The 144,179-nt window shown below is 38.6% G+C and overlaps 1 protein-coding gene, 1 long non-coding RNA gene and 1 pseudogene across 3 annotated transcripts; 2 read left to right on the top strand and 1 right to left on the bottom strand.

Annotated features, from left to right (window-relative positions):
- Nucleotides 1–39,194: 39,194 nt before the first annotated feature.
- On the top strand, nt 39,195–40,468 carry LOC308343317 (dual specificity protein phosphatase 5-like; annotated as a pseudogene). The gene is made up of 2 exons: nt 39,195–39,275; nt 39,535–40,468. The product of its transcript is annotated as a dual specificity protein phosphatase 5-like (transcript).
- A 6,425-nt stretch (nt 40,469–46,893) lies between these two features.
- On the bottom strand, nt 46,894–62,883 carry LOC308343045. The gene is made up of 6 exons (XR_013966842.1): nt 62,545–62,883; nt 56,939–57,007; nt 52,745–52,863; nt 51,536–51,733; nt 50,096–50,288; nt 46,894–47,370 (listed from the first exon to the last, which is right to left on the bottom strand). It is a non-coding gene; the product is annotated as an uncharacterized lncRNA (long non-coding RNA).
- Nucleotides 62,884–62,991: 108 nt separating this feature from the next.
- MAP3K1 (mitogen-activated protein kinase kinase kinase 1) lies at nt 62,992–141,911 on the top strand. The gene is made up of 20 exons (XM_080803886.1): nt 62,992–63,488; nt 107,243–107,393; nt 110,966–111,166; nt 114,618–114,818; nt 115,225–115,341; nt 115,706–115,854; nt 121,556–121,677; nt 122,288–122,369; nt 122,474–122,657; nt 124,661–124,936; nt 128,535–128,656; nt 130,224–130,315; nt 130,783–130,972; nt 131,278–132,556; nt 132,916–133,068; nt 134,454–134,616; nt 135,856–135,987; nt 136,880–137,022; nt 137,764–137,895; nt 139,257–141,911. Exons 1-20 carry the CDS (start codon nt 63,007–63,009, stop codon nt 139,404–139,406), a joined length of 4,521 nt encoding a protein of 1,506 aa, XP_080660012.1. The 5' UTR covers nt 62,992–63,006; the 3' UTR covers nt 139,407–141,911.
- The last annotated feature ends 2,268 nt before the right edge of the window (nt 141,912–144,179 follow it).

Raw genomic sequence — 144,179 nt, 5'->3', positions numbered from 1 at the left:
GTCCAAGATTCCATCAAAAGCATGTATCATCATGCAAGTCAGACTACTCATCACAAGAGTGTTACTGCTACCAAGGTCCTTACAGTTCTACCTAATTTTTCCATTTGACACAGAAGGAAGGAAATTATAACTTCAGCTATCATCAGAGGGGCATTTTGCTTTAATGCATTGGCTGACTGAATTCTCAGTGCTACAATCTGAGAATCAGATACTATCATTATCTCATTTAGAGACAAGAAAACTGTGGCTGGGAAGACCAAGGACTTCCTTTGGCTATCCACTCAGACGTCATCTTATCTGTGAGGTGTTCCCCTTGTAAGATAACTATCTCTCTGACACTCCTTCTCCCTCTTATTCTGCTTTATTTTTCTCCCTGTCACTTATTTCTATCTGACACATTTATATTTTCACTATGTTCCCTTCTAGCAATATGAGCTTCATGGAAAATAGGCTTTGCTTTGTTCACAGCTATAGCCCCAGCACAGAGAGTACCTGGCACATAGTTGGTACTCAATAAATATGTGGTGAGTAAAAAGTTATTAAAGAAACGTGCCCCAGGCCACAGAGCTAGTAACTAGTAGACCCAGAATTTGGACCTAGACCTATAACTCTCAAGCACACACTGTGAACCATTTTGCTGTTACTTGAGGTTACTTCATTTTCTCTAAGGAATCAGCTTACTTCACTAAGATACTTTGCAAGAATTCCAGGCTGTCTTTAATCTTCTCTGGTTGCCTCCTCTCCCCTTGTGGTAGTTACGCTCTAAGGACATTTATTTGAACAAAAGAGGACATGTGGGCTGGAGATCCTAGAGGAGGCTCTATGGCTAGCTAACTGGTTACTGAACTTTTCTACATCTTGCTTCATCAACAATAAGTATTCTCTCTGCTTAAGCTCTAACTCTATTATTCTAAATTCTTAGGACAAATATTTACAATGTGCTAAAGAATCCCCAGTAATTCCAAATGATGGCAGAAGCCTCCTAATCAAAATTAATTTTAATTGAATTATAATTTTAAAATAACTGTGTATGTTATATCCACATTCTGCATGCCCAAGCCCCTCTGTGCCAAAAAAATAATGTTTTTTAAATTCTTGATAGAAAAGTCTACAAGAAAATACAAAAAATATTAACAGAGTGGGTATTTGAGACCAGTAATGACTTTTTTTCTTCTCATGTTTCTATATTTACCAAATTACCTTTGGAACAGAAAAATATAGCTTATCTTAAAAAGAAATCTAAAGGGGCACCTGGGTGGCTCAGTGAATTAAGCTTCTGCCTTCTGCTCAGGTCATGATCCCAGGATCCCGGGATCAAGCCCCACATAGGGCTCTCTGCTCAGCAGGGAGCCTGCTTCCCCTCCCTCCGCCTGCCTCTCTGCCTACTTATGATCTGTCAAATAAATAAATAAAATCTTAAAATCATAATAATAATAATAAATAAATCTAAAAATAAAATAAAGGTATATCTGACATAATTTTTAAGACAAATGGAGTTTTATCAAGAATGCAACAATTCATTCATTCTATATAATTTATTAAGTATCATTATGTGATAGGCACTGTAGTATTCCTCAAAAAAAAAAAAAAAAGAATATCAGTCTTTAATTTATAAAGTGTAGTAACACCAAGAGTCCAGGTTAAAAGATTTTGCTAGATTTGTTTCCATTTTATGAATGGGTAAATTTAATGATAAGATAGGGAAAAAAGGGACTTGGCTTCTTACTCTGACCCTTTAACATTTACCTTTTCCATAAACACCTTAGAACTGCCTAGGGATTCATTGTAATTCACGTGATCAATGGATTCTAATTCACCTGAAGAGTCTACTTAATATTGATTCAACTCTAGAGTAAGCCATGGATCTTAATCAGAAGCTGGACATTTTACCCAATAAATTGAGTAAAATTTTCAGTTTGGAATTCTTCCCCCTTCTTTTTTCCCATTCTGGTGGTCCCTCTGACCCTCTCATTCCCCTGGTCCCTGGAGACTCTGTTCATGCAGATTTTTTTTTTTTAATCAACCAGTGCTTTCAGCCCTATCAAGAGCCAGCTTCACAGTGCCTATCCTCTCAGATTTGGCCGAAGCAGAACAACGTGACTAACAAGAGAAGAACAAGAAGAAAGCAGTCAGGCTTTTCTGTAGCCCCAATTTATTGAGTCATTAATGGCCCTGGTGTCACCTAGTCTTCCAAAAACAACAGGGCAGTAATTAGCTTGGCTTGGCCAGTTAGCAGCCCTCAATAAAAAGCAATAAAATGGAAAGACAAAAAATAAAATAGGTTTACAAGAAACATACCTTTAAACATTTTATTATCATTTAAAATGAAAAGGTTTAGACTTTTAATTACATAATTAATAGCCCAAAAAGCTACTTGTCTGGACAGAAGGCATACCAACTTCAAGCACCAGAGCAAGGGTGCCTAGGAGCAACTTGGGCACAGGAAGGTACAAATTATAAATTTGTTTATGGACAGCAACAATGTCTAAAAGCCTCTGATCTCCCTCCTGAATTTTCTTCTAGAGAGGAGTAAGTATTCTGCTGTCCCCAAAGGAGCCGCGAGGACTGGCAGCCTAGGAACCTCACAAGGTAATTAGCAAATTATCTCTTACCTTCAGTAAAACAACACTTAAATTTTGGACTTGGTGCCCACTTCACAAACACCCTTGTTATGTTTTCAGTAAATAAATATAATTTCAGTACGTGTGTATTTATGTGTGTATATATATACACATATGTATATTTTATTTATATTTATATATATAATACACATACAAATCCATGAACCAACCACAAAGCCAAACATAAATATCACTTCAGGTTAGCATCAATGTTAATATCAGTTTAATTATTCAGATTTTTTTCCAAGGTCATCTTGACTTGCAATGTTACAATGTAGAACTGAATAAGTCTTAGATGTTTGAAGCTAGGAGTGAGACAGTTGGGTCTTCTCAAAACCACTGTCTAGTTCATCTCCAAATCCATATTCTCATGAGCAAAAAATAATGTTACCATTGTTACTGAGAATGGTCATGGTCCTGGGGACATTATCCCTCCCCATGGTCACATTTGAATAGGTACTGCTACTATAGTATCTTGAGTGAGGGTAGGAACAGTGAGCTGTGATGAGACCCTAATTCCAAGCTAAAGGTAAAAGAGAGAAAACCAAGAAATGAGGGAGCCAACGCTAAGAGAACAAGACCACGTAAGATGTGAGCCCTTAAGGAGAGTGGCCAACAGTTCAAACCACAATGTGCAAAGGAGCAAGGTAATCTAAGCTCAGTGCAGAGCAGCATGAAAGGTGCTCTGAGATGCTGAATGGATGCAACACTTGGAGACCCCAGACAGACAAGTATCAACACAGGATTCTAGAATATCTTAGCTCAGAGCAGGACCTCGCCCAAGAAAAAAATCTCTATAAAGAGTTGAGGATGTGTAGACTGCAGCTAAGTAAGCAGGCTACACTTCAACCCTAGTTCTAAAAAGACAAAAAGTAAGGAATGAGAAGGCCAAAGCTCATATAACAATGCCTATGCTCATGGCCATAGTGAGGGCAGGGAAAGTCAGAGGTAAAGCAACAAGAACCACAGCGGCTAATACCTTCAAAGCCTTGACCAAGATTGGCTCAGAACTGGAATCTGTTGGTAGAAGTTTCCTGATATTGTAACAGAGCTGAGGGGAACTGAGGGAAATCTGTAACTGAAAGGCCCTAATGGGAAAAAATGTGTTGAAATAACTATAATATAGTTCTTAAAATCTGACATCTACCCTAGCCTGAGGATAGGTGGATAACTGCTTTTAAACCTTTCGTGTTTCCTAAAAGTGAGCATTTGTGTGAAAATCAATACTCTGAATTCCCCAGTACATTTCTGCTACAATAGAAAAGGAACATGACTCCTCAGAGCACAGGCCTGGGTACATCTCCTTAGATATCAAGATGATTAGAGGCAAGGGCAACTGACTTCCAGGTTCTACGTGGAGCCACCCTCCAAAGCCAGAAGAGAATAATTAAGATTAGGAATCTTAATAAGCTATCATCTTGACACTATAAGTGAATCCAGTGGTTGCATCTGCTCCTGGCCAGGAGTTTCCTAACCAGCTCCTGGATAAATGCTTAATTAACATTATTTTTACTCTGTCTAGATCTGTGGTTAAAAGGTTAGTTCTGTTTTACAACATGAGGGGAATTTGGTCCCTTGGAAACAGAGTGGCTAACACAGACCATAGGCCAGTGGTTTTCAACTCAGGCAGCACATAGAATCATCTGGAAACGTTTTTTTTTTTAAAAAAAACAGCAGTGTCAGGGCTCCACCCCTAGAGATTCTGACTTAATTTATCTGGGATAGACAATATGCCACAGAATGTTCTGAAAACTCACAGGTGATCCTTCTGAATAGCTAGGTTAAAAGCAGCTCTTCTCAAACTCTAATGGGCATATGAATCCCACAGGAGCTTATAAAATAAGCAGATCTTGATCCTGTAGGTCTGAGGTGGTGCTTCCTAGGTGATGCCCAAGCTGTCTGCAGGCCACACAATGCAACGTTAAAAAATGGGGGAGAAAGTGTCAGGAAAGAGGGTCCACAATCATGTTCTCCCAAGAGTGTTGGTAGGTGAGCCCTCCCTGACCAAGGCAGAACACAATCCCACTCCCAGGCCTGTTGTTCTGCCCTAATTATGAAGTTGAGCAGATGTTCCCAGAACTCAGAGATGACCTTCTGAGTTATGAAAATAAGGAATTGTCCAAATATCTAGTAAGGCCTCAAATTAATCTGGAAAACACTAATGGGAATCCCAGAGTGAGCAACTAAGAGTCAAAACAGTGAACTTTAAAAAAAAAAAGAATCTGCCTTTGTTTCACTTTGGCTCTGTGTTTGTGGGGGAACTCCATAAGCAGAAGCTTGTGTGGCCCTAGTTTAGTCAGATGGTGAGCAGGGACTATAAGGGAAGAGGAAAGACACCAAAGAAGGAGGGCTCTGTTTACATAGAGTGGCTTACTAGAACCCACTACAGAGTTCACTAAATTCCACAGACCTAAAACTTGGTCAATGGGAGATTGGACCCTGTGAGGTCCTCCTGCACTGACTGCCACTCTCCTCTTCTGTCTTCACTTTCCTGACATCCTGCTTTTCTCATCTCCCTTTCCTGATCAGAAAAGTCTACCAGGATGAACTCCAAACTCTGTGTGGCCTCTAGATCTGTATAACTCCTCAGCCTTATCTGCCAGGACATTTTCTTATCTGTCCTCCCAAACTCAGGGGTCACCTCTTCATCAGGTCTATCAGCATGACATTTCCCCACCTGGAACAGTCTCCCTTGCACATTTCTATTACTGAATTTCTCCCACTCTTCTCCAGGCCCAGCTGCAGCCCAATCTTCCTCATCAATGACTCCCTCATCCTCCAGCCACCACACCTTCCTGGGCACTTCTAGAGCTTTCCCTTTCCCCAAATTTTACTTGTTCTGCTGCTCCTCCCTTGTCATCTTTTCATAAGAATATAGTATATCTTTCTAACTACATCATAAACTCCTGGCTGTCAGTACTGTACCTATATTTTCTTGTACCTCCTATACTAAATACGGTTCTATGTAAATGAAAGATGCTGCAATAAGATTTGTGACACGTTTACCAGAAAACTCACTCAGCTGAAACAGAGATTCCCACGGGCAAGATTTTCAGGAGCTTCCACTCACAGACAAGACTTCCCACAACTAACAAAAGTGTCAGTTGCCTCAGTGCCTCAGATCCCTTTCTACTCTTGTTATGTTAGCCATTATGTGGCAACAAACCGTCCCTGTTCTGGATTCACTCAAAGCCCTATGCTTTATAGTCTAAGAGTCCTCATGCCCAGCCAACCCTTGTGCTAGGGTGTGCATCCACTTCCATACCCTAATCTTCAGGTCTGCCCAATTTTCAGTCCTTGTAAGGAAGTCAAAATTCCTTTCAGGATCAGGCCCTCAGTCTGTTCCTCTGGAGAGAAAAACAATAGGGTGTGGTCAGGAGAAAAGCGGAGACACAGCCAAACAAATGTCTCCTGGAAAAACTATTCATATAGCTAGAACAAACAGGTATGGCCATTCCACTAGCTCTAAACAGAACTGTGCCAATGCAAGGCTGCAGACAAATATGGAGGAATGCTATCCAATACCATCCATACTGGAACCACTAAACTTTCTATGCGGGGAAAAGACTATCTAAAAAAATAAATAGGGGCGCCTGGGTGGCTCAGTGTGCTAAGCCTCTGCCTTCAGCTCAGGTCATGATCTCAGGGTCCCAGGATCAAGGCCCACATCGGGCTCCCTGTTCGGCAGGGAGCCTGCTTCCCCGCCCACCCCTGCCTTCCTCTCTACCTACTTGTGATCTCTCTCTCTCTCTCTGTCAAATAAATAAATAAATAAAATCTTTAAAAAATAATAATAATAAAAATAAATAAATAAATAAAAATAATGGAAATTGTAGATTTGATCATTAGAATGCTCCAGGAGAATACTCTGAAAGTAGACCTCACCTAGGGGTCTTAGGAATATTCCAGTGTACTGGCAGCCCTTGACAAAAAAAAGCAAAAGAAAAATGAGATTCATTTGCTGCACATTTTGGATTCTTCCCCAGGGCTTAGCGCACAGAAGTCCTGCTCCTTTCTCCCCCAGGATACATAGCCAAAAATGCTAGTCTCAGTTGCACACAGGCTTGGTTTAGCTAGGTTCTGTGTTGGCCTTGGGCACTACAGGCTGCTCTGAATCCTCCCCCACTGCCCTCAGGCTCCCCTTTTGTTTTGGTTATACTTCTCTCATGTCTCTGTCCTCCGCATTTCAGACAAGTAAGAGAGTTGGGTTCAATCAAGGTTGAGAAGAAGACTTTGCAATTAAACTGCTAATTAAGGAAGTACCAACCTGAAGAAGCTAATTTGCACTGATCTGTTTAAAATATCTAGCAGCAGATCAGGCATGAATTGAGGTACAGCTCTTTTATGTGGCAGCCAACTGGCCTTCTTTCAGAGCAGCAGCTATCAATAATTCCATGCTGAGGACCATCTGATAGGAAATCAACCACAGGCCCCTGGAATGCCAGCATTCCCCACTGCTCTGTTTTCCCAGTTGTCAGATCTGTTTATAAATTGTCCATTTATAGCAAATCCAGCACCTGCTATGAACACCTCATCCTGCCAAGTGTTGGACTGCATCTCAGAAAGAGCCACTATAGATTTTTTCAGTTCCTTTTAACCTTTCCCAACCCAGGAGTTTGAATATTTGCCTAGGAATTCTGAGGGGGAATATATTCTATATGGAAAAATCTAGTCTATTAAAAGTTAGCATTTTGCTCCATTAAAAAAAAAAAAGGGAACTCATCATTCTCTTGGGAAATATAATACTCTCTTTCTGAACAAGTCTGACATTGGGACACATTTAAAATAACCCCTAAAATATTCAGCAGGGTAAAAATGCTCTGGGGAAAAGTTAAGGGAGGCTTTCTTTTTAACTCTATTATATAGCTTTTTAGCTCATTGTCAATACCTCCACTTACCAGACAATGCTGTCTGCTGTTCAAAACCATTATGTAAAATATATTTAAAGACACCATCCCATTGCTGAAAACCCAATATATATGGCCTAGATTTGGGCTTTTTCTTGCCAATTATCCATCTGCAAAGTGCCTAGAATTAATTCTCAAAGTTCCATTCCTCCCCCAATCCCAAGATGCTTCTGTTCGTTTTGGTCTTCACAAAAAAATAGAAAATGGTATACATATAATATTTGTAGTGTGGATTCATGGTTTCTAGAGGGTTATGAAGTTCAAACCAGATGCCATGGTGGACAGAATTGTGTGTATAACCCTCAGAAATGTGGGGTGACCCCTTGATCCTTCAGTTTATACCTTCCCTCAAAAATCCTTCTCAAGTATAAGACTGTTATTTTTTTTAAGCCACGAAGGGAGACCCTAATTAAGAGCACGTGGCAGAGGCAGCTGGTCTGATGGGGTGGCACTTCTGTTCCCCAGTTCTGCATTCAGCAAAGGGGATAGCCCCATATTTTCATGGGAGGACTTGAGCATTTAATATTTCTTTTTTTAAAATGTTGAGGTATCTGGATACAGAAGATAACTTTTGCAAGGTAATTATTATTAGTAGGCCAACAAAGTTAGGCAGTCAGGAGATCAGGCAAAACAAGAAAAAACTCAAGAGAAAGAATTAGAGGGAATGAAATTAAACACCTGTAAAATTAAAAATGCTTGCTCTAGGTAATGGTTTTCCTTTACAGAGGCCAAGGTCTTCAGCATTCTAGTCTGGGATAGCTTGTATCTTTTTGTTGCAGTTTATATACATTAAGCTAATCTTAGATTACATATGCATAAATTCTTTCTTTCCAAAATGGAATTGTGCTTAATCTGTTACATGTTACTCCAATGCAAATCATCTTTGCTTACTTTTTGGTCTTTTGATGACCATCTGTTTTACCAACCTGGATTCTTTCACTCATCACAGAAGTCAGGCCCCATTACTTGAGATGATCTCTGAGATGCCCCTGCTGGAGAAAGGAATGTGCAAATTAGAAGACTACAAATCAGTCTGAAAACTCAATGACTCCTTCCCATAAATCTGTGTCCTTAATATTAAAAATCATTTGGAGGTGCTGAAAAGAGAACTGATAGCTAACAGAACACAGCAGTCCTACTCTCTTCTGGGCATGGATTAGCAGTTGAGAGGGACTATGCAGATCTAAATCCATATTCTGCTACCAAAAATAGAAAAGAGGAAACCTTTGAAGCCAAAGAAGGCCTAAGAATAACTGTCAGTAAAGAGCTAGAGCTCCATGGGCAGGAAGCAATGCTCAAGTGGCTGTTTTGTGCTGCTTTTTTCCCCCCCTCCCCGGTAGCTTTCACATTTATCCTGTTAGAAAGATAGCTTTCAAAGACTTCCCTTTAACACAGACACACAGGCCTTCACAACCCGCCTTTCTACAGCAGCTCAGGGATCTGGCGCTACACATCACTTCCACACAGCCCTTGGGTTTGGTGCGATTTCCCCCCACGGATCATTTCAATCTGTTTAAGGCTGAACAGTGAACTCTTCATAGACCACATTACACAGAGAGCCTCAGTAGGAAATGGTTGGCCAAGCAAACATTTGTTTCCTGTTTTGCTTTTTATAATTTTACATTCCAACTCAACCTAGCTTTCATCCTTTTTATTCTTTTTTTTTTTTAATTTTTTTTTATTTATTCATTTGACAGAGAGAGATCACAGTAGACAGAGAGGCAGGCAGAGAGAGAGAGAGAGGGAAGTAGGCTCCCCGCTGAGCAGAGAGCCCAACGCGGGACTCGATCCCAGGACCCTGAGATCATGACCTGAGCCAAAGGCAGCGGCTTAACCCACTGAGCCACCCAGGCGCCCCCCTTTTTATTCTTTTTATAGTCACAAAAATCAATGCACCAAACCAGTGAAGTTTGTTTGATCTCATGTGCTTCGAATGACACTATAAAACTATACACTTGAATCTATCTTATAAAACATATTTGAGTTAGAAGAGGTTTTTGGGAACAAGACAGTGAGGGCACTATAAATTGGCCTGTGGGACAGCTGGAGAGGCACAGAGGCTGAGAAGGTTACTAGAAGGAGATCTGGCCAATACACGATGATAGGCAGTTTAAAAGCCAAGGAATGGAAAATAGGGTAGGAAGGAGAACAGAGAGAAGTAAGACATTGAGAAAGATGACAGAGCCTCCTCTAGCCCTGTGGTATCTTATGCAGATTAGGAAAAGCAACCCTTTTGAGCACACATAAACTGATGTGAAGGTGCATGGCTGGATTTCAGCCCTCACTCTTCCTTCCCTTTGGACAGGTGCCTTTCTGCAAGGCACAGACTACACCATACCACATCTGGGGGAAAATGTGGGCAGGAGACTGAAAGACACAAATGGGGAACTTTAGACAAACTGACCCCCTCCCCCCAAAAAAAGGCACGGATGCTTCTAGTAGCATACAGGAAATCCTGTTTTGAATCAAACAATTTTGCTGGTGAGTATGGGTGGGGGAGGATGGTTGGCAAAATTGACTTCTGCAAACTAACTGTATCAAAACATTCCAGTAGAATGTTTTATCTTTTGTTATGTTTCATACAATGCATGTATTGTTCATTTTAAGAGAGGTTTGCATTCATCACATCTAATGAATATCTTCCATGATTAATACAATTCATATTTATTTGTCAGGATCTAGGCAAATAGAAAAATTCTAGCACAAATTGCTGGAACTTGTTAAAGATGAGCACAGTTCATAGGTTGAAAGTTGGGGATGCTTAACTGACTTTATCTCATAGTTCTTGAATGTCTTATTGAAACAACTGGTTAGACTTCCGCCAAAATAAAAACATAATAACCCCCACCACTCAGACAGACTGCTTTTTCAAGGTCCTGGCCTCAATCTGTACTATATAATCCTTTATTAATCTGCTTCAGTTAGGTCCATGAGTTGCATCATAGAAAAACTGAAATGGGCAAAAATCATATCTCACAGAAAACAGAGAACCAAAGAAGGAACAGTAAATATGACATTACATATCTATTATTAAAACACAATCAGTATATACCAAATGTGCCACTCTTGCTCTTGCTCAGGACCTGGGCATTCAATGACTATAAGAGGAGCCATTAATATTTATAACAATTTACAGGTTTTATAGTTCCTCAACAACAATAACATGCACCATCTCACTGAATCCTCAAAAAAGTCCTTAAAAGTGGTGCACCTGGATGTCCCAGGTGGTTAAGCAAGGAGTCTACTTGTCCCTCTCCCTCTGCTCTCACTTTCCCCCCTACCCCTTGCACTCTCCCATGCTCACTCTCAATCTCTAAAATGACTAAATAAAATCTTAAAAAAAAAAAAAAGTCCATAGAAGTAAGTATGGTTTCATCAACAACTTTTGTAGATGAGAAAATTGGGAATTCAGACAAGCTGAGACCAACTCAATAGTAAGTGACAGAACCAAGACTCAATCCCAGGCCTTCTGGCTCAAAGCAATGATCCCACCAGTATACCGGTTCTTTGGTTCAAACGGAAACATCTCCTGATAGCTTGTTGCACCACGGACAAGTCTACCTATTTCTAGGATGACATTAGTTAGCCTGAGTGGTGATGGGATCAGCAGTGATTTATTCTAATAATCTCAATGACTTACTTTTAAATATCTATTTTACTTGCTAAAGATTTCTTCTTCATGCACTCCCTCTGCCAAATGCATTTTTGGAGAAGTCAGAATGTTAACTGATTTCAGTTAATAACAGCCTCCGAGTTATCTACTTCTTTAACACCCTATCTCTCTCAGTTCTAACGCAGATTCCTGATTAAAAATGCAAAACTATTTTTTTTAAATAAAAAACTACATTTAAAAATTAAGGATACATTTGTACTTACAATTGCATGTGTCTTGAAACCAATGTGATTAGCTTCTGAGTATCAGAGTCTCAAGCTGTCTAAGAAGTGACAAAATAATTTGGGAGGTTTTAAGGTCAAGGCTGGCAGTGATCTGTTAGAAGAATTGCTTCCGAAAAGATTCAATCACGTGACCAAGTGATGACACCAGATGGTCAAACTCATCCATCCTCACGCTTTTACAATAAATACAGCATCCCTTAGAATAAATCTATTGGAAATGACATATATAATCTAACCAATTAACTAGTAATAGTTCAAAAAAAATAGTCCCTTACAACTTATATCCACTTTAGTCCTAGAAGTTTAGGTTACATTATTAAAAGTTATCATTTCCCAACCTACTCTCTAACAACAGAAATTCTACTTCTAGTTTTCTACTATAAAAAATTCTTGCACATGGGAGATGTACAAAAATGTTTGTGGCAATGCTGTTTGACATTTTTCAAAAGGTAAGAAACAACTTAACCACGCCTTATTGGAGAAATGATTTAGATATTTATAGTTAATGTAAACAAAGCAGAATTATATACAACAAATAAAAGGAATGAATTGTATGTACACATCATACATGTATGTACATGTATTTACATACATCATACATACATTTATCCATCTGGATAAATCTCAAAATATATTGTTGAAGTTGAAAAGCAAACTAGAAAAGTTTATCTTTAGTATACTAGTTGTCTAAGTCCATTTGGACTTCTATGACAGACTGCGTAACTTATAAACAACAGAAATTTCTCACAGTTATGAAAGCTGGAAAATCCAACATCATGGTGTCAGCATGATCAGGTTCTGATAAAGGAACTCTTTCTGGTACAGACTGCGAATTTCTTGCTGTGTTCTCACAGGTAGAAGGGACAAGAGTCTCTGGAATCTCTTTTAATCTCATTCACGAGAGCCCTCATGACCTAACTACCCCCTAAAAACCCCACTTCCTAATACTGTCAATATGGGGTTAGAATTTCAACATATGAATGGGGGAAGGGACACATATATTCTAACCATGGCACCAGTATTTAAGCAAAAACTTAACATACAAAAGAAGCTATAAATGGGTACATGCAGATATAATAAATGTATGAAAACATTCATGGAGGGCGCCTAGGTGGCTAAGTGGGTTAAGCCTCTGCCTTCGGCTCAGGTCATGATCTCAGGGTCCTGGGATCGAGGCCCACATCCGGCTCTCTGCTCTGCAGGGAGCCTGCTTCCTCCTCTCTCTCTCTCTCTCTGCCTGCCTCTCTGCCTACTTGTGATCTCTCTCTCTGTGTCAAATAAATAAATAAAAATCTTTAAAAAAAAAACCATTCATGGAAATTACACATATCGACTTCACAAATGGTTATCTCTACAGATGGAAAGAGAAGAGATGGAGAAGAGAGCTTTGCTCTACCTGTAATTCTTTTAAACCTTTAGATAGATTTACATTTTTTTTTTACAGTAATCAAAATGGCATGGTACTCGCATAACAACAAGCATATAGACTAGTAGAGGTGTACAGGGAGCCCAGAAACAAACCTTTGCAAATATGGTCAAATGATTTTTGACAAGAGTGTCAGCACCATTCAAAGGGGGAAAAGACAGTCTTCAGAAAATGCTGTGGGGAAAACTGGACATTCACAGGCAAAAGAATGATATTGGACTCATACCTTATACCATATATTAAAATTAGCTCAAAATGGATCAAAGACATAAACATAAAAACTAAAACCATGGGGCGCCTGGGTGGCTCAGTGGGTTAAAGCCTCTGCATTCGGCTCGGGTCATGATCCCGGGGTCCTGGGATGGAGCCCCACATCGGGCTCTCTGCTCAGCAGGAAGCCTGTTTCCTCCTCTCTCTTTGCCTGCCTCTCTGCCTACTTGTGATTTCTCTGTCTGTCAAATAAATAAATAGAAAAATAAAAAAAAAAACTAAAACCACAAAACTCTCAGAAGAAAATAGAAGGAAAAGCTTTATAGCATTGGATTTGGTAATGATTTCTTGAATATGACTCCAATCACAGAGGCAACAGAATAAAAAATAAATTAGACTTTAAAATTTAAAAATTTATGTATCAAACAACACTGCTGACAGAATGAAAAGGAAACCCACAGAATGGGAAAAAATATTTATAAATCATATATCTGATAAGGGATCAATATCCAAAATATATAAAGAATTCCTACAACTTAACAAAAAACCAACCCAACTTAAAAATGGGCAAAGGACTTGAACACAATAATTTTCCAAAGAAGATATACAAATGGGCAACAATCACATGAAAAAATGTTTAACATCACTAATCATTAAAGAAATGGAAATCAAAATGACAATAAGATAACACTCACATCCACTGGGATGATTATTATATAAAACAAACAAACAAAAATATGTGTTGGTAAGTATGTGGAGAAACTGGAACCCCTGGGCAATGCTGTTGGGAATATTAAATGGTACAGGCACTGTAGAAGACAATATGGTGGTTCCCGAAAAAATTCATGAAAAAATTCATCAAAAAAAATTCTGATCCAGCAATTCCACTTCTATGCATATACTCAAAAAAAGTCAAAGGAGGGATTAAACAGATATTTGTAGACCAACATGCACAGCATTATTCACAATTTCAAAAGACCAAAACAACCCAATGTCTGTTGACAAATGAATGGATAAATAAAATGTAAGGCAATGGAATATATTCAGTCTCAAAAAGGAATGAAATTGATGCATGTTACAATATGGATGACTCTTGAAAACATTATGCTAAATGAAATAAGCCAGACACAAAACAATAAATATTGTATTATTCCACTTATATAAACTACCTAGAAGAGCCAAATCATAAAGAGAGTAGAATAGTGGTAAACAAGGCCCGGGGGAAGGGGGAGTTAGGAGTTATTATTTAATGGATAGACAATCTCATTTTGGAATGATGAAAAAGTTCTGGAGATGAATAGTGGTGATGGTGTACAATAATGTGAAGGTACTTAATGTCGCTGAACTGTACACTCAAAAAAAGGTTAAAATGCTAATTTTTATGTTATATATCTTTCATCTTAATAAAAATTTTCCAGGGGCCTGGGTGGCTCAGTGGGTTAGGCTGCTGCCTTCGGCTCGGGTCGTGGTCTCAGGGTCCTGGGATCGAGTCTCACATCGGGCTCTCTGCTTGGCGGGGAGACTGCTTCCCTCTCTCCCTCTCTCTCTGCCTGCCTCTCTGTCTACTGTGATCTCTCTCTGTTGAATAAATAAATAAAATCTAAAAAAAAAAATTTTCCTTCAGGAGGGAGAAAGAGGTGAATCAAATATGGCAAAATGCCAAATTTACTATTTCTTTAAACCCAGTGGTAGGTTTACAAATAGTCTATTAGTTTCTGTACTTTATGTGTACCCAAATTTTCTCAGCTTAATTTTTGTTAATTTATTGTAGGTTTTGAAAAGAAGTTTTAATAAAATTATTCTGACCCTCACTGTAAAGTAGAACGATGAGACTCTGGGACAGGGTACTGAAGGCTGAAGACCACCCCTCAAATTATTTGATTAGTTTCTGGGCTACAGAACAGCATTTCTCAAATATAAAGTGCATACAAATTATGTAGAGATTTTATCAAAATGCAGATTCTGATTCAGCTGGTCTAGAGAGGCCTGAGAGTTTCCCTTGCTTACTGGTTCCCAGGTGATGCCCAGGCTGCCGGGCCATAGACACACTTTGAATGACAAGGATCTAATGAATGATAGTACTTGTCACATATTATCTTTCATCTGAAATTTTCTTAATTATGTACTTCTTGATGATAAAGGGCTAAAGCCAGTCTTGAGTACATTTAAATGTAAAATTCATCATCTTATAATTTGTTTGATAAAGACTACCACAAAGAAAAATAACAATTAAAACCTAAACATCATTGAAAATATTTCAGAAAGACTCTACCTCCAAAAATCCTAAATTAGAAACTTTGACTCAGCTATCAAAATATATAATAAATTCATAGTTTAGGACATATTAATCTCTCTTCCCCAAACAACTTGTGAAAAAGGAATTTCTACAGCACAAATTTCCACTGATGGCAAGTTACTTCACTTAATTATACATCCTTAAATAGTCTCTTTTTACTTTGTAAATTCCAGTATAATTCTAGGTTGGGAGCTAATAATTTCACCTACCATAAAATGACTGATTAATTGCCTAAAATTTAAAAAACCTCTAGGACAAAATTTCTTGCCAGAATGGTTTAGAATCTGGTCGTCCGGTGGACCCCAAGGTGCCAATCTAGTTAAATGAATTAAAGCTTCAGGAGATATAGTGTTCCCAGAATCGCCACAAATGTGATCCACCCCAGTGCCAAAAACAAAGAAAGCCTCTATATTCCCCAGTTAACCAACAGACGACCAAGTTCCTCCTTAAAATCAAATAGTATGGTTCTCTAAATAAGTATAGTTGATTAAGAATAAGCAGACTTCAGGCCTAATGAGCCCAGCTACTGAGTTTACTTTTAATGCAAGGCTATAGTATTTGCAGCATTCACTATCTTTCATCAGCCTATCATTTCAGAGGCATGAATTGTCTTTAGTCCAAACTGAAAATTTTGACACATTTACTAGGATCCCACTCACTTTTCAGTGCCCTAACTTTGTGCCAAGGCCTATTCTACTTGATTTATTTACATGGATTATCTACTTGAATCATTTTAACAACCCTGTAAAACACATATTATAATCTCTAACTCACAGTTAAGAAAACAGACTCAGAAAATTAAGTAACAGGTCCAAAGTCACAAAGTAAGTGGCACTTTCTGACTCAGGAATACTATTCCTAACCATGAAGCTCACTTGTAAACTTTAATTTTTGGCGTTACTCCCCATAATGAATGGTGTCAGATAAGTCCGCTCCAAACCGCTTGATAGAACGACAGTAAAAATTGGAAGGAACTCCCTTTCTTGATATCAAGTATCCTCCTCTAAGTCTTTATTCAATATCATTTGGAGTAATCAATAGAAGCCTATGGGCCTATGGCTAATACTGCCAAGAAAAAAAAAATCATTATATTTGGCAGAAAGGCTGCAATATCTAAGTGGAAGATCACTAATGCCTCTATTGAATCACTCAGTTCAGTTAGCCCACTTAAGTGTAGTGAGCAACAGAAGTAAAATCTAGGGATCTGCTGAGGTTTCTTTTTGAAGGATGGCTAGTCGTAATGCAAGCCCGAAAATAAAAAGCTCGGTTTGGGAAAATATCAGCACATTTTCATTTCCAAAGTAATTTGAATTTCTTCCCAAATGACTTATTTCCCTCCACAAAACTAGGCTCTTAGGTTCTGGGCTTGATATTTCATCAGCAAGTTGAGAATAGCTCTGTATACATACAAAATATTAATAGCCCCAAAGGAGGTCACATAGATTCAAGAATCATCTATTTACTGTGCCTGTGTCAGAGAGCTAACACTCTAGGTGAGTCAGAGGAAGAAAGGGCTGAAGGATATTGACACTATCAAGTCTGAAAACAGAAAGCCCAATCTATTTCAATCTCATTTGTAGACTTAAATCACAACTTTTACTGACAATTCACTATTTCAAAAAGACATTTCTCAATAAAATGTAATTCAAGGGCAATTTGCTTCCTAGAGGCCAAATGGCCATCTTATCCTTACAGACGAGCATAGCACATTTTCCTCAGAACCTGAAGGCAATAAAGATATATTTAATTGAGAGAGGAAACCAAAAGACCACAAGGCTTCCTCAAGATACAGAACGAGTGATGGTTCTTTTAAAATTAGCAATTGCAAATTAAACACTAGCAAAGAATCAAAAAGAAAAGCACTTAAGTCATTAATCAAAGTGATTAATTATAAAGGACATTTCTCTTAACTCTTCTTTCACCTCACAAACATAGGGAGAAAATGGCAAAGCTAAAGATTGCATCATGAGTGGGGTCAGAACTACAGGATGGTCAGTAAGTATGAAACATACTTTATGCATACACAAACACGCACACACACACACACACACACACACAGATTAAATTCCCTTGATTACTTCTTTCCCATTATGCTAAAGGCATAGGTTTACTTAGTTAAAAGCAGAGTCACAAATCACTTGAGGCCACTCATCTGAGATGTATGTGCAGAGATTTACCTAAATACCATGTTCCTTGCGGTTTTGGCCAGAGCACTGGACTATGTGCTGCTGAAGAGAAACAACACAAAGAGAGAAATAACATCATATATCATAATACAAAAATTATCTATTACAGATACTTGCCATATTTCCAAACTTAAGGACTGTCCTGTAGAGTTCAACCAATTATTCTAACAGACCAGTGCTTGTGAAATATTTCAGGCTTGGGAATTTTTCACACTGCTAAAAAACTAATGAGGTCCTCAAATAACTTGTTTTTATATAGGTTATATAGACCAATATTTACTGTATTGGAAACTAAAAAAAAATTTTTTTAAATATTTATTCATTTAAAAAACCCATTATAAGTTAATATATTTTAACTAACAGGAAATTTTTCAAAACAAACAAAAATTAGTGAGAAGAGTGGCAATGTTTAAATGTTTGTCAATCTTTTTAATGTCTGGCTTAAACCAGACATTAAACAACTGAGTTCTTTTATATGCAATCTGTTCTGATACATTGTTTTGTTAAAATATATGAAAAAGATACACACTCTGGGGCACCAGGATGGCTCAGTCGTTAAGCATTTGCCTTCAGCTCAGGTCATGATCCCAGGGTCCTGGGATTGAGTCCCACATTGGGCTTCTTGCTCAGAGGGGAGCCTGCTTTCCCTCTGCTTGCCTCTCCTCCATCTTGTGTGTGTGTGTGCGTGCACAGGCTCTCTCGCTCTTTCTCTCCTCTCTCTCTGAGAAATGAAGAAATAAAATCTTTCTTAAAAAAATAAATAAATAATTTTTTAAAATTAGTTGCAATGTAGAATCTAAAACAAAACCCCATCAACAAATGTTTCATGCTGTTGGGGTGTCTGGATAGTATTAACTAATTAAGTATTAACCAACTAAGTATCTTACTCTTGGTTTTGGCTCAGATTGTGATCTCTGGGTCATGAAATCAAGCCCTGCAATGGGCTCCATGGTCAGTGCAGAGTCTGCTTGGGATTCTTTCTCCCTTTCCCCCATCCTTTCCCCCAACAAGAACACACTCTTTCCCTCTCTCTCTCTCTCTCAAATAAATAAATCTTAAAATTTTTTTTCATACAGTTATACTAAAATCCATTAGTCTTATGCATTTTAATGGGTCTTTTACCCATGTTATAATGTAAAACTATGCATTGTCATTTGGAAAGTGTTAGTTCACTGGAGTTACAAAAATCTTCCAAATGTTGCCACAATTCTTCGCACAATAGCAGATGTTGACATTTGTTGATTATAATCACATTACCATATAATATTCATTAATGTAACACTGATCTCATTAAAAAAATCTTTAAACATTGGGCAGCTTTCAAGATCACAGTGATAGACACAAGTTTCCAGGATTTCTTTTTTGTTGGAAATCTCAGGTTTTAACACTGGCAAAAATACTGCCAGTTGTTCTTCTGAAAGTGGCAGTCTACCTTTGTTCATTTTAAAGAAAATGTGTGCCAAATACCCAAATTTAAATATCCATGGTTTGCCATTCCTTCAAGTAAAGATGGTGTTCCAAATTCAAAAAATTGTATAATTTCCTTTTTTCAATATGACATACTTCAATTTACAACAGAAGTACTTCATGAAGCAGACTTCCATTTCATCATAAAAAATATTTTAAAAATTGTGTCAACAGCGTGGTGATGAAAAATAAATATAATTACAACTAGTCCAATTTGGTGCTGCTGCCTTTATTTCTGTTGAGTGACTAGCAGCTTTACCAACTATTGTTTTTGTGCTATCTGCGCAATCGTCAACTCAGATAAAAAGTAAGCTCTTAAACTGTTATAAACATTGTTTTGAACTTGCTGATCCCCTGAAGAAGTCTCAGAGACCCCAATAGTCTGTGGGTTACACTTTGAAAACCAGTGGAGTACACTATAGCTCACATAAAAACTCATCATGTGTGAACTGTGTTCTTTAGAAGACAATACCTATACAATTCTGGAGTGTGGTTGCTGAGCAGAAGGCCTACCAGAATGGAGACTCTTGACCGAGGCACTGTAACAAAGTTTCTCCACATACCCTACTGATCTATCTATCAGCAATTCCTGTGGTATTAGTAATATCTGCAAGTAATTACACTTTACAGATGGAAAAATGAGGCACCCAAGGTTTAGCTAACTTAGTTAAATCAGTGGACAAATACGAGATTTGAATACCCTCAACCTGATGTGTTTTCTTCTAGGCCAGTGGTTCAGGGGGATTTCAGCATTCAGGTTCATATCCCACCTCTCTATCCTCCACCAACCTTGAACCATACCTCCCCCCCCCCAAAAAAAAAAAAAAAAAACAGGCCATTTTTTATCCATATTGTTGTTAATATTGGGAAGTTAGTGAGAAGAGTGATAATGACAATGAATTCTGAGTAAATACCAGCAACAAGAAAGAAAGAAAATAAGTTACTATAAATGCTTTTCCATGGTGGTTTTTAGTTATAAAAATATATTTTAAACATGTACTTGGTCATTTTTTTAAAATTTTAAACATGTACTTGGTCATTTTTTAAAAATAAATTTTGGATACTGATTCACTTGCCCATTTTACCCTACCCAGCAATATGCTGATATCACCTATAATTAATGACTGGAAGCAGAACTCTTATCTTCTTTCAATTTGATTGTTGGGTCTATATTTGTATTATAGAAAGTGCTCATAATTTAATAGTATTTTTTTAAATGTGCTACTTTGAATTGATCTGTGACCCCAGTTGCCTTGTTTTCCTTGTGTTTGTTCTATAAGAAGAGCTTCTGTTGGATCCTGATTTATAGAACTAAATATACTCTGACAGAAGCATAGCCCAAACCCCAATGCTATTAAGGCTTCATTCAATTATAGGTAGAAATGAAATTAAGAAGCTTCCTGCAGTGCAGAGAGCATTCATATTAGGTGAACCATTTTATTAGAACGGTGGCAGTTTCTACTATTGCTTATTTCTACCTTTGCCAATGGACCCTCCATCTCTTGCTCAGGCGATCAGCTCACTATGGATACTTGAATTATTGATAATAACTACTTGGCACTTAATTAGGGCACTGTGCTAATGAGGCCAAATTGCAGCTGTGTGTCTGTGGCTGCAATTGGTTTCACTCCATTTGTCCCAACCTCAGCTCACTATCTTGCATCATGCTTTCCACCAAGTTCACAAAGGGGACTCAGCAAGCAAATGAAGAGCTGACTCAATAAAAAAACCAACAATGCTGTCAAATAACTTCCAAAATGTTTATTCTATTATAGGGAATCAAAAGCATGATCTAAAATTAGTATGTAATTCTTATTATGTCTTGAATTTGTACAAGGGATTTCAACTAATGGAAACTAAAGTACTACTGAAGTTACTTCAAATTATCTTAAATACTCAGTGTCTATAAGGTTCATAACCTTATGCTAGCCACGGTAAGTGACATAAAAAAATGAATAAGGCCTGGTCCATACTTTATTATACCCTAAAAGAGAGGTGGGAAGATAATTATAACGTGTATGTCATTATTAAACTGTATGTTGAAGATAATGTTCTAAGAACTGTACATTACCTTATTTTCTCCCCAATCTCCCCAATCACTGAGGTAGATATTAGTATCCCTATATTACTAACAAAGAAACTGAGGCTCAGAAATGGGAGTTACCAAAAGATATTAAGTGCCTGAGGTATAATTAACTCATGCCTCTTTGATATCAAAACCTTAACACGTAACTACAATGCTAAAAAGTACAAAGACTCAAAACGGGAAAACAAGACACTGAAAAAAATCAATTTAATATAGTTGAAATGTTCCCACACTTTATCAGACCATTGATACCAAGAAAGAAAGAAAGATCAATAATGCACAAATCCTGTTTTTGCTCCACCTGCACCCATGGATTATTTGGCTGACTCTCTGAAATGTACATTCTTCCCCAGTTATTTTTGGGAAACCACAAAGGAGCTGCAGTCTTTTTTTTTTAAATTAATTTCTTTTTGGCGTAACAGAATTCATTGTTTATGCACCACACCCAGTGCTCCATGCCATATGTGCCCTCCATAGTACCCACCAGTTAGAATGGCCAAAATTAGCAAGACAGGAAACAACGTGTGTTGGAGAGGATGTGGAGAAAGGGAAACCCTCTTACACTGTTGGTGGGAATGCAAGTTGGTGCAGCCACTTTGGAGAACAGTGTGGAGATTCCTCAAGAAATTAAAAATAGAGCTTCCCTATGACCCTGCAATTGCACTACTGGGTATTTACCCCAAAGATACAGATGTAGTGAAAAGAAGGGCCATCTGTACCCCAATGTTTATAGCAGCAATGGCCACGGTCGCCAAACTGTGGAAAGAACCAAGATGCCCTTCAACAGATGAATGGATAAGGAAGATGTGGTCCATATACACTTTGGAGTATTATGCCTCCATCAGAAAGGATGAATACCCAACTTTTGTAGCAACATGGACGGGACTGGAAGAGATTATGCTGAGTGAAATAAGTCAAGCAGAGAGAGTCAAGTATCATATGGTTTCACTTATTTGTGGAGCATAACGAATAACATGGAGGACATAGGGAGATGGAGAGGAGAAGGGAGTTGAGGGAAATTGGAAGGGGAGATGAACCATGAGAGACTATAGACTCTGAGCCAGGTGGTGAGCTGCAGTCTTATATATGTTCACAAACCACTCATTCAGCTAACATCTTCAGGAGGCACCTACCTGAGGCTTTACAGAACATGAAGAGTTAGTACTAGACCTTCTAGAACCAGAATCTTACCCCAGATAGAATTAAAGAAATAGAGTCTCAACTGGCTATTACAATGATGTTTAAAGGACTCACAAATAATTCCACTACTCTATACTTAGTTTTGGGATTCCCTCAGATGTGATCCTGCACATACACACTCACAGATTGAACCTGGTCCCCTAAATCTCTCAGTCATTACTAAGGGCATTCAAAGGGTCATGTCTGGAGCTTGAATCAAAAACAAGCATATGCAAATGTGCAATTGAAGAAGTTGTGCTTTTTTTGTAACAGAGAACTGGGTGTTTGACTTCTGTTACAAAGACAATACTACATGCTCACTACACCATTTTTTGTGAGCACACAGAATGGATTTCCCAGCTTTCTCTGAAGATAGGCTGGGAACTGGTGAAAAAGAGATGAAAGTACTGAAGCCACTTGTTACACTGGTCATCAAAAACATCTCCCTTGATAATCCCGCATTCTCTTTCCACTTCATGGTTACCTGGGAAACCATGTGTCTAGATAACATGGTCAAATGAAGAAAGTTCTATAAGATCCTTGAGTTATAGCCCCAATGCAAGCTGCTAAGAAAAACTACCTGACCTGAATTAGACTCATGGGAGCAAGAAATAAATCTGTATTCCATTAAGCCAATGAGATTTGGTGGGTTATATTACCAAAACATTGCTTAATCTATCCTAACTGATATGGCCCCTTAGTGAAAGTTCCAGGACTCTAAGTATATATCAAGAGCTTTTTTCCCCCCAGGAATATCACTGTGTTTGATATTTAGGATAACAAACAACGGATTAGGGACTATGGGAGACAAGGAGTTGTGTCACCCAAATATTCCTTGGTGCCAAACTGAAAAGGAATGAAAGGGACTATACCACAAAGGACTGCCAAGAACTACCTGTGTGTGTTGGGCAGGTCCAGGAGAGGACATGTAGGACCGGATTCTGAGCTATTACATAAAATTAGGTAGTGAAGAGTATGTGGTCTTGGGATTCTTCTTCTGAGATATAGGATTTCACACCTTGGAGAAGACCTTAGGAAATGGTAAAGTCACTACTATGATAGCGCCCAGAAGTATGGAAAAAGGATGGACATGCCAAATAAAGCTGAAATGCCAGAATTACCATGACAGATGGTGGACAAAGGGATTAAAAGGCTCAGGAAGGTGACCATACTGGAATGGATATACTGTTTATGGCCAGAAGACCCATCAGAATATTATGTTCCACAGAAAAGCCCAAAAGACACACCATTTGTAAAGCCATAAGGTATACACCAGGGAGAAGGGCAAAAATAAAAAAACGAAAAAACAGCGTTGGCTCCTCTTCATAGGTCAGGGCTGACCAGGGTAGGAGATACCATTACAGAAATGGGCTGACTGACAGCAAAGAAAATAATAGGCCTCCAGAACATACAGTCCCGAACTACCAGAACCCAGCAGTTTACAGTCATTGCAGGAATCAGCAAAACTGAGATGGCAGTCTAGGGTGCCTAACTCAGAGCACAGTATCCAAAGGAGCAAAATAATAAATGGCAGACAAAAATACTATTCTACTTGTATGAGCAGAAAATTAAGGACAGATAACTGGGAGCTGGAGGGCACTCATCCCAATAAAATGTCACACTTCTTGCCCAGTTTCTGGACCTGAGCCAGTTTTCAGATCTAAACCCAAAGACTGAAGATGTGGACAAGTTCATAGGAGAAAGGACCATGCTACACCATCAGCAAGAAGCACAAACCTGGTAAACCTCTTGAGGTTCTGGAGACAACATACCCACATGCAAGGATACTTTTCCATCCCACATACTGATAAAAAAGGCTGCCAGATTTCTGGGTGGCCTAAATGGTAAAGGGATCTATAGCAGATTCAGGCTGTGGTAAAGGTAGCCCTGCCACTAAGGCCATATTGTGTGTAGACACTGTGGTGTTGGAATTATCAGTAATAGGAGAAGATGTCATCTGAATTGATGGAAAGTCTCAGTGGAAGAATTCTACTACAGAGAACTACAGGTTTTAGTCCTTGTCTCAGGGTCTGTTTCCAGAGAACCCCATCCTATGATCAGGGTAAATGGAATGCTTACAACCTTGCCATGCAGTGAGGATGCATTACAGAAAGAAATATGAAGAAAAAAAAAACTTCATGATAAGCATACATTGAGTGTATCTCTGTTTCTGTATTTTAAAAAGGAAGTTACACCCCAAACAAGCAACTCATTATTTCCTCCATGAAAAACTTTTTGAAGAGTATTGCCAAGATTCACTCCATGTACCTTTCAAAGGAGAAGGCCACTGTTCTTCCAAAGTCACAAAAGACCCAACACTCAAGTAGCAGGGCCAAAGCCTGATCCTGGTATTCACTGAAGAAGAACATCAAAGAATGTTGGAAACGGAAAGGATTTTGTGGTCTTTATTCTCATTGGTAAACCCTGACATCATACTATGGAGCCTCCAAATGTCTAATAGTCATTTTCCTACCTTCCTTTGTGACTACAGCAAGGAACCTAAGAAGTCGGCTGAGGTCTTCTATGAAAGGTTTCCTCCCTGATTTAAAAACGACAACACGCGCGTGCGCGCGCGCACACACACACACACACACACACACACACAAACCTTACAAGGAAATACACTCTTGATGCCTAAAACCATGGCAGCCATCTGCAACCATCAGGAGAGACATTAAACTAAAGATGACAGCATGATAAGACAAAAGAGTCTATGTCCTTAGTTATAACACTGAGCTGCTGAACCAATCCATGAAATAATCTTAAATCCAGAATTTTGATTTTGACATTATACGTCCCTTATCTTTAAACCTTGTGATTTTTAAACCTTATGATTTTCGGACAAAAGTCCTCTGTTTAGGCATCATTTCATCCAGTAACTTTGTTTCACAGATAAACTGAGATTCCAAATGAGTAAGTAACTTGCTCAACACTAGCAGTGATTAAGTGAAAGAGCAACAGCTCAAATGTTGCTGTCCTGATTCTTGGACTAGAGCTCTCTCTCCCAACCCTTGGAGAACATTCTAGCTGGAATCAAAAGGAAATAGGAAGACCAAAGAAAGAGGCCTGGTAGGCTCTGAAGGGAACAATCTCAGGTACTCAGGGAGAAAAGGGTTTGGGATAGAAAGTACAGACCGAAGGGACAGGATTCCAGTCAATTTTGAGTGATTTCCATCTTGTTCCTGACCTCACAGCCCACCCTTGTGTCCCCAGAAAGCCAATTAAAAATAAGCACTGACCATGTCACTGTCCTAGATACATAAAAATAACATTACTGTACATGACCAAAAGTGAACCAGATTCTCTGAATTTTTTTCCAACTTCCAAAAATAGTTAGGACTTTCTGCCAAAGAGAGTGGGGCTTGAATTCCCATGAAAAAAAAAAAAAAATCAATCCATGGCATTTGCTCCAGTGTAGAAAGAATTAAGTACACACTCAAGAATGGAATTCTCCATGCTCTCTCACCCCACAAGCCTGTTTTCTGAAAATAAAGGGGAAAAAAGCAACAACCAAGACATAGTTTAAAAAAAAAAAAAAAAAAGCATGAGACTTGGAATCAAGAAAGCTAGATTCTAAACTTCAGTAAACATTTGCCATTCTTTTTAGTGACCTTCCTTTACGGGTTTAAGGGCTCTCTTGTCTTAAGACACAGAACCTATCTCACATTATATAAGCTTCAAAGACCAGATAGTCATTATCCCAGCCTCCCTTGCAGCTAGAATTTGGGTACATGATGGCTCCACTGTGATGACTTATTTGATGTGTCAACTTTCTGGGCCACAGCCTGCCAGATATTTGGTTAAATAATATTCTGGGATGCGATACCTGGGTGCCTCAGTTGGTTAAGCGGCTGCCTTCGGCTCAGGTCATGATTCCAGGGTCCTGGGATCGAGCCCCACATCAGGCTCCCTGCTCAGCAGAGAGTCTGCTTCTCTCTCTCTCTTCTTCTGCCTGCCGCTCTGCTTACTTGTGCTCTCTATCTCTCTGTCAAATAAATAAAATCTTTAAAAAAAAATAATATTCTGGGTATGTAGTGTGCCTGTGAGGGTGCTTCTGCATGAGATTAGCATTTCAATCCATTAACTAAATAAAGCAGATTGCCCTCTCCAGTATGGGTGGGTCTCATCCAATCCACAGAAGGCTTGAATAAAACAAAAAGGCAGAGGAGAAAAAATTTGTTCTTTCTCCCTGACCTTCCTCAAGCTGAGACATCTGTCTTCTCCCAGAAGCTGAGACATCTGTCTTCTCTCTACCTTCAGGCTCAGAGTAGAACTCATACTATTGACTTTCCTGGTTCTTAGGACTCTGAGTTGGAATGAGACTATACCACCAGCATTCTTGGGTCTCTAGACTTGCCAACAGCAGATCTTTTCTTTTTTTTTTTTAAGATTTTTTTATTCATTTATTTGACAAAGAGAGACCACAAGTAGGCATAGAGACAGGCAGACAGAGAGGGGGGAAGCAGGCTCCCTGCCAAGCAGAGAGCCCAATGCAGGCCTGGATCCCAGGACCCTGAGATCATGACCTGAGCCAAAGGCAGAGGCTTAACCCACTGAGCCACCTAGGTGCCCCCAACAGCAGATCTCGAGACTCCTCAGCCTCTATAATTATATGAAACATTCCTTATAATAAACCTCATTCCTTATAATCTAATTCCCTCCAATAAATCATATATATCCTACCGGTTCTGTTTCTCTGAAAAATCCAGACTAATACATCACCAATCAAAAGCGCCATCCCTAGACTTTGAACAAGAAGTCAGTATGGCAAAGAAGGATCCAGAAAGAGGGGTTGGTGAAGAGAAAGGGAGGGAAAAGAGAGAGTTGATTAGACCCTCCTATTTGAGATCTGATCAGGAATCACAGGAAACAATCCTGAGGCTTTAACAAAAAACCTGTACAATGTGGAGCTTTTATTTTATCTCTGCGTTGAGGCACTGAATATCATTGATTCACAAGTCAATCTTTGGCTCTTGTCCAGATTGCAAGCTCCATGAAAAAAGAAATCTTCACTGGTCTACTCATCACTGTACCCTTGCACCCACCTCAGTACCTGGAACCACTAGCTACTTAAAACTATTTGTTGAATGAGGTCATTTTTGTAAAGGAACATATCAGCCATTACTTGCAAATAGGACCATTTTATTTGCAGATTTTTTTTATACTGAGCAAATCACTCACTGTAGGAACTTTGGGGAAACCCCAGGCTAACAGAAGCATAATAATGACCAAAAAGGTCTGGATTTGGACTTAACTTCAGGTTTGACTACAGTTGGCAGAAGCCACAACACTGAACATTTCTCTAACAATGAAGGATCTAGCAATTGGCACTTTGGCTGGGATGGTGATAACCTCCAACCATACAAATTCTCATACCCCACGCCAAGATGAGCTAGATACAGAGTAATAAGACCTGCCTGGACCATCTCCGACTAGACAATTTCAACAGTGGCTCAACTCACATTGTGGTCTTGTTACACCTTGCTGTTGCTATTAAAGGGTGAAAGGGAGATCAAAGGAGCAAGCAGATTCCTCCTTTATAATCTGCCTTGCAATCTAATCTCTAGGTCTAATGATTTTCTTGATGTGTTTTTTTTAATTTATTTATTTGAGAGAGAGAGAGAGATCACAAGAAGGCAGAGAGGCAGAGAGAGAGAGGGAAGCAGGCTCCCCGCTGAGCATAGAGCCCAATGCTGGGCTTGATCCCAGGACCCCGGGATCATGACCTGAGCTGAAGGCAGAGGCTTAACCCACTGAGCCACCCAGGCACTCCTTGATGTGTTTATTGTATTACAAAACACTTTTAGTTCAAAATGTAACAGAAGCTTACAGTTAAATGTATATAAAAAATGGAAAATGCAGTTTCTTTCGTCAGAATCTTATTTCTTCAGGCCATTGTCTGGGTGTGGCAGTGCATAAGGCGGGGCACAGAAACTCACACTCACTTAACTGGAACAGAAATTTCTCTGGGTTGGGGCGCCTGGGTGGCTCAGTGGGTTAAAGCCTCTGCTTTCGGCTCAGGTCATGATCCCAGGGTCCTGGGATCGAGCCCCACATCGGGTTCTCTGCTTGGCAGATAGCCTGCTTCCCTCTCTCTCTCTGCCTGCCTCTCTGCCTACTTGTGATCTCTGTCTGTCAAATAAATAAATAAAATCTAAAAAAAAAAAAGAAATTTCTCTGGGCTGATCCTGGATACCCTAACAAGCTGCAGAGGTACCACTTATAAGCAGGTATTAGGTGCTGGTCACTAAATTCTTTACATGCACTAGCTCAGGTGATCTTCACAAATCCCAGTAAGTATGTTACCATCATTTTACCCATTTTACAGATGAGACAAAGCAGGCACAGAGAAATAAGTTATTTACATAAGTTCACACAGCTAGGATAGGAAGAAAGCATCTGGCTCTGGTCTACGCCCTTAACTACTATATAAGTGAACATTAATGGAAAAACCCAGTAACTCCTGCCACAGACAACATGATGCTCACTGCCACAAGACGAGCCAGGGCTAAGAATTAGTGAGTGAGGAACAGGCTGAGGAGCAAAGAACAAGTTTAAGGCCTTTTTAAAAAAAACCACAAAAATCACCTTCAGTGCTGTTCATTTACTGATTATAAAAAGGATATGTTCATAGGAGAAAAATGTGGAAAATATCAAGTATAAAAAAATGAAAATGTCATGTCAGTTTGAGTCTTTTATATCCATCCACAGCTCTTGCTCATTCATCTGCGCATGTGGCCTACCAATTATTCAGTATACTTTTTGCATTGTGCTGTGTCTGGCTCTGTGGAGCAATTAACTGTGCAAGTCACATAAACTAACTCAGCTCTGGTTTAGAAGAGTAATTAAAGCACACCTAAGAAATATCCATTATCTACAATTTTAGGCAAGCTGTTATTAAAAGTGATACAAATGGAGTACAAAGGGTTTTAAGGCAGCAAAACTAGGCTGCGTGATTCTATAATAGACATTTGTGAAAACTCTGAGAATGTGCAATACCAAGGATGAACCCTAATGTAAACTATGAATTCTGGATGATAAAGATGTGTCAATTGTAGATTCAACGATTGTAACAAATGTGCTACTCTGTTGAGGGATGTTGATAGTGAGGGAAACCATGCCTATTTGAGGGGTGGGGGATAATGTGGAAATCTGTGTACCTTCTGGTCAACTGGAAACCTAAAACTGCTCTAAAACAACAAAATCTATTTAAAACTCAAAAAATTTTAAGTTTAAAAAATTGATACAAAATTAAAATAACTAATGAATTGTGTTTATGGTGTGCTACATATAGTTCCAAGAAGCTATACAAATTCACTCATTCAATCCTCAGTACAACCAAATAGATAAGACTATCCTTTAAATCCCCTTTTTATAGATGAGAGCGCCAAGACACAGAAAAACTATGTAAGTTACCAAAACTCACAGCTATTAAATGGTAGAGGCAGACTTTGAATCTGAGCAGTGAGCTCCAGAAGGTCCTAATCACTATTGTCCCCTGATTTCATGAAGACTTGAAATAGCTAAGGATGGTGGGATTGCTTCAGTGGAGGGTGGGGTGAATGGAAGAGGGGAGCTCTAGAGTGGTATAAGCAGGACAGAGGAACATTTGAAGCAGATGGAGGAGTCCTCAAGTTTCTTGTTCCTCAAGTATTTCAGAGCCTCCCAATACCTTGTGGGTGCATTTCTACCAGGGCAGAAAGCTAGATTTCTGATCCTTGGGTGGAGAGTTCACACCAAGGAAAATGACAACCATTTCCAGAAAGAGTTATAGTGGACTTATGACCACTATAAGATAAGCACTATAGATATACCATATATTTAGGCTAGAGTTGAGTAGCTCTGTCTCAGTCAACTTGTCCTGTGCCTCTGTCTTTCTTCCCCTCATAGCCCTATCTCAAATCTCTCCCCAGTGACAGCTTGTCCTTGTCCCTCCAGGGCTGCCCCAGGACAATACTCTGCCAGCATCCCCGACCCTCTTTCTTGGCACCTCTGCTCAGGTTGTAGCTTGGCCCTGGAGGTCTACACTGCCCAGGGACAGCCCGAGATGAACTACAGATAATGAGAAAGTTCCGTGTTTGCCTGAGGCATGACAAGTCATTCAAGAGAACCTCATACTAGTTAGTACTCCATCCCAGCTGTGCCCTCACTGGATATTTAGGGCTGCTAAGGAGATCCAGTCTTGATAGGCCTGCTTCTCTCCCTCATCCTCTTTTAGGGGCATTACTAAGACTTCTTTATGACATAAATTTCTTTTTCTGTGTAATTCTGTAAGTATTCAAGCACTTCACAAGTTTGCCTTAAACTGTACCAAACTATATTTGAATACATTTTCAAAAGTCGTCTGTGGTAGCTTAACTCCAAAGTGACTGGCATCAATTCCTACCCTCCCTCCAGGTACCTGCCACTCTTATTCCATCAGGAGGTGTACTCTAGACTAGCTGTTACTGCTTTCAAAAACAGAATATGGTAGAAGTGACATTGTACCAGCTCTGGGTCCTGTCTTTGAAGGGACTGATAGCTTTCCTTCCTATTCATGGAGCCCTGAGTGCCATGGAAGAAACCTAAGCCACTTCACTGGGGAGAGGCCATGTGGAAGAGCATAGAAATACCAGACATGTATGAAGAAGCCCTGTTAAATGTCCAGCCCACTAAAGCCTTCAGATAACTCTAGCCCCTGCCTCCACCTGACTGCATGAGATCAGAAACTAGAACTGCCAAGTTCAGCTCATTCAACCCACGGAATCATGAATGTCAATAAATTGTTTTAAGTCTCTCAGTTTTGGATCAGTCTGTTCCATAGCAACAGATAACTAAATTATGATCATTCAATTTTATCCAGTAATTCTGAGAATACAGAAAAAATTCTGAAATATCGACCAAGATTCATGAACAAAGATGTTTAGTATATCATTGATGCTCACTATAAAAAAAGAAGAAAATAAAATACAATAGACAAGTAAACTGTATATATAACTTATTATGTAGCCATCTAATGCCTAAGAAGTTTTTCATATCATAAAATGCTTAAAACATATGTATCCAAAAAAAATTAAAGAAAGAAAAGAAACTGAGTTCCCCAAACTATACATACTCTATGATCACATAATAGACATATAGAGAAGGATGACTGAAAGTAAACTGGCCAAAACATTAGCATTTTTAACTGAGTGGTGGATATGGGATAATTGTTATTTTCTTCCTGATACTTCTCTGGATTTTCCAAATTTTCTAGAATGGAAATGTTTTTTTATTTTTCTGATCACAAAAGTACCATATCCCTATTTTAAGGAAAAAAATTCAGAAGTTCATAAAAATAAAGCGGTATCAACCTAAGCCCACCTTGTAGAAGATAGCCACTGTAAACATTTTGGCATTAACATTTAGGATTTACTTTCCCCTGTACATTTCCATGTGTAAATGCATTTTAAAATAGTCAACAATACTGTACATGCTGCCTTATATTCTGATTTTTGTACCTGTTTTATACAAGAAAATAAATCTTAAAACATAAGACCAGTATTATTTTTCTCAGGACTTCTCATGCCTTTTTAATCACTTTTCTTACATATAGGTTTTCAGATATGTGCAGATATACATAAATAATGTAACTACAGGAACATAACACACCATGCCCAAAAATAGCAGTGTAAAAAGTATGCCATTAAGTAGTAATTTATATATGAGGAAAACCGATATTTAGCAGCCCAGAGAAAAAAGCTTCTTGGTTCTCCCTTTTCCCTTAGAGTTGCCTTGGAAGACCTTGAAACTAACACTGACCCATGGCAAGTAAGGCCTATTTAGCAAAGAGGTTACAAGCAGAGCTATGCTCAGCCAGCCTGCCCAAGTTAGAATTCTTCCTCCTCCACCTCAGGCTGGCTCTCGGACCTTGGGCAAATGATTTGACTTTGGCAAACCTTCATTTCCCTATCGAAAAACACAGGCAATTCTATTAATGACCTCAAAGGGTTCCTGTAAAGATTGAATTGAGCAGTCCATGTGAGGTGCTCAGCATAGTCAGTTATTATCTAGGTGGTGGTGATATACGTTTGATCTGGCTTAAACCCCACCAAGGCAAACAGCATTTAGTCCTTCCACTATTTCACCAACATTAAGAAAAGGAAAAAAAAAAATCAAAAGGCAGAAGACATCACACATTATAAAGTATACATACAATAAAATAATGTGCCACAGGGCTGCCTGGGTGGCTCAGTCGGTTAAGCATCCAACTCTTTTTTTTTTTTTTAAAGATTTTATTTATTTATTTGACAGAGATCACAAGTAGGCAGAGAGGCAGGCAGAGAGGGAGAGAGGAGGAAGCAGGCTCCCCACCAAGCAGGGAGCCCGATGCGGGGCTCGATCCCAGGACCCTGAGATCATGACCTGAGCCGAAGGCAGAGGCTTTAAACCACTGAGCCACCCAGGCGCCCCGCATCCAACTCTTGATTTTGGCTCAGGTCATGATCTCAGGGTTGTGAGATCAAGCCCCATGTCAGCCTCCTAGCTCAGCATGGAGTTTGCTTGAGAGTCTTTCTCTCCTTCTCCTTCTGCCCCTCGCCCCCCAACCGTGTGCAACACATGGGCACACAGAGGTGCATGTGTGCTCTCTCTCTAAAATAAGTAGATATGTTCTTTAAAAATAAATGGAAAGAAAGGTTATCATTTAGGTTTTTATACATTTTGTTAGGCATTAGATATCATAATAGTAACAAGAGGAAAAGGGAAGGAAGAGAGCAGCTACAATTTTTGCATGCTTCCCATATGTCAAGTAGCATACTCTGGGCAGGTAAAGAACTAAATGCTCCTTACAAGTATTTTTGCCCCCATTTTACAAATGGGGAAACTGAGTCTTAAAGAAATTAAACAACCTGCCTAAGAACACACACCTGAACCCAGAGTATTTGATTCCAAACCTCTGAGCTCAACTGCAAGGATACTCTTCCCAACAACTCCACGAAGTAGGCATTAGTTGGAGTGTTACCCAAGGTTAACACCTAAAAATCATTCCATGCTGGAATTTATAAGATCTTTTCTGGAATAGAAAAACCTGGAATAAAAAAACCCTCAAAACTAGATGTTAGTTCCCTGATCAGAAGCTGATTTCATGGCTGCACATTAAAATTACATAGACAGGGTTTTGTTTTTTTGTTTTTGTTTTTGAGAGAAAGAGAGCAGGGAGGAGGGGCACGGGGAGAAGGAGAGAGAGAATCCTGAGCAGGTTCCACACTCAGCCCAGAGCCCAATAGGGGGCTTGATCTCAAGACCCTGCAATCATAACCTGAGCTGAAATCAAGAGTCAAACGTTTACACAACTGAGCCACCCAGGCACCCCTAGACAGGATTTTAAATACAGCAAACACCCCTACAGAGACTCTAATGTACTAATGTGTCTGGGTGGCCCCAAGTCCACCTCAACCCAACTAAGCCAGCATGGAGAAGAACTGCCCTAAATAAATGGCACCAAGAACACCCAGGGCTCCTGAACGGATTCTCAAGTGGTTTCCCCATCCCCTCAGCATCCCAGGATTCTTACTCCATCCAGAAGCACCTACAGCTCTTGCCCTAGGTTTGTTCTTCTGTCTCTTTCAGTCATTCTCTGCTCTGTCACCTTAAGTCACTTCCCTGAATGTTCCACCTCCCCCTTTGCCCTTCCATAGTTTCCTAGAAAGCTTTGGTGAAAACATGTGCTATTCTTTTGTTCCAGTGAGTTTGAGCAAAAAGGAGGAGGAGGCGGAGGCGGAGGCGGAGGAGGAGGAGGAGGAGGAGGAGGAGGGAAAGAAAGAAAAGAAAAGAAAAGGAAGACAAGATAAGAGAAAATGATGGCCTTGTCTGAACAACCTGAAACTGATTCCAACCTCTACAGAAAGCTTTTGCAGTTTTGCATCCCAGAAGAATCTTGAGATGTTAAGAAGAATGTAGGAACAGAAACCATGATATTGCTGTACAGTCTCCTCTTGAAAGGACTCTGGCTGATTCATGTGTACCTCATTATTAATTTACCTTTTGCTGCAGAGAGAAAATGCACAAGGATCAAATTTCCAAGAGGCAATATTGGGGGAAAAAAGGGGGGGGGGTTATCACGGTGATTCTGGAAAGGAGTTCCAAAAGATACAGAATTAAGAACAAATTGTTTCAGCAACACAAGGTTGCTTCTTGTTGAAACTGGTCTTCAAACACACACACACACACACACACACACACACACACACACACACACAGGAAAACAAGGGTTTAACGGTCATTCAAAAAGTTACTAAATTGAGCACCTGGGTGACTCAGTCTGTTAAGCATATGACTTCACTCAGGTCATGATCCCAGGATCCTGGGATCAAGTTCTGCATCAGGCTCCTTGCTCAGCAGGGAGCCTGCTTCTCCCTCTGCCTGTCCCCCTACTTGTGGTCTCTCTCTCTGACAAATAAATAAAATCCTTAAAAAAGTTATTAAATTAAACAAAACCATCTAAACTGGGATAAGTAGTTACTTAAGGATAACTTACTGCCTTGAAAAACAAAGTGACTCTAAGAATTCTGTAAACCCAATTTATAAATTATATGACTTATTAACTACAAAGTCACTCAAAATCATGTTCATTGCAATTATTACCATCTTTTAGAAAAGACAATAAAATGAATACAATATACTCAGTATTATAATGATGTAAAATAAATTGAAATCAGAATTAGTTAACAAGGAGGTGGACAAGGTCCATTTTGGCATTTAAATATACTTGTTTAAAACTTCTCCATGGAGGGGCTCTTGTGTGGCTCAGTCAGTTAAGCATCTGCCTTCATCTAAGGTCATGATCTTGGGGTCCTGTAACGGAGGGCTCTCTGCTCAGGGGGAGTCTGTTTCTTCTTCTCCTTCTGCCCCTCTTCCTCCCCTGCCCCTCACCTGTTCCCCCACACACACACTCTTTCTCTCCCACAGAATTAAAATCATAAAACAAACAAACAAACAAAAAACTTCTCCATGGATACAGATATATCTATATGTATGGAAGGTACACATACACAATTTTTTTCTGGTGATAATGATGAACATTTATGTTTAGTTTTCATCTCAAGTTTAGTTTAAAGCTGTCCAGCTGAGTTTTCTAACTATATACTACTGACAGTTTCTTTTTAATAAAACAAGGGTTACCTGGATAATGAGGATATAGCTTACTTTAATGTTTTTCTGTTTTCTTATGTTAAAAACTGAATATATGCTATTTTAAAATTAAATACCATTACCCATTCTGTTATCAAAAAAATTGGGGAAGAGAGCAAAGTCATCACATTAAAGTTAGAGCTGGTTTAAAAAAACATGATTTAAGACATCCTCTAGGAATCAAGATTTTTTTTCCATTCATATATTTATTTCACTGTCCATTCACGTCCAGATTTTAGTTTTGTATTATATTCTAGTAAAAAAAAAAAGTTCTGGGGAAAAAAAACTCAAGACATACCAGAATAGGCAGTTTTTATTTCATTTTGTTTTGTTTCCAATGCTAACAACTTATTACATGGTCTTATTTTAAGTAGCGCCATGGGAATGGGGGGGAGTATGGGTTGGGGAAGGATGTACATTTTCATTAACTGTACTCAGATTTTGAGTATAGTATGTTGTTCTTCACAACTATGGGTACTTTTATACTTCTTTGCTCCTCACAAAGTATAATTGTTTCATGTTTTCTATTGTCCAGCCCCCAAAAACCTTGACTGAAGAACCAGCAGTCTGTGCCGGGTTTGAATTCATCATTAGCACCAAGGGTAACCTCAGTCCACAGAATGTAAGAAGACAAGTGAGGCAATGTTTGCGGACTCCAGCGGCTGAACCCGCTCCACAACAGAAGAAATGCCCCAATTGTCCTTCCTAAGCAAAAATTGCCATGATTCCCCATAAACAAGCAGTTGTCCGTTGACTGTTATAAATAGACTTTAATATACAACCAGCTGTCTGAGAAAGAGTTTATAACTGTTGACCAAAGATACAGTGGGGAAGAGAAATGGGAGGTTTCCACATAGCAGGAGAATGGCTTGTATGCAGTGAGTGAGGGTGAACACAGATCCCCCATTTAAAATATGTTAGCATGCCTGAATTCAAGCTAAAATTAGGGAATAGCACAATGGGCTTCATGTGGGAGTCTTTTCAATAGAGACTGTATTCTTCTCTGATGGGCACCCTTGAATTCGGGATTGTGAAATAAGTAGGAGTTACCAGCAGACATCTTATAAAGTGCTGGTCAAAGGAAATATTTCGGAAGATATATAGCAAGATGCACCAGTTTGGCTGTGATAAGAACTAACTTCTACCCCTATCTCGTCCCCATTTCCTGTCCTGCTTTTCTTTATCTTTTCCAAAATGACTGTCCTTCTCTGACTTCTTTCCAATCTCTCCAGATAACAACTGTGAAAGTGTTCTGAACAGTTTATTTTAACCAGATCCAATCCCTGGGGCAAGATGCAGTCTCAAAAATCTGATGGGCTATGAAAGAGAAAAAGGCCCAGAGCAGCCAACCAGGGCACATGCCTCTGTACTGCAGCAGGATCCCACCCACGGCTGCTGTGAGTTCTGATCAGCCAGCCGGAGATAAATAGATGTGGCTGAGGCTGAAGGTAGCTGTGGTACTGTTGCAAAGCTCAGTAAAACAAAACAGGGAAGGACAAACATGCCTTAGACAAATATGGAAACAGAAGGGTGGGGATAGCAGACAGACACAGGAAAGTAGAATCTAGAGGGGAAGACATGTCAGAATGTTTCTCCCTCCTGTAAAATAAGTAGGGATGAAGAAAGAAAAGGATATTTTAAGACAAAATAGTACACTTTGTACATTTTTAAATGTACACTTTTCCAAATGAATTCCTAATTTGGTCCCCATCCTCTAACAAATTTTAGAGGCATCATAAATTTTTAAAAATCACTTAGATTAAAAAAATAGGGCTATCATGATTGCTTTTGAATTATCCAGAGATAGCACCCATCCTATGATCCCTGCTTATCCTGCAATTGACATGGGTGAGAAAGTTTATGCTTAGTTTAAACTGGATATTTTTTTTTCCTTCTGGTTGAGACACATGTAATTTAACACCAGGTCTTATTTAAGAATTACAAGTTCTATTTTTGAAGATTTAAACTGAGTAGACAAGAGAATACACCCATAAAGATGTATACCCAGAAATTTTGAAATAGCTGATATCTCATACTACAAACTTGTAAATGATTACTCTTTCCTTGGGAATTGCCATTCCTCAATTTCCTTTCATAAAGCAGCACCTCCCTCAGAGTGTAGTAATAGTGCTAAGTGAGTGGGAGAGTGCCTTGCACATGGCACTCAGTAGTGTAATATAGCACAAACTAATGTGCTTTAAAACTTGACACTGCTTTCTTTTTCATCCACAGTGACTTTGCACTTTAGTGTTCAGACACAAGTGCACGTCAGTTAACAGCTTGATGAATTTTCATGAACTGAGCATACCCATGGGACCACCACCCAGATTTAGAACATTCCCCATCTTAGTGACCTCCTTCATACTCCCCTATTGCCCCACCTGTCAGCTAACAGTAACCATTATCCTAACAGTATCAGTTTTGCTTTTTTTAAGATAAATATTTTTAATTGTGGTAAATAGACAAAATAAAATTTACCATCTTAACTATTTTTAAGTGTACAGCTCCGTGGCATTAAGTATGTTCACATTGTTGTGTACCATTATCAGCTTCCACCTGCAGAACTCTTCTTCATCCTAAGCTGAAACTCTATACCAATTAAACAGTCTCTCCCCACTCTGCCCAGGCTTTGTCAACCACTATTATATTTTCTGTCTATGAATTTGACTATTCTAGGTATCTCGTATAAGTGGAATAATATATTATTTATGTTAGTGTTGCCTAAGAGATACATATCCAACATAAGAGAACACAACTCTGGTACCATGGTTAAAGAGTGTTATTAATGATAATTAAAAACCCACTATAATTAAGTTAAGCAGTCATTAGTCAGAAAGCTTCTTAAATGACAAGAAGAAACTTAACCTTTCTATGAGACCAAAGGCCCAACACTCAACCAAGGGTCAGCATCCAGCAACATCCTCCATACCCAGAGTCCCAGGTTCTCAATTGATACAGACCAGTAACTAACGCCTTAGTGTCCTGGATCCAAGCCAGCCCATGACAGAGTACTCCAAAGAGGAATGCCAGATGGTGAGGAACTGACATGGTAAGGTGCAGGTCAGCTTTCGGCCAGCCCTAGGCCTATGACACAAAGAAGGACAGGAAAAAGGGAATAGGGTGTATCCCAATAATATGTTTTACCCTCACCTCAAGAGCAAAAAAACCACTCATCCCAGCTCCTCGTTTCCCACCTAAGTGACTTGAAGGTGGCGGTGAGCCTGGCCAACACACAATCTAGAGCAGAGCAATATTCAGACATTCCGACAGAACAGGCCCAGCTCCCCCCAGTGAGGGGGATGATGGGATCAGAGCTAGAGGGGCCTCCACCGTATCAAAGACAAGTGTCCACGGAAGCACTACTCCCATAAATCCATCCATTTTAGAGAAACGGAAACCAGATTTCACCTTCCCTCCCAAGAGCTCTCACCACTACGAGGACTAATCCCAGTCTCCAGCTGGAGTCCTGAGACTTGCGCGGTTACGGAGCCAGTGGAAGCCTCCCCAGTATCTCCAAAGCAGGCACACTTTCCTGTCAGGTATGTGTTCAGGTGGTACACACACATCTTGTGTTTGCCATCCTAGACCATCAAGGAGAAAAGTATGACTTCAGAGACAATGGACCTACCTGGAGGAGCCAGGAGCAGGCAGGAGCGGCCCTTGTAGGAACAAAGGACAGGAGGGTGGACATCGTCATAGCCACAGCCCATACTTAGGGGCATCAGGGTAGACGAGGTGGTCATTTACATTCCACAACCGCCGCCAGCTCCATGAATGCTACCCAAAAGCATCTGGAACATTCCTTGCCTGACAGGGACCGAAGCAGCAGCTATTTACTAGTGGACCTGAGGGTAAAGCCACGTCATCTGGCAGAAAAGATCTCATTCAGAGGGGAAGGCGGGATCCAGCTGAAATAATCGAAGGCCTCTACCCAGCAAAAACGCAGGACCAAAAACCCAGAGGCCATCGCTCCACACCAGCCCCAGTTGGGTGGTGCTGCGTCAGAGACAGCAGCACGGTGGCGACGCTGCGTGCGGCCGAGAGACTGCGTGCGCACGCGCAGCTGCTGCGGTCGAAAGCCGTGCGTGGGACCCGGGGTTTTGGGAATAGAGCGACGTGGGCGTCCCGCGCTCTTCTTTCCTCTCCTACCTTCCAGCGGGCCGTGGATCTCCTTTCTCAAAGGGAGGTAAGAGGCTTTCTATTCAGAATATCCTGAGTGTTGCATGGGTAGAAAAACCCATTTCACAAGAGAATGTTGAAACCAAGAAAGCCCAGTGTGGGAAACCAATGCGCAACATCAACTACAGGCCAGCTTATGACCCGGCCAGCCCAGTGCCCGGGTCTTCCACCTTGGAAGAGCCTATCATGCATCCAAGTGCGAGTTCTTGGCCAACCGCCCCGTCACAGACCTGCTGAATGCCTCACAGCAGACCTTGGAATCCTGCGTGACCCACGGGTAGTACAGATGGAACCCGTGTAAAACAGTCACATGACTGACATTAGCTCCCACTTTAAAGAAGCATAAGCTTCACGATATCAGGGAAAGGGAAAGCAAGGTTTTGGTTCACTGTGAGGCTGGGCTCTCCCATTCATACACCATCTGCATGGCCTGCCTTATGAAGACCAAGCAGTTCTGCCTGAAGGATAACTTCGATTACATCAAGCAGAGGAGGAGCATGGTCTTGTCCAACTTTGGCTTCATGGGCCAGCAGCTCTTGCGGTATGAGTCTAAGATCCTGCCTTCCACACCCACTTCCCGGCTCCCTCCTGCCAAGGAGAGGCAGCCAGCTCTTCATTCATGGCCCATTTGCAAACATTGAGCCCTAATATGCAGGGTTCCTACTGCACATTCCCTACCTCAGTGCTGGTTCCAGTGCCTACACATTCAGCAGTCTCAGAGCTCAGCAGGAACCCCAGAGCCACAGCCACATCCTGCAAAAACTGGGCTAGGGGAATTAGCTCAACCCCAACAACTGTGATTTTATTTTTAAACTCAGACATTTCATATAATATTGAAACCCTCACTGTCTCCCACTATGAGTGATAGTGAGTAGTCACCAGACCTGCAAACGAACTTCAGACTAACCTTAGGGATGGGTTTTTGGGACTAAAGGAAGGTCAAGCTATTATGAAAGCACAGCATGTGTTGACTACTGTACTTCCAGACCCAGTGCCTTCTCAAGACTGCACTTCTCTGTACGCTGACTAGTTCACCTTTTCATTTCAAGCTTAAGGCAATAGATAACCTGTAGAAAAATGGAAAAAGCAGGTGCCTGGGTGGCTCAGTTGGTTAAAGCCTCTGACTTCAGCTCAGGTCATGACCCCAGGGTCCTGGGATCGAGCCCCACATTGGGCTCTCTGCTCAGCAGGGAGCCTGGTTTCCTTCCTCTCTCTCTGCCTGCCTCTCTGCCTACTTGTGATCTCTGTCTGTCAAATAAATAAAATCTTGAAAAAAAAAAAGAAAAATGGAAAAGGCAATTATGAAGTCAATTCATTTTAAAGGAAACACAATTTCCACCTTATTTTAACTTTGGCCATCTCAGACTCTGTCTCCATTGCTTCAGGGCATAAGCTTATCACCATCTAGTCAGGAAAATAACCCAACAGGGTTTGTAGGACACAGTCTGTGTGCTGATTTCTAACCTCAGATGTTTTTGAGACTCCTTGAGCCCAGTGGAGGCAATTGCTTGAAGTAGTGAGATGTTGATCTTTCTGGGTATCCTGTCTCCTATGTTCTTCCCTGACTTTGGACTTTGCACAATTCTTATTCATACTCTTTCTTATCATACCTCTCCTCAAACCATCTTTTCTGTCATTTGAAAAAAGTTCTTCAGATCTTATACCTAATCAGGCCTTTGAGGTGGTAGCTCCGGGGTGGGGGGGTGGGAGAACAAAAGTACCTACTGTCTAAGTCAAGTGGCACTGAAACAGTCATCTCCCCCGGTTAGTTGTCCTTGTATGTGCTTGTCTCATCTCTTAGAACAAGTGTTTTCTTCCCTGACCATAGGGGTTGTCTTCAAGCTGTTTGTTGACTTCTGGAATTTATAGGTATTACTTTTTTGTCTGCAAGTTATTTCTTCAATAGAAGAAATTCCCTAAAAATTCCCTAAAAAGCAGTAATTCCCTAAAATCCATATGAATATGAAGAAAAGCAGTATGTAACTGGTTGTTGTTGTTTGTAGTACAAAATAAAAATAGTAAAAAGAAAAAAAACAGAGCCAGAAGCACAAAAACAAACCAAGGGCTACACCCTCCTATTGCCACCACTCCAATTAGTCTTACTTTCCAACACTGAGCTGCCTTTATCACAGCCGTAAACTATCCTTCTGCAAGGATGTGGGCCCTTGTCTAAACCCTACAATGTAGGACTGATCATCAGTCCTAGAAAAATTGAATTTGGGTAAAAGAATCTTATATTCCCAGGGCAACATCAATACCTACTCCTGCTTATAGAGAGTAGAGGTACAAGAAGTAATAATACAGAGTGTTTCTTAAACTAAACCCCAAAATGCAAGTATATAATAGTAAACAGATGCACTTATTTGGAAGGTGTGCACTGACAGACTGTATCAGTCCAAATGCTGGCAGCAAACACAGATGGGGACAGTTTATAAATTACAAACAATCTAACCAACTTTATATCCTCCAGAGCAGTATGCTTCCTGGACTTAAGCAAACACCAAGAGGATTTGTTGAAACACAGATTGCTGGGATGCCTGGGTGGCTCAGTTGGTTAAATGTCTGCCTTTGGTTCAGGTCATAATCCCCAGGTCCTGGGTTCAAGCCCCACACTGGGCTCCTTCCTCAGCAGAAACCTGCTTCTCTTTCTGCCTGCCACTTTCCCTGCTTGTGCGCTCTCTTCTCTCTGACAAATAAAAATCTTAAAAAAAGAAAAAAAAAATTCTTAAAAAACACAGATTGCTAAACTCCCTCCCCAGAGTTTCTGATTCAGAGGTCTTTGGTGAGGTCTTCCATGAGATCCAAAATTTACCTATCTAACATGTTCCCAGGTGATTTTGGTCCTGAGACTACCCTTTGAGATCAGCTAGCCCACATTACTTATACCAGGACTAGTAGAAAGAAGATATTCATTAAGTTTGTATTGATTCATTGATAATAGACTATGCCTTGTGTGTTTTGTAGCTCTCAAATCCTTAAAAAAAGAAGCTCATCAGGTAAAAAGGGTGAAATTTACTAAATCTGGAAATTATCAAAGGAAGTACCCACGTAAAGAAAATAGCATTTGAAATTCATACTCCCAACATTCTTTATTTTATTCAAGAAGAGGAGACATTTGGACCTTCAAAAATTAAGAAACAGTCCTCTTTGTGTTTCCCAACACTTACAGATTGTTATGAATATCATAGGAGCAGTCTGTCAATTAAACATTCAAGTCATACTTCATTAACAAATTAACCAGAAGTTCATAATATTTTTTTAAAGAGTTTATTTATTTATTTGACAGAGAGAGATCACAAGTAGGCAGAGAGGCAGGCAGAGAGGGGGGCGGGAAGCAGGCTCCCCGCTGAGCAGAGATCCTGATGCGGGGCTTGATCCCAGGATCCTGGGATCATGACCTGAGCCGAAGGCAGAGGCTTTAACCACTGAGCCACCCAGGTGCCCCAATATTTGTTTTTCTTAAGAGACCAAATCACTTTGACACACATACACAATCAAAAGAAGAGAAACTCGAGAGTCATTTACTCTCATTAAAAAATTCAGAGTGCATATCCTAAATTATCTAAGTAAGTATATGAAAAGTAACAATAATCAGTACATTCCATCTTTAGAAATGCTTCATCAACATTATTAGCTAATAAACTCACACAGCAAGTTTGTGAGGTAGTCATTATTATCCTTGTTTTGCAGATGGAGAAACTGAGGAAGGAGGAGGTAATGACTTGTCCAAGGCATGAGTCAGCATGAGTCAGCTTCAAATGCAGAGTAGACTCTAGGTTAAGACAAATGCTTTGGATTTTTGTCTCTTAAAAATCAAGAAATACAAAACAAAACCAAAGGAGAAAATAACTCAATTTAGGAAAATGAGCCTTGGTAAAGGGAATAGTTGTGTGTGTGTGTGTGTGTGTGTGTGTGTGTGTGTTTTCAACTGAGAACAGAATTTCCAAAGCTAGTAATTTGTATGTGCCAAAGTTTCCCACTAATTATCACCATCTCCTCTGTGTTATCTTTCTAGTAAGTGAGAAGTTGATGATAACTCTCTTTTGACTCAAGAAGCTTTCCTTTTTAATGAACAGGGTCTTATGGAACCCCAATTAAATAAGTAGTGAGCTTATGGAATTTCTAACAAATATGGCTTTCCTTTTGGTGTACATAAATTCTTCTTCAAATTATCAGTGAAGGAAAAAGGGATTGCTCCTGTGTAATTCCCAGACCTTCCCTAAATGCCTTCAAAAGCCGTATCAAGTGTGAATGTATTAAACGAAATCCTTCATGAATTTGTAAATTACTTTAAATAAAACCCTTCAAAAATAATTTTGCAAGAGAGGCTTGTTTTTATAATTTATAGCTAAGCAGCTGTTGTTTTGGTGGTGTCTTCAGTCTCTTTTACACAAAAAAATTCTGAAAATGAGTCTTGTAGACAAGAAGACCAGATTGCTTTACATAGTAAATGTTTTTGTATGCTTGCCTCATAGAACTTCTAAAATCTCAAGAAAGTGAACACCAAAAAAAGATCATTCATTAACCCTCACACTGGAAAAAATGTTAACCAATGATATGTGCAACTTATACTCCAATGGATTTTTGTATTTCTCATGTATTTCCACGCAATAGCTGAGTGTGTGTGATGAGCACATAGGCTAGCAAAATACGAGACAACTTCTCTGAGCCCCTGCAAAGCCTAGCAGATGCCTCCTCAAGGGTGTAAGAACTGACCTGAAATCATTTACTCTGGTATGCCTGTATCTGCATCATTCACTTCCATCCACTTGGATGTAGCAAGAATCAGAACGTGATGAAAAGCATATAGTTACTAATATGCTCAGTATATTCTTGGCACTTGAGGTGATGTATGTAAAGGTGCTTGGTAAATTATAAATTCCAAGTCCCTTCTGTTGACAGAAGTGTCATATAGTTCAGTAATGTGATCATCTCTAAGCTTCTGAATGAGTACCAGTTAAAAGAAATTAACATTTACCATAAAATCTATATACGTGCTTTTTCACTGATTAAAAAACTATATATGTATACTTCTCTACTAATATATTATACATATTCTAAGACACACAAAATAGAATTGGAAAGGGACAATAAAAATAAATAAGAAAGATGGGCCACCTGGGTGGCTCAGTTGGTTAAGTGTCTGCCTTTGCCTCAGGTCATGATCCCCGGGTCCTGGGATGGAGCCCTGCATCTGGCTCCCTGCTCTGTGGGGAGTCTGCTTTCCCACTCCCTCTGCCATTCACTCCACTTGTGCTCTCTGGCTCTCTCTCTCTGATAAATAAATAAATACATAATCTAAAAATAAATAAATAGGAAAGAATTTATAGTATTTTCTTCCTGCTCTCAATGGATTATCTTTGGAAACTACTGCTCTAATGGAATGTCAGGTCTATTTTGAAAATAAGGGGTGATAATTATAATTAACATATAGTATATGTAAATATTGCTAAATATTACTAATTCTAGTGTTTTACATATAGTAAGTTGTTTTATCTTGGTATCACCCTAATGCAAGAAGTGTAATTATTATCTCCACTTCAAAATGATGAAATCATGGCACACACTAGTCACCTAACTTGTCTGTGGCCACACAATTCAAAGGAGAAGGGATGGGATTTAAATCTAGGCAATCTAGAGCTAGACTTTAGCTAATCTGAAATTCTGAATGCCTGGCACATTACTATCATACTAACCTCTAAGTAAAGGACCCCAATTCATTAGTTTCCATAATACCTTCATAATGGCATGTATCTTACCATATTATAACTATTGCTTTGAGTGTTTGTCTCTCCCACTAGAATGAAAACTCCTTGAGCTCAAGGACTAAAGTACTTTTATATTTGAATCGCAGCTTTGATCACAGTGCCTGGTATCTGGAAAGCATCTGTTGAATAAATGGCTAGATGAAAGAAAAAATCTTATCAGGGTTGTCCCTTCAATTTTTTTATAGTATCCTTTGAAACTAAAAAGTTACTCATTTTGATGAAGTCTAATATCTTCTTTTGCTGCTTGTGCTTTGTGTCATATTTAAGAAAATGATTATGAAATACAAGGTCACAAAGATTTTCTCCTATCTTCCAAGAGTTTTATAATTCTACCCCTTACACTTGGCCTTTGATCCATTTTGAGTAAATTTTTATATATGCTGTGAGGTATGGATCCAACTTCATTCTTTTTCATGTGGCTATCTGGTTGTCCCAGAACCATTTGTCAAAAACACTATTCTTTCTCCCATCTAATTGTCTTAATATTTGTGTCAAAAATCAATTTACCATAAATACGAGGCATTATTTCTGGACTGTCAGTTCATTCCACTGACCTGTATGTCTGCTCCATATGCCAGTACCATAATATCTTGATTCTTGTTATTTTATAGTAAATTTTGAAATCAGGAAGTATGAATATTTCAATTTTATCCTTTTTCAAGATTGTTTTGATGCATATATTTTTAAATTTACTTTTTTAGCCACATATCATTTTTATAATCAATTTTGAAACAAAGACCTAGTGATAATTCCATGTAAAACTGCCTGTTCCTCTTTGTGGAGATGTTCTCCCCATCTCTTCTCTGGGTTGTTTAAACAACAAGGCTCCTCTTGCTGAAACTGACTAAGGCAATGTTTCCAAACAAAGCCCATATGTGAGGTTGGCCATTCTTCCTTCTCCCTCAAAGTTTCTCAGACCAGGTCTCATCTCTTTGCATTGTTTTTTTAAAAACTCTCAAGATTTTTTGAACAAGTACTCTATCTCTGACAATTCCAGTTGAACCACTCAAATTGAAACTGAGCAAATGTCTTAATAATAGGCTTTTGGGGGTATATTTTTTTAAAGCATGTGTATACAAAACATGCACACAGAGACAAGCATGAGTCATAATGGTACAGGTGTACATTTATTTTTAACTTATGCAAATGATATTGTGATAAATGTACATAGAGAGAGATATTTATCTTACTTTTTTTCACATAAGTTTCCACACACAACTTTCGTAATGACCAAATACAAACTTGGTTTCACTCCCTTGCTAGAGTAGAGTATAAATTTCAATTTAAAAACAAACAGACCTTCCCTCACCAGGCATTAGGCTACCTCTGTTGACTATTGTTGTCTTGAGGAGTATCGGTCCACTGGTGCCACCACACTGGCTATGCCACCAACCCTGAGATCAGGACCAGCCACTGCCAGACACCATCAATGCAGGTGCCTCTGAAGAGGGTCTCATGACCTGAGAGGTGGAAATGGAGCCAAAGAACCACTGCTTTTATAACAAAACTGGTGGAACTATTTGAGTCTCTTAATAATTTTTATTGATAAAATTTTTTTTTAAAAGAGGAGGAAGAGGGAAGGAGAGCTTGGAAAATAAATCAGTAAATCACTACAATAATCCAGGAAAAACTGAACTCTGAGACAAAGGATGGAAATGGGGGGAAAGTGGGAGAGAACTGAAAGAAGTATCTTAGGAAAATTCTTTTTTTTTTTTTTAAGATTTTATTTATTTGTTTAGAGTGCACAAGCAGGGGATGAGCAGAGGAAGAGGAGAGAGAGAATCTCAAGCAGACTTTGCACTGAGTGTAGAGCCCGACCTGGGGCATCGATCTCACAGCCCTGAGATCATGACCTGAGCTGAAATCAAGAGTCGGACACTCCACCAACTGTGCCACCAAGGTGCCCCTTCTTCAGAAAATTCTTAGGAATTAGTGCTTCCATGTGAGGAGAGACACTGAGATGGCTGAAATCTCAGTTTATTGGGAGAACAGTGTGTACCTAGAGGAAAATAAACTATATTATTTGGCACATATTGTCCAACTCTTAGGATCAGTGCATCATTCTACACTATGATGTTTTCTAATTACATAATTGTAGAATCTGGTGCCTGTTTGTACAGGACTGTCATCCTCATGAACAGTTTCATGTTCATATCATTTTTTAACAACACTATAAACTTCTTTGCTTTTTATCACTTTCAAATGCCTTCTTGGTTCCACACAGCTAAGGATATTATAGATTCTCTGGGAACAATCCATGGTTAATTGATGATGTAAGGTAGAAAAGACAGGTTTTTAAATGTTGGAAGCTGGTAAGTAAAAAGAAACCCAAATTTATGATTCTAAAGTTACTTTATTTATAAGTACTTTATATGTTATTTTATATAGAAGTAGAACAACTAACACTTATGTCGTACTTTCTGTGGTCCAGACACTATTTTAAGTGCTTCATATGTTTTAACTCATTCATCCTCTCCCAGACCCCATAAGATAGGTACCACTGTTATGCCCATTTTCTAGATGAGGGAACCAGTGCACATGGAGATTAAGTAATTTATTCAGTTACACAGCTACTAAGTTGCAGAATCAGGTTCAAACCCAGGTGGTCTTGCTCCAAGTTTACATTCAAATATATATGTCAATATGGTATGACACTGTGATGTAGTATAACTAGAGAATAGCACAACATATCATAATACACAGTATGATTCAGAGAGAGACTGTTCGAGCAACCAGAGAACAGAGAGGTCCTGGTGAATGGAAATGAGTGGGAAAAAATTTCCCAAGGAGAAACAATATGAGTGAATCATAGGTCAGTTTGCTATAAGTCAATATACCAAATGATTAATTTGCCAAATGACAAATTTGCGGAAATTTGTCAGAAAATTCATCACAGCTATGTTACCATACAAGACATCCACGTGGCCAGGGGCCAAAAGGGATAGAGGTATCTAAATTGTGAGAATGGTAACCAAAACTGATAATTTGATGAGTCTTACAAATCTCTAGCTACAGGACTATAGCAAAGCTTTAAGGAAACTAGAATATAGGAAAAGTCCCCAGTAAGGCAATGAAGTATGAGTTTGTGATTAAATCATTCATGGAATGGATTTTCAATGAACTGGCTTGAGGCAAATTCACTTATTGTCATCGAACTGACTTTTGCTACATGGGACTGATTCAACAGGTAGAAGTGAAATGTATAAATGTAGGTTAGGTCCTACTTTGAATGATCTTGAATCCTACTGTACTGTAACACATGATAAGGAATATGTTTTACAGTGTAACTACATGAATATGCATACACACACACACACACACACAGAAGATCCATGTTGCACTTCAGACAATGCACTCTTATATTTTCTATCCTATTTGATTTTTTTTATAATGGTTACAAACCAGTAACATGATTTCCTAATAATTTCATTGGTTTTGACCTGCAGTTTATAAAATCTTGGAACAGAAAATCTGTTGTAACTTCCAATATATAGTATAAGATTAGTAGTCCTATAGCACCAAACTAACATGTCTAATACTGTTTCAGAGAAATAATGGATATAATTCCAGCTCAGCTCCTGGAGAAGCTGGCAGAAGCCCCAGGGATAGTTCTCTCTTCTTTGTGAAAGGCAGGGCTCCCTGGAATGGATTCGCCCTCCAGAGAGGGGCCAGTGCCTTGGAAAGCATCCCAGATCCAACTCAGTGTTCCAGGATATAATTCCCCACTGCAAGGGAATGTTCTATCTACTGTAAACCCTGTTGTGGGACTGTAGGGAGATATTGCAGCTTCAACCCAAACCCTGTTGTGGACTGTAGGGAGGAGATGTTGCAGAAGGTATGGCGACCCTGGGCTCATGGGTCACAGAGGAGCTAGTTAAAAGGGAGGAGGGAGATGCCTTGGTCACAGATGCCTCACTAATGGAGTCCTTTCTTCTCCTCTACCAAAACTACTGGTTTAACCTTCTGCTACTCATAGGAATTGCTCTCTCCCTTTTCCTACTAGTAAACCAAACACCATCTTAAGCCATTCACTTCCTCTTCTGGCCTGTCAGCAGCCCTAGAGATTTCCTAAAGGGTATCATGCTGGCCATAAGAAATGTACAGATGGGTTAGAAAACACGCCTTTTCTTTTTCACTTGTGCTGGGAAGGAAAAGACAGGATTGCACCTAAGATACTTCTGAGATTTTCAAGTGCAGCAGCATTAATTTATCACCATTTTAAGAAAAACCAGACTTGGGTGGTTTTGACTGGGCTTTTAGGTCATCTGCCTACAACGACTATTTTATGATACTGTTTCTAATTCAGTGACATAGAAATATTAGAGGGGAAAACGATAAAAACATACGCCATATGCTATTGTATAATGTCTCATCATTTGACCATGCATTTAAACAAATTAGATGCTGATTATACTTCAAGTGTAAAACGCTGAAGGCCTCTTCTGCCCTTTTGAGTTCAATTAAATTTTTAATTACTTGGTAAAGGGAGGCACTTCGGAAAATAGAGGTAACATTTCACCCAAAGGCTTTTGTAAAATTAAGAGTCGAAGAACAATGATATTTTTATCTGCTATTGTTCACTGATGGCCAGCTAATTATTTTTGCTTGTTTGTTTTTGTTTTTAACCATCTCTGTGTATCCATCCCCATTGGACTTTGTGTTAGCCCTACTGAATGCTAATAGAAAAGATTAGAATCAAAGATGAAGAATAAATAAAATCCTACCTGTTTTCAAGTATTTGCAAATTTCTGGGACTCATCCTTTCTCACTGGAGCTTTCCATATTGAAATCAGCCCAAAACTCAATTTAGGAAGAATATGTGATTAGCATTCCTTCAGTTATGAGGCCTTTATTAAAGTAGAAGTGTTTTCTTGTCATCTTTGGTTGATATTTTTTCTTCCTCATCCATGTGAGCATCTTTAGAAAAAGATGAAAGAGCTGAACTTTGAAATAGACTTACTAAGAGGGTAAATGTGACGTACTCAATTTGCAAAACTGAAAAAATACAAAACTGAGAGTGTTATATCAGTATTTGCATATCCTGAACAGCTAGTGTTGGATCATTCTACTGAAATACCTAAGAATCTGTTATGGAATTCCAGGCCCACTTTGGAGAGCCGATAACTCAGTGAGTTAGAACATAATGCTAATTAGCCGAAATGACAGTCATGGTCCTTGTTTGAGTTACTCAGCGTCATTAAAAGAAATTTTGTTACTTTTACCACCCACTAAACTTTTAGCCCCAGTGACCTGCTTTTGTGCTACTGCTCAAAATAGGACTGGTTGAGGACCTTGATTGATTTCACTATCGTTATACAGAAAACCTTCAAGTGCCTGGTGCCTGATAGGCACTTGATAAACATTTGTTGACTGATTAGAGATGCCTGATTGTTACACAAAGAGTACATTTATTCTTCCTGGAAGCAGTGATGTATTATGGTTAGAAGACCAAATTTAGAGTTAGCATCCTATCGTGCCAATTTTCCAGCTAAGTGTTTGCAGCAGGATAAAAAAGAAATCTCCCTATGATTCCATTTCCCAGTCTGTAAAACAGGGGGAACTAGGTCTGTCTCCAAAAACACCTGTGGAAGAATTAAGTGGGCGACAGTATGCAAAAACACCTGACAGACAGGGGCCCTGAGCAAATGTTGGTTGAATTGAATCCTACATTTTTCATTGTCATGAATGAGTTTGTCCTTAATGTTAGGCTTTCCACCAATAATTTTAATCTATTTATTTTGTTCTCTGGGTTATATAGTATTCCTCTTCTCTTAAAAATAACCAACTCATTTTGGGCAAAGTACAGAGATGCAAGCAAAAATAATAGGAATATTCAATATTACAATGCCAATATAAAGGATTAAGACTGACTTTTAGGTATTAGCAAGCTCACAGTGTGTCCGTTGGTAAAGGAGGCAGTGAATCCAATAGTAACTTCCCTAGTTAAGGACAGCTGCAGCATTTCACAGAGAACTGAGCTGATGGTGATTTTATACCATCCTCTCCTCAGTTACGGCCTCTTGGCAGTTACCTAAGCTGACATTATTGTTGATTAGATTAATATGAAAAGTTATGATGGATGCTGGGATATTTCCCTTCAAATAAAATGAAAATAGAATCCAAGGAAAAGTGAAGAGATAACAAGTGAAGAAGCTAAAAATCACCTGAGTTAGAAAGGGCCACTCTGAACATGTGCTCTGCTTCTGAGGAGGCTGACAGCTCCAGTATGAGACAGGCCAGACTGTTTGGGAGCTCTCCTTTCTCTTCTGCCAGACCCGATGATCAGTAACTGTCACATGAATAGGCAGAGCTGGGGCTGGCCCTGAAAGTGCAGTGAGGAACACTGGTCCCAGCCAACAAGCCTGCAAAGCAGTTGGAGAATAAAAAAATGCAAATGTCCTGGGTTTCCTCAACCCTCAGTACACAATCTAAGTTCCAACATAGGGTCAACTGTTTCAGGAAGACAAAGAATTGCTTTTAGGAAAATCTGGCAATTTAAAAATCAGCTTAGAAATGTTCTTATATCTCAGAAGCTTTTGATCTCTACTGATACTTCTATTTCATTTCCATCCCTGATCATTTTAATATTTGAAAAATTTTAAAGACTTAACTCTTCAAATTAGTGCACTTCATTTTACCAATACCTTATTTCTAAAGAAGGAGATAAATCTTTCAAACATAACTTTGAGACCCTCTGCAATATGAAAAGTGATTTAAAATAAGACAAAAAGTTTGTTTCCACGGTCTTACTCTGCCTAGTCCAGTGTTTTCTCATCTTAAAATAAGTTGGCATTCCAAAGTTTTCATTTATATACTAATAAGCTAGAACAGTTATGGCCTCCCACCTTACAATGATCTCTTCAGCAATAAAGAAATAGTTCTGTGATTTTTGCCACCATTTGGAGTGCTTCTCAAAGAAAACGCATTTTAGTTTATCTTTGCCTCTCTCTTAGATGGGCATATGACCCAATTTGCTTTGTGGTCTATAAACTGAGGAGAGTAAAAGCTTCTGCTTAGCTTCTTCATCTTGCCATGTTCTCCTGCAGCTTGGCCCAGCAGATTCTCTGCCAAGAATCGTCTGAGACAACGGATGTATCCTGGAATTGTCAATAAAATGTGTGAAGGGGGGGTTCTCCGGAAAGACAGCCTGTGTCTTAGAGCTGTTGATTCAATGACATTTTCATTTCAGAAATTATTTTTCTTTGTAATTTAATTAGAGATGGAAGTCAGTAATAGGTGTCCTCTAAGGAAATGCAGAGAGGCACTAAACTAAATCCAAAAATGAAGATTATTTCCCCCATCTCATGAATTATATTTCTTTTTTAGTTTTTTTTTTAAGTTAACCAAAAATACTTTTTTTTTAAGTTACTTACTGTGCTGAAAAATAGGCTGTGTCCACAGCATACACTGAATATATTGCAAGGATTGGCCTTCAGGGTAATAATTTCAGACTGAAGAGCAAAGGCTTCACAACCAACGCAAAGTTTCACCACTAGAGTTTGGGGAAAATAAGTCAGTAAAGTTTTATGTTCCCCGAAGGGAACCTGGCATTCTAGCATTTAACGTCACCCTGACTATTCCTCTACCCAAAATGTAAACTTCATAATGTACGTAAATTAAAGCCTTGTTATAGAAACACTCTGATTTTCAAAAAGTTAGGCAAGTTATAGGACTCTAACTAAAACTTAGCCAAAATAAAATCACTGATAATAAGGCAAACTTTTTTGAAAGATTTATTATTTCATATTTGTATGTATTATTTAAATTTATTATTGAGAAAAGATCCATGTCTGTTTTAAGATGGACAAACAACATAGAAGTAAAAAGTGAAATTTCCTTCATCCAACTCCCAAGAGTTGCTATTAACTATCTTATATGTATTTGAAATATATAAAAATTTGTCATATTACATTAACATTATATATAGTATATATAATTATAGGCTTTACAAAAATGGAATTTTATTCTATTCTGGTACTTGCTTTTGCACTTCAGTACATTTTAGACATCTTTGTCAATACAATAAATAGGTACAACAAGTTACTTCACTCTTCTCCATGAGTGAATATTCACTTAGGTAGCATAATTTTTGAAAATCTAACCACTACTAATTAGCATCTGGTGCACTGTCTGTCACTCTGTCATGAATGTAAACACCGCTTTAAAGGACATTCTCAGTTTTCCATAAAATAGAAATGGTTCTCTGCAGTGTAGAAAACCATGCTGCTTCAAAACACAGTTTTATTTAAAAATTTGAAAGCTATTTCACATTGTCCTCTATGGTTCTATACTGGATCCCTCCTGTGCCCACCTCTCATTTCAACCACCTTTTATTTCCATCATTGCTACAGCTATGTGCAGCTCTCTGTAGTGGCACAGCACCTCATTCCAGCCTGACCTCATTATCTCTCATTTCTCCCCAGGGTCTCTCAAGGCCTGGGGACACTGACCAGCTTTTGCACATGTGCACACTTTGAAAAGTGACAGGCTAACATAACAATCATTGGTGCAACTCTTACCCAATGAGAACAGGAGCTGGTGGATAAATGTTCCCCTCCTCCTCCCCATGTGCAATTGTGAGGCACAATCCACATAGTTCCTCAGAAGATCCCTGAAGGATCTAGTCCAGACTGCCTACAAGGGTGGTAACCAGGTAGAAAAGGCTCCCCTGGACTGTCTTTAGCCCTCCCTTTTCACTCCCCCACTCCTGTTCCCCTGTCTCAGGATCTGCTTTTGGGGGGACCTCAGTTAACATAGATACAGATTAAATCCTACCAATGGTGACTGTTTCTTCTCATCCGCAGTCACATCAGGCATTGTCCACCCTTTTAAATCTTGTCAATGTTATAGGGGAAAAAAATAGATCTCACTGCTTTAATTTGCAAGTCTGAATAATAGTAAGTTACATATAAAAAACACTTTAAAACATCAGTAAGTAAACCATAATCAAGAATCTGCCATTTCTTCTAACAGTAAAACCCTAAGGAAAAACACTTCGTTGCCCCTTTTTTCCCCAGATGAAGGCAGTACTTTCTGATTTTCACATAGTAATTGACACAACAAAGACAATACCAAGTATATAACATGCACATAAGTCTTTTCATACTGTCTTATAGCCCTTGACATATTAAGACAGAACTAGCAAATGATGGGTACATATTGGGGCCTTTTTTAAAAAATATTTTATTTATTTATTTATTTGAGAGAGAGAGAGAGATCGCAAGTAGGCAGAGAGGCAGGCAGAGAGAGAGAGGGGGGAGCAGGCTCCCTGCTGAGCAGAGAGCCTGATGCGGGACTCAATCCCAGGACCCTGAGACCATGATCTGACATGAAGGCAGAGGCTTAACCCACTGAGCCACCCAGGTACCCCATATTGGGGCCTTTGTCCATATTTCAGTCTCTGATAAAATGTTAGATTTTCACAAAATAGTAGAGCTGAAATAGATGTTACATATCATCTTGTTCAGGATCCTTACTTTGAAAATGCAGACACTAAAATCCAGGGAAGGGAAATGAGTGAATGACTCACCCAATATGACACAGACAGAGGGAGTGATAATCTGGAACCCCTGACTCTGGGTTTGGTGTTTTTCTTACTAAATTATGCTTTCTTTTCTCCAGAAACTGATCATTTGGCTTTTCCAAAACATCCTCAGTCCTTGTGTCTGAAAAGACCCATTTATTATTGAAATATAATAAGATAAGAAATGTTATTCATAATATCACCATAGAGCATCACAAAGGCCTATAGGTTTCCCCTGCTATACAAAAGTAGAGCTCTCCTGTGAAACCCGTTATAAGCCCAAATGGCATAAAACAAAGAAGTAACAACTATTAATTTATATGGAAAAGTTTTTGAGCATTCCCAGATGCAATAATAATAATAATAATAATGTCTCAGGCTTTTCTGATACCTTATGACATATCTTGCTAACAGATGCCAAAACAAATCAAGATAAGGCACAGATGCTCACAGACACAGTTCCAAGCTATGGCGGCTTGGTGCTGAGATGCTGAGTGTGGTGTGTGAGTTCATATTTCTTCTGGTTAGTGAAAACAGGTACTAATGTAGGTCCTTTGCAGAAGCAAAGAGTTGTAAGGAGAACTTATAAAAAACGGCGGATAGCTGTATTCTTAGAGTGTTTATAGCTTTGTAATGGTGACCTCTTGAAAGAGCTTTCTAATGGCTCCAAAATTACAATTATAAATACTAGAATACTGGGATCCTGGCACACATCACTGTTAAAAGGTCACATAAAATATGAGGTCAAGATTGGAATCTAAAATAAAAAACAAAATAAGACAAAACAGACAGTTGTTAGTGAAAAATCAAAGTCAATGAATAAAGGGATCAGAGACTTTAAATTTATTAGAAGCCTATAGATACCAGCATGTAAAGGGAGCCTAAAGATGACATTCCTGAATTATCTTTGTCTCTTTGGATATGTTAGACATTTACCTTAAGTTTTCACATGTATAGTTTCTTTATGTATGATAAAACCATTTAAAATAATGAAAGCTTTAAAAAAGTTATTGGAGGGCAACCCCTTTGCGTCCCCTCCCTCGTTGGGAGCTATTTACTATCACTTTGCTATTGCTTAATAAACTTGCTTTGCTGACCACCAAAAAATTAATTAATTAACTAATTTTAAAAAGTCACTGGATGTGATTTATATATTTAGGCCAACTGAGTTTTAAATGCATACTTCCAATTCCTATTATGGTTAATCAACAGGTAAGAATTCTGCTCAGTAGGTTTTAGCCATATATTATTTCAGTAAAGGGAATTGCTAATATTTGTGGAGCACCTGTTAAGCACTATTCACTTTACACAATTTCAACTTTATTTATTGCTAGCTCCTTTCCTGATTTGAGTTCCCCTAAAACCAGACCTTGAGACAGGATTTTAATGCTAACAGTTGTTCGAGAGGGGAGCGCAGGGGAGTGGAGAACTGAGACAGGAAAGACAGCTAATAAAGGTTATATTTCCAAGCTGGCAATCACTATAGGTAACTGGAGATCAGTCCTGCTGGGGGAAAAAAAATCTAGAAATCATTGTGGAGCACACTCCTGAATTATCCCACCCCAAGGGTAAGAAATTCTGGCATGTTGGTCAGTCTTTAACCAACAGCTCTGGTAGAAAATGGCAGAGTTCTAACTTGTAGCATTTGCTAATAATTCCCATGGTGTAAATACACTCAGCGTGGCCAATTTTAAGCTTACCAAAGTGAAGTTGGGAAGACACATGCACTCTAGGTTCTTATAAATTGGTGCAGAACCATCTGCAGTACATCACTGCAATCCTCATCATTGGTTAAGGAATGCTCATGTTAGGGGTATGGGGTCCCCTTCCAGCAGCCTATATAGTCAGCAAAGTGACCTCAGAGGCCAGAGAGATGTAGTTGCTGGCATAGAAATCTGGATGGTATAGACCAAAATAATGATAACAGTGAGAGGAAAAGGGGAGGCTTCAACAGAAAATCCCCATGTTTCTGACGACTGAAGTGTGTGCAACTTGCCAAAGGTCATGTAGCTAATAATGGAAGAACTGAGATTCAAACACCCACCTGGCTGATACTGAAGTCTTCTTGTGTCTGTGTATTGGTGCTTCTCCTATCAAAAGCAGTATCACAATGCTTTAGTGAACAAAGAAAATTATATTGTGTTATTTATGGTAGATTAAATTGTTATAATACATGAGTCTAAATAAGTGATGGCACAAGACAATAGCATTTTATTCCAGGGAATGAATTCAGGTTATCTAGAGGAGCTGTTCTCTACCTCGTCCTTTAGGAACCCTTTCATTCTGTGACTCTGCTATCCCATGGGGCATTGTAGTCATCTGTATCCAGCCAGTACCATTTCTTTAAAGCCATGGTTCACATTCTATTGGTGAGAACCAGTCACATGGCCATATCTAACTGCAGGGATGGCTAGGAAACAGTCCCTGGCTGGTCAGCTGTTTCCAGCTACAACTGTATGGGGTGACCTAAGGAATAGATAGATACTTATAACTGGAGCCCGGGCCTCAGGACAAGGTGAATGGTAGAGCAGAACAGTTAATGGTGGAAACTAGAAGGAGGAGATTGATTGAGAGGTTCAGGAGGGTAGAAAGCATGTCTGCTACTTCAATCCTAGGAGATTCTTGGGCCTCGCATGGTGACTAGCACGTAGGAGTTAATGCACTTAATATCTGTTGAATGAATGAAAGAAAGAATTTAGATTCTATTCTCTATGTAATGTGGAACCATTAAAAAGTTTGAGAAGAAGAGACAGAATCAGAATTGCAATTTAGAAAAATAACTGATAATAGTGCCTAAAATTTATTTGTAAAGTTAAACTCTGGACTACCTCCACCGGAGGTAGAAAGTAATTGACTTATTATATGTTACCAATTTCTATCTGTTGTGATTTTTTATTTCCTGAACACATAAAGGTAGATATTTTTAATTATACCCCAATCTGGCCTAACCAGGCAGTTAAGAGTACATCAAACTCCTAAGTGTTAGGTTCAATGGCTCTAGGACTGGGCTGCCTGAATCATAGTTACTAGCTACATATGTCTTTTGAGCATCTGAAATATGGCGAGTCTAAAATGATGTTCAAGATGTTCTGAAGTATAAAATACATACCAGGGGCACCTGGGTGGCCAAGTGGGTTAAAGCCTCTGCTTTCGGCTCAGGTCATGATCTCAGGGTCCTGGGATCGAGCCCCACATCGGGCTCTCTGCTCAGCGGGAAGCCTGCTTCTCCCTCCCTCTCTCTCTGCCTACTTGTGATCTCTGTTAAATAAATAAAAATCTTTAAAAAAAAATACACACCAGATTTCAAAGATATGGCACAAAACAAATGGTAAAAGTTATCATGAATAATATTTTATATATTGATTACATATTGAAATAGTAATATTTTGGATGTACTATATAAAAATAACACAATATAGTAATTAATGTCACTTTTTATTTTTTTAATGCAGACTAAAAATTTTAAATTACGTATGTGACTTGCCTTTGTGGCCTGCATTATATTTTATTAGCACTGCTCTAGCAGACGCCAATTTTGTATACCTATTTAGCAGTTTTCACCCCAAAACAATGCAAATCAATTGCAAGTAAAGGTGCAAATGTTGCAAAAGATGCAGAAGGTAATTAAGCCACCGGAAGTGGTACTTAACTCACATGTAAAGCCTGTTCAGTGTAAGATTCAACAGAGTTGAACCAGCAGACCACAAAGAGAAAACCAAAAGGGACATCAATTCAAAGAAAGTAACTGAATATTACAGAAGGACCTTAGGGTAATGTATGAAGTCTTCAAATACTTTTTGCAAAAATAATAGTCACAAATAAACCACAAAAGTCAAATGGAGAAAGAACACCTCACCATACTTCGAAAATGTTAATCAACATGACTCAAAGAATTCAAAGAATCAGTGCAGTTGTAAAGGTAGCAGAATTTTGCTAACTGTGAGAGAGATCAATTTCATAAGCTGTAGTTTTATTTTGAAGTAGAAAAGCCCAATTCACCTGTTTTTTTATTTACTACAAAATTTAGTTTCTGATTTTAAGTACATGCAAATATATCCAAATATTTAGATGGCTGGTTAATAAAAAGGAATCATAAATATGTGTATGTTTACATATCTTTATAAGATACACATATCTTAAATATCTTATTTTAGCCTAAAACATAAATAAAAGGGTTTTGTTTTGTATGGTTTGGGTTTTTTTAACCAGTATTTGGCTGTAGGATCTTGGTTTGTTGAGTAATGCGTTTGCTTTTTAGAGTTTCAAGTATCATTGTCACATATCTCACTGTCTACATTTTTTTTTTTTTAGTTTTTTAAAGCAAAGTGGGAACTGATAGATACTTGCTTTCCCAATCTTTTACAGTTATCCCATCCACAACTAATTTGACAGAGATTTGTTTAAGGATTTATTTATCTGTTATTTGAGAAGGGCAAGGAAGAGGGTGAGGGAAAGAGAGAATCTCAAGCTGACATCCTGCTGCGTATGGATCCTGACCCCTGAGGGGCTTGATTTCATGACCCTGAGATCATGACCTGAGCCAAAATCAAGAGTTGGACACTTAACCAACTGAGCCACCCAGGTGCCCAATAGAGACTTTTTTCAGTGTCTCACATTCTTTCATTTTCCAAACTGAAACTTAAGTTTTCTTTGGAACAACATTCTTTTTGCAATCACATACCTTGTTTTATTAATTTAATAGTGTTTAATTAAATTTTGTAAGGACAGTTATAATAAGTATAATCAGGTTTGGGAACAAGTAGGACAGATTTTCTTGGGGCCCACAGTTCACCTGGAGGGAGACGTTAACGGGCACCATGAGCATTCATTGTCCTCTGGCATCCCTCTGCATGTTGTACACCACACTGGGAATGTTGTTGGATGAGTCAGCTAAGTGAAGCCTGCTTAAGAAACTTTCTACTATAATGTCACCTACAGTGCCCTTGTAGGGGGGGTCAATTACCCCACAAATGACAAGATTTCCTGACCTAGAACATGTAGAAGCACCTGGAAATATGGTGTCTGGAAAGTATGGAAAAAACAAATTATAGCCCAACTCTCCTGCAAGTAATATATATATACATATATATACATATGTGTGTGTGTGTGTGTGTGTGTGTGTATACAAACATAAATGCCTAATAGAACACAAGCATTTGCTCCATTCTCCAGGTTACATTCCTACTCTTTGTCAACCTAAGACATAAAAATCTTACAGACAAGCATGAAACACACACACACACACACACACACACACACACACACACGAATCTGAAATCTTCAAAGAGTCAGCCTGATAAATACCTAATAAAAATACTTGCAGATAAGAATGTTTCATTTAATTTTATAAATATTAAAAACAACAAACAATATCCCAGAGAAGAGGAAAAATCCTTGCATGAGCATAGTAGGTGCTAGGTGCTTAATAAATACATGATGAATGATGGACAGTCTGAAATATTTCTGGCAGTGCATACTGAATCTGTTCATTTTAAGGTCAGCAATATTTATGCACAACCAAGAAATGCATCAGTATTAAACTAGATCTTCCAAATGAATGTGTGTAGGAATTGAAATGTGACAATTCCCAGAAGCACTGTGTAGAAGCAGTGATCTGGAAAGCATTAGCATAAAGGTTAGTAAAGTTGTCACAGCATAAATGTAATCATTGCAATGCTTGTATCTAAGAAAGGATAGAACTAAAGAGCTTGGGAATAGTAACTGGAATTTTCAGTGTACAAGCAATCTTTGAAAAGACACAAGTCTACTTTATGCCATTAAAGAAATCAAAGTAAGGCACTTCAAGATATGCATTTGAGCAGTAACATAAAGCAGAATCCAATAGCACCAACACCAGAGCTTGAGTCCTAACCATGCTTAAGATGGAGAAACTACAGTCACAATCCCACCAGTTAACTTCTCTTCAAAGGAGACTTTGTATAACATATGGCAGAGGAAGAACATCCTTTGCAGTCAAGCATGTCCTTTGATTATTTCTCTCTCTCTCAAAAAAAATTCAATTTGTAGTGTACAGATGCATAATGACAGCTGAATATTTACATAAAAGATCAAGGGCAAAATGACTTAAAGCATCAAAACTAAGCAAAAGACCAGTACTGGGGTTTCTCCATGGTGGTGTGGAGAACTGGGGCTAGTTAACAGTGTTGTATTTGGTACAAATAAGGAGTTTTGCTGGAATCCTGTTCTACTTTGCTATTATGGCCAAACTTCAAAACTGGAACAATCTTGAAAGGCTGAGGGCATCCACTTGCTTTTCTCCTTTACAGGTACCTGAGTATGTGTTTCGATCTAAATGGGAAAGAGGAAAGTTGACCCTTTTTAATTTAGGATTTGGTGGGTGTGGCAACCTGGAAGACCCGGGAGATAACTAGTGTTTAGTTTAGATGATATACTTGGCAACCATTAAAATACTGTATAATTATAGCCTAAATGTAGACTTTAAATTTTAACAGATTTATCTAAACTTCAAAATTTGTACCGTTGAATATAACTATCTTATGGCAGATGCAGCAGTATTCAAAACATTGAGCTAATATAAAATCAGTAACATTTTAAAAATCCCTCGAATATCACCACCTTTTTCGGTTAACACTTAATAGTCGGGAAGATTTTCCATTTTATCTAGTTCCAAGAAGTCAAATGAATTATTTTGTAGACAGTACTGACTTAACGTGTAATTCTAAGAACACTGACAAGATCGCGCTCTTTCTGTTCCTGAAGAACCCTCCCCCTCCCATCCACCCCCTTGTCTTAATTAACGTTTCACAAAATAAATCTAGGGATACATGTCCCCGGTTGTGGGAGGTTTCCCCTCACGGACAAATCAGCTCGAGGAAAAGGGAGGGGAGAAATAAACGCCACGCAGAAGCTCTACGTGTCAGAAGAAAGGTCGAAAATCATTAACATGTAAATAGTGCTCTTTCACTTCCAAGGCTCCTTATCTCCGAGACCGCCCCAAAGACTAGAACGGTTCCGAACGCCAGGTTAGGCAACTCGGGGACTGCGGAGGAGGGCGGGGGGGTGGGGGGCCGGAGGGAACCCAGACCGTGGCCCGACCCTGCCAGGAAGAGGGACGTGCCGCCAGAGGCATCGGATTCGGGGAGGGCCAAAACCTGGCGGAGAATGACAGTATCGACGACTTTCCGGCAGAGCCTAGGTTCCTCCCCCTAACAAGCTCTTTGTGGTCCTGTATACTGCTGCCTTTCCCAAAAACAGCGGAGTCAAAAATAAAGATGTACAAGGACTTCCGCCCCTCCAAGTCTCTATCTAGCGGGGGCGGAGAAGGAGGAGAGAGGGATATCCCAAATCGGTGACTTCAGGTTGTGAACAAGATATCCCAGGAAACTTTGAGGTTGTTTTTGTAGCTTGCGTTGGGGGAGGAGGACAAGAGGAGAAAAGGTTTTTAAAAAAACTTTTGGGGGGGGGTGCTCCGCGGCTACACGTGTGCTAAACATTGGGTTTCTTTCGCTTTGCATCAGGCGACAACCCTGGGCGCCACCTGCGCCTCCCGCGCGGAGTGGGGGAGGAGGGTTAGCCCTTGCGCGGATTCCCCGACGCCCACTGCTAAGGGCAGTGAGAATGACAGACCGCAAACCCTCTCGCTTGCATCCCCTTCAACGCACTACACACCTAAATTCGAAATGCAACTCTCGTTAGGCGACCTCCCGACGAGCCGGGCCGAGACTGCGGCGCAGAGGAAGCCGCACGCTGTTGTCGCTGAGACTCCTCCTCTCGCCGGTGCAACCCGGGACTACCTGGAGCCCAGCAAGTGCAGCACGCAAAGCCCAGGGCGCCTTTGCCGCGGTTACGTCCTAACCCATTTCGACTGCCCGTGCGCGACGCGGGGCGCACAGCCTACTCCTTCCACCTGCTCCCCACCCTGCCCCACCATCCCCCCACCAACCCGGCCCAGCGGAACCCGGTGCGCCTGCCCGACGGTCCAGGCCAAGCCTCCCGCGGGCCTTGCTCACGCAGTTGGCGCAGGCGGCCCTACGCTAGCGGCGCGGCGCCCGCCGGTCCGCCCTCCCCCTGCACTCTCCCCGCCCCTTCCCTCCCTCGCAGGGGCCGAGCGAATGTAGCCCGCGAGAGAAAATGGCGGCGGCGGCGGGGAATCGCGCCTCGTCGTCGGGATTCCCGGGCGCCGGGGCGGCGAGCCCCGAGGCGGGCGGCGGCGGAGGGGCTCTCAAGGCGAGCAGCGCGCCCGCGGCAGCCGCGGGACTGCTGCGGGAGGCGGGCAACGGGGGCCGCGAGCGGGCTGACTGGCGGCGGCGGCAGCTGCGCAAAGTGCGGAGTGTGGAGCTGGACCAGCTACCGGAGCCGCCGCTCTTCCTCGCCGCCTCGCCGTCGTCCTCTTCCACTTCCCCGTCGCCGGAGCCCTCGGACCCGGCGGCGGGTGGGAGCGGTTTCCAGCCTGTGGCGGTGCCGCAGCCTCACGGAGTCGCGAACCGTGGCGGCGCCCACCCTCTGGAGCCCGCGGCCGCCCAGGACAGCGGCGCCCCGAGCCCCTCGGGGGCCGAGCCCGGGGAGAAGCGGACGCCCGCCGCCGAGCCGCCTCCTGCAGCGGCCCCCGCCGGGTGAGTAGCGCGGCCGGGAACGCGGCGAGGACTTGGGGGGCGGGCGGGCGGGCGAGGGCAATGAATGAACCCCGGGCACCGCGCACTGCGTCCCGGGGCTCCGCGCAGCGAGGCTGCGCGCCGCTCGCTGGGATTCGAGCCCTCGGGCACCCCCTTTGACCCCTCCGGCGTCGGGCGGCGGCCCGGACCTGGCTTGGGGGACGGAACGGGGACCCGGGGCGGGGACGTGCCGGAGAGTTTGTTATTGTTTGCAGACATGTGACAGGCGTGCGAGCCGCGCTGCAGGGACCCGTGGAGATAAGGTGTGGGGCCCCGGGCTGGCTTTGTGGGGCTCCCGGAATCGGGACTCTCCGAGGTGACCCGGCTCGGGACCCTGGCGCTGCCCTCGGGACTGTGCTGGGGGGCGGGCAAGAGCCCAGCGGCGGCGCCCCCAGAAGAGAGCCCCGGGATCGCTGGGGGTGAGGCCCGAGCCTGCAGGCAGGCGGTGGTCAAAAAGGGGGCGGAGTGGGTGCGGAGCCCAGCCCTAGGCCGGGTAGGGGTGCTGGGCGCGGAGAACGCCGCGAGGTACACCGGACCTTGACAGGCAGAGCCCCTTGTCAGGTACTCCGGCCGGGAATCGGCCGAAGGCAGCACGACCGCAGGGCGCTCGGGGTGGAAGGCTCCGTAACGCCTGTCAAAGCGGTGTGGGCGGGCGGGCTGCAAACTCGGGGATTTGGAATATTTTAGGACTTTGGTTCTCTCACTGCGTCCCTCAAGGGGCTCCACATGTTCTTGGGAATGCGCACAGCGCCACTAAGACTTGAGTGACTTCTGTTTGGAGTTTGAATTTGGCCTTTGAAGTTTGCATTTGGCGGAGTGGTGTAAGAGCCAGGACCGGATGTGTCAGCCATTCAGTTTCAAAGCAGTGGTGACTGCTCCCCGCAGCCTCTCCGGCGTGGCTGGGGACGGTGGCTGGGGTGCGGTGCTTCCTGCTCGGTGCAGCTAGCTGCGCGGGCTACCCGCCAGCTGCGGGATTCCAGGGACCACAGTGCATTGGGCTTCGGCTCAGAGAGCCCTACGTGCCTATGCATTACGGTACGTGTAAGGTAACAGACCAGCCTTTCTTGGCCTGACCCTTTTTTGGCAACTGGAAATCTTTATGTTTAAAGGAAGTTCTTTTAAGTGTGACAGTCGTAATCCTTCTTTTTAGGAAATCTGACTAGTGTTTGCACAGCATAGTCTTGATGAGTATTTTGAGTTGCTGGAAATGTTTTTCTGATAGTTAACCGTTGCCCTGTAGAGTTTCCTGACCTTTATTCTGGGTATTTTAAAGACTGTGTCTTATATTTGTTCCCCTTTTGAGACGACTTTGACAGTAGGAATCCTTGGTTTGGGTTAATTATCTAAAGTGCTTTGGCACTTTTTTGAGCTTAAATTTTTATTTATTTAAAACCACTGTTCATTTATTACCAGGAAGTTGCACCCCCCCCAAAAAAAACCCTAAAAATTTTGGTCAGCACTGCCATGGCAGTCTTGAGACGAAAGGAGATTTGTGGCTGTGATAGTTTTCTGTGTGCATTCGTAAATACAACTTTGTGTAACAAGAGCTAGGTTTCTGTACACCTTCCTGCTTCTGTGAAGATTGGATTTAAAACCTCACTAGACTAATTCTTTGAAGACAGTTGGTACTACAGATGAGCTCCATATAAAAATGTTAAACCTTAATTTTAGAAGTTAATTTTGTCTGTTCTTATGAGAGCAGCTTTTTGAATACAGTAAATAATTTAGTGTCAGCATTCTAGTCCTTTTAATGAGCTATGAATATAATAGAGGAGCGACCACTGTAAAAATAATTATAGAAGTTGTTTAGAGTTGCCTCCACACAAAATGAGAGGACTAAGGTGGGGCAGAATTCAGGAACTGAATAACCCATGTTTAATTTTTGCATGTTGTAAGGTAGGTGTTTTTGCCTTCTTTGTTGAAGGAGTGGATTGTATTGCAGTGTATGAAATAATGAGCTAATCAGCATAATCATTTTTAAAAAATGAATTTCACTAGCCAGAATGCTGTTTGTTCACCCCAAATGTAATACCTACAGACTTCATTTATAGTAAAATGTTGATTTCCTCAATTTGAAAATACAGTGATTTTCCTTCCACTTCCTTGTCTGTGGGGTTGAAATTCATTTGCATCTATTGGTATAAACACTGACTAAAAAGAGTTCAGTGAACTTTATATTTTACTTCTTTGACAGTAGTTTTATTTGTACTTTGTTGAGGAAAATATGGCATCGAGATTTTGAAGTATTTTTGTGTTCCAGTAGTAGTATGGGTCTGGAGTTCCTTCTGTCTAAAAACCTTTTGGATTTTTAAAAGAGAATTCTGTGATTTTTAATTTCAGAATTTCCTTCAGTTTTTTTGCTTTTTGGATGTAGAAACTGAAAATGTGGAAAACATATTTGTGAAATATAAATTGTGTAAGTCATACTCATTAAAAATAAAAGATTTTCTGTCTGTCCCTCTCCTTTAGGGTAATAATTGAAATCAATGAAAGTTTTGTGCCTGTAAGTGGCGCCCAAGGGTTTGGAATTTTAACTTATATTATAGAATTAGGAACTTTTTTTCCTACCTATTATTTTTGAAGAAAAATTACAGTGTTGCTTTCCATTGAAAAGGCTGTTGTGTTTGGTAGATATAATTACTCTATCCTATTTTTGTAACTTAAAAAATCCCTAACTATCAATTTGCTGGCCCCATGAAAGAACAAGATATGCTGTACTTGTTAATGTTAGTTTTTGTTTAAAACTAAAACCGTTTCATAGGCTGCTTTTATATCCTCATATAGCCTTCAGCTTTCACTTCCTTTTAGAAGCTGCTAGGTTAAAAATACAGCTTAGTGACTTTTTACTAGAGGAGATATAGGAACATTATTACCTAAAAATAAGTTGTAAAAAAGTAAGTTGGTGATTTTATGAAACAATAGAAGTAGTTACATAAGTTAGGTTACATGAATTTGTAAGTTTTATAGTTATGAATTTTCTACAGATTCTTTTTTAAATCAGGTAGGAACATTAATGCATTCTTTATTATATTTAACCTTATTAAATGTAATTCTGAAAGAAAAATATCAGAGCTATAGTTGTTGCCAACTTTTTTTTTCATATCTGATTTTGGCAAGGGTGACTGGTTAACCAACATTCCTTAATGTATGATTTCCAATACACTATAATAACTCCATTTTGTTAGATACAAAAACCAGGAAGTAGCCCTGTTCATTGATACTCTTTCCCGTCTTCTGTAGCACCTCAAACATATGTTGCATGTCTTAAAAATGGCCATTGACTTACTGACTTGAAGATTTCAAAACATGTAAAGAAAGGAGTGTTCTTTGTTTTCAAGAGAGCAAAATAACCAGCTACAGCTTGCCTAGGCTGTCTGCTCATCAGTCTTTGACACTGGCTGTAAGCATTCCAGAAGAAGAAATAATGGGGTGGCAAAGCAGTTAATGGTGAATGGATTCCCCTGAGGGAAAATATGGAGCATTCAGAAGTACTCTGAGAAAGCACAGTTTTTGCATTTGTTACCCATTTTCTTGGGTTGAGAGTTAACTCTCTGTAAAGGAGGCAGTAGAAAACATGGCATGGAAAAGTAATGGTCTCCAGAGGCTGCTGAAGAACTGCACTATATTGCATATATTGTACCTCTGACCTGGAGAATACTTTGCTTATATCAGATATACCAAGTATATTCCTTAGACTTGTTGGTTTTCCTCAGTCCTTGCCTCTTTTTATATTCCAAGTCAAAAGTTAGAGCTACTTAAAAATGTAAATGGATAGAAGATTAACATGAAGAAATGTGCAGTTTTAGGAACAGACCCAAGTTGTCATTAACAAAGAATTTAAGAACTTTTTTTTAAAGATTTTATTTATTTATTTGACAGAGAGATCACAAGCAGGCAGAGAGAAAGGCGGGGGTGGGGGGTGGGGGGGGAAGCAGGCTCCCCGCTGAGCAGAGAGCCTGATGCAGGGCTCGATCCCAGGACCCAGAGATCATGACCTGAGCTGAAGGCAGAGGCTTAACCCACTGAGCCACCCAGGCACCCCATTTTGAGAACATTTTTAAACATGAAAGAAGTAATCAGGAACAGAATTAAAGTAAATGTTGCAAAACAATGAGATTAGTCAGGTGCTCTTCTTATAGCAAGATTATAAGAGGATTTTTAGCCCTGGCTAAAATATGTTCATTGAGTATACAGATATGTTTGGATTCCTTTTATGTAGTCACCTTTCTTGCCTTGTGCAGGTTAGGCCAGTTATATGTAGTATCTCATTTCATTATCACTACAGCCCTCCAAGGCCAATATTACAATTTCTGTTTTCAAGAGAGGGAAACTCATTTGTGATGCTAAAGCCCTGTGATCACATAACTAGAAGACAGAGCTATATCTGTCTGACTCCATAGTTCATTTCTTTCTACCATCTCTGCTGGTTTTATTTTTCCAAATTAATAATTAAATTAATTGATAACTTTTTAGGAAGAATTTGCTCTGCAGGACTCATAATAAACATAATACATAGATCTCTACCCAGTGCCATTGCCAATATATTTGTTTCTTTATATGTATATACTGCATAGCTTTCTATAACCTGGCCTTGTATGTGTAATACAAGTAGACTGTACTTAAGTCACCTTATTGTGTTAGGCAAGGAGAAAAATTGATTCAGGCTGAGCGTTAGATTTTTTTTTAATTTGTGCTTTATTATAAGTGGAGGGAAATAAGGTAAAATTAACATTACTCGTGAATCTTAATCATCACACATGGAAGAAGCTGTTCCAGTATAGTGGTACCTTGCTCCTTTGTTTTTTATTTCGTTCATCCAAGGTTTACGAATCTTTATATGATGATGGTCTGAATGGTAGAGAAAAAGATCATTGATTCATGGCTGCTGTTTCTTTTGGTAGGGGTCTAGTATGAACATGTTTAACAGTACTATATTAATGCTTTAAGAGAGATGGAAATATAGAGAGATTCCCAGTTTAAAAAGTAGTGCTTTGAGTCTCATGCACAGCCTTTCACACTGTAGTCCTGTAGTGAATACAGTGGTATCTCCCTAACTTATTGAGGAATTAACTGGCCTTCCAGGTTAGTAGTTAAGGGTGGTGGCTTTGTTCTTTGTGCTTGTATATTTGTTCTCATAGTTTTGGCTCCTTTCCTTTGGTCTCTTTTGCCTTTCTTAGGACAGGTATAGGCTGTAGTTTTTCCATTTCCAGAGTAATGGAAAAAGGAATCTAGATATAGATTAGTTTCAAACAATTTCTGCCTATACTCTTAAGAGGAATATGTACAGAACTGCAAGTTCAAATGTGATTTTTTTTTTCCTTTCTTGAAAGAAAACATTAAAAGAGGATATGGAGAGCAAGAAACTCAACATATACCAATGGTGGTTTTAAAATTTAGTCTCTATTATTAGTAACAGCAACTCTGCTAGTTAAGAAAACAATGTTAGGGGATGCCTGGGTGGCTGCTTCTCCCTCTGCCTGCTGCTCCCTCTGCTTGGCTCTCCCTCTCTGATAAATAAATAAATAAAATCTTTAAAAAAAAAAAAAAAGGAAAGAGGACGTTAGGAAATGTCACATAGCTCTTGAGTGTAAGATTATTAAAAAAAATACTTATCTTCATTTACTCTATGGCATGTCACAGTTGGTTTAGGTATGTTTAGGTATGGAAGAGAGTTCTGTATTGTTAATGATTGAGTCCTTTGGAATACCAGTCTGGTTAGTTTGGTTTAATAGATTGAGATGTCGTAGAGTGCCAATAACTGTTAAGTTATTAGTACCCACCAAGCATATATTTCTGAGTACAGTCTGACACCCAGGAATTATTAAAGAGGCATCAGACCTCTTGAAGACTGGAGGAAGCTTACACAGTGCTGTAGTTTGTGCATTAACTAAGTTTATCACATGAAAGTATAGTGATGGTGAGTGTATATGGAGTAAGGAGATAGTAGATACTGGGTGGAGACTTTACTCTTGACAAATAGACATGGTCATTACCTTTTGTTATTGCCTAAATAGTCATTTAACGGATATATTATCAAATCTTCAACTGTTCCTACAGCATTCTAATACTAAGTTAATCAGTTGTTAACAAACAAGGAACTCTGTCTTACTATTTATACCACTGCCTAGTACCTAGACTAGTTGGTGTCTGACACCCATGGATATTAGGTGCCCATAAATGTTAGGATGAATTAATTTTCCTGAAGTGGTAATTTTTAAATTACTGTATTTGAAGATCACAATAATTTACTCTGATGTGATTTTAACCATGGTCTAGTTTAAGGCAAGTTTTGAAGGCAAGATCTGTTTCTTATGTTGATACATAGTTGCAGTAGGTGGTATTTAGCAATCAGTGGTTGATAATATTGACTGCTTTTATATAACATAAAACTTAAAATACTTAGTGTAATAGCCAGGTATAGTTTCATAGTAATTAGAGCCATGCTTAAACTGAGTTCTGATATTTGAAATGACTAGTTATTTGGGCTAATGGGTAACCCTCCTGATTTTCTTTCTTTTTTTTTTTAAGATTTTATTTATTTTTTATTTGAGAGACAGACGGAGATAGTGAGATAAAGCAGAAGCAGAGAGGGGAGGGAGAAGCAGACTTCCCGCTGAGCAGGGAGCCCAATGCAGGATTTGATCTCAGTACTCTGAGATCATGACCTGAGCTGAAGGCAGACACTTAACTGACTGAGCGACCCTGGCACTCCTCCTGATTTTCTTTTTGACCTTGGCAGTTTTTCTTTAGTGGCCCATCATCACCCACTTGAAGGTAAATATTAAGAGATTCTTAGGGTGATCCCAGGGCTTTTGTCATTCTGTCTTCTCCATTCCCACCATTAATGCCTTTAGATAGTTATTGACCATTCACAAGTGATTGCAGAATTTGTTTTCCTAGCCATGACCTCTCCTAAACTCCAGACCTACACCTGTCTGTGTGACATAGCCATACTCAGATATCTAAAATCAAATTCAGGGTTTTCCCTGTACTTTGTCCTGCTATTGTATTCTTTGCTCATGAAATGGCAGAACCAGAACCTAGGAGTTACCCTTGAGCACTCCTTGTATTTAGTCCACCATCAGAGGCTAGGGATTTGACCTGTTGCCACATCCCTAGGCCAGGCTTGCATGATCTCTTTCTTGGTCTAATGTAGTAGCCTCCTGACTTGTTCCCTGTATCCTGGTTTCTCCCTTCCAGTCTGTCCTCCATATTATATGGCCAGAGTGATCTTTTTTTTTTTTTTTTAAAGATTTTATTTATTTGACAGAGATCACAAGTAGGCAGAGAGGCAGGCAAAGATAGAGAGAGGAGCAGAGAGCCCGATGCGGGGCTCGATCCCAAGACCCTGAGATCATGACCTGAGCGGAAGGCAGAGGCTTTAACTCACTGAGCCACCCAGGTGCCCCACAGTGATCATTTTAAAGTGTTAATCTGATTATAACAATGTTCCTCTAGAAATGCAAATAAGATTAAGTCTAAAAACTTTCCAAAGCTTGCCCTTTGGTTAAAGACTAGAGAATCCTTAACATGCCCTACCCAGTCCCTGCCCTGTCTGGCCCCTGCGTGCCTCTCTAGGCCCATCTCAGATCACACTTGCCCTTGTTCTCTGCAAGACTGCCTTCTTTCATTTCCTCAAACTCAGCACACTACCTCCTGCCATCAGGCCTTGGCATGCACTGCATGCTCCCTCTGCCGGGAACACTTTCCCCAGTCCCAAGTCAGCACTTCATTGTTCAAATCTTAGCTCACTGTTAGTTCCTCAGGGAAGCTTTTCTTCCCTCATCTCCCAGACTGGCTTCATAGCACAGTGTCCTTACTCTCAGTGTTGTGATTTTACATTTGTTATCTCATCTGGTAAATGACTGTCTTCTCCAGAAGACTTTAAGACCTGAGTGGGCAGTGCCTGTGGCTGGATAGCAACTCAGCACCTAGCAAAATGCCTGGCCCAGAGTAGCCTGTTGGTAAATATTTGTGGAATAAATGAGTGAGGATAATAATGACATGACAAGCTCAACCTCATAGATCGTTTGTTCTTCACCTTTGGTTAGACTTGTCTAGGACCTAGCTGAGACAGGATTAAACAGCAAAAGCCTAGGTGATTGGTATGTCCTAATTCTCAGTTTGTGATAGATTCTTTGGGAGGTATCCAGACTATAAGACATGCCAGGTGCCTTGAGTGAGGTAGGACAGCTTAATGTGGCATGGAGGAAATAGCTATATAGTAGTCCCTGCCTCCCCTTTACATGGTTTCACTTTCTGAGGCTTTGGTTACCTGCAGTCAGTCACGGTCTGAAAGCAGATGATCCTCCTCTTGACACTGTCAGCAGAAACTCACTAGTAGCTTAATGCTTCATCACAATGCCTGCATCATTCACTTCATGTCATTGTGTAGTCATTTTATCATGTTACATCATCACAAGAAGGGTGAGTACAGTACAGTAAGATTTTGAGAGACCACTACAGTAAGATTTTGAGAGAGACCATGTTCATATAACTTCTTAAAAATATATTGCAATAATTGTTTTATTTTACTGTGCCTAATTTATTAATTAAACTTTATCGTAGGTATGTATGTATGGGAAAAAACATTGTATATTTAGGGTTCAGAACTGTCTGTGGTTTCAGGCACCTGGGGTCTTGCAGTGTGTCCCTAGTGGATAAGGAGAAACTGCTATACTGTGCGATAATCCACTATAGGTTGGAAGAGTTTACTATCTGTATGTAATTCTTTTGCACTTACTAGGGAGGTAAAAATGGGTGTGTATGTATATTTATGTATATATGATATCTGTAATCATGTTCATATTCATATATACATAAATATACACATAAAGGTGTTATGCATTAATGTAATGACTCATTTTTTCAAATTCTCAGAATGTTATGTAAACTTAAGATGCCATTTTAGAGTTCTTGTTCCTTGAGTATTTATTTTTTGAGTGTATTTACATCTTAAGTATAAATATACTCAAAAAGGTGTTATGCATTAATGTAATTGTTCCTCTTTCAAGTACTTATAATGTAAACTTAAAGTACTACTTCTGGAGTTCTTGTCCCAATAACCCTACTGTCATGCAAAATTTATTAATTTGTTATTAATTCATCTTAGAGTAAATAGAAGTTCACATTTGCATTGAAGAAAAGATTTGCTAAGCAAATACTGTATGAAATCTTAGGAGCCAAGAGCCCACGTAACAGAAAACACTTTAAAGTTTACTGGTGGTAACTAAATCCTACAGCCTGCCTTATCTAGAACATGGTTTAGCACTAAGAAGTAAGGAAAAAAGGCTCTCAGCTGCCAGAGGGCCTGTAACAAAATCTGTCCTTTGAAGTTCTTTGATTTTATGCTTAGCAAAAGTTCAAGGGCATTGGCTCAGAATTCACTGACACTTATTTAAGATATTATTCTTGTAGTCTTATCTATTTGGTATCCCCAACACACTGCAATCAAAAGCAGCCAATTAGACTAGCAGTATGAGGAAGAGACAGGTTCCCTGATGGCAGCAGTATAGAGAGAAACTTGACAGTAAGAGGAGAGAGGGAGGGAGAAGAGGACATCATAGCCTTGGTGTCAGGGGACACCTGGTGTGAGAACATTCATTTCCACATATCTGGAAAGCTTCTCAGATTATAAATTTATTAAATGGCAGAACTTTCCACATTACTTTTTGAGTACCAATTTCTTTATGTAGATAGGATGAGTGTGATCAGGATTGTTTTTATAATGGCGAGTGTGGCTCATTATTACAAGGTTTTGTTTCTGTCTACTCACTGAACTGAGCTAGAAGGCTTATTATATTTTAAGCAAGATTTCCATTCAAGATAGTTGTAGAAAGTATTTTGATCTTTAAAGTGGTAAGCTTCTGAGTTACCTAGAAAAGATGGTCCTATGGCCTTGATGATACTGAATAAATGAAGTGTTCTTTAGAATTGCGTAAAATTGGAGGGTACTCATTAGAAATGCCATGTGGATTGTCTGTATGGGAAAATCTTTTTTGCTTTATTTCTTGGCCTGAGCCATTTTATACCCTGTAGTTTCCTTAGGATACTTACTAATCACCACCCCTGGTATACACTGACCTTTTTCCTAGTGAGGCTGTGAAGAGTCAGGCAGTAAGCTCCAACTCTGTAACATTGATCAATTTACTTGATGACTGCAAGGTTTTTGGTTTAATTACTTGCAAAAACATTCTTCATGTCTGTATGTGGTAAGATGATAAGTGTTTTGGAACAGACATTTCACATTTCTTTTTTCTCCTTCAAGATAATAAATTGGCTACATCTCTTTTGCATTTCTGTTAGTATTCTTAAATTCTTCTTGTGTATTTATTGAAACTTAGATTTTATAAAAGATGTGACAGATTAATGTAGATATTAAGATTCCTGAAAAAGTTTTAGTGTTTGAATTTTGAAAATATGTTTCAATTACTCTGGTACACTGACATCTCCAGGCTGTTGTATGAGGTCCTAATGTTTCTGGGATTCAGAATTTATAGTATTAAACTTCATTAATAAAATTCTTACATAATCCTTTTGAAAGCAACAGAACAATTTATTTTTTAAAAATTGTATCTTTATCATTTGACAAAAAGGACTGTACATTGTAGACTATCCTTTGCTTTTTTCTTGACAATATTTTGTTATCATGATAAACACAGAGCCTTTTAATGACTGAATAATACTCCATCTTATGTATGTCACGTTAGCCAGTTTCCTGTTTTTAGACATTTATATAGTTTGTTTTTGGATTTGTAAATTAAGCTTCAGTGACTACCGTTGTATATACATTTTCATAAATTTGTGCTTGTAGTTCTGTTAAATATTCAGAAGTGGAATTGCTGAGTCAAAGGACATGCTTATTTAAAATTTGATTCTGTAGCTGAAGTGCCCTGTCAAACACTGTACCAGTTTATATTTACCTAATAGTATGTGAGAGTGCCCATGGCCCCACGTTTTGGCCAACATTGCATATCATTAGTCTTTCATTTTTTGCCAGTTTGGTGGATGAGAGATGGTTTCTTATTCTAATTTATGTTTGTTAGCTTTTCAGCATCATTGTACAACTTGTCCTGTTTATCATCAGTTTCATATTTTTTGGTATATTTCCTTTCACACATGGGTAAGAATTGTTCATTTTTTTCTTACTGGTTTGTAATCGTCCTTGGTATATTAGAATTTTGGCTCTGAGATATATTGCATTTGTTTTCCTCCACTTCTGTTGTGAGTTATGAATTTCAGTTACAGTATTTTTCCATAAAGAAACTTTAATTATTTTTTCAAATTTCAGTTCTTTCTTTTCATTATTTCTGTTTAGGTCTTATAGAATGGCCTAGAGATGCAGTGCTGCATAGTATCTAAGAGTACAGACACGTGAATTCTAATCAGAGTTTCCCCATTATCAGGTAGGGTAACCAGGCAGTTCACTTCAGTTTTCTTAACTGTGATATGAAGATACTGCTTCATAGTTGTTGCATAGACTTTATCTTTGTATGGTTCTTCAAACAGTGCTTGGTGAATGGGAAACCCTGTATAAGTAATAGCTATTATTATTCTCCACTGCTGAATTATCACAATTCACCAATGTTTTCTAATATTTTTATGTATTTAAAAATATATGTATTTATTTGAGTGAGAGAGAGAGCACATGCAGTGGGTGGAGGGAGAGGGAGAGAGAATCTCAAGCAGACTCCACACTGAGCGTGGAGCCTGATGCAGGGCTCGATCTCACGACCCTGAGATCACAACCTGATCCCAAACCAAGAGTTGGACACTTAATCAACTGAGCCACTCAGGCACCCCTAATTTTATGTATTTAAAAGAAATACTTTAACCTCTGATCCATGTGAAGTTTAAGGGGTACAGAGGGCTCTAACTTTATTTTTTCCAAATGACTAGGTGTTCTAGCACTGTTAATTGACAAAAATATCCCCTTTATCATACACTAAATTTTCAAGCATTTGGAAGTTCCCAAATGCATTTCTTTTCTTTTTTTTTTTTTTAACATAAAGATTTTATTTATTTATTTATTTGACAGAGAGAGACACAGCGAGAGAGGGAACACAGCAGAGGGAGTCGGAAAGGGAGAAGCAGGCTTTCCGCTGAGCAGAGAGCCTGATGCGGAGTTTGATCCCAGGAACCTGGGATCATGACCTGAGCTGAAGGCAGATGCTTAACGACTGAGCTACCCAGGCACTCCCCACAAATACATTTCTTTATTCCAGATCCTTTTCTTAACACCAAGAGCCTAAACTCCTGAATAGCCACATTTCAAGTTTTGTACAAAAATTAAAAGAAAGTCATTGACTAAAGAGAAAGAATATATCATGAGACTATTAACTATATGTTTGCTGACTCATTAATATTTTGGTTCTTGAAATGTCTTAGCCTCAGTGGCAAAACCCTGCATCCGACTGCCTCCAGGTTAGTTTCTCTCGAAGGTACAGCTCTGGCAGGCACTGCAGTTCCACCTGTCCAAACTGAACCTCTGACCTCCCCAGCCTTCCCATCCTCTCCCTCAGACCTCCAGGCTGTTTGGGATGCCTGTTAATTCCTGCCACCATCCCCCTAATTACTGTGCTCTTACTCGACTGGCTTTCTCAGCCTCAGCATGCAGGCAGTCTCCAGTTCTAGTGTTCCCAGTTCTCTGCTGGCTTTGGAATCTACACCATAGCTGCTAATGCAGGGTCACGCCTCTGTCACCTCATCCTAGTTCTTGGAAAGCTTTCTTCGTACATTTGTACCTTCGTACTGCTTTTAGACATGTATGTCTTCCTGTCTTTTCCCTACACTGCGGTTAGAGTGGGGCTTCTACAATGCAGGTCAGACCGTGACGCTTTTGTCCACGAAACTTTCCTTCATCCTCTGAATGAAGTCCAGACTCCTTATTGTAGCTCAGAAGCCTCTGGTGACCAGCTCTGCTCCCCTCTTCACTCCCCTTTCAGGGCATCCTCCTCCAGACATCCGTGTTCATCCTTGTTCATCCATGCTCATATTACTGTTTTCCCAGCTCGCCCCCCTTTTTTCTCAGTGTGCCATTTCCCCTATCTGGAATGCTCATTTTATTTCCATTGTGAGATGTTTTTAAATGTGTTTTTATTCTCTTTGCAATAAAGAATTATTGGCATTTTACTAAATATAAATGTGGCTATTTGCAGAAGTCATTACTGTATTGGGAATTCTGCTGAACTCTTTGGTTTTGAGTTCTTCAGTATCTGAATTAGATTTGCCACTTTTAAACCTCTTTGGTTTTGCCTCTGTCACTGCATACACATGGTCATGTCTCACTGAACAGTAGTGTTTACAGAGTTGTTTGTAAAGTATGTATTATTATAAAATGAGTCAGATTTTTCTATTTGCACTAAAATTTCAAACGTGCAATATCAGGAAAATATTTTGGTGCCACACAACGTATTACTGTCTTTGAAAATAATCCAAGACCATCTCCAGTCAGAGAACAAACATGCTCAAATGCTGCAAGCACAGGGTTTGACTGTGTCGTGGGCACATCATCACAAGGTTTATATCGGCTTCCTGGCTTCCTCAGGCAAGGTTCCAGGAAGCTGATGGGCTGTAGAAGATAGGCATGTCAGTTGTGGGATCACTTGAAATCTCTTTTTGTCTGGTTTGTACTCTCTGTAGAGAACCCAAAGGGCAGAGTAGTAAACATGCCAGGGCGAATGCCCATTGCCAGTGCTCTTACACCCCTGACGGCGCCACTGCCCGTGCCTTCAGGAGCACTTTGAGTGACTGCTGTGAGCCAGGCACCAAGGTGCTAGGAACCCAGCAGGGATGAAGCCTAGGTATGAAGGACTTTAACAAGGTAACAGTGTACTGGTGACAAGGAGTGTGCAGGCCTTAGGCAGCTGGGAGTGAGGCGGGTATAGGGAGGGTATTCTGGGAAATGGGAAGTCCGTGGCAAGTCCCAAAGAATGCGGAGTTGTTAAGCAGGTGAAAGGGGCTTGCAGGAAGGTTTCATGGCTGGGGTGACAGGGGTTGGGAGGGCAGGCCCTCTCTGCTGATATGGAGAACTGCAAGTATAATTCAGATAACTCTGTCTGGGTGGAGAGCAGGGTGGAGATGGGGCTCAGGAATGAAGCTGGGGACAAGATTTCTGTTTCTGTCCAGAGAGTCATATCTCTGCTTCCGTATTGCTCCCACTGGCGGGTCCTTAGATCTTTGTGTTTAGGACAAAATAAAAAGCTTTTGTAGTTTGACAGGTAATCACAGGTTGCTGGGAATTGGGTTAGGAGGCCCAAAGGAGTTACATCAGAGCTGGTGCGAGATAGTCTGCAGCCACAGGTCTGGGAGCTGTGGCTCTTTGGACTGCCAACAGCTCCCACAGTTTCAGAGGTTCACAGATGGGGAAGTGTTCTCCTGTAAATCAAATTCCATCCACTTCGATCCTGAATGTGGTTTTGGAACTGCACGTTTATATTTTGGAGATGGCTCAGTGTAGTGATTGGGAACCTGCATCCTGAGAGGCCTGTTAGCCACTTATTACTGCTGGACTTTGGGCAAGTCACTTACTCCGAACTTCAAATGTCCTACCTCAAAAATGGTGTGAGTGGAGTGATTAGATGAGATAATGAAGCATTATTTTTGACCCAGAAGACTACTCAGTAAACATTAACTGTCAATAATTTCACTGCAAGTAACTATGAAGACTCACTAATTAATACTTTGTACAGATGAGGATGAAATTAAGAGACTCAAGGTTACCTTACCAGTTGCCATTAGTTTAGCAAAAGTAGTGTGTATAGATTATACATCATCTTGAGAGCAGTTTATTTTCTTCCATTATTTTGAAATTATTTGCTAAAATAATGGAAAACACAACTTTCAAAACTATGTGTTGAGGGATAAAGCATATCATTGGTACTACATAGATCAGGGATCTCATCACTTTGTGAGGACATAAGGCTGGTCTCCTGGGTTTGGTTTTCTCACCTGTGAAAAGAAGAGGTTGACTTACATAATCTCTTGGTTCCCTTAAAGTTCTAGCAACTTTCCACTAATTTAATTTGAAAATTACCTCTTATGTATATCTTTAGTAATAATTATTGAAACAACATTTAGTTTTTTGAACTTACAGACTCTTGGAATTTTAAACCTGGATATCAGCTCTAAAGAGAAATACAAAGGAGAATTGATGAAAGCTCAGAAACAAGAAATCATGTTTGTTAAGTGACATTAAATGATGAGAAAATACTTAATTTTTTAAGGCCTATAACTATACTGGGAGAATAGTATTTTGCAAAGTGGAGAGAAATTAGGACTGAGTAGTTAGCATGTTTGTGTTTAACAGATTCTGTTAGAGCGGAATTTTGAAAATAACTTTAAATCTAATTTTGGGAGGCACCTGGGTGGCTCAGTTGGTTAACTGGCTGCCTTTGGCTCAAGTCGTGATCCTGAGATCATGGAATGGAGCCCCACATCAGACCCCTGCTCGGTGGGGAAACTGCTTTTCCCTCTCCTTCTGCTGCTCCCCCTGCTTGTGCTTTCTCTCACTGACAAATAAATAAAATCTTTTAAAAAATAAACCTAATTTTTGGTAACTATACTGTTAAAAATTGTCTTTCTTTACTTCAGCTTTAGTTGTATAAGGATGGATATCCCTGGGGTAACCTCTAATAAGCAAAGCTCTCCTTGGACCTTTTCCTGTGTTTATAAAGTTCTTCCCATAAATGGCCATATGCATACATACTTTCCTTTTTACTTAAAACTTTAAAATGTGCTGTTTGGTGAACGCTTAGTTGTATTGTTTCCTGATTGTGAAAATTCAAATTTAATTGTATTGGGCGGGGTTATTTTCACATACTTTGAAAAGAGTTGGCAGTTCCTAGTAAGTATGAATTTCACTGTGAATTTTTTTAATCTAATATTTTGGGGCTCAGGTTATAGAAAAATTTGACTTTAAAGTAGATGTAGAATAGGACTTTTTAACTGACTTAATCATTGTGATTGTACCAACTTGAAGCATATCCACAGAAAACTCTCTGGCCCATTGCTGTTCTTCATACACAGAACTAAAGCTGCTTCTAATTCATTGCTGAGCACATCCAACACTAATATTGTTGTCTTAGATTCCTGGTCGTGAGGAATACTTGACCCTTCCTGTTTCCATCACAGGCCATACACTTAGTTCTGAATGTTGGGATCAGTTATTCACACATCTGGGAGCACTTATTACATGCTACACGCACCTGATTTATTCACAGACACAGCTGTGATGAGAAATAGAGCAAGTTCTTTTGAGTCTCTTTTGCATTAGCACCATTCTTCTAGCTTATTGTGACTGATTATGATAACTCGCAATAGTTTTTGTTACCACTGATAAGGCAGGTAAGACTGTCATTTGCACAATGCAAACTGAACTCATCCTTCAGTTTTATAAGTGCATGGTGGAACATTCCCTCCACTGCAGGAGGATTTGCTAGGAGTTTTAAATAGTGCCAAAAATGGATGAGAACAAAGCCTTCCCTCTTGGGGCTTAGATCCATAAAGGCAGTTTTGGCACCAAAGAGAAAAGGTTTATGCTCAAGAACTTCTTGCTTGCTCTTCTCCCTCTTACTTCCTGGGCCAAATTTTTGGTAGAATGGTAGAAAACCATTAGTGTCTGAAGTCAGCTTATCTCTAAATACAGCAGCTTGGTAAAGAAATGTGCTCAGAATTACATTGTGTAATATAATGCTTTATTCTTAGCGAAGGTTCCCTAAAATAGTGAATGTTGTAGGTTTTAATTACTAAAAATAAATTAGTAGAAATTTCTTATCCGAGTAGATAATACGGTTGACCATACACTGAACCAAGATGAAATTATTTTTTCTGAGTTCTGTCTGTGTTTCATAGTCCCCACCTGTAACACATATACATCCCTCACCCCTCCCTCAGCCCCCAACACACATGTAGGTCTTGCCTTTTCACTCATGCTGACAAGTTGTTCTGGGACTTGATATTACAAGGTCTTCAGTAAGAACTGAATTCTTTGCTATAGTGAGTTTCCTATAATGCCATTGCATTCATACATTTTCATTTAGTTCTCACTTGTTTATTAAAAATAAATCTTAAAAATCATTTATTGAGCATTGATAGGGCTTGCCTTTGCAATCAATCTGCTTTATGCTTTGAGTTGCTTATCCCATACTTTTACTCCTAGGCTGATTTTCTGTCCTCATGCTGTTGAGTTACTTCTGCCCTAGTATGTTACTTTGAGCACAGGAGCTACATTTTATATTGGCTGAAGTCAGATTGTTTTTAACTCTGTCACAGAATTTAGCTCAAAGACCTAGAAAAGTACATGCTATCAGTTAATTGATTTTTTAAAAAAATACCTAATCTAGGATTGATTTTTTTTTTTAAGTGTACTGAGGGAGATTGCCTGCATCAAAAACATTGGTAATAGCACTTACGTTTTGTAAAAAGTTTGTGCTTAAGGGATATATTTTAAATGTTCAGTTTTTTCCATATGTGTTGTTAGCCACCTGAAACAAATCTTTTAAAATACAATATTCTATCTTCTTTCCATTAATCATGAAGATATCCTTGGAAATTTTATAATTTCACCATTCCAGCTCTTTCTTCTACAGCACTTTTACCTCTGAAAATGGGTTAAAATCCTGGGGTTTTAGACTGATGTGTAAGAATTTGGGGTTTGGACACTGTGAAGACCTGACAGCCATCACCACCTCTCCTCCAGGATTATGTGTCATGGAGGAAATTGTGAAGTCAGCAGTCTTAGCTCTTGTGGCTTTCATTTTTTGCCCAGCAGCCCAGTAGTTATTTTGGGGTCTCTCCTATAAGTCTGGGAAGGAAACATCACTGGGTCTCACCCTGGATCCTGGGCAAAGAGGGGCCCTCTCCTCTCCTGCAGCTGAGGCTGGGCTGGACTCCTTGCCCTAGTTCAAGATACTACAGATACCACAGAGTTGCTTTTGGATAATACTCGCTCAGGATACTGACCTGTTCTGCCTTGTTGGAGCATAGAAGTCACCAGTGGAACTTTTTTAGGATATTAGATCAGGAATGGGTGGATGGAGAAAAGAAGGGACCATTACTGGAAGCAGTGGTAAGCCACATCAGCTAGAGTCAATCTTTACAACCTGTGAACTACAAAACTTAAATCAGGCTTATTTATTACAAGGTGGTTAGACTCTGACAGAGGGAGATGGACCACAGAAGACTCAGGCCTTAATTTTTTGTTAACCCTTGATTTGTAACTTAATGTTTTCCTAATTGTTCATTTTGTAATTCAAGTTTAATTGGACTGTCAGTGGGGCTTTGGACCACCCTTTCAAAAAATTGGTAGCATATTCACTTCTGCATTTATTAAATGATATTTGGAGTCATTAACTCTTTCTCTTAGAACTTTAAACATTAAAACAACTTTGAATATTCTAGTCTTTTTCAAGATATTTAACAATTGCTTATGTAGGACTAATGAAAAAAATTTGGAACAAATGAATTCCATGACACTTCTTCTTTGACCTCTCAGGAATCAAATAGCCCAACTTAAAGGTGAGAAAATGTGGAAAATACTTTGAAAACCAAAATTATTCTGATACAAAACTTGGACTTTCTTCCCTATTTCAGTTAAAATTAAAAGCCTAATTAAATTGCGGTTCAAATTCAAGAGTTTCTTATGGACACGTCTGATTCCTTCTTTCCCCTTTCAGGTATTGTATAGGGAATTTTCACGTGTCTTTAACTGAAAGGTATTTGACCTGCTGTCCAGGAGCTGATTGTGGTAGACTAAGTATTAGCATTGGCTCACACCATCTGGCCTGTCCCCAGTACTGTCTTCTCAACTTTGCAGGAGATTGACTCAAGTATTCCAACGTCTTTGACTTTGTCCTCACCTGTGAATTGGAAGTAATACCTTCCCTACGTCCAGAATTGGAGAAGATCACATGAGATATTTTATATGAAAGTGCTCTCAAAAGGTAGAAATAATGCACTCGGATTTATGGTCCCAGCACTTTAGAATTCCAGAGTGCAAGTACCTGCCTCTCTAAATATCACAGTGGCATTACACCAACAGGGTTGAGCAGAGCCCTGGAGTACCAGGCTGCAGCGGCTGGCCAGTGCTGAGTTCCCTCAGCTCATTATAGTTCAGCCCCGTACTCCTGTGTGCTGGTCTCACTGGAAAGAGCAATAATAATTTACTTCCTCCATGCCTGGTCCACTGGGTGCATTATATAGTTTCTCTCACTTAAGCCTTGCACTGTTCTTGTAAAGTGCAGTTTTATTCCCATTTTACAAGTGAGAAAGCAGACACTCTGAGAGATGAGGTAACTTGGCAGCTAGCTAGGCAGTGAGGCCTGGCTGTGAACCCTCATAATTTGACTATGCCCTTAAGCTTTAAATAATCTTTTATACACACACACACACACACACACACACACACACACGATGTGTATATATATGTATGTGTGTGTGCGTGTATGTATATATATATATGATATCTATAAAAATACATACTAAATCAGGATAGGTTTGAGTTACAGTAGCACACAGGTTATTATCCATTATTTACTTCCTTGTCTTGGCTTTTATTGAAGTAAAAATCATATCTGGTGGTGACTTTTAAATTATGTTTACATCTTCCAAAATACACAGGAAGCATCAGTGAACCATGTTAACATTTTTCATTGTGACGTGAAGTTCCTATAAAGTAAGGCCAGTTGTGAACACAAGTAAATTTAGACTTCATTGTTTACTCTGCTAGAGAAGAGAGTAGGCTCCAGGCTGCAAATGTAGTTGAATTCCTTAATACACAGAACTTTGTCCACAGAATGGGAGATGTGCTTGGGGCACATGTGCATTAAAAGTGGTCATTGTTAATACTGTGGAATCTTCACCCTTCAGAGAGTGCACACACAGACTTTATCTCCCCCGCACCCTGGGACACAGCCATCATTTCCATTTTACAGATGGTGGGAATACCTCAGAACAGTTAGCCTCCCCAAGCAAGTGAATCAGGAAGAGGCACAGTGAAAAGTCTCTCTGCTGTATACGCACACACTCCCTCCTCAACTTACACTTGAGTGTCCTAGTGCATACTCTAAGGTAGCTGCTTTGGGTGTTTCAGACATTTTGGAATTTACTTCTTTATACCTAAATGTAGTTATTAGAGCTCTTTATAAGTGAGTCCTAAAAAAAATAACTAGTTTTCATGTCTAGTGGTTTTAAGTTAAAGCTCAATTCAGACTTTAGCATTCTTTTAGTAGGTGTATTTTAATTGTTGACTATTCCTGTTTACTAATTTGAGGAAAGATGTCAATTTCTAAGGCTACCATCCAATATACAGGTATGCCTAAATGAATTCTAGTCCATTTATTCTCTTGTTGATGTTTGTTCTTATCTGTAATATAAGTTAACAAATGCCACACTACTAAGTGTGGGATCTTTAGTTTGTGTGCAGTAGGCATCTTCTTTGATAATTAAAAGAGCTTAGTGGCTTTGAGAGAATTCAATAATCTCCCTGACCCTTTGCCTCCCCCACAAACAAAGGAGATCATCTTTGAGTTTAACTATAGAAACGCCACTCAGGTAAAAATGAAATCTTCAGGGCAAGAAGTGTACGTTATTCTCTTATTTCGTTTTCTTAAAAATAATGGTAATGCGTTTGCTGACCTATAAATCTTACATATGAGCTCCTTATAGAAACTTACATTATCATTTCAACTCAGTCCATATTTACTGGCATACTGTGCTAGGAACTCAGTTGGGGAGGTAAGAAGATGATTTATTTCTTGTGTTCCCTAGCTATTGACTCCTGGTAGCTAGTTTCAGGAAAAACTCTTGGAGAAAAAAGGAGTAGTTGTCCATTCTACCTGGATTTGACAGTATTCATGCTTATACTGGATACAAGGACAGCTTCATAAATGCTGCCTGTTGATTATCCTTTTAGTGTACAAATGATGTAGGCAGTGAAGAAAAAAGATGAAGAAATACTGCTATGCCTTAAGAAAGGCCTCTTAAAAAAGTGTAAGTTGGCACACACATACACACACACCCCAAGAAAAAAAGCAAGAATGATGCATCAAACTCCTAAAAGTTATCTTATTAAGTATGTTTTATTTATATACATCTTTTAAGAAAATAACTTGTGGAAAGTAAGATATACTTAATCTTATATTTATTACAGTTAAAATAATTTCAACTTTGTAACTGAAGTTTCATGGCTTCTCGTGAGTGTTTGTAAGGATACCTTTGGTCAGGGGCGCCTGGGTGGCCCAGTTGTTAAGCATCTGCCTTCAGCCTAGGTCATGATCCCAGGGTTCTGGATCGAGCCCCACATCAGGCTCCCTGCTCAGCGGGAAGCCTGCTTCTCCCTCTCCCACTCCCCTGCTTGTGATCCCTCTCTCGTTGTGTTCCCTCTCTCGGTGTGTCTTTCTCTGTCAAATAAATAAAATCTTTAAAAAAAAAAAAAAAAAAGGATACCTTTGCTCAGCTGAACCCTGGGTTGCTCATAATCTTTCACAGTTGCTGACGATTGAGGAATGAATGGGGAGTTGTTGGGGGCAATTTTAATTCCGTTACAGATAGGCCCTGGCTCATATGTCGACCTCTGAAATAGTAGGGAAGTCCTAGCTCAGATACCTTCTTCTCAGGAGTGCCAGGATTTCCTGGCAGGAGAGCAGAGGAGAACCTGCAAAGGAGCCTGAGATGTCACAAGACAGATGACACCCAAAAGGCAGGAGAGAGGACTTTGTCCAAGGAGAAAATAGCAGGAGCAGTGCCACTGGGCAAGGAATGCAAGGGTGGCGGTGTGTGTCTCCTGACCAGCAGTTTTAGTGGAGCGGTGGGCATCAGAGCCGCTGTGCTTCATTAGGGAGTGACAGAGCAGTGAGGAAGCACAGGCTCCTCTTGAGAAGCTCATGGAGAGGGAGAAAGCCTACGGGTTAGCAAAGGCAAAGAAGTGTTTCAGGATTGATTTGGTTAGTTTGTATAGAAAGCTAGGAGAAGGAAGAATGCTTATAGACTGAAGAGATGGAGCAGAGAGAGGTTTTGTTGTTCAAGTAGCAAGCTTGCTTTTCTGAAACACTGACATTTCTTGAGGAGGAGGCTTGGAGGGCACTTGACTGAATGGTGAATAGGAAGCCAGTCTGTGATTAAAAGTTTGCCATGGTTATGAAATATGTAGATGGGCATTTTCTCTGTGTTTAAGTTATTATAGTTGATGACGTAGCAAAACATTCACTCACTCAACACATCTGGCTGTGTGCCAAGTGCTAGGAATACACCAGCAATGGAACAGACAAAAAAATCCCTGCTCTTATAGAGATTATGTTCTCACAAAACATAAGTGTTTTGTTTTAAGTGTGCTTGGAACCCATTTCATGGTTTCTACGTACACAGTTTGTTCATGTTGTATGGACTTGCCTACAGATGACAAGGAACACTTTTTTTAAGTGACTTTCCGTGCCCCAAGTGTTCAGAAGATTGCTTTCTTTCCCTGCCCTCTTGGGTTTCCTTACATTTCTCTACCCCTTCCTAATCGTCACGTGTAGTTACCTCATAGAAATAGTGTCATTGTCCCATTTTTAACTTGGTCAGCATGCATACCTGACTGGCCAATCAGATTTTGATTTTGAAGGTGTGGTGTAGCAATGCAGCTGGGGAGGGGATCCAAGAGTACTTTCTTGGTAATAATAAAGTATCAAAGTTTTTACATATTTTAGAAAAATACTTCAGAACATATTTAGAAATATCCCTGTAAATATTACATACATTGCATAATTGGTAGGCTTTCTTGGATGGAAAGTGGTAGAGAGATGGCTTATACTTGGCAGGTTTGCAGTTTATCTTATCTCTGCCTTAGGTAGAGGGTGACTTATTGCTTACATATGGCTACTTGCTGTGCCATTGATAAATTACACTCTCTAAACAATTTTTTAAGTTTTGTTGTATCTTGTTTATGTAAACATCATATTGTGATTGGAATGTGGTTGAGAACAGCTGCTTTAGCTTATTGTTGAACACTTTGGCCATCCATTCAGTTCTGTTAGAAAGAACCCAGGAGTGTCCCATGTAGTCTGCCATCCTGAGAATGCTTACTTGGAATAATGAACAAAATTGATTCTCAAGTCTATAGCCTCGGGTTTACATTAATTAATTCTTTTGAATTTTGTTTTAGTGATCTTTGTATTATTAACACACAACTTTCACTGTCCCCCTCTCCCAAATCTTAGAAGAAAATTGGCATTCTAGAAATAGATGGTCTGTTTTTCATGCTTATGCTGTGGCTTCAGATGCATCCTGCCACCTATATCTCCCTAAACTAGGAGAACCCTGGTTTGAGGAGTCTGGATTTGGGGTTCCAACACTGCCCCTTCCCTGAACACACCCCATTCACTGGCCCCCTTAGCTAGTTCCCTCTGAGTTTGCTTCACAGTAAGATGTAGTCTCATGGCTTCTGCCTCTCCCCTCCCAGACACAAAACCTGTTGGGGTTTTCTTCAAGACTTTTTATTCTTATTAACCATAGGAAAATCAACAGGCATTAGCAAAATTAGAGTCATGGGTAAGCTCCAAAGTTATTGGAAAGTTTTTTCACTGAAAGACAGATGTCTAGGCTCATGGTTCTTGACTTCTTTTACAGGGGATGAAATCTTTCACTTCACAAGGAGCAATCCCTGCTTTTCCCTCTTTCTGCAGTCCCTAGAACTAATGGTGGATACTTGGTTTAAACAAAGGTCTCAGTGAAGCTTATTTACATCCTAGAGATCTTTCTGGTCTAGAGGCTCATATTGAAAAGGCATTGCTTCTTCCCAGCCTGCTATGTACAGGTGCCAAGCATTAGAAGGTCCATAATATTAGAATGGAAGACGAGTAAGACATGGGCCTTACCCTTAAGAAAAATACAGCATGAGGGGAATGGTCATCCTGTTCCTTTATTGAGGACTTAATTATTAAGTACCTCCCATATGCCAAGCTTTCTGCTAGGGCGGGGAACATGTTGAGACCCATTTCTAACCTCAAGGATCATTTCTTGCCCTCACAGTCAAGTGTTGGAGACAGATATGTAAGAGACCATTATAATAGTACTATTTACTCAGTGGGGATGGAGGGATCCATCCCTCACCCCAACCTCAGACTGAGTTAGTGGGGCTGTGACTAGTGGGGAAGGCTAACAGCAGTATCTGGGACAGTTTCTCTAAGGTAAAGATGATCCTAGAACTTGAGTGATAAGATGGCAGCTACAGAGCATTGAGACTAAGAGATACTCCTAAAGAAAACTAGATAAATTGTATTTTTATTTTTTTCTTCTTCTGTATAGTAGATAAATTACATTTTATTGTTAACTTTGTTCCCATTTTCAACTTAAAAGTTTTAAGGTTGAGTATCAGCCAGAGTGGTAATAAATTGACAAAGTTATTCCAAGTAAAGAGAATATTCACATGCATGCTTATGAAAAAGAGATGCTGCCACATTCTTAAATAGCAATAAAGAAAATAGTAATTTATATAAGTACAGTCTTTTGCCCCATTTCCATTCAGATTATTCTTTTTATAACTGAATTCATTAAAATTAGAAATGGTTATAATGACTGTCTTTTGAAGCATATACTAGGCTAAGTAAGTCAGAACCTGCCATTTTAAAATACATGCAATTATTTGGCTCTTCTAAATTGTAGCTTTTGCTACAGTGAAAAAAAATGGCATATTTATGAACACCTCTAGAATTCTGTTGAAATGAGGAAAACATTATTTAGGTAGACAGAAAGTAATAATTCAGACTATATTTGGAACACGATATCAGAATTAATGTGTCTTTTCTTTAAAGTGATACCTCTTTTTCCAAAGTGGCTGTACCAACTTGCATTCCCACCAACAGTGTGAGAGGGTTCCCCTTTCTCAAAAAGTTAAAAATAGAGCTATCCTATGACCCAGAAATTGTACTGCTGTGTATTTACCCCAAAGATACAGATGTAGTGAAAAGAAGGGGCATATACACCCCAGTGTTCATAGCAGCAATGTCCACAAGAGCGAAACTGTGGAAGGAGCCGAGATGCCCTTCAGCAGACAAGTGGATAAAGAAGATGTGGTCCATATATATAATGGAATATTACTCAGCCATCAGAAAGGAGAAATACCCACCATTTGCACTGACATGGATGGAACTAGAGGGGATTATGCTAAGTGAAATAAGTCAAGCAGAGAAAGACAGTTACCATATGGTTTCACTTATATGTGGAACGTAAGGAATAGCATGGAGGACATTAGGAGAAAGAAGGGAAAATGAAATGGGGAAAATCAGAGTGGGAGACAAATGAGAGACTATGGACTACAGAAAACAAACTGAGGGTTTCAGAGGAGAGGGCGTTGAGGGGTTAGGTTAGCCCCGTGATGGGTATTAAGGAGGGAACATATGGCATGGAGCACTGGGTGTTATACACAAACAATGAATCATAGAACACTACATCAAAAGCTAATGATACTGTATGGTGACTAACATAACATAATGAAAAAAAAAAAGTAGGAGGGTGGATAACATCTTTGATATTAATAGTCACCTAAATTACATTTCAAAGGAAAGAGTGCCACCTACTGAATGAAGATTTTTTCCTTCCCTGTCATTCCATTCTAGAATGTTTTGTTTCACTTTGTAATTCTTAGTTGTTTTTTTTTAACTACAAACAGGTAGCTTATGCCAAGCCAGTGAACAAAGAAGTTAGGTTCACTCCTGATCTCATCATCCAATGGATTAAATAAATAAGGTGGCTAGTATGTGTAGAGGAAGTTTTGTGCCTCCAAAACCAGTTGTAGAAAACATAACATAAACATAAACATGATTCAGCACTTTGCAAGTTTCAAAACCTTCCCATGAATGTCCTGATTGGCCCAAAGGTTTTGTTTTAAGATGGGTATGTGTATTGGGGAGGGTATATGCTATGGTGAGTGCTATGAAGTGTGTAAGCCTGATGATTCACAGACCTGTACCCCTGGGGCAAATAATACACTATATGTTAATTAAAAAAAAAAAGACGGGTATGCGTACACTCACTGAATGGGAATAGGTGGGCAAATGGGTGGGAAGAAATTATTCCAAGGAATAACTAAAGGAGGAGTAAGGAACATATGACATTGGTCTCAGCGTCTGGTGGGAAGACCTCAGTCACCTAGAGAATAATAATAATACGGAGATTATTTGATCACAACTTGGCCGTAGATCATTTGGGAGATACCTGAAGTCAAGTTGGAAACCCTAATATCTCTTTCACGGTAATCCATTTGGTACTTTTGGTAGTTATGAACAAGATGTTATCTCATCAGTGAAAGATTGAGAACATGAACACTAGCAAACACACCAGTAACAGAATTGAAAGATTTTATTTGAGAATTTTACATGACCATTATTTATAGTTTATTGGCACATTTGTGGTGTTTTGGCTTAATATATTGCTAGGCATCAAACATTTGCAGCTTTTTCCGCTTATTTATTGGACTATGTAAGTAGAGAGTGATTTTTTTCAAGAGGAGCTAGACTGTATGACAGATTTATACCTGCTGTTGTAGATAGATTAATAGTACAGCCCACTGAGGAATGATGTTTTGTATTAAAATCCTGAACTGAAAAACAAAAAAACATACAGTGTAGGGCATTAGAATTTGTTCCATATAAGATGTTTGTATTGGGGCGCCTGGGTGGCTCAGTTGTTAAGCATCTGCCTTCCTCTGGGGCCATGATCCCAGGATCCTTGGATCAAGTCCTGAGTCGGGCTCCCTACTCAGGGGGAAGCCTGCTTCTCTCTCTCATACTCCCGCTGCGTGTGTTCCCTCTCGTGCTGTGTTTCTCTGTCAAATAAATAAATAAAATCTTTTAAAAAATAAATAAATAAAATATTTATGTTGTCTAATCCAAACATGGCAAGCTTGTGTCCTAAATACCAGATCTAAATACCAGATGTAATTAACCAAAGGTTAGTCACGCTTTCAGTTTAAAGAATAAATTGTATCTAAGAGAGTAGATCTTAAAAAAAAAAAAAAGAGTAAATTGTAGTGATGTCTACTCTTATTACATAAGTAATAATAATTAATAATAATTGGCTGAATGAATGACACGCATTCTCTGAAAATATATATATTTTTTTAATTTGAGAGAGGGAGCTCACAAGCTGGTGGGGGAATGGACAGAGGAAAGAGAGGGAAAGGGATTCTTAAAGCAAATTCCCTGCTGAGCACAGAGCTCGATGACATGGGGCTGGAACCTACCACCCTGAAATCATGCCCTGAGCTGAAATCAGGAGTTGGGAGCTCAGCAGGCTGAGCTACCAGGGACCCCTCAAAAAACATAATTTTTAATAATACAAAATGAAAATATTTTAGCAGTGTTTGGGTTTTCAGGTTAGTATTCAAAATGACACATTAAATATTAACATATCCCAGATATTCTTTGTTTTAGAAAAGCAGACCATCACTTTTATGACACAGATCAAGCATTTCTAAAACTATGACACCAGATAATGACAAAAAGGGGCTGTGTGGCTGCAGAGAGTCCTGGAACCATGGGAATTAGAATGCAGATTGGCCATTGTCACAAGTGCAGCTGAGACTTAGCCAGAAAGTATCCATGTTTCATTTATCATTTCTAGCTACTACTTCACATCTTCTTGACTTATAGCATTTAAATATGCAAAAATGGTTTTATCTTTTAAGAAAGAGAAATTTGTGGTTAATTCATTTTTTAAAAAAAAAACTAGAGTTTTTAATCTAAAACAACCTAAAAATCCATGTTTTGCGGTCTCTCCTTTCTGAATGTTTGTCCTGACAGGTTGACATTTCTGAGAGAGCTTTCTTTTTTTTTTTTTTTTAAGATTTTTTTAAATTTACTTATTTGACAGACAGAGATCACAAGTCAGCAGAGAGGCAGGCAGATAGAGAGAGGGGGAAGTAGGGAGATAGAGAGAGGGGGAAGCAGGCTCCCTGTTGAGCAGAGAGCCGGATGCAGGGCTCAATCCCAGGACGTTGAGATTATGACCTGAGCCGAAGGCAGAGGCTTAACCCACTGAGCCACCCAGGCGCCCCTGAGAGAGCTTTGAGAGTTTTTTAATATAATACTCATCCCTTTTCATAATTAGGTTTATTGCTTTTATGATAGTGACCATCAAGTATACAGAGTCTGTATGTTTAGTATTTTCTAGCCTAAGTTTTCACAGGGTCTGCAGGTCCACATGTGTACCTTGCTGATGATGGTGCTGGTGATGTTAAGAAAGGATTCTCACAGTTTAAAATACTGGGAGCTACTAAATCGTAGGAGTGGCAAAGAATAATTTGCACAAATAAACTATTAGGAGGTACCCTTCAGATTTAACAAATAAAATAAGGGAGTTTAGGAGTCATGTTGAGACTTATATTTTTGATACTATATTTCCCTTTTAGGACTATAGCATGTAAATAGTGGAATTAATAAACGAGTCATAATGTTCACATTGGATGACCCTGAAGTTTTGCCTTGTAGTCTGGTCTGATTTGGTAAATTTTGGACTTCCAGAAAGGTTGTGAATTACTGACGATCACATACCTGGTTAATGGCAGTTAGGACTTGACTGAATCTCCAGACTTCGCAGTCCTTTTCTTCTTTGGTTCTTGAAGCCTCCCACAATGTAGAGAGTAGTAGTTCCGTACCTTGTGCTTATTTTTAAAGATTTTGGCCATATAGAAAAATACAGAGGGAAAATATTAGAGAATAGTATAATGAACAGCCGTAAAACTTCACCTGTATTTAGTAAGTGTTAATATTTTACCATTTTTGGTCCAGTTGGGTACATGAATGTATGTACTTTACAGGAACAAATATTAAACAAATAGTTGTTTGTCCCCCTGCCTCCCTCCTGGCACCCCACAGAGAACAGACTACCTGGTAGACTTGTACAGCAGTTACCTCCTGAAACTAGAAAAACATAGTTGTATTTTGCTATTTTCATCTGTTTTTCAACTAACGTATTGTTAAAAGAAAATACAAACCAACATAGTGTGCAAGGAGGAGGATGGGACTTTGAGGCCAGATAAACCCAGTTTTAAAACTCAGAAATCCATTTACTATGAATTCTTAGTCAAGTTACCTGATCTTTCTGTAAGAGTTTCTTTGCTCCCACCATGAGGATGGTGTGTTTCACCTTGAAGCCGTGGTGAGAATTAGAGCCACTCTATGGACAACATCTAGCATAGTACCTAGTACAGAGAGGGTGCTCCCTAAAGTGCAGCTTTAATCAACATCATTATTATAAACAATAATAGTAGTAATTTTAGTAGATAAATTTATTTGGGTGCCTGCCATGTAATTGGCACTTTTTAAGTGCTGCATTCATGTTCATTCACTTTAGAATTCTGTTAGATGAGAACTATATGCAAAGGGCTTAAAACAGTGAAAGGCACATAGGAAAGTGCATCATATAATTAATAGGAAATTAGGGAGGTTAACTTCCTTTTAGGCATTCTACATATACATTAGCTTATTTAACCCTACTAATGACACTATGTGGTAGGTATTTTTGTCCGCATTTTACAGTGAGGAAGTTCAGGTACAGAGAAGGTAAATACCTTGGGCCAAAGCCATAGCTAATAGTGTCAGACCTTGGATTTGAATGCAGGCAGTCTAGCTCCAGAGTTCATTCCCCTTATCACTGTGCCATACTTTTTGATTAGGTGTGTGGTATGACTTCTGTTTCTACCCTATCCTAGAAATGTATCCTTCAAATTATGTCATCTCTGGTGAATAAGAAGTCTTTTAGGTTTTATTATGTGTACAACCCAGATTTTACTGGTTTGAGTGGCTATTGCCCCCATCAGTATCCTTAAGACACCCCACCAAGCCACCCCCTGCAATATTTCTTAAACTCCCCAGTGTGAGTCTGACATGGCTCGTGAATGCATTTGGTCTGTTGCTCTGTAGCTATCTCTGGACAGCGCCGCCTCCCTGTCTGTTGCCTTTGCTTCCTCTGGCCACATTGGTCTCACTGCTCCTCCCGGGTACTGATGCTCTTTCTGCTCTGACCGCCTTCCCACCAGTCACTGCCAGGAACACGGCTGTCAGTGCCAAAGACACAAGAGTGCTCCCACTGTGCCAGAGCTCTGGGAGTTTGCAGTGAAGTGAAGACTGTGCCCCAGGTCCCTATTTTATTTCATATTCTGGGGTTTTACTCGAGTCATGTGGAGATGAGAGAAAATGGCTTGTCAGGGTTTTTGGGGTTTTGTTTTTTGTTTTTCTTTTTCCTTTGGCTGATGTCTCATCTTCACCCAAGACCTAAGTCTTTGGCAGAGAGTGAGTAGAAAGGGGCAAATCTTAGTGACAAACTCTGGCCTCTGCTAATAGACTAGGCAAAGTGTGAATGTCTGACATTCCCATCTCTTAGGATCGGTTTGTATCAGGTAATTTTACGCATTTCTGAAACTGGCTGTCAAGTAATCTTTTCCCCCATATTTTGAATTCTTAGAGCCTTAGTTGCATTAAAAACATGCTGAATTTTGTGATAGCTTGAGAAGTCTTATATTAAGACAGTAAGATAGCCAGTATTAGTTTCTTCCCTGAATTCTTCTTAGACATACTAATTTGAGCCAGAAGGGACTGTAGAGATGATTTAGTACGGATTTCTCATAGTATATCCCCAAAACCACTACTCTTGTCAAAGGCATTCTGCTCAAAGGGACTTCTGTGCCAACAGCATGAGGGATGCTGTGTACCTTCTTCCCCCTGCATTGGAAAATTAAGTGCACATAGGTTTTTATTTATTTTTTTTTAAGATTTTATTTATTTATTTGACAGACAGAGATTACAAGTAACCAAGAGAGGCAGGCAGGGAGAAAAAGGAGGAAGCAGGCTCTCCTCGGAGTAGAGAGCCCGATGTGGGGCTCGATCCCAGGACCCTGGGATCATGACCTGAGCCAAAAGCAGAGGCTTTAACCCACTGAGCCACCCAGGTGCCCCAGCACATAGGTTTTTAAATAACCTGTTTGATTTCATTTTATTTCATGTTTTCTAACAGCAGAATCATAAACTGTCTAGTATTTTATAGAACATTATTTTCACCAAAGTTTTATCTTTTGTCTAGAAAATGTTTCAGCCTTCATCAGCACCATGCCTACCAATCCTGTTCTTTCCTTTAAGATTATTTAGGTATGACCTCCTCTATGGATCTTCCCAGGACTCCCCTAGATAAAATTAAGGATGGATATCCACTCCATCCTTGCAACTATTGATGATATATTAAAATACTTCATTATAGCAGAGATGGCATCATATTTTCTCTGTTGTGCTAGACTAAGCACCTGGAGGGATAGAGATCCTATCTTACTTATCTTCTGTCTCTTTTTCCCACTTTGTATTTCTATGTCTCTTGCCTAGCCCAGAGCTTCCATGTAGTAGACGTGCCAACATTCATTGAACAGAGTGGTTTTCTAGTATTAAAAGCATAAAGAAGAAAAGCAGCATTTGTCAGGAAGTCATTCTTCCTCATTCTGAGCATCCCAGTTAACATGCCTTTCCACCAACTAGAAGGAAGTACTATAGAAATAGTATCAGCTGTTCTGCAGCATTTGAAAGAAATCATTCTCCTAGCAAAGGCTCTAAGAGGGCTTTGTGCTGTAATCCAGTGCTATACTCTCTTCTCCATTAATCTGGGAACACTAAAAACAGCCCAAGGGTTTTTATTAACATCAATGGTATTCACTCAAAATATTCTAATTTTAACTGTAAACCTACTTTTCTTAAAAGAGGGGAATATGTGCAGTAACAGACCAATTTCCTAATTATTACCCTTATTCATTTGATCTCTTAAAAGAATACTCAAACTAAGCTGCCATGGTTTTTGAAAAACAATTGACATAGTAAAAATGCAGTTGCATACCCACTGGAGAAGGTTCCAAAGAAAAGCATACAGCCGAGCTTCCATATAACATTGATTTGGGATCTTCTCCATGAAAAGCAAAATGGTGAAGGAATAGCCATCCCTTCCAACAACCCCCTGTCCCCTTACCTGCTTTGTACCATGAACTATGTAGTAGATGGAGGACAGGACACACAGTGCTTTGCTGAAAACTGTCTCACAGTGGTGGTATAGGGAGTTCCAATCTACTTCTCTAATGTATTAAAAAAGCTCACTATACTTGTGCATCATTTGTCATTTAGACATTCCCAACCCTAGATTTGTTATGTAGCACAAAAGGGGAATTCTTGAAAGGAAATACACATTTAGCCAAATACTATAAAATATTAGCATCCTTTTCCTTGCTTACTGATCTGTGTTCAACAATTAAGGAAGAGGATGCTCATACATCCCATTTTTTTCAAAGGTTTCTAAAGGTTCTTCGTCAAGTATCAAGGACACACAAAGGAAGGAATAAACAGTGGAATTTTTAGCAGTGAATATCAAAAGAATACAAAGCTTCAAGATTAAAAGTATCTGAAGCTTTCATGGGTTTTTGTTGGAAAGGAACAAATAAGAAATGGGACCATATTGGTCTTAAACTCCCTTTGTAAACACTGGCTCTGCGAAACGAGTTTACACTAAACCTGGTAGCTCTCCCAAGTTTGTGGGTGCAAAGAAGAGAATACTGTAAGTCTTTCTCTGGAAAATGGGTGGCAGGATAGCAGTATTTAGAAGTATTGTTACAAAGGCCATTACTTTGGTAAGCAAAAAAGTATTTTCGAAAAATACATAGTAAACATTCCACTGGCAGCTAGTTAACTTTTCCGTCCATTTGTTTTGTCCATCATTGTTAGAAGAAGAGCATTCGTTGGTGTTCTATCAGTAAGATTTTCATATATTTTGTTAGTTGATGAGTCTTAGAAAACCACAAAAGTCATTTCTATTCGGTTCTGATCATTTTTACAGTTTTCACTTGTCTACCATAAATATTACCATTTCATTTTAGTTCATAATTTGTGATGAGTCAGTGAATTTCACTGAAGTCAAGTCATTATAGAACTGAAAGCATGTGTTTAACTGTAGTGTGATTTGTTCTTTTATGCCGGTATATAAGGGGTGTTATCTTGAAAAGATGTCTGCCTTCACTGTCTCTGCTTTTTCTCTTTGAGTGCTTTTTTATGAACATATTTTCTGATGTCAAATTGCTAATCTTGTAGAATTTTTTTTCCTTACTAACTTAATTTGATTACTAACTTGGCTTGCCACCTTATTTCCTTTAGATTTTCTTTAAGTTCTTTATTATTTTATAAATATAACATTTTTATATAAATATCATTTTATAATATAAAATTTTTATATATTATACTATAAATTATAAATTTATAATATAAAATATATTTATTTTTAATAAGTATAAAAATTTATTTTCTAAAAAAAATTAAATTTTATTTTCTTGAAATTCTTTTGCCTCCTGGCAGGTTTTAACTTCTTTTGTAGACATTTTCTTGACCAGACAGTTACACACTTGTCAGTACATGTGATTATTCTTAAATATCCTCTGGCTTGATAAAGTATATATAATTATTTTCATTTAATGTAAATTTTTTGATTTTCACATTCATCTGTCAGCACATTTAGAAGGAACAGTACATTTTTTTCCAGATTTGGATAGAATATCACAGCTCCATACCCTGTGATGTCATCAGTACTGCATATTAGACTGATTTGTTTGTGGTAAATTCATTAACTTGAATGTTTGGTAGTTTTTAATATGCCATTACATTTCTGAGATACACGGATGTGCCAAGGAAACTTCTTAACCAAGTTTTTGCATTGCTGCTTTATATTCTCCCTGGGACTAGGCAAGCGTTAAGAGTGATTTTTTTTTTAAAGATTTTATTTATTTATCTGACAGAGAGAGAGACAGGGAGAGTAGGAACACAAGCAGGGGGAATGGGAGAGGGAAAGCAGGCTTCCCGCCCAGCAGGGAGCCCATTGTGGGGCCTATCCCAGGACCTTGGGATCATGACCTGAGCCACCCAGGCACCCCTTTAAGAGTGATTTTGAACACTATTTTTCACTGTATCTTGTTCTTGGTTTCTGTAATTCTTAGGCACAGGAAACACACCCCTTCAGTTTGATGATGTTTACTTGTGTATAAACCTATCTACCTGAAAGTCTAACCTTGGTGTTTACCTTCAGCATGTCAGTCACTTTGGAAGCTACTGAAGTCCTTCCAAAAGGCTTGTGTGTTAATTACACAAGATTTACTTTTCCTGCAAAGCAATTTTTTTTTAAAGATTTTATTTATTTATTTGACAGACAGATCACAAGTAGGCAGAGAGGCAGGCAGAGAGAGAAGGGAGGAAGCAGGCTCCCTGCTGAGCAGAGAGCCCGTTGCGGGGGCTCGATCCCAGGATGCTAGGCCGAAGGTAGCGGCTTTAACCTGAGCCGAAGGCAGCGGCTTTAACCCACTGAGCCATCCAGGCGCCCCAAAGCAATTTTTTATCTAACTCTTATTTGAATATTGCTATGGGTATTTGTGATCAAGAAAGGTGCCTTTTAATCATAAAACATAAAATTTTGAGTAGAATTAAATTAAAAAGTTCATAAAAGAAAACCTAGAATTTTCTCTTTCTTCACTTAACAATTTATCCCCCATTCATCATGATATTGCCCTAGTTGGTAATTACCAATATGTTATGTACATTTAAAAAACATTTTTAATGATGTCTGACTTTAAAACAGTTATAATTACCAGTAATAATTGACTTATCACTCCATTAGAATTTATTCAGTATTCTGTAGAGTATCAATTTCATTAAATATATCCATACATATTTATCACATATATATAAGAACATATAACATAGAACTATGTAGTTAAAATACACTTTTTTAAAAAGATTTTATTTTTAGGGGTGCCTGGGTGGCTCAGTTATTAAGTGTCTGCCTTTAGCTCAGGTCACAATCCCAGGGTCCTGGGGTTGAGCCCCGTATCTGGCTCCCTGCTCCACGGGAAGCCTGCTTCTCCCTCTCCCACGTTCCCTGCTTGTGTTCCCTCTCTGCTGTTGTCTCTCTCTGTCAAGTAAATAAAAATCTTTTATTTTTAAGTAATCTTTATACCCATCATAGGGCTCGAAATTACAACCCCAAGATCAAGAGTCCCATGTTCCACTGACTAGGCCAGCCAGGTGTCCCAAAATACACTTTTCTTTTGGATTCACTTGAATTCTCTAAAAGGAGCCTTTGAGGCATGTAGTTTACTCCATAGACTAGATAATGGGTAATTGACTGCCAAAAGAAATTCCATGTGGATTTGCTATGTTTACGAATGCTTTGATACTGGGGTGCCTTGGTGGCACAGTCATTTAAGTGTCCAACTCTTGGTTTTGGCTCAGGTCGTGATCTCAGGGTTGTAAGATCAAACCCTCTGTCAGGCTCTGCACTCAGCACAAAGTCTGCTTAAGACTCCCTCTCTTTCTGCCTCCCCCCCACCCCAAAATATATAAATCTCTTTTTTTAATGCTTTGATACTGTCTGGTAGCTCTCTGCTTTTTGTTAAGTCATTTGCATAATGATTGTTAAGCTAATATTTTACAAATTACTAATTTAGAAGTCAGAAAACCTTTTGAATATTCTTCTTGTTCTCTTTGAAATTGTTTTTATGTCCCAGAGACACTAATTTATGATAAAGTTATGGGCTAAATAGGCTGTGTGTGTCTCCTGGATACTACATCTGCACAGTGTTATTTCCCAGATATTTGTTTATTAGAAATGATAACCAGCTACTTCTGACTCTGAATCAGCAATTATTTATGGAGCCCATGGGATCTGTTGCTCTGGGTGCTCTGTTGGTAGCTACATGACACACCAGGGGAAAGGCCCTGCCTTCAAAGCACTTGCACTTTCCTTGTCTATGTTGGCCTAAGTCAGCAAGTAAACAAGCACTTGCAGTATGATCACCCATTAATATATTCTGTTGGTTTCATTTTGTCTAATTTCATATATACTCTTCACGTTTCTATACCATGTTCAACTTTTCAAAATTTTGTAATTTTTACTGAATAATTTAATCTAAAGCTCAGATGAGGTGCCATTTTAACATGAGATCAAATAAATGGAATTTTAGTACATACAGATAATTTGGAATAATTTATAAATAGAATCAATCAAAATCACTAAGGTGGTATTAAACTACTTGTAATAATAATTGTTGATGATAAGTTATATTATTGTCTTTGTTATTTGGCCTCCATACTATTTTACCTTTGATGTTGTTAACCAGTACGTGGGCTTTTTGAGGGTGAGATTCTGTGCCTAAAATCCCTCAGAGGACTAAATAGGAAGATTTATTTGTACATTACTAGAAATAGCTCCCTCCCCGTAAAAACTTCTGATAGAGATTCCACATATTATAAAACTGATTATCCATGGCCATACCCATATTATGAAATCAGTAGTCCTTTGTCGTGCTAAAGAGAAGATGGTTACTCTTTATGGGGGGGAAAAAGCAATTCCTCTTTCTCATTGTAAATAAATAGGAATTGTGCCATCATTAGTTCTCACAGTCAAATAGTACCAAGCACAAGTTGTAATAAAGTCTTTTGGGGACTAATTATCATACACACATGAGCCATTTTATATACTGTTATTTCATATGTAAAATTAGATATGTCATAATTGTTGTATTACAAAGGTGGAAGGGTTGGACTGACCATTGATTTTATTTCATTCTTGCTGCCCAGAAGAGCCTATACTTGAGAAATTATCTTATGGGAAAATAGAGTTTTTATGGATATTTTGGACTCAGATCTTGGTCAGCATTTGTAAATACTCATTTTCCTTTTGACCTGCAGGATATAAAAAACTGGAATCGGGGGCACCTGGGTGGCTCAGTGGGTTAAGCCTCTGTCTTTGGCTCAGGTCATGATCCCAGGGTCCTGGGATCGAGCCCCGCATCAGGCTCTCTGCTCGGCAGGGAGCCTTCTTCCCCCTCTTCCTCTGCCTACTTGTGATCTCTCTCTCTCTCTGTCAAATAAATAAAATCTTAAAAAAAAAAAAAAGACTGTGGAATCATTCTTATCTGGGTTTATATCCTGTATTTTTCACATACAGACCTTATCACCTTGGAAACAAGTTAACCTCCTTGTTTTTTCTTATCTGCCAATGGGACAGTAAAAGTCCCAAGTCATGAGAATTGACTGAGGTGACCCATGTGGAGCTGTTAGCACAGTGCCCTGTCCATGGTAAGCGATTGTTAGCCTTATGGTTCACCACACACTCTCCCCATTCTTAACTAAGTCATTCCTTCTCTTGACTTTTACCTGGAAACTCAAATTTTAAGGGTCCCACAACAGACTAGTTTTGTCTTGGAAGATAGTGCCTCGCTTGCTCTCCTCTCCCCTTGGCCAAGTGGACCTCAGTTGGGTGGCTCTGAATTGTACCTATTCTAGACAGTCCAGTGTATTTTTCAGAGTTCCTTGAGAGTCCTTGGACAGTGAAAGAATTAAGTTTCTTTCAGTATAAAGTTATCCGTAATGTGAACTATTCTGGAAATGTTTATATATATACTTAAGTTAAACTCCCATTACTTTCCAGGAAGGTTTCATGTGATCATTACATACTCTTATTACAGTGAAGTGCTCTATTAATGAAGAGAACTTGCTTCTTTAATTCTTAAAGTAGTCACCATTGTAAATACTTGTTTAAACTTTGTATTCTCATCAGGTAGATAAACAGCACAGATATCTGATGTCGAGTCATTGTAAAAACAAAATCAGAGTTGACAGTGACCTGCCATAGCAGTCAAGAGTCAGGTTGACCAGGGTTTGAATCCTGCTCCTGCTCCTTATACACTGTGTGACCCCAGGCATGTAAGTGAGCGTCTCCAAGCCTCAGATGGTAACTACCTCATAGTTACCTATAAAGCACTTAACACCTTGCCTGGCATGTAACATTAATTTTTTCTATTATGACATAAGTCTGGCAGTTATTTCTCCATATCACTAGTTGTTGACTAACATACATACTTCCATGCTAAAGATGAACCATTTAAGAAATACCTTTTAAAAATCATAATTAGGGGCGCCTGGGTGGCTCAGTGGGTTAAAGCCTCTGCCTTCGGCTCAGGTCATGATCCCAGAGTCCTGGGATTGAGCCCCGCATCGGGCTCTCTGCTCAGCGAGGAGCCTGCCTCCTCCTCTCTCTCTGCCTGCCTCTCTGCCTACTTGTGATCTGTCTGTCAAATAAATAAAAATAAAATCTTAAAAAAAATCATAATTAACTTGGTAGAATTCTAAGTGTTTTTCTAGTGTCTTCTGTGTGCCAGAGCAATGTGCTGTGTTAGTGTTGTAGTCAAGCTATTTGGGGATGGTGGGAAGAGAGACATAATAGGGTTTATTTCAGTGCAATGTAAAATGGAGCCATGAAGTTTCCTCCATTGCAGGGCATACATATGACCTCTGGAGAATTGGTTATTCACCACCCAGGGAAGTTTAAAAGTAGCTCTGATCATGTAACAGCATATTGTGGAACCCAGGTACAACTCTTAAGTTTATTTGCATTGCTTTTTCCCTTACTTCTATTGCCAACCACATCTTCTAATTTCTCTTTCTTCTTTATTTTTGTCTTAATTGTTCCTACTTAACTACTTTGCTCTTTTTCTCTATTTCAATGCCATTCTTCCTGCAGTGACATGATCTGTGTATCTTACAGTCACATACCCATAGTGGGCAGATCTGGTTAAAATGTACAGTACCATCCAGTATAGAGGGTCTTTGGACCAGGGCACATTCTTGCGCCCGCCAACTGTGGAGTGCAGGATGGGTTCAGATGTATAAGCACGGTACTCCCAAGCATCAGGCACCACTGTTGGAAGGGGAGGTGTCTATTGCTGGATAGACCCTCTGGCTTGGGTTCAGGTGCGTTTTGTGGCCTGTCGAGGACATTTGCTACTGATGATAGAAAAATAAGTAAGATATTGTAACCTGTCCCAGGAAAGCTCCCAATGTGGTGAGGGAAGCAGATACTTCTAATACTCAGCTTTATAATGTATTATAATTAATATTAACTCAGTGGAGAGGGAGTGGCAACTGCTATAGAATGATAGTAGGAAATTCTTTACTGAAAACATATAAGATGATAGGGTCGTTTTGTCAAGGAAAAAAAAAATCATCTGCAGTACCAGAGAGGTATGAAATACCTTGGTATGCTTTAAGAAGAGTATTTAAGTCCTTTGAGAAGTGATGGCTCATGTTTAAGGGGCTCCAGGAAGAGGGTCTGGTATATGATACCAGTGAGGTCAGTCAGAGTTAGAAGCAGAACTGGGGAAAAAATCACCTCGTAGAAATTCAGAGAGCTGTAAGAGTGACAGTCCAGTTAACAGCACTTGCTACCACAGGTGGTCAGGCAGAGGACCAAGTGGCTTCATTAAGAAGGGACCATTGAGCCATCTCATTTGTTAGCAGGTAAATTCTGTAAGTCTAGAAAGGGACCAGAACAAGAAGCCTAACTTCAGAGGAGAAAGGTTCTTTGAAGCTCTAGGTTGATCAAAGATTCATTCTGATGAATGTTTGGAACCCAAAAAAAGCAAGAAACATGTTTTCTAAATAAACAGGAAGGGAGGATAAAGCTTAATTTGTAACAATCTTTAAGTTTCTCATATTTGTCTGGCTAAAATTTCATTTATTTTTAAAGTCTTCAAAGTAGTTTCCCAAAATATGTATGTTTGTTTTGTCAAAGGGTCAGAAATGTACAAGCTATTACTTTACTTAAAATAACAGGTATTGGTTGTAGGTACTAATGCAAAAATAACTCTCCAAAACACTCACGTTGTTTAACTAAATTGAATTAGAGGTCCTCTAATCTCCTAGTGATTTAGCAACTGTTTAGATTAGTTTGTGTTAAAAAAAAAAAAGATGTTTCCTGTTACGGCTGTAATATTAATTGAATAAGAAGTATACTTATGACTGCTGTATACATACACACATGACTTTTTTCCTAGCAAGTAGACAGGATTCACTGTATATTTCATTGAACCTGAGATCCCATTAAGTATAAATTGAACCATTATCTTATATAAACCCTACCATAAATTACAACATTTGATTGTAAGAAGTATTCAAATTTCACAGATACTAAAATGCAAAAAAATACACATTTTTGAATAATATATGATTATTAAAACATTAGAAATAACTTTTTGGTTTATATTTGCGATTTATTTAGGAACAACAAAAATTGCTCCACTGAATAAAATCTAAATTACAAATGTAGTATTAATTAAATACAAAACTATAGAAAGATTAACATGAGTAGTCATTAAATTTTAAAACTAGGGAGGTACTGGGTGGCTCAGTTGGTTAAGTGACTGCCTTCAGCTCAGGTCATGATCCCAGGGTCCTAGGATTAAGTCCCACATCAAGCTCCTTGCTCAGTGGGAAGCCTGCTTCTCCCTCTCCCTCTCCCTTACTCTGCCTGCTTGTGCTCTTTCTCTCTCTCTGTCAAATAAATAAAATCCTAAAAAAAATAACTTTTATTAGGATTTTATTTATTTGACAGAGAGAGAGAGAGAGAGCATGAGAGGGGAGAAGGTCAGAGGGAGAAGCAGACTCCCTGTGGAGCTGGGAGTCTGATGTGGGACTTGATCCCAGGACTCAGGGATCTTGACCTGAGCTGAAGGCAGTCGCTTAATCAACTTAGCCACCCAGGCCTCCCACTCCAAAAATTTTTAAACTAGGAAGGTCCTCAGGGCTGCCAAAGATGTTAATAAATGAGCATTCCTTTAATATATGCTTTGAAACCTATCATAAGCCAGACATTGTTAGATGTTGGATATAGAATGATGGATAAAACACTGGTCCCTGCCTTCATGGAATTTATAGTTTATGGTGAGGAAATAGGTTTGCAAATTGCAGTGAGCACTTTAAAAGAAAAGTGCAGTAGTGTGAAGGAATGGAACTACAGATTCCTAACTGAGATTGGGACCATCTCTGAGGTATAGAAGAAAAGCTAAAAAGTCAGTAGAAATGAACAAGGTGAAAAGTAGACAAGAAACAGTCTGTGCAAAAGTCTTGAGCAGGAGAGATTTTGGAGTTTTTCAGGCAGTGAAAGAAACACAAGGAGCGGGGTGGAAGGCTAGGTTACTTCAGTTGAGGTAAGACCAAATGATGCATGGCCACATAGGACCTGTTAAACATTTTGAATTTTAGTCCAACCCAGAGGGATGCCTGGAGGGTTTTAATAGAGGAAGTAACCCTGGCTGCTCTGTAAAGCCTGGATTGGAGTAAGATTCAAAGTGAAGAAGCCTCCTTAGGAGTCTGTTGTTAGTACAGACCAGCTAAGTTGGCAATTTGACCTAGGTATTTGGAGTAGAAGATACATATCTTGAAGATAATATGCCAGTATCACCAAAAATCTTAATTTGTGTACTACTTGACCCAGCAATTCCATTTCACAGCATTTGTTGTGAAGAAATAATCCTGTATGTATGTACAAATTGAGGTACATGCGTATGCGTATCCCCTATTATTTATTAAGAAATTGGTTTAAGTGATTACAGTATTTTCAAACAAGCGGAAAGAAAAGAGGCAAATCATGCCAGCTTTAAGGAGGCCACATCATTCAGGAAGATTTGTTTAGACAGGGAGTGTCTTCTTCATGTTTGGGTGAGTGCCAGGGAGAGAGACACTGGAAATACAGAATGGAGAAGAGATACTCATAAAACAAATTTGGGGAGGAGAGACATTTAGGACCAAAGGGAAGATAAGCTCCTTTGTCCATGAGTGCAGGAGCTTCTGGGGTGAAAATGCACTGAGCTTCTGCAGTGTGTCTTATTTTTTGAGAACTAGCCTGGGAACCTAGCCACGCCTTGCAACATTGTTACTGGAGGGGAAAGTGTTTGCTTTTCAAACCAGAGAGTTGTGAGTGAATTTTTGGTATGCAGTCAGCCCATAAATTGGGTTCCCTGTAAATCCGAGCTTCCCTGGGTAAGTAGTAACTGAACAGGATGAAATTTTGGGAAAACATTTCTCTACTCTTCCTGCCTTCTTGTCCTTCCCTTTGCCCTCCTTCGCCCAACTCCTTCTCTCCCATTCTCTTCTTTCCTTCTCCCTTTCCCCTCCCCTTCCTGCTCTCTCTTCTTTTCCCATTCCTCTCCCCTCTCTACTCTTCCTCTGAGACACCCAAAAAGTTACATTTTATACTATAATCAGAGCAGGAAAAAGAGCCAGGCACTTCTAAGCAGATAAAAGAATCTCCTTCCTTCCATTCTTTATTTACCTTTTTTCTTTACATATAGGCACTTTCTATTCAGGAGTTTTCTTAGACCTTTGGTGGCGGAAATATTCTACTGTATGCTCTTAATGCCCACTTGCAAGTTTCAAATGTTTTGTGCCCTCTACATTCCTAAAACTAGACCAGTCTCTCTACACTTGTTGATTTCCACTGCCCTCACAGAATTGATGCTTCAGGAAAACCAATTAACCATTTCCTTTCTAGTGCATATTTAGTTTTTAGTAGGTTTTTTTGCTGGTTCTCTGGAGGTACTGACGCTCCACGGTTGTAATTAGCTGGAAAATTCCTAGAGGAGTTTGCATTTGACTTTTTAGTAAGCTTGCAGTTATCGTCTGTGGTATTTCCTTGAGTATTTCCTTTTCCAATCTGTTAAAAAACCACACAACTGTTCTGTAACTTTATAGAATATCCAAAATAGTTGTTGAAATTAGCTTAGTATTTTTTAAGTTACTTCTTCCAGAGCACAAATGCTTTAACTCTTTCCTTATGAATCAGGTTTTAAAATCCATGCATATGTGTTTTGCATTTGATACATATATCCACATGTGGATATAAGTGTATCTGAAATTAGGGGTGCCTGGGTGTCTCAGTTGGTTAAGCGTCTGCCTTCAGCTCAGGTCATGATCGAGCCCCACATTGGGCTCTCTGCCAGGCAGAGAGACTGCTTCTCGCTCTCCCTGTGCTGTGCTCCCCCTGCTTGTGCTCACTCTCTTTCTCTAAGGAATAAATAAAATCTTTTAAAAAAAGAAAGAAAGAAATTAGCAGGTGCTTTACCATTTAGGCTTTGTAGAATTAGTTCTCAAAAGTTACTAGCTTCCAGATTATTTTATTCTGATAACTCCACACTATATTATGGAGTAAAGGTCAGATGTTTGTACCAATTTTTACTTTTTATTTACAGAGTATCCCCAATGCTTTGATATGGAATTATTGTTGGGAGAATACAAATTTAATCATTTAGGCTTTGAACAAATATTATGGGATCACAGAAGATGGGTTAGGTTACAGTTAGCTTATTAAATATTTATTTAGTGTTTTTCATAAAATGAGCATATCCACCAGATTCAATCTATAAAGACTTAAATTATTGGAAATGCTAGAATAAATTATTGGAAATCCTTAAATTATTGGAAATCCTAGAGTAGTAAAATAGTCTTCTAAATCTCTGTTAAATACTTCAGGATGTGAGAGTGGTGCAGTTGGAAACAGTGCAGTGTTCATGAATGCGTTCGTTAATGCCACACTTAATGTCTTGGGATCCATTTTGTTAACTACCTGGGAACAAGGTCTGCATTAATATTGTTAAGTCTGTACCTTCTAAATAGAACCTTTCTTTTTTAAAAGGCATTATTAAGCTCACATTATCATGTGACATTGAACAAGAGTATATATGATTCACAGTGATACTTTCATACTTGGCTTAAATCATTGGGGGGTGGGTTAGCAGTTACCTTTTTAGCTACATGTCCAATGAAGGTATAAAATTCTATTTGTTCTTGGAAATTATCTTTTATATATTAATCTCATTCTTGTTTCTCCCTCCATTTCAGTCGTGAGATGGAGAGTAAAGAAACTCTCAAGGGCTTGCACAAGATGGACGATCGCCCAGAAGAACGAATGATCAGGGAGAAACTGAAGGCAACCTGTATGCCAGCCTGGAAGCATGAGTGGCTGGAAAGGAGAAACAGGAGAGGCCCTGTGGTAAGTGGCTGTGAGTTACCTGATGTAAGGAAGAAAGCATAGCAGGAAGTGGGAAATGCAGCATAAATAGATCCTCTTGTAAGCTTTTTTTTTCTTCTTGATTTTTAAATACAGTCGTTTCATTTGCTTGATATTCTAGCCACTTGGAACAAAATATACCTAAAACTATGCTCACTAAGCACCTTAAACCATTAAAAGAACTAAGCCGGTTGGTTTGGGAAGGTAATGCTTAAAGCAACACTGCCCCCTACTGTCAGTATCTAGAACCTTTTAGTAGAGATTTCTATTGTACTTCGAAAAAGAAAAGCATTTTTTTTTTCACATTTTATTTTTATATTCTTTCTCGAAGGTAGGACCCAAAGATCTGAGTTCCAGAAATCATTCAGGAAAGCAAAAAGTGTGAATAGACTCATGGGGTTTGAGGTAAATTTAAAAGATGCCCAGGGTTTGGGGAAAGAAAACTTAGCTAGCTAGGATTAGGAAAGAAAGGCATTCTCTGTCCTTTGCCATCGTTATTTTCTTTTAAAATATACAAATACTTTGAAATGTGCTCGTCTTTCTTATAAAAGAAGTAGATCTTGATTTTTAAGTTTCCCAGTATCAGTTTGTTATCAGCAGGTTTTTATTTGCTTTTTGTTTGTTCTTTATAAGTAAAAACAAGATTTATTAGATTTGGGGGAGGGCAAAGGGATGGTGGGTATAATCATAAAAGCTACTGGGCAAGCTACTCATTTGACAATTGAAACCTTCCAGCTGTATGATCATCTAGCCCTACATTCATCCCACTTGCCCCCCCCCCCCTTTTTTTTAAAGAGAGGGATAGATACCCCTGGGGATAAAAATACATTATACGTTTATTTAAAAAAAAAAAGAGAGAGAGAGAGAGAGAGGGATAGAGAGGAGGTGGGAGGAGCAGAGGGAAAGGGAGAGAGAATCTTACACAGGCTTCATACCCAGTGCAGAGCCCGACATGGGGCTCCATCTCACAACTCTGAGATCATACCTGAGCTGAAATCAAGAGTTGGATGCTTAACCAGCTGAGCCACCCAGGTGTCCCCCACTTCCCTATTTGAGTTCAAATTTAAATATAAATTAGTTAGGGGCACCTGGGTGGCTCAGTGGGCTAAAGCCTCTGCCTTCAGCTCAGGTCGTGATCTCAGGGTCCTGGGATCAGGCCCTGCATCAGGCTCTCTGTTTAGTGGGGAGCCTGCTTCCTCCTCTCTCTCTTGTCTGTCAAATAAGTAAATAAAATTTTTTTTAAAAAAATAAATAAATAAATAAATAAATATAAATTAGTTAAATATAAATAAGTAAAAATTTTGTTCCTCAGCCACATTAACCGTGTTTCTAATGCTCAGTAGCCATATAGACTTCCCTCATCACTGAGCTGTGTTCTGTCTTGCACACTCTACCCAATGGTGCTAACCCATGGAGCTAATATAGAATATATTTAATTGTTCCTTTATATACCAGCTTTTATGCTAAGCTACCATATTACCCATGAGTCCTTTCCTTTCCAGCTAAGCTTCCACATTCCTTCCATTTGTTTTTCATATGAAGTAGTATGGTGAGAACCCCTCACTGTTGCAGTAATCATGTCAGAGGATGCAGATGAAGAAATCAGGGGTTTATCTTAGAAAAGAGAAAGTTCTATTGAAAACATCTTATAGAAGGGGTAAATTTCTGCCCAATTAATATAAAAACATCTTTGAGTAGTTTAAACCCATCTGAAGTGTCAGTGTGCTTTCTGGAGCTCCTTGTGCTGATGGAGAGTCCAGATCTTTTGAGAATACCATAAAGCAGAAATCACAACTGTCTTGAAAAGAAGCCAAAATAGCCAATCCTTCATGACATATAAACTAAGGACATTCAGTTATCTAAGGCTAAATTCTGTTTTTTCTCACTGTCCCCTTTCCATCAAATTCTTAAGTACGTTATCTGTGTATAGGACAGAGGAAAAGAGGGAAGAGATGTATGGAACAAGACATATGACTTACAGTCCTTAAATTCAGTTATGCTCCCCTACATCTCACAGTTGACAGATTTCATATTACACTTAAGAAGTTTATAATCTACTTGGAGACTCTGCTTTTGTTTGTTTTTATTATGTTTTATGTAGTTTAAATCAGGTCCTTCTTAAAATGTGAGGTATAAATATCTCCAATTATGAAAATGGAACTTAAAAAATAAAGGCACGAAATATCACAGAACAGTATGTGACTGTATGCCAAATGTGTAGAGTGGGCAGAGAACAGTAACAACTTAGAAGAAAAATGTCAGGCTGACAAAGTTAGGTACACATCTGTAAAAGGTAGGATTTTAACTGACCCTTAAAAGATGGGAATTTGGGCATGCCCAGGTGGCTCAGTTGTTATGCATCTGCCTTCAGCTTGGGTCATGATCCCAGGGTCCCAGGATCGAGTCCCACATCGGGCTCCCTGCTCAGAGGGGAGTCTGCTTCTACCTCTCCCACTCTGCCTGCTTGTGTTCCGTCTCTGGCTGTGTCTCCTCTATTAAATAAAATAAAATCTTTAAAAAAAAAAAAAAAAGATGGGAGTTTTTACCAGGTAAAGGTATGCTGCCTGGTGTGCTGCGGGCTGGAGATGTGATTAGCAGGGAGAGTGGGAGTGAAAGCCCAGGAAGATGACAGGTTAGTCATGTTTGGTAGGCACATCAGCAGGCTAGTAGAATAAAACAGTAGTGGGAGAAAGGCAGGGAAGGTTGGCTAAGGTTACAGGGTTTGGCCTTTTGGTCAGAGCTAGATTAGGTCTGTTGAGAAGCAGTAGGTCTTGCAAGCTGCCTTTCTACTTGAGACATTGCTCTTTAAATGTGTAGTTTCCTTTGATGATTTTGAAATACATGTCTAAACTACTGTAATAAAACATTGTATTAAAAAAAGGCAAAATGAGGGCACCTGGGTGGCTCAGTGGGTTAAAGCCGCTGCCTTCGGCTCAGGTCATGATCCCAGGGTCCTGGGATAGAGCCCTGCGTCTGGCTCTCTGCTCAGCGGGGAGCCTGCTTCCCCCTCTCTCTCTGCCTGCCTCTCTGCCTACTTGTGATCTTTCTCTCTCTGGCAAATAAAACAAATAAAATCTTTAAAAAAAAAAGGCAAAATGGTTTTATATTAATCAAGCTATTTGGGCATTTAAATTATGCCCATTATTGTTTTCAAGATCCTGCATTTTCTCAATAGAAATGAAAAAGAAAACATCTCCTTGAATCTAGTTGAATAAATTAACTGTAGAAGGTAAAAGTGCTTATTTTTCATGTTTGTTTACTAACCTATGATTATTGATTTTGAGTGTTAAGTGATTTAAGGGACATAATAACAGACAATACTAAATTCTAAAATTATGTATAACATTTTAACTAGTGATAAAGCCTAAATGAATAAAATCTGTGGGTAAAAATAGTCTTAACATTTATTGTTTGAAGTAATACTAAATAAAAGTTGATAAATTGTTATATTTATATAACATTGTATAATGAAAACGAGTTCATTTTTTGGTCTGTTGTGTTTAAATTAGTTTTTTATATTGTTAAGTAATCAGAATACTGGAATTTTAATTTAGGTGGTAAAACCAATCCCTATTAAAGGAGATGGTTCTGAAGTTCACAACTTGGCAACTGAGTCACAAGGAGAGGGCCAGGCGAGCACCACGTCACCTGCTCCCAAAGGCCGACGTAGTCCTTCTCCTGGCAGCTCCCCGTCGGGTCGCTCAGTGAAGTCGGAATCTCCAGGAGTTCGGAGAAAAAGAGTTTCCCCAGTGCCTGTAAGTTAATGTTCCAACAAGTATATTAAGTTTCTATAATTTTTTGATATATTTATAACACAGAAAAGATTGGCTAACCATCTGTTACAGCAGCATTTTTCCAAGTGTAGTCCACAGACCCTTGGTTGGGGGAAGAGCACAGGTCCTGAGACCTTTTCTGTGGATCCATTAGATCAAAACAAATTTTGTAATAAAACTGAGATCTCACTTGCCTCTTTAACTGCATAAACATTTACAGTGGTGGGTAAAACTGATGCATTCACCTAAATTAAGGCTATGACAACAGGAATCGGGGTATTTTTGGCAGACATTTTCCTTAAGACAAGTTAAGTGAAGGAAGGAACTTCAAGAAAGAAAATTGAAATGTTTTTTCACCAGGGAATTTAGAATTTTGGGAAACTCATATCCACCACTATAAACTTGACAGTTTCCCAATACTTGAATTTTCTAACAAGATTGGTGATGTTACCAAATGTGACTTTTTTTTTAATGTATTGCACAATGAAATGCATAAACATTTAGGAAATCTGCATAACTTGGTAAACCAGTATTTTCTTAATGACCAATGCATGATGAAACAAAATCATCCTTAGGTAAATGATCCATTCAAATTGTGAAAGATAGACCATCTGGATTTTCATGTGTAACAGTAGGAAAAGTTTGTTGATGTGGTTTCAGATTTCATATCACAGTCTTGGGACTAGTATCAAAAAAGAGTGTTCATAATTATTGGAAGAGTCTTTTAAAATACCTTTTCCAGCTGCATATATTTGTGAAGCCACATTTTCTTCATGTACTTTATACAAAACGTCATTATCACAGCAGACTCAATGCAGAAGTATGGATGAGAATCCAGCTGTCTTCTATATTAAATCAGACATTAGAGAGATTTGCAAAATGATAGGTGCTAACTTTCTGAGAGAGAGAGAAAGACTTCTAGTGGCAGAAATGCAAGTTAAAATTTACTTTCTGAACTTGAAGAGCAAAGAGCAAATGAGTGGGTGGTAGAATGACTAAGATCATGACCAAAGGGGGGAATCTGGTTTTCCTCTGATCGGCATATAAATCCTTCCAAAAGTAAATTTTAAGTAAAAATTTTTACATTAAAGTCCAAACTACCTAACAGTATTTATTGGCTTTATGTTGATACATCTTTAAATGAGCCATTATTTTTAAACTTAAAACAAAAACAATCTTGTCTTTTCTCATGAATCTGTAAATTAGTCAGGGCTCAGCAAGAATGACTTATGTTTGTTCTTCATGGTATCTGCTGAAGCTGGAATATCTAAGATGCTTCCTCACCCATGTGTCTGGTGCTTCCGCTGGGATACCAGAACAGTTGGAGGCTGTTGGCATCTCTTCCTCATAGCATGGAAGTTAGGTTGCAACACCAAGTTTTGCGAACTAGGAGAGAGCATGGAACAGATTCTGTCCTCAGAGGGAACCCTGCTGACACACCTGTTCTTGGACTTCCAGCCTCTGGAACTATGAGACCAAAAAAAAAAAAAAAGTATCAAGAGGGCAAGTCCAGTGTGGAAGCTTTTATCAAACTGCCTTGTTTCCTAATGCCTTATTGCCCAAAGGTAGTTACATGCTAGTTGCATATCCAGAATCAGTGTGGTGGGGGACTACACAAGGGTGTAAATACAGGGAGGTATGGTTTATAGGAGCCATCAATGTATAAAAGTCTACCACAAGTATATACAGAATATTTCCCCTTCACTCCCCCACTTTAGGATATATGTTAGTCAAAATTACCTCTCATTCTCATTCTGGATAAATCATATTTTATTTAAGGAACTGCATACTAATAGACATGTATATTCCTTCTTTTCATCACTAAAAAAAACAGTCCTGCAAACATACTTTTTATGCATATGGCATTTTACACATCTGTGAGCATATCCATAGTCTGAATACTTAGGTCATATAGCATGTACATGTGTACTTGTTTTTTCTTTTACTTTTTTAATAACTGCCTACTAAAAAAGTAATGGCTGGATTGAGATAATTCCTATACTGTACAATTCACCTGTTTAAATTGTACTATTCATTGGGTTTTGGTCTATTCAGAGTTGTAGCCATCACTATAGTCAACTTTAAAACATTTCCATCACCCCAAAAAGAAACCGCAGACCAATTAGCAGTCTCTGCCCAGCCCTTGGCAACTATTAATCTGCTTTCTTAGTCTATGTATAATTTGCCTGTTCTAGTTATTTCATAAACAGTAAATGGAATCATTCAGTATATGTGGTGGTTTTTTTTATTGGTTTCTGTCACCTATCATAATGTTTTTGAGGTTCATCCATAGTATAACTTGTACCAGTACCCCATTTGGATTTTTTTTGGTTTTTCTGTTTTTTCCCCCCACAAAATATGTTCGTTTATCAATGTGTGGGTTGATTTTTGCCACATACATACATATTTTAACATAAAAATATTAGCTATGCCATATTCATGGGGGTTTTTTAACATTCAAAACTAATTTCCAATTGACCCAATTCTCTGTAATTCTGTTTGGGGATACTTCATTTTTAACTGTGGAATAACAGTCTTTTGTATGGATAAACACATTTGATTTATCCATTTGTTAGTTGCTGGACTTTCCACTCTTTGGTTATTATGAATAATGCTGTTTGGAACACTTGTGTACAGATCTCTTTGTATCTTTTCACCTCTCTTGGGTTTATACCTGAAGGTGGAATTGCTGGCTTATGTTTTCCAAAGCAGCTGTACCATTTTATTTTCCCACCAGCACTGTATGAGGGTTCTAATCCCTCATGTTCTCACTAACATTTATTATCTTTAGCAATTAAACGAGGCATCAAAAAGGACTAGAATTACCCCTGGGCATTGATGTAGAAAGTCCAAGTTCTAGGGCAATCAGTGGAGTGGAATGAGTGATATATATCACCTTCACCACAGGAGATTTTGTCTGCCTTCAGTGAAATGTCTTAATCTGGGGAAAGTCACTTACTAGTTCTCTCCAGAATATACCACAGGAGGAATTCCATGGTAGTTATAAATTACCAGCTGCAAAGAGCATTTAGTAACGTGGTAAGTGGAAGCCAGGAAATTGGATTTTTAATTTTTATCACTAGAAACCATTCATTTTGCTTGCTTATGGATGAATTTTTATGCTTTTAATCTTGGTTTAGCTGATACTTTTCAAAGAACTCAAATATTTACATTTTGTAAAATTACCACATAGTTGTCTCACTTGGCCAAATATTTGTCATTAGTTATAAGGATGACTGAGATTTTAGAAGTTTACTTGTGATGCGTATGTCAGATAAGCATTTGCAAAACACATTTTGTCCCATTGTATTTTGGAGCATTTTTTTCAGAATATAAAATGCCACGTGGCCGTATCTGGTATGACCCTTTTCGAGGTCATTGATTCTTATCAAGAAGTAAGTAATATACCTAACACAAAAACAACGTTGTGAAGTTTCAGAGTGGGCGAATCACACCACCTCGAAGAGCCCCTTCACCAGATGGCTTCTCACCATATAGCCCTGAGGAGACAAACCGCCGTGTAAACAAAGTTATGCGGGCCAGGCTGTACTTACTGCAACAAATAGGACCCAACTCTTTCCTGATTGGAGGAGACAGCCCAGACAACAAATACCGGGTGTTTATCGGGCCTCAGGTGGGATCTTTCACCATTTTACATTTTATTAGTATCTGGTATTAACTCAAATGTATGTACTATAACAGCTTAAATTTAGATCAGTTAATTCTCTTTAGTTAACTAAAGTGAATTTAAAATATATTTTGGGCTAATAAACATTTTTATTTGATGTATTTGTGAAGATCTCTAGTATGACTCAATATACTTTAGAGCACAAATCTGATTTAATAAATTCACCAAAAATAAGAGATTAAGTCATAGTGTAGACTTTTCTTACATATCCTTATATACTTTACTATGTAAGAATAATGAAAGAAATTAACAGAAATATTGTTGAACTTGGAAATTAAAAAAAAGTGATCATCTTAGGAATTCTAATGGAACCACAGATTTATTACCAATAAATTCTCTTGTAACTCTTTAGAACTGCAGCTGTGGCCGTGGAACTTTCTGTATTCATCTATTGTTTGTTATGCTCCGGGTGTTTCAACTAGAACCTTCAGATCCAATGTTATGGAGAAAAACTTTAAAGAATTTTGAGGTAATTTTTAATAAATGCTTTAGAGTAAAACTGCTAACAATTTTTTATGGCTCATTCCTGACAATTTCCCGTGAGCTATAAATTTAAATAGACATTTTGAAGCTGTGAAGATATTTAAGAATTATTTGAGACTTATCTCTTATAATCCATTGACTAGTTTTTTCTTCCAGATTGAAAAGAAAGTAAACACTGACATGTTATAATAAATATTGTCCTTAGTAAGCTATATATGTTCTTATTTTTGAAGCTCTTAAGATTGGCTTTGTGGAAAAATCTATGAAATAAAAGACAATGGGACCTCTAGAACTCTTTATATGTCTATTATAGTGCGAATATCATTGTTACTGTCTTTTTTCAATGTTAGGTTGAAAGTTTGTTCCAGAAATATCACAGTAGGCGTAGCTCAAGGATCAAAGCTCCATCTCGTAACACCATCCAGAAGTTTGTTTCACGCATGTCCAATTCTCATACATTGTCATCATCTAGTACTTCTACATCTAGTTCAGAAAACAGGTTAGTACAATTTAAGGAATTAAAAGCATTAATCCAGTGTTACTTTTTAATTATAGGGGTAATTTTTTATATTTACTTGTTAAGTTGCTCGAAAATAATTATTGAATCTTGGCTTTGAAGTTAAAATCAAGGGTAAACAATATTTAAAGGTCATCTGAGTATTTGTGTGTATACATACATATATACATACACATATATATGGACTTTTCATCCTGAAAAACTACGCTGTTGAAAAATGGCACCATAAAAATCAGAATATAATAGACACTTCATAAGAAAAATCAGGTGGCACGTATAAAATATAAGTGGCTACTGTTTATCAGTCATTACTTTTTGCCAAGCACCTAATACGGTTTCTCATTCTGTTCTTATACAAACCTCATTACATAGGTTTTACCACTCTTTGGCAGACAGTAAAGTTGAGCTACTGTGTAAAAAATATGTCTTTAGTTCTTTCATAAACAAATTATATACAAGCCAAAGTGGTTTTCCGAAATCAGTTTCCCATGTAGGACCTTAAATTATATGACATCACTGCTTCTTTCATAGATATTTTCACAGAATCCTCATTACAGGCTGTTTTATGTGTGAGAACACAAGGATGCTCTTCTAAACAGATTAATCATTTGTAATTAAGTGATACAGTAGCTGTTAATCACAGGTATTTAAAATCTACAGTGCTTCTCAAACTCTTGCATTGCCTAGCTGCTAATAAGAATGACCACATAATGCTGAAGGATCTGAAATACAGCCCAAAACGACAGGTGTGAAAAAATTTTCAATTCTCATGTGAATTTTCTTTCTTTTCTAAGTTCTTTATTGGGTTCCTTCATTGGTTCCTTCATTGGTAAAAATGAGTTTTTAAAATTACTCCAGAAAAGGAATGCTGCTTCTTTTAAAAGGGCACCTCCTTTATGTTCCCAAGGCACCTGTTTGAGAAGCACTAGTCTTAGTGATTAAGTCCCATCTTCATATCAGCAATTTTTTAAGTATTATTACTACTTCAAAATTGATGAAGAATGGAAAGTAATGAGGTCAGGGGATTTGTAAAGAAAAGAATGGAGAGATCTATGGGAAAAGTAAATGTTTAAATTTTCTTATTTTTTATTAAATGAATTTATTTTAGAATTGCAGAGTTTTACAAGCTTTTTGGGGAATTAGAGATTTCTAGTTTACGTGGTGTAGTGATAACTGAAGCCAAAAGAGTTCATGCAGCTCAGCTGAGCAAAAGAAGAATCAGAACTTCAGTATCTTGACTTCTAGTTCAGGGTTCTTTCTCTTACTCCTTATCTCTTATAAATAGATGAAAAAGTGAGCTTTATTTCTTGAGCTTCATGACCCAGACTTATTCTGGAACACTCCTCCTTTTGATTCACATTGCTATAGCTTTTTGTTTTGGAAAAGAAAAAGAAATGTTTAAAACCAAGTAGCCAAAGTTAAAATAGAAAGTTTCTTTCTAAAATAAATGAAGATACCTTCCAAATATCGACTGGCCATAATATGGAGGTTTTTATTTATTCACTTGGTTTAATATATATATGGGGGGGAACCACTGAAGCTATCATCTTGATATACTAACATTATACTGTATAGGTAGGTAGGTTAATGTTTCATGTAACCACAAATTTTTATATCTAAAAACTACAATTAAAAAAAAAACAGGAGATCTGTCTGGAGACCTGATTGCATTGTATTATATAAGAAACAACAAAAGCCAGAATTGGGACAAAGTGAACCTAAGGTCTTAGTACATAAATGGGCAAAGGGCGTGAAGAAAACATTCACAAAAGAATTTCAAGAAGCTAACATACATACAAGGAAATGGTCATTAAAAAAAAGATTTTTTTTATATATTTGTATAGATATTTATTTATATAGATTTATTTAGATAATTTGTCAGACAATTCAGTTCTTGTATAAGGATTTGGTTCACCATATGTCAAGTTCTGTAGCCTGCTGGAAAAAAATGTTTTTTAAAAAAATGTTTATATTTGTTGATGTAGTAAATGTACTTTTTTGACAAAAAATTTTAATCTGAGGGGCGCCTGGGTGGCTCAGTGGTTTAAGCCTCTGCCTTCGCCTCAGGTCATGATCCCAGCGTCCTGGGATCGAGCCCCACATCGGGCTCTCTGCTCAGCGGCGGGGGAGCCTGCTTCCTCCTCTCTCTCTGCCTGCCTCTCTGCCTACTTGTGATCTGTCTGTCAAATAAGTAAATAAAAAATCTTTAAAAAAAATTTTTTTTTAATTTTTTTAATCTGAGAAACGCACAAGATTTATATATATAACCCTGTCACAGTATTATGAAAAAAATTGAGAGCAGCTTAAATATCCAGCCAGGGAATGGTTAAAGTATACCCATATTAGGAATAGTTCATGCAGCAGCTATTAAAATTATGCTTCTGGGGTGCCTGGGTGGCTCAGTTGGCTAGACATCCAACTCTTGATTTCAGCTCAGATCATGATCTCAGGATTGTGATACTGAGCCTGGTCTCCGGCTCTTGAGTTTATCAGGGAGTCTGCTTCAGATTCTTCCCAGTTTTTTGCCCCTTTCCCCTGTTGTCGCTTGCTGTCTTGCGCTCTCTCTCAAATTAATAAATAAATGTTTTAAAAAAATTATGGGGACACCTGGGTGGCTCAGTCGGTTAAACGTCTGTCTTCTACTCAGGAGATCATGATCCCGGGGTCCTGGGATCGAGTCCCACATCGGACTTCTGGCTCTGTTGGGAGCCTTTTTCTCCCTCTGCCTGCTGCACCCCCTGCTTGCTCTCTCTCTCTCTCTCTGACAAAGTATTTAAAAAAAAAAAAATTTTTTTTTTAAATTACGTAGTCTGAAGAATACTGAATGGCATGAAACCAAATCTAGGTTATATAATACTGTATGTTATGCCTGAATCTAGTTTTTATATATAAAGGTATTGTGGGTATATAAATAATGAGTAAGAATTTTAATGGTTATTAACAGGTGGCATTATTATGGGTGACTTTAAATACTTCGGGCTTTAAGATTCATCACCTTGTAGCTGAAATAGCCATAGAGGATAAATGAATAAATGGGTATGGCTGTGTTCTGGTAAAACTTTATTTACAAAAGTTGGTATAGGCTAATGTGATGCCCTTGTAGTATGCTAATACCTGCTCTCTATTCAAGTGACTTTACTTCTGAGAAAACTCTGGTAAAAAGAAAATGTATAATGTAGAAGAAGTGGGCTCAAAGATGTTTCTGCTGGTTTCTTAAAAGGTAAAAATAGAGAAACAATTCATGCCCAGCAATAAAAGGATGCTGAAGTCAGAAAAGCATTTGAGGGGTGCCTGAGTGACTTAGTTGTTCAGTGTCTGCCTTCGGCTCAGGTCATGATCCCAGGGTCCTGGGATCCAGCCCCACATCGGTCTCCCTCTCAGTAGGAGGCCTGCTTCTCCCTCTCCCACTCCTCCTGCTTGTGTTCCCTCTCTTGCTGTCTCTTTCTGTCAAATAAATAAAATCTTAAAAAAAAAAAAAAAAACTTTGAAAAAAAAAAAAGCATTTGGTAAGTTATACTTGGAATTGGACTAAATTGTGAAATTTTATTTTTTTCTTCTAAGTCATTTGAATAAGCTATTTTTGGTGTAATTTGAAAGTTACTTGATCTAGGATCATCTCTGCCATTCATATGTTTATTATAGATTGTTGTACAAGTCATTTCTGCCATGTGTCTGTTCATTTTTATCATTACCACACACATATTTTGACAGCACTTCCCCATTCCACATAGCTCCATAATTATGAAAAGAGATAAAGAGAAGGCAAATAATCAGGAGGGAAAGAGACTAGTATGTGTGCCTTCACCTCAGGAATCATGCATCATGAATTTGTTGCACCTGTTTGTTCAGCTTTTTATGAAAGTTTTTTAAGCAAACTGTTGCTTTGCTGTCTGTCATCCAGACTGTTTTTCAGGAACTATAACTTAAGGTCGTTGGCAGCTTATTTAACATCTCAGAACCTAGTCTGTATACTGTAATGGAAATAGTATTATTGATTTTTAAAAGCCACTCGTGACATCATGAAGTTTCAACAAAAATTTATAAAATATAAAATAAAACCTCTCTCTCCAGTCTGAGCTGCATACAAAATAACTACTGTTAACAGTTTAATACAACTTTTAAAAATTAAAGGAAATAAAACTTTCCCCTGCATTGTTTTTTTATATACATACACACACTCCTTAGTACTTCTCTCATCTTTGTTTTTTAAACAAATATAAATTTCATGCTTTAAATTTTGATCTGAAACTTTTTTTTTTTTTAAGTTTAGATACCAGGACAATTTTCCTGAGTCAGTACAAAAATACACACTACTTTCTTTTTATGGCTGTATAAGATAATGTAGATAGGACACAACTTATTTTGCCATTGCCATAATTAATGGACATTTAGTAAACCCAACTTTTTGCCTATTAAATGCAATACATTTACTTTGGTTATATATTCCAAATAACTCTGTAGGACAGCATCCTAGAAAATAGTTTTATTAGGTCATGGAGATGTACATTAACTAATTTAAGAAATACTAGCACATTCCCTTTCAAAAATTTCAGTTTTTACTCCCACCAGTAGTATATATGAGAACTTGTTTTCCTATGCCAAAATGAAGGCTAGATGTTACCAACTTAGACAATTTGTGTCAACCAGATTATTAAAAAAAAAAGATAGTTTCATTAATATGCATTTGTAATTTAGTTTTCATACTTAATTGGCTGTTGGTGTTTTTTCATTTCAATTGTTTTTTTTCTTCTTTGCCCATTTTACTATTGAATTACTAGTATTTTTCTTAACTGATTTTTAAAAGCACTTTGTGTATTAAGAGTGTTCGAATATATACAGTATACTTCAAATATACACAATAATGTTGCAATTTTGCCATATATTGAAATTGTTCTATACAAATTAGAATTCTGTCATGCTTTTTTCCCCCACCATACAGTATATTGTGGATGTTTTTGTCATTATGAATGTCTTAGATCCTTTTTAAAAGCTTCACAATGTGTGGTGTACTATTTTTTTTAACCTTCTTTTGATGTTCATTTAGTTGATTTTTTCCTTTATGCTAAATAATACTGCAGTGAAGATATACAGATATAGATATAGATATTCATTATTCTGTCTATTTCCTTATGATACATTCCTGGAAGTCTAATTGAAGGGTTTTGCTTATTAACAATGTGACATATGTTTCTAGCTTAGTTTCTAGGAAAGTCGGACCAGTTTATAGACCCACAAAAAGCACCTGTGATGGGCCTTCAGACTTACATGGATAGATGAGCTCTAAGGTCCTTTTCAATAATTGAAATCTTGAATCTGTTGGCATATCACATTTCTATATAGTCAAACCTTATAGCAGTTGTTCAAAAGGTACAACTGCAGAATTGTGGGGCTACATAGGTCTCTAAGATATTGTACTTCATATTTTGAATTGTATTCATAGCAAGGGAAGGTTAACAAATACCCATAATCTATAAATATTAGTGGTGTGACTCTTACTTAAAATTACTCTATAGCAATAGAAGAAATAAATATTTCTCAAATAGTTCTATAGAATATGCTCCTAACAAGAATTTCTAATGAGTTTTTTTCATATCATAAAGAATCCAAAATTGTTTTTAGCTGTGGTGTTAATTCTGCATTATATTCTTTGGCATTTAATGCTTTCCTTTCTCCTTCCTCACAGTATAAAAGATGAGGAGGAACAGATGTGTCCTATTTGCTTGTTGGGCATGCTTGATGAAGAGAGTCTTACCGTGTGTGAAGATGGCTGCAGGAACAAGCTGCATCATCACTGCATGTCAATCTGTATGTGGCTCTTTTTCTCCCTGTGCCTACTCAGCACAGTTACTTTAGGAGTCAACTATATTCTTTAAGATTTTAACATGACTTTTGGGGAGACTGGGAAGAGAAGAAAAGAAGTATATCTAGGTCCTTATGTAAAGTTTTCAATGAAATGGAGTTGAGGATCTCTTAGGAGATGAGCTTTGTGAGCAAAGAAATGTAATATAGGGTGATACATGTAGTAATGGAAGGCATGCACAGAATTAAAAACATAATTCTTATCTGGAAAGTGTACGTGGAGGTGAGGAGGTAGAAGAAGACCTGGGCAGGCATGACAGGGTAACATGAAAGCAAGTTTTGGAATGACTTTATCAGGTAATTAAGTGGGCAGAATGTTCTAAAAAACAGTTAGCAAAATACATGTTGTAACTAAAAAAAAAAGCATATGCAAAAGGTACGTGCATCAGAATAATTTTACCTCTTGTGTTTGCCTGCTTCAGGTAAATACATCAAAGTATTTTTTGAGGTTCCTTCGCTATAAACCTGTACTAACCATTAGCAGCAATTATTACATACAACTATTTTAATGCTAAGCATTTATATTTTTTGAAGTTTTTTTCCTTTAATTTTTCAGGGGCAGAAGAATGTAGAAGAAATAGAGAACCTTTAATATGTCCCCTTTGTAGGTCTAAGTGGAGATCTCATGATTTCTGCAGGTAACAGTTTTGAATTAATGATGTAGACATGTTTAATAAAAAATAAAAATGTTCTGGAAGTGTTACTAAATTTTTTAACAAGCTTTTGTTAATTTTTCATCTAGCCACGAGCTGTCAAGCCCTGTGGATTCCCCTTCTTCCCTGCGAGCTGCACAGCAGCAAACCATACATCAGCAACCTTTGGCTGGATCCCAACGGAGGAGTCAGGAGAGCAATTTTAACCTTACGCATTATGGAACTCAGCAGATTCCCCCTGCTTACAAAGATTTAGCTGAGCCATGGATTCAGGTAAATAGTTTTTATTCTTCATTTCTCAAATAAACCTTTATAGACCAATTAATGTAGCTATCTCCCAGTTGTTCTAATTTAAGAAAGTACTTTTGCTTGCCTCCATCATGACTGATAATTTGACTGAAAAATTTTACCTCTGGTATTAACACTCATCTGCTTATTACAGAGTTTAAACTTCGAACATTCTTGGAGTCTCACCTCCCATCTCTAGAAAAATCTCTTTCTGAACCATCAGACATCAAGATTATCTAAGGATAGAGGCTAGACTCCTTCAGTGCTAACTTGTTCAAATGTTTAATCCCATTTCTACTAAGAATTTTCTGTCATTTTTCTTTTTATTACCATTTAAACTCAGTTTCTCTTTTCTGTATCCTCATGGCATATAGTAGGTGCTTAATAATTGCTGAGTGGATGAATAAGGAAAAAAACATAGAGCTTTTGCCTTATATTAGCCATTTTTATTTGAAAGGGCAGTTTCCATTTTTACTTTCTCTTCTGATGAAATCTTTTACTCGGTAAATTGGAATTTCTGTTAGTTGGTTGGTTGGATTCTAGTGATTTTCTTTGTTGTCTGCTTAGTCTATTATTTTTTATAAATGTAGAATCCCAAGCTAAACAATGTCTCCAGTAGATAGTAGTGAAGTAAAATGTTTTCAATAAACTGTTAAATTCTTTTTAATACTATGAAATTTGTAAACAGACACACTGACTCATTCAGTTTGTATGTCATTAGGATTTCCTTTTTCTTTTCAATGACTATGATAGCCCTGCAGCTTTTGAATTCTTTTCTTAGCATGTAAGTAACCTATCATGAATCTAATAAAATTTGGAAACTTAAAAAACATAACCTTATTTATCTGGTTCATTAATGGTATTGAACATAGGCCCTTACCTGCCCCTTCATGAGTCCTCAAGAGAATTCTCAAAGTTGGTACTCAGGAGCTATTGGATGCCATTCTTTCGTGTTTTTGTTGTTGTTGTTTGTTTATTTCGCAATATCTGTGTTTTGTTTTTTTTTTTTAATTTTATTTTATTTTTTCAGTGTTCCAAGATTCATTGTTTATGGATGCCATTCTTTCAGAGCAGTGGTATAGTCAGTTTTGCTTAAGCTTTAGGCTGGATTATGCTATCTACTAGTTTTTTATTAAGAATATAACATAAGACAGAATTAAGGCTTAGGTCATGGTATGCTATTTAACACTGCATGCCAGGCATAAGTTTCTATTCTAGTTGATTTATTCTCCTTTAGTGTCACCTTGTAATAGAACACATTTAAATAAATCATCATTTATTTGCCCTAAAAATTCAGAAATTTTCATCTCTAAAATTCAGAAATTTTTCATAAGATAAGTTATCTTGGGTCTTAAGTTTACTTTTAACTAATTGGCCCATAATGTCAAGACCATGTACCCTTTCTTTGCAGGCATGGTGATTTGCTGATTTGAACACAAATTTTTTCTTGAGATTTTTCCACTCCTTAGTTGTAGTTCCATCTGTTTTTTTCCTTAACCTTTTTCTGCAAGACAAAATCACATTTAAAGTTTTAAAGTTTTTGACTTAACCACTGTCATCTGTAGGAGAAATACTCTGTATCTCTTTGGACACTCCAGTGCCTTTTTTGATTTGGCTTTATCTTGCTTCAGTTTTTTTCTCTGTAACTAACCTTAATACAAAGTTGGGGTTCTAAACATTTTTTGTTGTCATAAGTATAACAGTACAAGAACATATATCTATCCATCTAATTACTTAATGAAGTTCACTCTTAATTTTGTTTACACCAATGAATGTTAAGGAGTTTGGGTAATTACCAGTTAAACTTGAATATAAAATTCCTCCTTCTGATTTTTAAGTGGCTAGACATAATTTGAAACTGTAGATTGGTGAAGATTTAAGAAATATCCACAATTTTCCTTTAGTAATCAAAAATCATGCTTATTTTCAAATACTTGAGACTTAACCAGTTTTTCTTCACATTGAATTCATTGTTTGTTTGACTACAGGTATTTGGAATGGAACTCGTTGGCTGCTTATTTTCTAGAAACTGGAATGTAAGAGAGATGGCTCTCAGGCGTCTTTCCCACGATGTTAGTGGGGCTCTGCTATTGGCAAATGGGGAGAGCACTGGAAATTCTGGGAGCAATGGTAGAAGCAGCCCAAGTGCTGGAGCCAGTGGGTCCTCCCAGACCAGTATCTCAGGAGACGTGGTAGAGGCATGCTGCAACGTTTTGTCAATGGTCTGTGCTGACCCTGTCTACAAAGTGTACGTTGCTGCTTTAGTAAGTAGCTTTATTACATAACCAAAGCATTATGGGTGGGTTTTTGTTTTGTTTAGAACTTGTAAATACCACTCTTAAGATCCAGTGAAACTACTTTACCTGATTTAATTTTAGAAAATCCAAATTTTTATTCCATAATCCCAAGAAATTGCAGTTTTCTATTTAATCTCTTCATTTGGATTTTACTTGTTTTTTTTGTTTTTGTTTTAAAGATCTTATTTATTTATTTATTTATTTGACAGACAGAGATCACAAGTAGGCAGAGAGGCAGGCAGAGAGAGGAGGAAGCAGGCTCCCTGCCGAGCAGAGAGACCGATGCGGGGCTCGATCCCAGGACCCCGAGACCATGACCCGAGCTGAAGGCAGAGGCTTTAACCCACTGAGTCACCCAGGCACCCCTGGATTTTACTTGTTTTAACCTATTCAGGTTTTCTTATATGCTGGTTACTTTTCTCCCCTAAAATAGCCATGTCTTGCTGTTCCTATCTTTAAATCTTCCTAATACCTTACACGTGATCAAAATAAAAATGCTTTTTGGGATAGCAAGTGATCATAGTTCCTTTGATTTTTTAAAAAAATTTTACATTAGACATTAAGGAGAACTGATTATTAATAAACATTGTTGTATGGAAATTCAGGATCCTTTTCACAGAGGAGGGTTCCATGACATAGATAACTGAGTTGTTTTTCTAGTTGAAGCTGTTAAAAGTTGTCTTTCATGAGTGGGATGGAATGAGGAGGTTGTTTAATTTGTAATTTTGGAGGTTAACTTGACTTTCTCCATTTTGAGTATATATATTTTTAGAACAGGATTTCTCAACCTCAGCACTCTTGACATTGAGCCAGATAATTATTTGTTGGGGGCAAGGGTGCTGTCTTGTGCAGTGTATGATGTTTAGCACCATCCGTGACTTCTACCCACTAGGTATCAGTAGCAAACCTCTCTTCTCCCTCCCATCTCCTTCATGACAGCCAAGAATGTCTCCAGGCATTGCTGAGTATCCCTGAGGGTCAAAATTGCCCCATTTCATGACGACTGCTTTAGAATAATTCTTACCTAGTTCTTTCTTCTTTTAAGTAGGCTCCAGGCTCAGGTTGTTTAAAACTCATTAATCTCTCTGCTTCTACTCTCAGTCTTCTTGTAAACCATCCCGTAAGAACTACGCTCAGTGAATCTTCTTTTTGAGAGTTAATATAGCCTGATGGTTATGAACATGAATTTGGAGTTAGAACTGATTGATTTCATAATTTATCATCCTAACTGGGGTACTTGAATAATCTGCTAGTTAAACTCGGACTAGCCTAGGCAATCTGAACATAAGATCAAGATTATAGAGACCTTAATTGAAATTCTGGTTCTTCCGTTTGTTGGCAGTGTGACTTTGAGACTCATGAAATTTCAACTTTCTCACATAAAATAATGAAAATATTATCTCTTAGGTTTGAAATGAGATTGTGTAAAACCTCTAGCCATAAAGTGCGGCACATTGTAAGAACACTGACTATATAGTAGCCATCAGTATTCCTTAAAGACCACTTTGGTTATTCCCTGGATTAGAAACCCTTAGAGGTTTAGCAGCATTTCCAAAAGCATATTCCATGGCAGTTTGGCAGGATTATGAAAACGTCCCCTGAAGGAAGAGTTCTCTGTTCAGTTAAAATTGATGAGCAGTGAATTACACAAGTTAAGCGGATCTGTACACTGCAAGGCTTCTGGGAACCTTCAGTAAAATAATGTACATTAGGAATTTATAAGAGCAAGAAGCAGAATGCATTATTTCCCAAACTATCTTACCATGGTCTGTTTTTTTCATGTAGAATATCCAGGGACCAGCATACTATAAAGACCAATGTTCTTGGCCCAACTTTTTACCTCTTTTTCTTACTGTTTTCCAACACAAACCTTCAGGCATACTTGACTGTTCAGCGTACTGCCTTACTGTCTGGTTGTTTCTTCCTAAGTTCAGATGGTTTCCCATCTAGTTTGTGAACTGTGGAGGGAAAGGACTCTGAGAATCAGACTATACTCTTGATTCCTCTATAATTACTTAGTGTGCCATGCACAGTGGAAGCAGAAATGGCTCCATCCCTTAAAGCTCTCCATTCTCTTTCTCCCTTCCCTTTGTCCTTCCTGTTTTCCCCTCCCCTCCCTTGCCATATATAATTCTTTGCTGAACCATTTGAGAGTTATTTGTGGGCATCACGACATGACATTTTAGCTCAAATATTTTAGCGGGTAGCTTTTAAGAATACATTCTTCTGTATAACCACAATGCAATCAGCAGACTCAGGAAATTTAGCATTAATAACAATATTATTATGTACTTATGAAGTCCATATTCAGATATCCCGTTGTTGCAACAGTGTCCTTTATAGCTAAGCCACAGACTTTACTCAGTTTTTACCAGTTTTTCCATTAATGTCTTTTTTGTTCCAGGATCCAGTCCAGAAACTCACATTGCATTTAGTTACCGTACTCCCTTAATCTCTTCCCATCTGTGACAGTTCCTCAGTCTTTCCTTGTCTTGGATACATCTTGACATTTTTGAAGTGTGCTGGTCACTTACTTTGAAGAATGTCCCTCATTTTGGGTTTATCTGGTATTTTCTCATGATTTGATAGAGTTTATGCATTTTCATAAGAATATGAGAGGTTGGGGTGCCTGGTTGGCTCTCTCGGTTAAGCATCTGCCTTTGGCTCAGGTCAAGATCCCAGGGTGCTGGGATGGAGCCCCACATCGGGCTTTATGCTCAGCGGGGAACCTGCCTCTCTCCTTATCCCTCTGCCTGCCGTTCACCCTGCTTGTGTTCTCTGTCAAATAAATAAAATCTTCAAAAAAAAAAAAAAAAAAGAATACGAGAGGTGATGTGCCATTCTTAGTGCACTGTATCAAAGGATATATGATGTTGATCTGTCTTACTATTGGTGATGCTCTCTTTCATTATTTGGTTAAGGAGATGTTTATTGGGTTTCTTGCTATAAAATTACTATTAATAAATGTCTTAGGGGAGATACTTTGAGGCTGCAAATATCCTCTATTTCTATTAAGAATTTTGCCAACTGATTTTAGCATTTGTCAGTGGATCTTGCCTATAGCAGTTATTATTATGGTGTTCTAATGGTGATTTTCTATTTCCCTTATTCCTTCTATATTAATTAATTGGAATTCTTCTATCAAGAGGAACAAATTGTCTCTTCTCCCCCCATTTATGTATTTATTCAGTTTTTAAATTTATACCAATATAGACTGATGGGTATTTATTTTGTCTGTGGATTATAATCCAGTACTATTCATCATTTAATTTGTTGCTTATATTATTTGAGCTTTGGCCATTAGAAGCTCTTTTTTAACTTACTTTAAAATTCATTTTTCAAAAATTGCAGAAATAGTTCAAGAGTCTCCTTATACCCCACTGTTTATTCGTGTGTGTGTGTGTGTGTGTGTGTGTGTGTTGTGGATTATTTATATATCATGGATTATTTATGGATTACAATCCTTTCCTATCATAATTTAACTTATTAAATAGTCTCAGATTATGCCAGGGTCTCTGATGCTTTTCAAATGCAGTTAAACTGACCTTCGGTTTTTTCTTCCCAGAAAACGTTGAGAGCCATGCTAGTATATACTCCTTGCCATAGTTTGGCAGAAAGAATCAAACTGCAGAGACTTCTCCGGCCAGTTGTAGACACCATCCTAGTCAAGTGTGCAGATGCCAATAGGTAAGGCCCTATTGATGAACTGCTTCAAACCCTCTTATATTAAAAGCCTAGCAACAAGCCTCACACCTGGTGAGTATTTGATACATGTTTATTAAATGAGGCTTTGAATATTGTTTTCTAATATGAGATTTGAAGTTAAAATTAACACTTAAAGTTGTTGAACACTAGGGAGAAGGACTAATGACAAGTAAAAACCAGGCTAACAAACTGCATGGATAACCATTTTATTACTGTGTTGTGACTGATTTTCTTTTATCTTAAAGTAATCTTCTTAATCTCAAGTCCAGTTGAAAGAACAGTAGGTGTTATATACATAATCTTACTTTAGAGAATGAGTTACACAGGATAGGAACCAATAATATCATTGCATCTGCTTAAAAAACCAAACAGTTCCATATTTGCTGTGTAATGGAATTTTACTCTATGACAGTTTATGCTAAAAAAAAAAAAACCACATAGCAACAAATTCCATTTGGTCCTGCAATATCCTTAAAAACTGGCGAGGAATAAGAGTAATGGTAATTGGAGAGGTAAGGATAGTTAGGTAGAGAAATGAGTCATGATCATAGTAAAAACTAAGCTCTAACTGTGCTTTTATGAGACCAGTGGTTTGCCCACTGCTCCTTTAATGAGCATAGCTAGCGCTAAAGGTCGTTGGGCATTCTCGCCTCTTTACAGTCCTGCCCATGTTGGGGGAGGAAGCACTGGATCTCCCATGTGCCTCTGCCATGACCCATTTGAAGCTCGCTTAGCCCAACTTTTGTCTTCTTTCCTAAGTCACATGATGTGGTTTTAGGTTTGTAGCTGGTCTCAAAAACTAGATGCTTAGATTCGACTTCTCATTTCATGAAGTCTGTGCTTTGCCTCCATTGTTGTCTCCACACAAGCCTATGAACTGAAAGTATTAGAGATTGTCTTGTTGCTTAGAGAGAATACTATAATACCTGAACAACATTAGGCAGATTAATAAATAATTTGCAAAATGCATAGAAAAATTACTGTTTTTCAGAATCAGAGTATGTATTTTTCTGAGAACTTCGTTGCTTTTGTGGCATTTGTTGTGTTATGTGCTTTCCCAAATACTAAAATTAGGTTTTTACTTGGTCCCTTCAATGACAGAACATTATTAAAAAAAAAAAAAAAGTAAAAAGATTTTAAGGTATTTGGAACTCACTCAGGCTATATAAGAGAAATAAAGTTTTGGATGGGAAGGTCTTGTTTTTAATGCAAGAGATTCTTACTGAAAATTCAGAAATCAAAACAAGTATTTTTTATTTTAATGAAATAACCAAAATACGCTTATCTGGTTTGCTATTTAAATCAGTACTTGCTCTCTAAGAGCCACTAGTAAAAGTTCTGTGCTTAACACAAATGAGGTAATGAAATTAACCTTAAATAATGAATATTATTATTGTAGGAATATTATTAATGTGATTTTAATGGTGGAAAAGCAAACACATGTGGAAGCTTTTTTCCCCACCTTTTCACATAGCATTACATTACTTTTGTCCTTTTAATGTGCATTTTATCTAAGATCCAAGTCTGATGTTGCTTCTTTCATTTGTAGTCGTACAAGTCAGCTGTCTATATCGACACTGTTGGAATTATGCAAAGGCCAAGCAGGAGAGTTGGCAGTTGGCAGAGAAATACTTAAAGCTGGTAATAACTTTTTACTTAATAATAATATAGCACATCTTACCATTTTCCTTCGCCGACTGTCTAATCCTGTAATCTCTGATAGGGCAGTTGTATACAGGATTTTGGAGTAATTGTGTAAATTGATTGAGTCAGCTAACATTAGAAATATGAATTAATCTAAGAAATTCTTTCTTTAAAAGATTTATTTATCTGAGAGAGCGCAGAGGGAGGGGCAGAGGGAGAGGGAGCAGACTCCCTGTTGAGCGCAGAGCCAGACTTGGGGCTCAATCCTAGGACCCTGAGATGATAACCTGAATCAAACTCAAGAGTCAGCCATTTAAGCAACTGAGTCACCCAGGGAACCCTTAAGAAATTCTTAAAATGAATATAATTAGAGTATTGTTCTTGACATTGTGCTATTTTGACCATGTTTTGTTTTAGATTTTAATATCGCTGCTTTTCAGTTATTTTTGCTTTCCTTTTCACAGGATCCATTGGTATTGGTGGTGTTGATTACGTCTTAAGTTGTATTCTTGGAAACCAAACTGAATCAAACAACTGGCAAGAACTTCTGGGCCGCCTTTGTCTTATAGACAGACTGCTCTTGGAATTTCCTGCTGAATTTTACCCTCATATTGTCAGTACTGATGTTTCACAAGCTGAGCCTGTTGATGTCAGGTAATTTTTCTTCTGCAAATATATTACTTTGTTCTTCCTTTCTACTCATCCCCACCCCCCTAAGGACGCATTTTAGATTCATTAAAGATTCAGAAGCTACAGAACATATATATAGGTTACTAATACCTTAATCTTTGATTGATTAAAAAAACCTCGTCTAGGCTATTTAATTAAAATTTAATAGATCCTTTGTTCTGAAATTACTTTTCTTCAGTGTATAAGCTTTAAATTAGTACCTTTTTTATTTGCATATAGTTTGCAGTAATTTTGACTTGTTTAGTAACTGAATTTTTTTTTTCTTTCAGGTATAAAAAGCTGCTGTCCCTCTTAACCTTTGCTTTGCAGTCCATTGATAATTCCCACTCAATGGTTGGTAAACTCTCCCGAAGGATATATCTGAGTTCCGCAAGAATGGTTACTGCAGTGCCCCATGTATTTTCAAAACTATTAGAAATGCTGAATGTTTCCAGTTCCACTCATTTTACCAGGATGCGTCGTCGTCTGATGGCTATTGCAGATGAGGTGGAAATTGCTGAGGCCATCCAGTTAGGCGTAGGAGACGCTTTGGAGGGTCGACATGACAGCTTTTTACAGGCAGCTGTCCCAACCAGTTATCCAGAAACCACAGAGAACAGCTCCCTTGAACGCACAGACCATTTAGAGAAAACTGGAAAAGGACTATGTGCTACAAAACTGAGTGCCACTTCAGAGGACATTACTGACAGACTGGGCAGCATTTCAGTAGGACTTCCCAGTTCAACAGCAATGGAGCAACCAAAGCCAATGGTTCAAACAAAAGGCAGACCCCACAGTCAGTGTTTGAACACCTCTCCTTTATCTCATCATTCCCCATTAATGTTTCCACCCTTGTCAACTCCTTCTTCATCTGCCCCCTCTGCACCAACTGGCACTGGAACGGATGTCTCTAAGCATAGACCTCAGGGATTCATTCCCTGCAAAATACCTTCTGCATCTCCTCAAACACAGCGCAAATTTTCTCTACAGTTCCAGAGAAACTATTCAGAAAACAGAGACTCAGATAAATCTTCCCCCATCTTTACTCAGTCCAGACCCCTGCCCTCTAGTAATATACACAGGCCAAAGCCATCTCGACCTTCCCCAGGTAATACAAGTAAACAGGGAGAGGCCTCAAAGAACAGCATGACACTTGATCTGAACAGTACTGCCAAATGTGATGACAGCTTTGGCAGCAGCAATAGCAGTAATGCTGTCATACCCAGTGATGAGACAGTGTTCACCCCAGTAGAAGAGAAATGCAGATTAGATGTCAATACAGAGCTCAACTCCAGTATTGAGGACCTTCTTGAAGCATCTATGCCTTCCAGTGATACAACAGTAACTTTTAAGTCAGAAGTTGCTGTGCTCTCCCCTGAAAAGGATGAAAATGATGATACCTACAAAGATGACGTGAATCATAATCAGAAATGCAAAGAAAAAATGGAAGCTGAAGAAGAAGAAGCTTTAGCAATTGCCATGGCAATGTCAGCGTCTCAGGATGCCCTCCCCATAGTTCCTCAACTACAAGTTGAAAATGGAGAAGATATCATCATTATTCAACAGGATGTAAGTATAGTCCTGAAGTGATCAGAGAGTTTCCTTGCACCAAGCTAAAAGAAACCTAACTCAGAAATGATGCTTTTCACATGAGTCAATTGTGAGAAGCAGTTTTTCACATAGAGTTATACAACAGTTTTTTTATTGTTGCTTGACCACAAACACTACTTGCCTATTTCAAAGGCATTTCTATAATGGTGATCCCTTCTGCATTTGACATTGGTCACCAACACTGTCCCTACAAAGGTCGACTTTATAGGTGGTCTGAGAAGCCAGACCAAGCAAGAGTAGTATTTTGCCAGGCTAATTTCACAAACTCTTCCTCTTTTAACTTAACAGTAAAAAGATTGCTTTCATTTAATATGTAGACACCAGAAACTCTACCAGGACATACCAAAGCAAAACAACCTTACAGAGAAGACACTGAATGGCTGAAAGGTCAGCAGATAGGCCTTGGAGCATTTTCTTCCTGTTACCAGGCTCAAGATGTGGGAACTGGAACATTAATGGCTGTTAAACAGGTAAATACCTAGTGAGCACATAAGTGACTTAAATTATAAAAATGAAGCATGAGTAAATAAGAAAAATAAAGGATATGTTCCTGTGTGTATATGCTTTAGTTCTTTTTCAGAGACCTAAATTTCAAAGTAAATACTCCCAAAGCACCAAAAGCATCATGAATTCTAATGGAAAGCTGAAGCATGATTTATTTTAATGAGCTGCAGAAATGTCCCCTGATAGTCTTCTTTCTTTCTTTTTAAAGTTTCATATATTTATTTGGGAGGGTGGGAGGCATGAGTTGGGGGATGGACAGAGGCAGCAGGAGAAGGAGAAGCAGCCTCCTCCCCTGATAAGCAAGGAGCCCGATAGGGGACCGGATCCTAGGACCCTGAAATCATGACCCAAGCCGAAGGCAGATGCTCAACCCACTGAGCCACCCAGGTGCTCCTGAAAGTATAGTCTTAAAGCATGATTATTTAAAATGCAGCACCAAGGGGCGCCTGGGTGGCTCAGTGGGTTAAGGCCTCTGCCTTCGGCTCAGGTCATGATCCCAGGGTCCTGGGTTCGAGCCCCGAATCGGGCTCTCTGCTCAGTGGGAAGCCTGCTTTCCCCTCTCTCTGCCTGCCTCTCTGCCTACTTGTGATCTCTCTCTGTGTCAAATAAATAAATAAAATCTTTAATAAAAATAAAAATGCAGCACCAAGATGGGCCTTATAGAGGTTGTTTTTGGTTGTACCTTTTTTTTTTTTTAAAGATTATTTATTTATTTATTTGACAGAGAGACAGAGACAGACAGAGATCACAATTAGGCAGAGAAGCAGGCAGAGGTTGGCGGGGGGGGGGGGGGGGGCGGGGAGCAGGCTCCCTGCTGAGCAGAGAGCCCAGTGCAGGGCTCAATCCCAGGACCCTGGGATCATGATCTGAGCTAAAGGCAGAGGCTTAACCCACTGGGCCACCCAGGTGCCCCTGGTTGTGCTTTTTACAAACAAGAGTTATGATTTCATACTCCTTTTATCCATGTAACCTGTGCAGCAGCATCTTGGGATCTCTTGTTTACTTTTTATGAACATCCTGATTAAAATAAAGCTTTCATTTTTAAATTATGTTGGTTCTTCTATGAATAGGCTTTTCTTATTCCATCTTTGGACAGTTTGGGAGGACTGGCTACATCCCAGTTTTTTCCCTTTTTCTGATATTTCATTGCTTCTTAAGCTAGAGTCTCTTTTCTTTCTAAGAGTTTGATTTTTTTGATGAAGTATCTACATTGTATCCATAAGCATTAATGCTAACTCCTGTTAATCTATAACTGATTCGAAATTGTCTACTTTAGGTCAGGTTGTTAATAAAGTTTGTAAACAGAAATTCGTCAGAATTCAAAACTTTATAAACATGGTTATTGAAACAGGTGACATATGTCAGAAATACATCTTCTGAGCAAGAGGAAGTAGTGGAAGCATTAAGAGAAGAGATCAGAATGATGAGCCATTTGAATCATCCCAACATCATTAGGATGTTGGGAGCCACATGTGAGAAAAGCAATTATAATCTCTTCATCGAATGGATGGCAGGTATGTTCCTGTTTTAAATTGCCAGTAATAGTACATGAATTTAACTTTCTGGCTAATACTAAATTTAGGAAAAACAGCTTAATAAGCACTTACTTTTAGTAAGTAGTTGCTTTTCTAAAAGCAAATCACCCCTAACATAATATGAACCGGAAATACTTTGTTTCGTCTTACACTGATTGATTGGTGGGCAGCAAAACGAAGTGTACTGAGTAATAGTACAAAGCTTTCAAAGAAGGAGGGGAGCCAAGAGAATTGGGTTGCCCATTTTGTCTTACATTTAAATATAAATAAGATATTCATTGTCTCTACCTTTCAGACTTTTCAGTGTTCCTTTTTAAATGATTGTGTAGCACTGTTTTACAGGAGTAATTTTTTTAAGACCTGCTTATGTGTAAGAGCAATATTTTTCCAAATAGCCATCATCAGTTGGACAGATCTGAGATATTTTAACGTGACAATATAAAAATGAAATTAAGATATAACTTGGAAAAATTATTGTAGGCAAACTAGCACTGAAGCATAAAATTGAACCTTGTCATCCACTTGAACAAATAAAAACAATTTTATGTGGTATCATAGCATACATACAGTAAAACAAGTAACGGGATATAATGAATGAACAAATGCTTGGTTTAACATCTTAGATTTTTTTGCTTCTGAAGGAGTGGATTTCTGTTTACATATCTGTTCTTTGGTATGTTCTCTGATGTTGGTTGTAGCTGCACAGATTGTTGTTTTTAGGTTGACTATTATAAATACTTATCAGTGTGAGGTTTATTGAGCTTGTGACCTGTCCCAGGTCAGAGCTAGTAGAGTATGAAGCTTCTTCCTGGCTCTTCTGGCTCCTCTCTGATCTGGCTTCTCTCTACCTTCTGCAAAATAACATGTTAGCACTCTTTACTTAAGTCTTACTCAGAAAGGTATTTTGTATATCTTGGTCAAAAAGAGACGTGAATGGTACATTGCAGAAATAGTTCCATCCAAAATTGTTAAGTTTTAAAGCTTTCTGAAATCTTGACCTTCCAGAAAACTAGCTCATGAAAGTTGGATGAAAATGTCTAATTGATAGGTTTTGAGATCCCTGGAATATATTAGTTTTAAAATCCGTTTCACTTCTGGTGCAGAGTATAAATTTAATATTTCAAATTGAACATGAGCTCTGGCACAAGCATATGTAACCAAAGTGTAATAAAACTTTTAATTTTGGCTTGAGTTTATGATATTATGTTTGTCTTATAGGGGGATCTGTGGCTCATTTGCTCAGTAAATATGGAGCCTTCAAGGAATCAGTAGTTATTAACTATACTGAACAGTTACTTCGTGGCCTTTCATATCTCCATGAAAACCAGATCATTCATAGAGATGTCAAAGGTAGGTATTCTTTTAATTACTACCTACTACCAATAAATAGAAAACAAATGTAGTTTTACAACTTGGACCTTTGTTGATAGTTTCTAACTTGAAATTGACTATGGGGTTGTTTCTCCTGAGTAACTCAAATCACTAGAATTAATAGAAGAGAAAGGAACCTGTGGAGTCATGTAATCTGCCTTCCTTGGAGAGACTGTGATTTTTCTAGTCCTACTGCTAATTGATGGCAAATCAGGTATAAAAATCAGGTCTCTGATTTCCTATCTTGGTCTCATGACCTCCCGCCTCCCCAAAAGTTCCTGTTCCTGGCTTTATTTAGAATAAATGGGATGTCATGTACTTCTTTTGAGAAAAATTCTTTCAAATCTTTGCAGTTCATCTTATTAAGAACAACATTGGCTTTCTGACATGAATGTCTGTGGCTAGTATTTGACATAACATACTCAAGTAATTTTATAACATTAATTTTTTATAAGTTAGAATTGTGAAATTCATGTGTATTTTCAGTTGGTCTAGTGAGTATGTTTCAGTAGGACTTTGTCTTAAAATGGAAACTACACTAAAATTTTAACTTTGAGGGAAGATTTTTGATGGGAATCATTATATTAAAGGTTTTCAGCACTTAGTAACATTTTATTAAATGTCTGCCTTTATTTCCTTCTGCCTCATTACTTTGATCTTCCCTCTGAGGATTTAGATTTTATTTATTTTGCACTGTTGATACCTCTGTGCCTTTAGCAAGAATGAAATGAATTCAGAGGGGAGATTTTTCTGAACCCTTCCATGTCCACTTCCTTTGTTACGGTCCTATTTTGTTAGTAGTATCTTACTGAGTTTCTAATCTGTTCTTTTGTTTTTAACATACAAGGTCATTTGCTATTTCTTTTGACAGGTGCCAATTTGCTAATTGACAGCACAGGTCAGAGACTGAGAATTGCAGATTTCGGAGCTGCAGCCAGGTTGGCATCAAAAGGAACTGGTGCAGGAGAGTTTCAGGGACAGTTATTGGGGACAATTGCATTTATGGCACCTGAGGTGAGAAGCAGCTTTGAGTGTGATGAAAGAAAATACCTGGAGTTCTAGGTGACAGAATTAGAGCAAATTAGTTTGCAGTGTTATTCAGTATATGCTTACAAATTAGAAGTGCATGGCTCTAAAAATAAGGTCTTAATTATATCCTTGATTTCAGAACCCTTAATCCCTGCCTTTCCATCTTTGTCTTGGCAAAATTTTAAAAGGCAGGTTTTAATAGTTTGCTTATAAGGCTATTTCTAACAAAGAATTTTGGGGTGATTTGTACTACTGTTTTGTAGTACACCCAAAGCACACATAATTAGGAATCTCAACAGTTGTTCTCTCCCTGTTCCAAAGGGAGGTGAGCACAGAGAAGCCGGTCTTAGTAGCAGTGGAAGAAGTGTAACTAAGCACTGCTGTTCTGAATCAGGCTTCATCTGTTGTGTTCTGAACTCTTCGTGTTTATATGTAGTGATCACTTGTCCTTTGGCCGCTTGGTTTACTTAAGCTCACTGGGGGTGCTTGGAAATTCTGTGATGTGTCTCTTTCTTTCATTATCTCAGAATTCTCCAAAATACTTTCGTGCCACATAGGAGATTAATAAGTTTATTGATGAAATAAACGAGAAATAAACAAGACATCAGGGTAGTCCATGGAGTTACCATTGTTTTGATCTGAAATTAAAAAACTAGGATCTATAACTACAGAACATCTTTCTCTTTTTTTAATGAGTCATATTTCCAAATTAACTCTCCATTTTAGGTACTAAGAGGTCAGCAGTATGGTAGGAGCTGTGACGTATGGAGTGTTGGCTGTGCCATTATAGAAATGGCTTGTGCTAAACCACCTTGGAATGCAGAAAAACACTCCAATCATCTTGCTTTGATATTTAAGGTAACTGTGATATAAAAATTACTTCTTTCTGCTAAAATTGGCAGGAGGCAAATTTTCATGGATTCTCCTTAACTCTCAATCTCAGGTGAAAGCATATCCTCTTTGAAATAAATATGCATGTGTACATCTCCAGGAATTTATATGGTGTGGTGAATATGGGCAGCAAATATAGTCAGTCCTCATTTTTCACAATAGTAAGGCTCTATAAAGTCACTTGGAACAATGAGTTAGCAAATGATAAATCATTGTTCCTAGGTGAAATACATAAATGGATGTATCCAACTTTCAAAGGTAAGAACATAGAGCTTTTTATGTACACAACCTGCCGATTTTAAAATCAGATTTACTCTTTCGTGTATTTAAAAAAATTACACCTGAATCAGGTACCAGATCCTATCTGTTCTACCTTTCTGACAACGTTCAAATCCATTCTGTCCATTTCCAGCAGAGAAGAGTATAATAGTTGAGATTTTTAGCTTTTGATCCAGACATGTACTAGTTAAAAGCTTGGGCTCTGACATGTGCTAGTTAAAAGCTTGGGCTCTGATGGGGGATGGGGTAACTGGGTGATGGACATTGGGAAGGGTATGTATACGTTGTCATGAACACTGGGTACTGTGTAAGACTGATGAATCATAGACATGTACCCCTGTAACAAATAATACGTTCTGTGTTAACTGAATTTAAGTTAAACAAAAACAGCTTGGGCTCTGGAGTGATACATGTCTGTATACCATGTCTGGTTTCAAACCACGGTCTAGCCTTTAATAGCCCTGTCACTAGGGGAATGACTAACTCAATCTACCCTCTGTTTTTTTGGTTGTAAAATGGGTGTAATGATAGCACCTACTTCATGGGATTATCTCTGGGCCTGAGTAAAGCAAAGTCTACTGCATTGGCACCCCAGCACCTCCCAGCTGCCATAACTGCCTCTAGTCCTTCCCATACTTAGAGACCTTCCTCCTTTGGTGCAGCTGTGTGTCTGATGTACTAAATGGGCAGGTGTGGTCTTTCTCACTTCAAATAGCTCTCCGTGCTGCATAATAGAAAATGTAGGAGAGCGTATAGTATAAATACTTTACCTACCTGTCTAACCATTTTGATGCTCTCAGCCGTGTTCATTTGAGACAATAAGGGAATCGCATAGATCCATCTGCTCAGGATGTATTTGGTCAAATTCTAAAAATCCTAAAATTTGAAGGTTCTTGGAGGAAGCCTCCCTTCTGGCTGGTGAGAGTTTTCCCATAAATTCTGTTAGAAGAAAGTCCACACACTTGAGCTTCCGTTCTGTGACAAGATCCATGTGTACTACAGAGTTCTGACCATGCCAAGTGTCAACACACTGGTGGTTTTTCTTACAGATTGCAAGTGCAACTACTGCTCCATCGATCCCTTCACATTTGTCTCCTGGTTTACGAGATGTGGCTCTTCGGTGTTTAGAACTTCAACCTCAGGACAGACCTCCGTCAAGAGAGCTACTGAAGCATCCAGTCTTCCGTACTACTTGGTAGCCAATTACAGACTCTGATGGAGACACGATGCTCAACAAGGCAAAACTTTTGTGGGGAACCACACTGATAATCTGCTGGCCTTCATGCCACTGAACAGCTATGAACAGGACCAGTGGGGAACCCTTACCTAAGTATGTGATTGACAAATCATGATCTGTACCTAAGCTTAGTATGCAAAAGCCCACAATTTGTGCAGAAATTGTAAACCGTGCCTTTCAAAGAACTGGCCATAGGTAAACAGGAAAGCAGTGAAGTTTGCATGACTAACAGAAGCGTATTTTGGGGTTTTTTTGGAGCACTTTTTCAGCAATATTAGCAGCTGAGGGGCTCAGGATCTATTTTAATGTTTGAATTATTCTTCCATTTCATATCGTGATCACAAGCAGGGGGTTCTGCAATTCCGTTCAGTTTTGTTTTTTTTTTGTCACTGGCTCCCAATCAGTATCTGCCTCTTTTAGGTCAGAATATGCTATAAGTAGCAGTAAATATATTTTTAAAAGTTGATAACTTCTTTGTGAACCACAGTTGACCTTTATTTTTTAAATGCCTGGGCAATTGTGGTTCACTGTGCATTTTACTGTTGGCCCATTCATTTCGTTTTTGGAAATCATGGTTCTGTATTTTCATTTCACCTTCACTTTTGTTTAATATTCAGGGAAAGGTGATTTTTTCAAACCAGAAAAAAAAAAAAAGAACTAGGTGTGAACTAGAGTTTATTAAATATCTTGCTATTGCAAGAGGGTTTTTTTTTTAATACAGATTTAATTTTGTTTGTTTTTAAAATTGGAATATAATAATAATAAAATACTACCTTCACTGAGTCAGTCACTGCTTTTTTCATGCAGGTTAAATATAAATTAAGTGAAAATCAACTATTCTCTGTGATGCAGCTCAAAACCAAGATCAAGATGACCTTGAAATTTGATTTTTTTTTTTAATGTATTGGTTTCTTTTATAGGAAACATCACACCTTTGAAGTCTTACTTTGTATGTAACAATCCATCATTCATCATCCATCACCACTAATAATATTAAACTGCTGTTTTCCTTCTACCATGCATTATCTCTTTACAGTAGGCCTGGCTGATAATTAAAGAAATTAACTAATAACTCAACTACCAATGAGTAATAGTGTTTTTACAAAATAAATTTTCTTGGAACTCTGAAAACATGCTCAGAAAGAAAAGTGAAATTGAATTTGACTTACACCCTAATTCTTGGATTTTGCTCAATTATCTAATGGTTTTCATCAGAGTTGAATTCAGATGCATGGAATCCTGAAGGAAAATGGCAGCTCTTTTATCCTTTTTTTGTGACTCTTTAAATATTTAATACAACTTTTTGAGATGAGAAGTTTTAACTCTTCAGAAGCCAGTTGAATTATTGCAGAGTGAAACAGAATTGGTTATTCTCAAAGACTCAGGATAAACTAAATAAGCTATACAGAGTACATTTTAAATGTACATCACAAATTGGAAGTAAAATAAGTTACAAGATAAGTTTACAGAGATATATTACATATAATTTTTAAAAGGCAGGTTTTTTGGTTTTGTTTTTTTGTTTTTGGTTTTTTTTTTTTTTTTTTTACGTGAATGTGTCTCTTAGTGAAATTTTACATTCCTTTGTTTTTGGAAGATTGGCAATATTTGAAGAGTTAAAAATAGTACCGAAATGTGAAGTTTGGTAGCTTAAATATGTTGTACTTGACTTTCTTTTTTTATTTTCTGTCTTTTCTGTGTGTGTGACTACTTAGGATTTTCACAACCCTAATAAGATTGTTTCCGAGTTTCTCATGTGCAAGCTTTAACGGATGTACTCTTGCCATTTTATGTACTGGAAGATCATCACTGGTCAGATTAATACTGTGTCTGACAGAAATGTAAACTGTATAAACTGAGGAACCTCAGCTAATCAGTATTACTTTGTAGATCACCATGCCCACCACATTTCAAACTCAAACTGCCTCTAGATGCAAATCCATTGTTTGAGTTTGTTTGCAGTTCCCTCAGCTTGCTGGTAATTGTGGTGTTTTGTTTTTTGTTTTGTTTTGTTTTCAGTGCAAATGTGATATAATATTCTTATTTTCTTTGGATCAAAGCTGGACTGAAAATTGTATTGTGTAATTATTTTTGTGTTCTTAATGTTATTTGGTACTCAAAAGTTGTAAATAATGTCTACTGCTGTTTATTCCAGGTTCTACTACCTCAGGTGTCCTATAGTTCTTCTTCTACCAAAGTTCACTTTCACAATGAAATTGTATTTGCTGTGTGACTATGATTCCTAAGACTTCCAGGGCTTAAGGGCTAACTTCTATTAGCACCTTACTGTGTAAGCAAATGTTACAAAAAAAAAAATCTCTGGGTTAAAGAAAATTTGGCTTAAATGTATCCTTTGTTATTTTAAATATATCGAGATATTTTAATTAAAATTTTTACCCCATTGAACCAGTTTTATAGTATTTGTACCTATTTTGGTGTTTGTCTTTATAGTAAATAAAAGTTTTTGAACAAAGGTTGGTAATTTTATTTATTTTGCCAGCTGCCCAGTTACGTCCTTTATAGATGAAGGCTCCAGACCAAGAGTACATATTCCTCATAGTCATCAAGTTTCTTCAGTTTCATTCAATCCAGAATCATTCCTTAGTTTTTTCTTTATGTTCATGACCTTAATATTTTTTTAAGATTACAGGTTTTTTGTTTTACAGAGGTCCTCCATTGGAGTTCATCTGGTGCTTCCTCATGACTGGATTCAGCGTATGCATTTGTGACAGGAATATCAGAGAGGTGATGCTATGCCCTTCTTGGTGTGTCTTTTTTTTTTTTTTCTTTAAGATTTTATTTATTTGAGAGAGAGTGAGCAAGAGTGGAGGGGAGGGGGAGCCACAGGAAGAGGAAGCAGCAGACTCCCTGCTGAGCAGGGAACCCAGTGCTGGCTCTTCCTGGTGTGTCTTATCAGGAGGCGCTTCAAAGCCAGTTTGTCCCAATGCTGGTGATATTAACAGTGATCATCTGAGTAGGCTTCACCACTGTAAAGTTACCGTTTCCCTTTGTAGTTAATATCCAGCTTAGTATGAATGTTAAGTATTTTGTAGAGGTGATACTTTGAGATTACATAGTTTGTTCTTCATTCAACTTTTACTCTCTGCTCTTAGCCTTCTTGAATTCTGAATTATTACTCTGAGAGATGCCAAATGGTGATTTTTCTAGTTCTTGGATTCTTTCTGTATTTTGTTAATAGACATTTTGCTATAAGAAGAGCTTTCTCTTCTCCTATTTATTACTCATTTATAAGAATGGTTTTTTGGATTCCTATACAGTGAGAGAAAATCAATTAACTGTCATCATGTATTAGCTCAAATAGTCATCCTCAGCTGCTGGGTGCCTCTGAAAACCAGCTTCTCTGTCCACTGGCAAGCCACCTTCTTCGAACACTTCCATATTTAGAGACTCATCTTGTGTGTTCTCTGTTTCAGCCCCGGGATCAGCCATTTTCCAAAGATTCCTTTGATAGAGACTGGTATTTTAAAACAGGGTACTAAAAATATTCTTTGCTCTTGGGTGTCACTTTTGTGTCACCTGCTCCCAGGGTTTTTCTTGTGCACATACAAGAAATATACATACACACACAACACAAACCATGAGTTCATACCAATCTAATTTCAGTCTACCACCATGAGGTTTATTCAAGCCTTCCCTCTCCATATTTTTAATCCTTTCCTGGACAGTGAAAAACCTGACTTCCATGTACCTTAGTATATTGACTTATTTGTTCAAGTCCCCCCCACCGACCCCAACCCCCTGTGTAACCAATCTTCCTAATCCCTGACAGGCTGCCTTCCCTGCATGGGACCCAACCCCTGCTGGACTGCCTTTGTTCCTACTTACCTGTAGGCTTTCATATATATATGTTCCATATATATATTTTTAAAGCCATCTTACATGTATATATAAAAGTTGTATGATACATACTCTACATATAATAGCATATATATTATATATACAATATACTTTATTTTTTTAGAGTACTTTCAGGTTCACAGCAAAATTTAGCACAAGATTCAGAGATAACCCATATGCTGCCTGGCTCCATTGACTAATAGCCTACCCAACTATCAACATCTAAGGACTTTTTGCCAAGAAGGAAAGCTCTTCCAAAAAAGTTAAGTTTTTTTTTTTTTTAATCTTAAGTGAAAGTTATAACTCTTTTAACAGTCTACCTTATGTGGCTTGACATGTTATATACTTTCATATAAATACTACTACTGTTCTAGGCAGCACAGATTAAACTTAGTTGATTCTTTTTATATTGTATGGGAATGAAGATTCACTCACCAGAACTATTTGTCAGGCATACCCTGGAACAGTGATTACACTCCATTTCACAAATGCAGAAACCAGCCAATTGCAATCATTCTGCAATCAAGCTACACCAGGGAACTCCCTTGGTCTGCCCCACAGTTTTAGTCTTAGATTGTGGTTATGTGCTCATTTCTACTTTTATTCTTCATTTTTCTGCCAGTAGTCATCTCTCCCAGGATCAAACTTAATCAGAAACAAGATAAATTAAGCCTGCAAAACAGGTAATGTCACGGATTAAGTGGTGGTTCAGATGGCATTTTCTGTATCTATGTTTGTTGTAAAGACTCTGTATAATATGAAAATATGCATCTTTTTTTTTTTTTAAAGAGAGGAAGCGAGGGGGGCAGGGATGAGGCGCAGGCAGGAGAGAGAGATTCTTAAACAGGTTCCATGCCCAGTGTGGGCCCCGACATGG

Source organism: Martes martes (assembly GCF_963455335.1).
Source record: "Martes martes genome assembly, chromosome: 5".
Classification (NCBI taxonomy): domain Eukaryota; kingdom Metazoa; phylum Chordata; class Mammalia; order Carnivora; family Mustelidae; genus Martes; species Martes martes.
The sequence above is the reverse complement of the archived record's forward strand: the minus strand, read 5'-3'. Positions and strand labels throughout refer to the sequence as shown.

What these genes read in the sequence shown, in the direction of transcription:
- MAP3K1 (XM_080803886.1), top strand. Translation starts at nt 63,007, where the DNA reads ATGGCGGCGGCGGCGGGGAATCGCGCCTCGTCGTCGGGATTCCCGGGC. An exon ending in TCATCACTGCATGTCAATCT is followed by an intron (nt 121,678 to 122,287) that starts GTATGTGGCTCT and finishes TTAATTTTTCAG; the next exon opens with GGGCAGAAGAATGTAGAAGA. An exon ending in CAGAGAAATACTTAAAGCTG is followed by an intron (nt 130,316 to 130,782) that starts GTAATAACTTTT and finishes TCCTTTTCACAG; the next exon opens with GATCCATTGGTATTGGTGGT.